The sequence below is a fragment of the Macrotis lagotis genome, chromosome 1 (assembly GCF_037893015.1).
Source record: "Macrotis lagotis isolate mMagLag1 chromosome 1, bilby.v1.9.chrom.fasta, whole genome shotgun sequence".
In the NCBI taxonomy this organism is placed as follows: Eukaryota; Metazoa; Chordata; class Mammalia; order Peramelemorphia; family Peramelidae; genus Macrotis; species Macrotis lagotis.
In genome coordinates, this window is record NC_133658.1 from 35,354,533 (window position 1) to 35,497,873 (window position 143,341).

Sequence of the window (143,341 nt, forward strand, 5' to 3'; positions counted from 1 at the left end):
GATCTTTTGAAGTTGTTATTCTACTGAAGCATGCATATAAAATCCTTAAGTTAGGTCTTTTTCGTGCATATAATCTATTCACTATCCTGTAAGCATTCAAGATATGTAGTGATGGAACATTTGGTGTCTTATAGATAGGATATTTGACCCAAGAGGTCTGATTTCCCTTTTTCATTTGCTGTCAATAAAACAAAACAAAAATAAAATAAAGGTTTTTGTCTCAGGGCCTATAATGTGGAGAGTCTGTCATATCTAGGCTGATTTAGATGGTTTCTGAGGTCCCTTGGTCTCATTTCATCATTTATAAAATGGGAAAGTTGAACTAGGAGATGTCTAAGGTGTTTTTCAACTCAAAAGACATGATATTAAGATTATGTGCTTGAGGGGAACTTAGAGGTCACCTCATCCAACTCCCTTAAGCAGGCGAAGAAATTGAGGTCCAGGAAGATTGAATGACTTGCCCAGGTAGTAAACCACAGACTCAGGATTTGAACTCAGGTTCTGAGGCTTCAACTTCAAATACACAACACACTTCACTGTATCTCAACTTGGAATTAAATTCTGGATCTTCCATTTGATAAATATGTCTTTAATTAAGCAGACATTTATTAATTGCCTATATGGGGGGAGTCATTCAGTAATTCTCCTCAGACTGCACTCCTCTGGACCTCCCCGTCATTGCCTTCTCTCCCTACTCCCTGTCCCATCCCATCCACTTTTCTGTTTTCTTTCATTTATTTATTGAAATAAATATTTTATTTATTTTTCCAATGTCACACAATGGTAGTTTTTACCAATCTTTTCTCCTTCTGTTCCTGAAAGAAAGCAATTCGATATATGCTTTACATTTGTAACTATGCTAAACATAGATCGAAACTGTATGTGTTGTGAGAGAAGAATCTGATCCAAATGGAAGAAAGAAAACATTAGAGAGAACAAAATTACATCATACATAATACATAAGATAACTTTTAAAAATTGAAGATAACAAGTTTTGGTCTTAATTTAAATACTACAATTTCTTCTCTGGATACATATGGCATTTTCTGTCACAAGTCCCTTAAAATTGTTTTTGATTATTGTATTGCTGAAATGAATGAGTCCATCATGGCTGATCATCACTCCATGTTGTTTGAGTGTGTATTCTCATTTCACTCAGCATCAATTGATGTACATTTTTCCAGGCTTTTCTGAAATCCTGTCCCTTATGATTTCTTTTTTTTTTGGCAAGGCAATGGGGTTAAGCCCTCATGATTTCTTACAGAACAGTAGTGTTCCATCACATACATGTACCATGATTTGTTCAGTCTTTTCCCAATTGATGGGCATCCCTTCAATTTCCAATTCTTTTCTGCTTCCTTTTACATATTATCTTCCTCCCATTAGAGTATAACCTCCCTGAAGGTAGGGATTGTCTTTTTTTTCCTGCTTATATTTATATTTCCAGCACTGAGCATAGTACCTTAATAAATGTTTGTTGATTGGCTAATAAATGTCAGTGACAGTGTTTGAGTTCAGGTCTTCAAACTCTAGCATCTAGGATTCCAAACTCAATGTCCTTTCCTCATCACTATGATGATCCCCACCCCTCTTGCTATCTTGAATAGTAACTACAAGTAACATAGTAGTAATAAAGTATAACTAGTAATATAACTATTCTACCCATTTCCAGTAGGAGAGTTTGTACAATGACTTCGTTGGTTCTTTGATAAGCCTCCGATTGCCATCAGGTAGTATCTCATGCACAGGGAACCCATGGGGCTTGCATAGGGTGATTACCTGTTTGCTCACTACCCTACAGAACTCTTACCACAAGAAGACATCAAAGTGGCAGGTGTAGAGGAGGGAAGGAGGTGCCAACCTTAGTGGAAACCAACCTGTTTGTTCTGAATCCTCATCCTTAACCTGGCTACAGGATCTGCCTCTTATGGGCCCATCTTCACCAGTCTGGGATTCCCCAAGTTCCATCTAAGTGTCCTTAGGAAAGAGTCAAATCTCCATTTGCCCTTCTTGGACCAATGTCTTAGTCAACCCTTAGCTAGGTTTTCTCTAGGTGGAATTTTTAATCTGATTCTGGCTTAAAGAGCAACCGTGGTGGAGCATCTGTTAGTGTGGTTGCTTTGAGATTGCTTGAGAGCATCAAAAAGGAGCAAATACATCTCTTTGAAGACGGAAACCCGAGAGACCTGGTACGAGGAGACAGACGTGGAGAGGAGCCTCTAATCCAAGCTAATGGAGAATGCTGTTCTAAGATGTTGCTGGAGGAAGGTAAAGGGGAAAGCCAACATAATCATTCAAGCAGTTTGACTAGAGAGTTGGATTACTCTAGGGGAGCCAAGCAGGATGGTGGAAAAGAGCATAGAGTTCTGAGTATCCAATGACTAGTGCTTGAGAGTAGCTTAGATGTCACCTTGTCCAACTCCCTTCTTTTGTAGATGAAGAAATTGAGACCCAGGAAGATTGAATGACTTGCCCAGGTAGTAGTAAATCACATACTCAGGATTTGAACTCAGGTTCTGATACACCACATTTTCATTGTATCAGAACTTGGGTTTAAATTCTTGTGCTGCCATTTGATAAATATGTCTTTAATCAAGCAAACATTTATTAATTGCCTATAGGTGGTAATACTGGCAGTACTCAAAGAAAACTGTTCCTCTAAGAGCATAAAACAAGATTCTTTAACTCTCCATGGTCCATTTTCTTACTCTCAAAAATATGGTTGGACTGGATTAAAGAGTTTTAACTTTTCTGGATCCCATTGTCGATCTGGTGAAGCCCAAGGGCCCCTTCTTAGAGTAATGGTTTTAAATGCATGGAATAAAATGTATAGGATTTTAGTGGAAACCAATTATATTGGAACAGTTACTGGATATTAAAGACAGATAGCTGATGCAGGGGATAGACTGCCAAGCCTGGAGTCAGGAAGCCTCATCTTCATGAGTTCCAATCCAGCCTCAGACTGTATGACACTGGGAAAATCACCCTCTTCGCCTCAGTTTCCTCTGTAAAATGGGCTGGAGTAGGAAATGGCAAGCTACTTCTGTACCTCTGCCAAGAAAACCCCACATTAGGTCACAAAGAATCAGACACAACTGAAAAGAACTTAACAACAACAAATTGACATGAGGTAAAACACTTCTGTACTGTTAGATCTTCCTCTGTGGATTCTTCTAGCCCCTAATCCTATGACACTATGCATTTATGGAATAGAGGAAAGGATATCAAAGTAGGAATCAAGAGACCTAGCTTCTTGTCCAGCTACTAACTTTCTGGTTGACATTAGACAAGTCATCAGGTAAAGGAGAATAAACATATTTAGCTTAGAGGGAGCCAAAAGAGAAAATATATAAAAAAACACCTTGAGAAGTAAAAGGGCTCTTATTGGATGCCATATTGGATTCCTATACATGTCCTCATTTTTCTCATCTGTAATATTAGGAGGTGTCACTTGACACTCTCTAAGGTAATCCAGCTTCCAACCCTCAACCTAAGATACTACAATTTACATCCCACTTCCTTCTTCTGAGTGGGTTAAATAGAGGTTGCCTAATTTAAATATTTATAGGACAGCTCCATATCAGGGAGGTTTGTTACTGACTGGAGCCTAATTTTCTAGACTTACTGAGCATTCTTTCTCTTCACTGACTCTATATTGCACCCAGATTGACTTATCTGCTTTTTTGTGATATATGGCATTTATTCCTACCTCCATGGATCTGGAATGCACTCCCTCCTCATTGCCATTTCTAGGATCTCCTAGCTTCTTTCAGGGCAGAGCTCAATTAGGGATATCCTGCTTCCTCCACTTGCTAATATTCTTCCTGCCTTGAACTTTAGGAATTGCCTTATTTTTTAGTTAGTATATATATTTGATATATTCCTATTCTTTCCTCCTAAAAGAATGTAAATTTCTTGAGGGGAGGGTCCACTCTTCCTGCAAAAGGGAACTCTTCAAACTTGGCTTTGAATGAGGAGTCCTACCTTTTGTGGTAGTTACTGTTTTTATTATCATTGTCTTGGCAGGCTGGAGCAGAGATGGCTAGCAGATGCTCTTAGGAGATGAAATCCAGAATCTGGAAGCAAAGACAAGCTTGGTAATAATCATGAGACCAACAGAGATGCTGTCTAACTGTTTGAAGGAAACCTTCTTCCAGGGGAGTTTTTTTTGAGACTACGTTGGGAAGTTATTTCTTGTAACAAGGGAAACTATCAATAAAAATTTATAAATAAAATAACTTTGTGTAGGGTGAATGGATTCTCAAGAAATGTCAGTTTTAGGGATTGATTAAAATCTGATGTCATGGGAGAAAACATGATTCACATGGACATGGAGTTACATGTGGTAGGTAGGTAGGCGGCAGTCATGAAGAGATGTTACATAAGAGAAAAACATTTGAAGACAGATCAGTCGTGAGAGGGGGATCACCAATCAGCAGCCTGCTTGCTTCATTGGCATTCATGCAATGTCAGGAGATCGAAGGGGAAACTTCTAATATATAGGGTACCCCCAGGGAGGATTTGTGGGAGGTCATGAACAAAAGTTCCCCAGATAAGGAGAATAGGTTCAATTCAGTTCAATTCAATTGATCATTGATTAAGCAGCTACAATGTGACCAGCTCCAAGCTATTCATTAGGATTCAAAGAATAAAGCAATTCTGACCCACAAGGACTTTATTTACATCCTTATGGGAAAGACTATAGGATTATACAGAATAAATGCAAATAAATTTAATTTTGTAGTAGTTTGAGGGAGAGGGCAGCAGCAATTGGGATTGGGGGACTTGTCAAGGTTTCACACTGAAGATGGTGTTTGAGCCCCATCTTGAAGGAAGTTGAGGGACTCTAAAGGTGGTGGTGAGGGGGAGGTGAATTCCAGGCATGGGAGTTAGAGTTAGAGGTAGGAAATGGCATGTCCTGAGGGAAGACCAAAGAGAAGAATCTGTGATCTGCAGAGTTGGGAGGGAGTCTCCACAGGGATGAGATCATAGATTTATGGAACTATTGAAGTGACAAATCTAGAAACTGAAGAAAGGACTTGAAATTAGGTTGGGATGTGGTCTTGTGGTTGGGGCAAAAATGGCAAGAAGGGATACTATGTTTTTGTCCTGGCCTTGACACTAGAGCTCCACGGGTTCAAGTGGGCAGAATCAGACCCTTGCCTGGCAAGGTCTTGGGGAATGTCCAGTATGATGTAAGAGCAACTGAGAGGTCAATCATTATGATGTTTTTTGTCTTTAAACAAAACTGAAAGCTTTCTTGAAAGGGTAAAGACTCTTATAGGTGCCTTAAAGATGAAGAATGGAATAATCTGAATCCCTGTGATATTTGTGGGTTTAAATGCACCAGAGGCATTGATCAATCAAAGTGATATTATCCTGAAAGCAACAAGAGGAAAGTGTAGAGGCATGATGGGAAATCCCATCTCCTGATTGGGCACTTCGGTGGGGGGAAGGAATGAATCATGGAAGCCTGAGAGACTTCTCTGTAAGACCCTGCCACTCCACCTTCACTAAAGAACACTGACCCATCTTTGAACATTTAAATTTTTTATTTTTTTAAAAAATATATGATAAACTTGACAAATATTGGCAAATGTGACTTTTAATTTATAAAAAAAATATATAGTGAAATTTTGAGTTTCTAGTGCAGTAGCTTTTTAAAAAAATATATTAAAATTAAACACAGTAGTACCTATATTACTTTGCTTGTCTATGTTCCCTTTGGACTTCCTTCTGCTCTCTTCTGTGTATTTTAAAGCCATGATTGATAACTACAGTGATTAGAGTCTCCATAATTAATTATTCCAAAGTAGGTGACCATTAGGGGGAAAAAATTTCAGAGCCTAATTTCTTGGTGTCCATTCTACATACTTCCACAATTGAGGCAAGAACCATTAACATTCTTGTTTTGTCCTTCGTTCTTGAATAAGACCTTAATGATTGCTGTGGAAAGGGAGGAGAGAGGATGACTCCTCTCTAATTCCATTAGATTGTAAACTCCTTGAAGGCAGGGAGCTATCTTTTGTCTCTTTTTGCATCCCCAACACTTAGCACAGTGTCTGACATATAGCAGGTATATATGTTGTCCTTTGTTATTGAAGAAAACCAGATGACATCACTAAGTTTGAATTACAAATTATAGTATGTCTGACTGTGGCACAATATGAGTTCAGAATGCAGGTATTTAATACATGTTTATTAATTAATTGTCAATCCATTGGCATGAAGAGTAAGGGCTATCAAGGTCAGTCTTAGGAAGGTAAGTGGAGCCTCAGAGGGTGTCTAAAGAGGAAAAAATTTAGTAATCGGAACAACGACTGACATTTATGGAGGAATCTTAACATCTGAAAAGCATTTCTCATGCCTTAAACTAGAAGAAGTGGGTAAGGACAGTAACCCTGGAGGAGCCAAGGAGAGTAATTTTTAGTTTCCTGACATATTTAGAAGACAACAAGGTCGCAGATTTAGAGATGGAAGATGCCTTTGGGGTCATCTAGTCCCATTTCCTCATTTTACAGATGAGGAAAATGAAACCCAAGGGATAGAGTGAATGTTCAAGGTCACAAAAGATGTTCTGTTTATTTCCCTCTGCTTTAAAGTCAGACACCTCTTCCTATATTTCTCTGAATTCCTCCAACTCATAATCCTCATGGGACAATAATATTCTATCATATTCACAGAGCTCAATTGGTTCAGTCTACCCCTCTATTCAAAAGATCCATATTTTAAAATACTTTCTTAAATCTTTTCTGGAGCTATATAGCTGTAAATGATGAAATGTCACCATTTTGAGGGAGTCAAAGTTGTGGAACATCCTAAAACCAAGAAAGAGATGCACAGTGAGAATGTATGAGCTTATAGGATTTAAATTTCTATGTAAGAGAAATCATCAAAGAGATAAGTGAGGTCATTCAAGTTAGTAGGTCTCAGTTTTCTCATCTGTTCAATGAGGCATCTGGACTAGGTAATATCTGAGGTCCCTTCTACCTCTGAATCAATGACCCTATCTTAATATATAAAAGGAAATCCCGATGTAATAAAGATTCCAGGAACTGTCCTCCACCTGAGTCTCCAAACCACAGTTGTCTTTCTAGTTTCCTTATTTTCAGAAAACCAATTTGTAATGACTAATTGATATTTTCTCTTGGGTTGCCACCAACGCACAAGCAAGGTTTAGCTCTTTCTTCCCCTACTACTAGGAAAGATACCTGAAGAAGCAACTCTCTATTTGAGTAAGGGGCAGTTTCAGAATGTTAGCTCTTCAACCTTCACTGGGCAACTGGGGATTACTTTCTGAAAACAAACCACCCACTTTCTGTGAGCAGTCAGCCCGGATTTATGAAGTGTCTATTATGTGCTAGGACCGTGTTGAGTTCTGGTGATACATAGAGAGGCAGAAGCAACTTATGGGGAAGATGACATGTGAATAATTATGTCTGGGCAAGTTTTATATAGAGTATATTGGAGATAACAGAGAGAAGGGACTGGATTTTAAAGGTGATCATGAAAGGTTCTTCCTTTAGGAGCTGAACAAGTTTGAAAATAAAAAAGAGAAAGTGGAGATGGATAATCTTCCCTCCTCCATCTTCCAGGTAACTTAAAAACCTTGACTTCCAGACGGGGAAGTATAGGTCCCAAATGTTGTAAAAGGCAAAACTAATATTTAGACTCAGATCATGGGTGACAGGGCTTGAGGTAGAAGACACCTCAGAGGAAATTTAGTCCAACCTTTCTTTTTAGAGATAAGGAAATTAAGGCCCAGGATGTTTAAGTGATTTGTCTGTAGTCACGCATGCAGTAAGCTTCAGAAGTGGGATTTGAACCTAGATATTTTGATTCCAAATTCACTAGAATTTCAAGAAGAGGCAGTTAAAAATGTGAATACTTTGGCCCAGAAATCTACAATTATTCATAGGTGTTTAGTTAAAAATTGTCAGGAATCAGGGTGATCTGTAAAATAAAACAAAACCAACCCTTTTCTGGGTGTGTGATATCTCTTCTCTGGCTTCCTGGGCCAGCTCTAGGCCCTGAGAAGTCACCGCAGAACCCTTTGGGTTCCTTCTTAAAAGTGAAAGGAAGTCAAAGAAAGCCTGAACTAATGAAGAGGGAGGAAGGGTGGGATGAAGTGGGTGAACTCTTAAACCGCATGTCTATCTGAAGAGGAGGAGAGAAGGGGAGACTTGAAAAATTTGCCTTAAAACTAAAGGTCTTTGTTTAAGGGTCATTGGGATATGTACATGCAGTATGATCATGTGGCAGTTTGTGACTGTGCAGTCTAAGTTGGCAGGATTATTTTTGTATGTGAAGACTTGTGATTTCTTAGTTCCCTTTGTGAAAACCCCTTTCATCAATGCTGAGGTAGGTCTGGAATTCATCTGTAACTAAAAGTTTTTGTAACTTTTCTGAGGGTGGAAGATTCACTGCCTTGCCCAGTAAGTTGTATGATTGCAAAAACAGTATATGTCAGAGAGTACAGTGGAGAGAAAACCAAAATAAATAATGTATATACCAGTAAGTTTAAAGAACAAGGATGAATTTTTATAAAAAATATCAATGATCAAATTTGACAAGTTTAGAAATAAATAAATAAATAAATAGACAAAGTAATCTTGAAAAAAAAGAAAGTGAGAGAATACGTGAACTGTCATAGAAAAGAATACCAGGACCAAATGGGTTCACAAATCAATCAATAAACATTTATTAAGTACCTACTATGTGCCAGGCACTTAGTCTAACAAACAATCTCAATGTTTCTGTAAATTATCTTTAAAAATAGAGATGGAAAGTTCTCTGTCAAATTCTTTATATGAAACAAATAAGATCCGATAAAACCAGGAAAGGATAATACAGATAAAGAAAACTAGAGATCAATAACACTAATGTATATTGATATACAATAATGGAAAATTGTAAATAAATATATATATTTGCATATAAAATGAAAGGCAAGAAAGATTTAAAACTCCTTAAAGTCCTCTTTAGTAAAGCCCATCAGTCTGCTTTTAGGCAGATGGCAGCCACCCACATCACTATCACTCATCTCATCTCCACCCCTGTCTCCAAGTCCTATACCAGCCCCTTCACAATATTTAAAACCAGCTAGTTCTCACAGGTGTGTATATTCCCCAGAGAAAACAAAATTAAGAGCAAAGAAACCCCAAACCCCTAAAAGTCAATGTGAATTGCAAAACAGAAAATGACACCAGCATCAGCAACACATTTTGGAAGGGAGAGACAATTTAGATATCTGAAACAGTGGTGGATGGAGAAAAGTCTCAAGGTTTTCTGGCGTACACTACTATTTTGTTGTAAAGGTTCTTACAACTTATCTGTAGGTGAATCCTAAGATCCATCAGCCCAACAATCCTTTATCACATTCCCTCCCACCCACCCCACAACAAAGAAAGAAGGATTCTTTTTTATAGAATGTGATAGGGGCATGCCTTACCTCTGGGCACTCCTTATTTTACTGCTCAACATTCAATAAAAATGTGAGGGGAAACCATGCCAGTGGCATTCAGGTATGTAAAGGTCATGATGATTTCCTTTATTTTTTTTTCTTTCAACTCCACTCCATGAGATCTTGGAGAAAAAAATCTCTGAGTTCATCTCTGCTGAGTTCCAAAGCAGAAACCCTAATATTTTACATGCAGGGGTATGATAGGTTTGATTTGATGTGGACTGGTGAATACATCCATATAGGTAATCCCATCCAGACAATAAAGAATAGTCTTAGAAAGTTGCTTTAGGCACTGAGAATTGAAGAATTTCCATTGTCACCCAACCAGTATGTATTCTTCTTAGTTCTAAGACCAGTTATCTGGAGAAGAATTTTCACCCTTTTTATGTGTACAGGATCCCTTTCTCAGAAAAAGTTTTTAAAATGCGTAGAATGAAATATATAAGATTACAAAGAAAATCAATTAAATTGAAACCATTACAGAAAATATTTTTTAAAAGTTCACCAGCCTCATGTTCCACAGCAGGCTGTCCTTTCTCCTTGTATATCACTTAATAAATGTTTGTTGAATTGGATTGTTGCCAACAGTTGAGCTGGGGGCCAGACTTCATGTATGCTCACAGGCTTCCATCACTAGTAGTTGCCATTTACCCAAAACATACCACCAAGCCACCTGAGTCCTCCCAGAAAAGAAGACCCTGGGTATGTGAGTATCATCCTTATTAGGAACTCTTTAAGATATTAAAAACCATGTTGCATTTGGGGCATTTTTGGTTTTAAATCACATTAGGTTGTTCTTTGTGAACACAGGATCCCAGAAATATCAAGACTGGTTTCTATAAGCAATTTTATTTTAAAACAAACAAAAGACCAAGGACATTTTCATTCAGAGATGAGAAAAGGAAGAAAACTAAGACAAGACTTAGAACAACTCTAGACCGGAAAAGTTGCACTGCTTTCCATCATGCAAAGTAACCCTCGCTGACATCAGAGACCAAAGTCAATTGTATCATGCATCTACCGGCACTTAGAAGCCAGTGCTGGGAGTCACGGTCACCTTTGTTTCTGAACAAATTTGACATCTGCAGTCTTTGATCTTGCTAAGACCAAAGTCAATTGTATCATGCAGATACTGGCACTTTAGAAGCCCATGCTGGGAGTCATGATCACCTTTGTTTCTGCACAAACTTGACAATCTGCAGTCTTTGCTCTTGCTGAAGTTTCTCTGTTTTATTTTCCATTTATTTTTATTGGATAGTCATTGGAGAGACCCTTCAGAATCCTGATACCAGACCTATTGCTGGGAAACTACAAACATGGCGATGACCCAGTGATTTTCAAAGGCTCTGGGCCACAATATGTCTGAATCTTTCCACCAGTAACAGGAAATGATATTTATGTCGTATGTTATCCTTTTTTAATTTTTTACATAATCTACCAACACTCAGTAAATTACAGAAAGTGCTTGAGGTTTTAGAGAATGCTATGCTACTGATGATCGCCAAATCTATTTAGTCTATAAACTCAGCTCACAAGAGGGGCAGACAATGATACAGAGTGGACAGCTCCAATGGCTTAGGAAAATTTCAAGGTTCATTACTATTCTGATGCCTTCATTTCTTCAATTCTGCTTATATAAAATCCAGGGCATTTCTTCAGCAGGCTATTTGAGGAACTTTTTTGGTGGAATGGGAACAGGTACTCATCTTTGAAGCCTGAAAAGAAGTCAGAAAATTATTCATGTTTTGTAAGTCACAGGCTGAATTTTTGCCATTGTGAGTTAATGTATAAGGGGCAATTTTGTAGAAAGGTTACAGCTCTGGATGTGGAATCAGGAAGACTGGAGTTCAAATCCCACCTCAGCTATTTATTAACTGGATGACTGAACTGACTTTGTTTATATTTTGAATTTACGTAATTATCCACATTTTGTTACCCATAGTAGAAAAGAAGCATCTTGAGGCCAGGAACCACTTTTGTCTTTTTTTGTCACAATGTTTGAAAACACATGTTTAATGGAATTGAATTAAATCAACCAATGGCAAGCATTTTACTTATGGGATCAAAGATCTAGAGATAAGGGCCTTCAGAGATCATTCAGAGACCATTTTACAGTTGAGGAAACTAAGGTTAGAAATGGTCAGGTGACTTGTCAGGGTCAATAGGAGCAGGTTAAAGAAATTCCGAGTTTCCTTATCTGTAAAATAGAGTTAATAACACCTGTTGAAGTATCTTATAAGATTATTATGCAAACTTTATAATGCCATTCAAATTAGTTGGTTATTATTAATTAGCTCTTTCCATGCACTGAGAATACTTAGTTTTCTAGGATCATCATAGGGAAGATGGTGGCCAGCTCTCTACTGAGACTGGGTCAAATATGAACATGCAAAAGAGTCAAAAAGTAGGCGAGAGAAGGTCAAGGAAGCAGAGGGCCTTGGAAGACACTCACTAGTTGAGAAACAGGAAAATCAGCAGACAAAGGAGGATGCAGCAGAGAGGTGGGTAATTAGAGGCAGATAATCCCATGAAAGGCAAAGAAGCAGGTCATCACAGGATCATAGTTTTGTAGCCAGAACCAACCTTCAAGGTCAGTTGGTCCATCTTGTATGTACTGATCTGTTTGTGTGCTGTTTCCTTGATTAGATGATTAGCTCCTTGAGGACAGTGACTACTACCCACATGGGGATATTTTTATGCTTTAAACAGGAACTTAAACATTATATTTCAAGAATTAACAAGTCTTTGGCACGTATCCTAGATGATGTTGCTTTGAAGGTATTAGAAACTCCCTCTCCTATTTTGAATCTGACCTTGGTATTCTCTGGTTTAGGAGTGATGGAAAATCAAAGCTCTAAAACCTGAAAGAATTTCCAGTGGCTCCTTGTTGTAACCTATGACTCAGATTCAAGCTGGGACCACTAATCCATAAAATAAGCCAGAAGGTATTCTGGGTAGAAATGGCTACCACAAAACTGTGTATGACATACTTGGGAAATCAGAACGGACACACATTTGTTGCATACTTTACAAAAACATGGTGACACACTAACTGAGACCATAGTTCTTCAATCTCTGTTTTTGGTGTAAATCATTCCTTATATGTTAGTCTAGTCCTTGGTGCACTTCAGGGGCATAGAGGTAGGGAGACAATTTGCATCCAAAAAATCCAATAAATACCCAATATCCTCCTTGGGAAAATAAAAGCTACCATCACACTTAAATTCATTAGCATTATTTTTTGTTTGTCTGTTGCCCTAAAGGCTAATTGTTTAGTTGTTGATGACATTGAGAAGGAAAAGGACTTGTCCTGAATCACACATTTTAGACAATGTGTGAAGGAGGCAGATTTGAACCCAGGTCTTAACTCCAAGTCTGGCACATATAGAAGCAGGAGCTAGATTTGTGATTTCATTGGCATAAAAACCTTCCAGATAAGGGAACTCCCTACAGCAATATAGGTCATGACCTTCTCTACAATTCTGAGAGAGGAGCTGAGGCACTAAGAGATCAGCTGATCGGCTGATCAGCTCCTACTGGCTTCAACATTGGTTCTCTGAGATTTACTTTTGATCTTTTAATCCAGAACTTTTAGGCTTTAGCCTTGGGTTAGATGTAGTGATTACTAGAAGCTAGCAATTGCCCAAGGAGGGGACAGTTGTGAGGGGCATTGGAAACCCAGAATGTCACAAGCCATGAAGGGTATTGTCACCAGACATTAAGGATCAACTCAATCACCTTTTGGAGATTAAGTATTACTTACTGTTTAACAAAGTGACGACGAGCTACATTCCATAAATCTGTGGAGAGAGAGAGAGAGAAATGTGAATGTTAACTTCATCATAATCAGTCCATAAGACTTTAGAGAGAACCTCCTTATATTCTCTTCTCTATTTTTATTGGTTATTGGGATTCTCATGTATGTCCTCACCATCTCTGACCCCAGGCAAGGATGAGCTCACTGGGGAGAGACTAACCCAAGAAAAAACACAATATTTCTCCCTAGAGAAAAATGCACAAAAACTCTACACCCAGAACACAATATTGAATTCTGGGCATCATGTTTTAAGATGGACACTGATATGAAAAGTATGCAGAGGAGGTCAATCGAGATGGTGAAGATGACTTGAAGAAGTTGGGGATATCTCGTCTGGAGAAGAAGAGACTCAGGGGAGTAAAAGTAACTATCTTGGCATATTTGAAGGATCATCATATGCAAGGGGCAATCAATAAGCCAAGAAATGAGTAAATGTTAAATACTGACTATATGATAGGCACCATGCTAAGTGGTCAGTTAGGAAGCTACTGCCATCATCCAGGTGATGATGATGATGATGATGATGATGAAGAGAGCTTGAAAGAGGAGGCAGTAAGTGTAGAGGAAAAATGTTTGGAAGGTAGAAACTGCAAGTCTTGGTAACAGACTGGACATATGGATTATAGATGAGGAGCTGAAGATCCTACCTAGGTTGTGAACCTGTGTGGCTAGGAGATGGTGGTTCCATCAATAGGAAGAGGGAAATTCATAAAAGGGGAGAGTTTGGGGGAACAGAAATGAAGAGTTCTATTTTGATACATATTGAGCTTGAGAGGATTACTTAGTCTCTAGTTTGTGATTTCTAAAGGCAGTTGATGATGCAGAATGACACCTTTCAAGAGACACAGGATGAATATATAGATCTGGAAATCATCTGCTCAAAGATGATGTTTAAGGCTATGGGAGCTTAGAAGATCAAAAGAGAGAGAATAGAAAGAGAAGGGGGCCAGGACTTCTGAGACTTAAGTTGTGGTTTCAGACATGTTTGACTCTTTGTGATCCCATTTGGGATTTTCTTGGAAAAGATACTGGAGTGGTTTGCCAGTTTCCTTATCTAGTTCATTTTACAGATGAGAAAACTGAAGCAAATAGGGTGAAGTGACTTGGCCAGGGTCGCACAGCTCATACATGTCTGAGGCTGAAATTGAACTTAGGAAAATGAATCTTTCTTAGCCCGGCCTGGTGCTCCTTTCACTGTACTCTCAAGAGACTTGAGAGACCCCTGCAATTATTTGATATGACAAGAATGAAGAACCATCAAATAAGATGAGAAGGAGTGATAACTTTGGAGAGAGCAAGTAATTCTATCTGAAAGATGGAGCCAGATTGTGTAGGGTTGGGAAAAATGTAGAGAGGGTGAGAGAAATGGAGGCAGATGTGTAGCTAGTCTTCTCAAGGAACAGATATGAGACCAAGAGGTGGGATGGAAAGAAAGACATTGAATTCACTGAGAAAATGAGTATGTCCAGAGGGGTTCATCGATAATCGTCACTAAGACCTGAATTAGGTGAATGTAGTACCGGATGACAATGAAAGCGAGATGATGGGGACCAATGAGCATTTATCCTTCCTCACTGTGGCTAGCTGAGACTGGTAGTCTGTGAGAGGGTGTTGGTATTGTCCTTCTGAGAAGGTAGAGTAAGAAAGGAAGAGATTTAAGAAGTTTCAAGGGGTTAAATTTATTCTGTTTGGACCCAGAGAATAGAGTCAGGATCAATAATGAAAATTACAAAGTAGTAAAATGAGGCTTGATTAGATAAGGAAAAAAACCAACTTCCTTACAATTGGAACTGTTAGGTTGTCTTTAGAGAAAGAAATAGACTGCCTTGGGAGACAGGGAGCTCCCCTCAATGAAGGACTTAAAGTGGAGGCTAAATGGCCACTTTACAGGTAGGTCATAGAGGGAATTCTTATTTAGGGGTGTGTGTGTGTGTGTGTGTGTGTGTGTGTGTGTGTGTGTGTGTGTGTGTGTGAGAGAGAGAGAGAGAGAGAGAGAGAGAGAGAGAGAGAGAGAGAGAGACTGGATAATCTAAAGCCCCTTCTAACTCGGCAATTCTATGAAGATACACTTCTCATGTGAGAAAAGTAAAATAATATTCTGTTACTGGATCAAAAGTTTAGGTCTCAAAGAGGCCATATTTGATAGCTGAGGAAACTGAGGTTTAATTAAATTAAGTGATTAGGTGAAATCTGCCACAGGTAGTGGCAGAAGCAGGGTTTGGATCTCTGACTATAACCCAAGAACCTTCCATGGTACCATGATGTCTCTCGTTTTCATTTGTCCTGAACGTGATCCTAATATCATCACCTTATCTTTTAGCCTAATTACGATTGCTCCCATTTTCCTGAGCAGTAACATGGACCACATTGGGTTCTAGATCTCAATTGGGTTAGGTCTCTCATTGGTCATTCTTGATTCCAATCAGGTCCAGTTCATTTGATCTCATAAGCATGTGCCTGTTGTCTGCAAGGTTTGGACTTCCCTTCAAACAAGGTAGCTCCAGGATGCAATCCAACATTTCCTTTCCACCTTGTCCTCAGCTCTACAATAAGTTGGAAAAAATGGTGATCTCTTGATCTCTTACTCTGTTTGTGATGATGTACAACTTACAGTTCTGTCGGATTATCACAATAAGCGGAATCAGCAAAGTCATGATACATCCCATCAGAAGGCTTAGGGGGAGGGCACTGCAGAAGGGACCTAAGGCACACACAAAGGGTTTGAACTTTTGAAATGGTTGAACTCAACATCATAAAGAAGTTTACAAGGAAATCAATTATGTTGAAATACAGTTTTCGAAAGATTGTTTAAAAAGTTCATGCATGCTGAATTATGAACTCCTGCTTTAATAGATGATCATTACGATCAAAAAATCATTTTCTAGAGATCAGTCTTTTGGTGATGAACTCTTCCATTTTACAGATGAGAAAACTGAAGATTGGAAACATTAAAAGGTTTCCCAAACACCACTGAGTCTAATGTTCACCAGTATACCCTCTTTTTTAGTGGTTTTTTTTTTTGCAATGGGGTTATGTGACTTACCCAAGGTAATACTGCTAGGTAATTATTAAGTGTCTGAGTTCAGATTTGAACTCAGGTCCTCCTGACTCCAGGGCCAGTGCTCTATCCCCTGCACCACCTAGCTGCCCCCATACCTTCTTAATCTATAGAATGTTCAACCACCTTTCCTATTTATACAATGTCCCAGACTACTTCTCTTAACTGGTTGAACATAAACCTGTATCAAAAGAGCCCAAGAATGTTATTAAATTTATAATCTCATCAAAGGCAAGATAATTGAAGATGAAACAGCAAGAAAAGCAGATTGAGGGGTGTCTAGGTAGTGCAGGGGATAGAGCACCGGCCCTGGAGTCAGGAGGACCTGAGTTCAAATCTGGTCTCAGACACTTAATAACTACCTAGCTGTGTGGCCTTGGGCAAGTCACTTAACCCCATTGCCTTGAAAAAACTAAAAAAAAAAGCAGAATGAGCAGAGAACTCCTTATACTAGGATGGTCTCATGGATGGAAAATCCAAGAGAATTCAGTCAAGCATTATTAAACACCTGTTCTATGTAGAACATGTTCAAGGTGCTGAGGGAGATGTGCTTTAGATAAGAACTGGTGTCTGCCTGAAAGCTCTCAGACTAAAGCTCCATGTTGGCAGGTGCTTCTGCATGGATGTGACAGCAGTGAGTGCATTCTGGTCTTTTCAGCACCCCCAACCACAAAGAGAAGACGGTTAGTAGGAGCATTGCCTCTACAGTTATCTTCCTTAAGATCATTCCTGGAAGGGACTGTAAAAAAGAGTATACTCCAGTTCTCTTATGTTACAGGTGGGGAAACTGAGACCAGGGAAGTTTCATGACTTGTTCAAGGTTACAAGGCAATAAATGACAGGGCTGGGATTGGAACCCAGGCCTTCTGACTCCAGTTGTCATACTTTCCCCTTTTTTATACTCTTTTCCTTGATAGGGGACACGGTTATGTGTGCAGATGAGAAAGGAAAAAAAATTCTAACAATCCCTTTCATTCTTCAAACACTTGAGGACCACACAGCTAAAGCCAGTATCTTTCTCCTCCATGGATATCCCAAAACATTAGCCCAATGACTTGATGTGGGCTGATGGAATCACCAAGATGAAAGAAAAGACAGATACAGGACACTAATGTGTCCTCATTGGGACACATTGCCTTCCTCTTGTCTGAAATCATGTGGCCACCACATTTGGTGGCATCTCTCCATGGATGTCAAGAGGCGGGAGAAACTCTGGGAAAGAGTAGTTAGTACAAGGGGGTCTTTTTTTTTTTTGGTAAGGCAATGGGGTTAAGTTACTTGTCCAAGGTCACACAGCTCAGTAATTATTAAGTGTTGGAGGCAGTCCAAGGGGTCTTAATATTTTTTTGTGTTTTAGACCTCTTTGGAGGTCCAGTAAAGCTATGGAAAATCTCCCAGGAAAAATGCTTGGTTGCCTACATTAATAATTGAAGCAGATGCTAAATGAGAGTGAGATATTAGTGAAAAATAAAGAAGCAATTCCCCCCTTCCCATTCCCCAAAGACATTCACAGACCCCTTGAAACCTATTCATGGATACCAGGTTAAGACACTCTAAGGTAGAGTGACCAAGGAGGCTGTGAAATTGGAAAAGGAGGTTTACCTGATAAAGACAGATTAAAGAAAAACAAAAACTAAGGGGCAGTAAGTGATACAACGATTAGAGCCCCAGCTCTGGAGTTAGGAGGACCTGAGTTCAAATCCATCCTCAGATACCTGTTACTGTTTTGGTCTTCTTTGATAATGAAGGACCCAATGAAAAAGAAAGAAAGAAAGTATTAAGACTTTTAAAGCTAGAAAGACAAAGGAATTAAAATGAGGAAGAGATTATTAGAGTCTGGGTCATTGTATAGATTAGGAGAGATAACATTAGGAGGGTTTAGTGGAATAAATACTAGGTTTTTGGGAAATCTCTAAATTCCTCCAATTCTCAGTTATCTCATCTGTGAAATGGAGTTCATCACCAGAAGGTTGATCACTAGATGATGAAAAGAAATTATAATCAAAGTCTATAAATTTTTTTTGGAGGGAGGGTAGGACCTATGATTTCATGGGCATCAGGAATTCCCTCCACTAATATTCATTGATAGCCCATCTCTACCTTAACTTTTCACAAAGTCATCAAGAGTGGCAAATGGCAGATCAAGTGACTTGCTTATGGTCACAGAGCCAACAAGTGTCAGATGCAAAGCCTGAAGCCAAGTCTCTTTGATTTCAAGGTTGGTGCCGTAACCATTGCATCACACTCCTCTTCTCTGGCTCTACTGTGGGACAGAACTAGTCCCAGTTTCACTAGAAGGTATTCTCTCAAGTCTAAGAGAAAAATGGAGGAAAATGAGAGGATACACTAGTTACTTAGTCTTCCTGTACCTTGGGGCAGCTAGGTGGTGCAGTGGATAGAGCACTGGCCCTAAAATCAGGAGTACCTGAGTGCAAATCCATCCTCAGACACTTAATAATGACCTAGCTGTGTGGCCTTGGGCAAGCCATTTAACCCCATTGCCTTGCAAAAAACAAAAAAAAAATAATGTCCAGAGTCTTCCTGTACCTCAATTTCCTCATCTTTAAATTGTAGATTTATGAACTCTGAGGTCCCTCCCTGGTCAAGATCCATTATCCTACAAGCTATCTCTCACTGATATGCACAGCAGATGACCAAGTCATAAAAGATTTGGAGTCATATCTATTAATTAAAATTTATGCTTCATTTTATAAAGTAGTTGAAGTTTATTTTTTAAAAAAATTATATTTAATATTTAAAAATATTATAAATTTAAATTTATTTAAAAATTATGTTAAAACTTTTATCCCCTCTGAGATAGTAAGAGGGTACCTCTCAAACTAAAAGGTTTGAACACAAATAGCTTTTCTGGAGAAGCTACACAGACCAGTGAGTGACACTGATTGATGCCTCCTTTTTTCTGCATAGATAAGAATGATTTTAGGTCCATCATTCACTAAGGGCTTACTCTATGCGCAGCCTTGTGATAGACACTGAGAGTAAGATAATGTTAAAACATGCTTCTTGTCTTCTTAGGGATCTCATTCTAATTGGGGGGGGGTATGGTATATACAGATATTTGTGTGCCTCTAGCTTTAATAAATGCTGATATCTGTCTTTAATTTTTTAAGAAGAAAATTTAAGATGGAGGTTATATATTCTCATATCAAATATCTGGTTTTTATTTTTTTATAATAAGGGTTTTACTCTTTTTATTTTTTTTTTTATTTTTGCAAGGCAAATGAGGTTAAGTGGCTTGCCCATGGCCACACAGCTAGGTCATCATTAAGTGTCTGAGGATGGATTTGAACTCAGGTACTCCTGACTCCAGGGCCGGTGCTCTATCCACTGTGCCACCTAGCCACCCCTGATTTTTTTTTAGGTTTTTTGGCAAGGCAAATGGGGTTAAGTGGCTTGTCCAAGGCCACACGACTAGGTAATTATTAAGTGTCTAAGACCAGATTTGAACCCAGGTACTCCTGACTCCAGTGCCAGTGCTTTATCCACTGCGCCACCTAGCTGCCTGCTTTTTTTTAAAGAAGGAAACGTGAGATGGAGGTAAAAGTGGAATCAGTAATTGGGAAGAATCCTATTAAGCAAAAAAAAAAAAATAAGTAGATGACCTAAGGACATGTGCATGTAATTTAGAGACTTATATCTTAGCTTGCTATTTAGAAAATTCCCCTGGTTAAAAAATCATTTAAATGAAATTAATTTGAGATGTGGGCTACTAGAGGATGGTGATCTAGGGAATCCAAAATAGTCAGATAGTAAAAAATAAAATATATATATATGTACTTATGATACATTATATAATTTATGTTCCCTTTATGAACTTATTAAAATTACATTGGTTTATTGCCGAGAGTGCAGGGAAATGGGAAGGAAGCCTCACCATTCTTTTGAACGCTGTTTGAAGGTTTTGTGTTGCACACTTTCCTCTTGGGGGTGGTCTTTTTGGTGGGTGCAGGGGTTGTAGGCAAGATGTCAACTGCAACAAGGAGAGAGACAACATTTTATTACAAGAGAATTGGGGCTTCCAAGCATTCTAGATTCCACCTGACCTGACTCTTCATACTGGAATGCCTCTCCTTATCGCCACTTCTTAACATCCCTAGCTCCCTTCAAGACTGAGATCAAATGCAACCTTTCTCAGAAGCCTGCCTTGATTCATTCAGTTGTTAGAATGCCGCCACACTGCTCAAATGAATTTTAATTTACTTTGTATGTATTTTGTATTTACTTATATGAATTTATGTTTCATCTCAGGGGCCATTTCAATTTTTTTTACTTTTATTTTTTTTATTTTAAAAATCTTTTTATATCTAAAACATTGCACAGTGTCTGGTATTTAGTAAGTATTAAATAAATGCTTGTTGAAGGGAATTAAATTGAGCTGGAGCACATGTAAGTACCAGGGATGCCATCTGTGACCTCTTTTTTAACTCTTCCTATACTATAATGATGATGATGATGATGATGATGATGATGATGATGCCTAGTATTTATATAGCTACTTAAGGTTTGCAAAGAGCTTTACAGAGATGTAAGAAAGAGAGTTTTTGTTCAGAGGTATAAATACATTCTGAGGGAGAAACATTCTGAGTGTGAGTGTCTCTGCCCTACTTTGTGTAGAGAAACAATGAGGGAAATTGTGGAGATGAGACCTCTGCTGCCACCAGATACCACCAGAAATCAAAGTCTCTAAACCTACATAAAACCTGCTCCTAAACTTCCTCCTAACCCCAAACATCACCAGAGCAGGAGATTGACCCATGTCTCTTCTCCTCATAACCCTTGGGTTCTACACATTGTATCTCCCTACCAATCCTTTCAAGATTGCCCTTAGAATTAAGGAATCATTAGGACTTGCCACTAGATCACACTACCACTTATTAATTAACTCAATACCTTTGGAGGTGTCCAAGGCTTTATTTCCAGTACCCTGTTCCCCATAAATCCCGCCAACTCTAAGACACATAAATCTCAGTATAAAACTGGCAAAAATTGATCAGTCACAACCGAACACATCATACTCTGACTCCAACATTGGAATGTCATAGATATTCATTGAAAATGAAAGATGAACAGCAATAAAAATGGGCTAATGTCTTCATAGCATATCTAGCTGATTCAGTTTATTTTCTTCTGAATTGCTGGTTTCTTTAGGAAAATTCAGAATTCATTGACTTTATTCCCTAGCTCTCGATTGGTCGCTTACCTGCTGTGGCATTTCTATGCAGCATTTTAAGCAAGCTAAAGATGTGGGGAATAAGAGGAGGAGAAAGGGGAGATAGAGAGAGTGACAGAAAGAAGGAGGGAGGGAGGAAGAGAGGAGAAGAAGAGAGAGAGAAACCGAAAGAGTGAGAGAGTGTGGCAGTGAAAAACAGAGATGGAAGGAGAGGGAGAAAAAGAGAAAGAGGAATGTAGAGAGAGGAAGGGAGAGGGTGAGAAGAATGGGAGGGGGAGAGAAAGATAGAGAGAGGTACACACAGAAAGACAGACAGACAGACAGAGAGAAAGTCAGAGAGAAACAGAGATAGAGGCAGAGATACATAAAGAGAAAGAGAGAGAAAGAGAGGGAAGAAGGGAGAGGGAGAGAGAGAGAGAGAGAGAGAGAGAGAGAGAGAGAGAGAGAGAGAGAGAGAGGTACTTAGGGTATGACCTACAAATAGTCACTTAATAAATGTTTGTTACGTTGATTTGAATCAAATTCTAGGAGCCTGGACCTACCTAGGCTGGAGTTTTTTTAGAATGGTTGTAGAGATCTTTTTTATAACCTCTATTACTCAATTCAATCCCTTCATTTTACAGATGAGGAAAAAGACCTAGAGGAATTAAGTGTTTGTCCAAGGTCACATAAATAGTTATTATCAAAGATATTGAACTGAGGTTCTCTGACAAACCAAAAAACAACTTCCTCCCAAAGCCCCCAAATTAACACTCTGGATTCTGAAAACTCTTTATCAGAACCTCTGACTTCTTGTAACTGGACCACAGGAAACAACTAGAAGGAATGGGAAGGAACTGGAGATCCCTTTGGGTGCCCATTGCTTAATGGAAAGTTTTCCTGCCTGCAGCCCCATGGTTGAGAGATGATGTTGAGGAGAAATGAAAACTCTGTTCTGAGGGCCATGGCAGGGTATATCTCCTTTATCTTTCCATCAGGGCCAGGGATGCCCACCAGTGCTTCCATGACATCAGTAGAGTCCTTACCCACGTTCACCTGGGTTCCTCTTCCAAAGACCAGTTTAGGGCTATCAATAATGGTGCAGATGTAGATACCACTGTCGGAAGGCTTCAAATTCAGAAGCCGGAGGGTGGACCTGTATGGGTCAGAGGACACAATGAAATGTTCTGAAATGATGCCTTCCCCATGAGAGACAGACTTGGAGTCTGAATGAACCAGAAATTGATAATGATTGTCAGGGTTAGGAGGCGTGATCAGACGAAACCAGAAGATTCCATAATTGCTTTTGGATGATCTGATCTCACAGAAGAGCTTTGCCTCCTTGTCAGTCTGCACTAGGAGGGTTTCTGGGCTCTGGATAATAACTGGGCCTCTGGAGATTCCTAAAGAGAACAAGAAAGGAAACAACACATCAGCCCATCGGGCACTTGCTCTCAATGTGTGAATGGAATTTGAACTTTTTGAGATCACTACTTCTTTCAAAAGTTCACCTTAAATCCCACCACTTGCTGTAGGTCTTTCTCAGTCCCCACCATTATTGATGACATCCCTCTGCTAGTCCCTCCAAGTAAACTGTAAATTTCTTCTATGTACCTAGTTATGTCTAAGATGTCATTGCCATTAGAACGGAAGCTCCTTCAGGGTTGGGATTGTAATTTGGCCTTTCTTTCCATCCCTAGTGATTAATGTACTTAACTAGAAAGTTTTTCTTTTTTGACTAGTAAATTCTTAAAAAAAAAAAGTTCATTGCCTAGTTGAATGAGCTCACTATCTTTGTGCCCGTTAGTTAAAATATTTCACTTCTCTGGCCTTACTTCCCTCATCCAGAACAGGACAAGATGAGAGTATATGTACTTTGGGGGTCCCTTCCAACTTCAAATCCATAGAACAAGAAAACGTTTATGAGCAGCAGGAGCAGGTAGGAAATTTTTGCAATGCTTTGTTGTTGTTGAGCCATTTGTTTTCAACTCTTTATGACTCCATTTTGGACAGTTTCCCTGGCAAAGATACTGGAGTGGTTGGCATGGGTCCAAGACCATATTTACGGGTCTAAAACCGGAATGAACCTCAGAGGCCATTAAGCCCAGTCACCTCTTTTTACAGATGAAAAATCTGAGGTGGAGCCAAGGTCACACAGATGGTTAAGTGGCCAAGTCATGATCAAATTCATAACCTTTGACTTCAGATTTGGCCTCAGTTTTCTTTTCTGTAAAACCAAAAACACCTGCCCAGTCAACCTCACTAAGTTGTCATAAAAAATAAATTAAGTCACATTATTAATAAAAACAACTCTATACAAACCTCACCATAACCCTTAGGGGTTGCCACCAACTACTCCCCACAGAGTTATCTTGACTTTCAGGATGATAAGACCCTCATCCAATCTACCATTCATCTGTGGACCTCACAAAGGACGTGGCATAAGACTTTATACAAAGTAAACACTTAAAGACTTGGTTTTGAGATGCAGCTCAGTTCCACAGACATTCATCACTTAGAAGGTGGAAGCTTTGGTCTTCTAGGACTGGATGCATTCTGTTGCCAAATCACACACAAAAGGAGACTTTCAAGCAGCACCTTAGTCTTACGAACAGAGTCCTGGCTTTGGAGGGAGCACGCCTAGATCTCTTCTCTCTTCCATCATTAAATATTAAATAAAGTGGCCTCTAACACACATATCTCTAAGCCTCAAGACACACAAAATGGGTCTGCTTTGTCCCTCTGATTCAAAATATTGCTGGGAGGACAACTCTTTAGGCAATCAGGAGATTGGGGCATCTAGACCCAGCTCTGCCCCTAACTAGCATGCAGTGTGAGTTGTCAGCCATGTTCTCTGAGCCTCAGTTTTCTCATCTTTATAATGTGGATAATCATACCTACCTTGCTCATAGGGTTAGTGTGAGAATCAAATGAGACAACAGATAGAGAGGGCTTTGAAAATTAATAAGCCAGAAGCCATGTGTAAGATACCTGTATTAAACAGCAATAATGAAAACCCAGAAACCAAGAAAAAATATTTGAATTAATATTGGGAGGCACAGAGTAGGTGAGAAAAAAAGAATATATGTGTGTGCCTGTGTGTGTATGTCTGTGTGTATAGCAGAGAGAGGAAAGATATTTAATTGCAATTATTAGTAATTATGGAAATAATATGAGTTGCACAATTACTGATTTTGGAAGTCAGAATAGGTAGATTTGTTGAGTTCTATAATCATATGCAATTTTTCCTTTTGCTTCTTAGTTTTCAATGACTCCCTTATGATCCTGACGGAAAAAAAGAGAAGCTTCTCGGCTTGCACTTGTCAGCCTGCCATTTAAAAGCCTTTTACAATTTGACTCCAACCTCTATTTCTAAACTGTACAAGAAGTCCCTACCAAATGCTCTTTGTGACTGGTACTATTTCCCTGTAGCCACTCTTCAGCTGGGTCCCACTGCATCCAGGACCATCTCTAATTCTCCTGATCTATATCTGCCCACTAGACCCAGATGGCTCCAGAGGAGAAGTGAGGCTCTCGACTTTGCCTAGGCCTCCCTCATTTCAATCCAATTCACTTGCAAGTCATGGCGTCCTAGTCTTTTTGTGAGAACAGAGGACAAACAACAGATCCAATAATGGAATCCTTTGGAATTGGTTGCTTATTTGACTTCACACAGCTTATTTCTACCAGGCTGGAGCCCTCCAATAGGGTAAATTGAGATTCACATGACCACTTCCCGGAATTCATTATTTGCACTCATCGGGATCAAACTGTGGCCAATCGATTCCATTTTCTGTTCCTTAGTCTTGGTGTTTCATTTGCTGCCTCTGTGTTCTTGCCTAGGGTGTAACTGGACTTCTCACCCCATCCCCCACCCCCCCGCCCCAGCTGCCCTCTGTTGGAATCCCTAACTCCCTTCCAGACTCAGTTCATGTGCCGATCTTCCTGCTTATTTTTTCTCTTGAGAATCTCAAATGACTTCGTGTTTACTTTTCAGTGCATATGTTGTATTTTCCCCTCCTATCTGAAAATAATCTTTGTCATTTTTGTTTGCATATTTTCCCTGCCTAGAACAGTATCTCCCACATAGTGGGTGCTTGAGAAAAAGATCTCTGGTCCCTCTTGTCTTGCTGTTTGCACTTCATTTTCTAGCTCTTTCTCAGAAACTTAGTAAAGAGGACTGAATCCTAACCTCAATGCTATATTACTTTACTAGGGATCCAGGAGAGTCTTCTGTTTTGATATGATAATGCATGTGCTCATTAGACCTTCTATTTCTCTGACATTCCCATTTTATAGATGGGCAAAATAAGGATTTAGTAGGGAGAGTGTTTGTCCATCCCCATCAAGTCAGAGAGTAATTCTGCTCTTTTTAGCCAAGGTTCGAAAGTCCATAGAGTGATTTCCAGGGGAGTCACAGCTGCATCAGAAATCTAAGGCAGTTTACTGCTTCTGCTAGGAAAGGTTAGAGACTTCAGGGATCTCTCAGCAAAAAAATAAAAGAAAACAAATTTAAATGTAGCAGCAAGCCTAGTCGGCTTGGCTTGGGGTTTTCTTTCCTACTTCCACTATTAGCAAAAGGGTGGACCATTCACAATTCCAGCTATGGGTTTTCTAGTAGGAAAAGGAGATGCTTTCTTTCATCAATAACATCCATACACTAGTAGGTTGAAATAAAATTCCAATGGAACTGACAAAGCTGGAATTTGAACCCCTGTCTCCTCATTCTAAATTTGATGCTCCGCTGTGAGCTACTTGGTTAGTTTATTCCTAAGGATAACATGTCTGGAAACTTGCCATTAGGCTAATTACATTTCTCTTTCTCCTCTCTTCCTCCCTTTCTTTCTTTTGTTTTGCTTGGCCTTTCTTTTTTTCTCTTGCCTTTTTCTCTCCCTTCCTTTTTCCTTTTCTTTCTCTCTTCCTCCTTTTTTTCCTTCCTCTCTCTCTCTCTTTCTTTCTTTCTTTCTTTCTTTCTTTCTTTCTTTCTTTCTTTCTTTCTGTCTTCCTTTCTTTCTCCCTCTCTTCTCTCTCTTTTGCTTTCTCTTTCTCCTTTTCCTTTCTCTCTCCTACTCCTTGTTCTCTCTTTCTTTTCTCCTATTCCTTCTCTCTGTTTTCTCCTTTTTTCTTTCTTTCTTTCTTTCTTTTTTCTTTCATCTTTCTCTTTTCTCCCTCTCTCCTCTCTTTCTCTTTCTTTCTTCTCTTTCTTTTTCTTTCTCTCTCCTCTCTTTTTTGCTTTCTTTTTTTTGTTCCTCCCTTCCTTTATTTTCTCTCTTCCTCATAAATTTTTGTTGATTTTGGTGACAAGGGGAACAGAATTGAAAGGATAAAGAATTGACCTTGGAGTCAGGAAGATCTGGGTTCAAGTCCCATCTTTGGTACATACTGTAATTATGACTCTGGTGGACACCCAAACTCTCTCAGCTTTAGTTTCTTCATCTGTAAAATGATTCATTTGAACTCAATGGCCTGCAAAATCTTTTCCCATTCTAATCTATGGTCCCATGATGTCAGAAGATGGCTTCTTCTAAGAGGTATGCTCTGTGTTCTTCCACAGTAGCCATCTAGGCTAGAACCCCAAAGGGAACATCTATCACGAAATCTCCACCATGCGGTCTTACTGCCTCATCTTGAAGACTTCCACTCTCTTTAGAGGTAGAGGCTTACCCTAAATGCGTGCTCTAGCTGAGGCAATGGAGAAGGAGCTGGGTTCAAGGCTCACATCTGAGGAAGATCTGTGTGATCTTGGGCAAGTTACTTAGCTGCTAGTGCTAGGGAAGGTGTAGACCTACAATAGTGGAGGGATTTTCCTCATCTGGGAGTCCCCTGTACCACAGAAGTCACAGATCTGACTCCTAACCTTTTCTTTCTATATTTCTTTTCCTTCCCCTCCCAGACAACCATGCCTAATAAAAACGTTCAACAAAACTAATCAAGACACCGGAGTCTGTCATTATATATAATGACATCCCTCCCATAGGCCTCCCTCCACCTTTGCTAAGACCAAACCCTGGCCACCAAGACTGGAGGACCTAGAGGGACTTTGAGGGGAATTGCTAGTGTAGCAATAGAACCCAGTCACTTCAGTCTGGCATTCAAGGTCCTCTATAGAATGGTGCCATTTTACCTTCCTACCATTCCTAACCTCTGTTTCCTAAAACACTCCAGCTTCTGCTCTCTGTCTAAGCAAACTGGACTCTCCCAATCCTCAGGCTAGGTTGCCCCTCTGCAAGACTTCACCAAACCTTACTTGTCCTCTCCATCCATTCTACCTGTTCAAAATCCATTCAGTTTAAACAGTCATTCAATAGCTGCTCTTTCTGTAAAGCCCTCTTTTATTCACTGTTTCCCCTTTCTCAACTATAAATAGCAGCTCTAATGTCTGTAGTGGCTTTAGGTTTGTTTTGTTCAAGCCTTTTAACGTCCCTGGGAGAGTGGGGAGATGCTACGATCATCCAAATCTAACAGATGGGAAAATGCAGCCTCAGGGAGAAATGACATGCTCAGGATGACACGACTCCTTAGAATCTGCAGAGAAGAATCTTTTCTCTCTCTGACTTTGCCTAGTTCCTTGTTAGTCATTCCCTTAAAATAATAATAGTAATAATAAATAATAGTTGGTATTTTTGTAAGGTTGCCTCATTTATAAACCATGAGGCCAGATGCATGTAGAACTATTATTTCTTCCTATCACTCACTCCAAGAATACAGGGGTAGGGAAATCAGAAAAACCCAAGTTCTAAGTTTGAATCTTCACTAAGAAGTGGTAAAGTCATTAAATCTCTGAAGCCTCAGCTCTCCTCATCTGTAAAATGGAGTTAATACCTGTCTGAACTTCCTTTGCTTCAAACATGAAGTGAAAGCTTCCATAAGGGCACCGTAGCCTCTATTCAGAGCGTGTGTTAGTATTGCCCATAATTACTCTCAAGGCTGATATTATTGCTATTAATATCATTCATAAGCACAACTTGTGATCGTGCAAGGCCTAGACAACCCTATGAATGCTACGCATCAAGTAGGAGTTTTATAAAGGCTTACTAACAGACTGATCCTATATATAATCTATATAACAACTCACTCTTGAACGTGACAGAGCCGAGAGGGGAAGTGCTCTCAATAGGGGCTCTATACCAGCTCAATTATAGAGCTCAAATCTTATTCACCCCATTTTACAGATTGGGAAACTATGGTTCAGAGCAAAGTACAAAAGAAAAAGAACTGAATTTGGATTCAGAAGACCTGGATTTAAAGCTAAACTTGGACCATTCCTGATTCCTTTTGATTCTGTGAAAATGCTATCACTGCTCTAGGCCTCAGTTTCCCCATCTGCACAATAAGGGATTTGTTTTTACTTATCTTTGAAATCATTTCCTCCCAGATTTCTAGTCTCAGAGGGGGCAATTATTTGTTCAAAGTAGCACCATCAGAGCTTGAACCCAGATCTGTCTCTATTAGGCCACAAGCATTTATTAAGATCCAACTAAGCCAGGTGCTAGGTATTGGCGATACCAAAAAAAGACAAAAGATAGACCCTGACCTCAAGAAGCTAACAGTCCAGTCACTCCAAGACTCTGGCCTGATCATTGCCCAAGATTTTTTATTGTGGTGCCAAAGGCAATGAAGATGACCAGTGGAAAGGAGTGGAAAATTAGACCTTAGCCCTTGACCCCTGAAGATTCCAGGGCCCCAGATGCAGTCACATAGTAGGCTCTTAATAGTCAATCTTCAGTCATTTATTACCTGCCAGCCATTGGGGATACAAGTGAAATTAATTTCTGTTTCAATAAACGCTTTTTCGAATGAATGCAGGGTCGTCCAGCATGAAACGTGAACGCCATGAGCTTGTCTGTATGTCTCCGATCACAGAACAGCAGAGCCAAACCCAGGGAGCAGAACCAGTACAAATACCCTAGTCCTGGCTCCCTCCTGCGCTGATAAATCTAGGGCTCACTAGCTCCAGTCAAGCATCACCCCCACATCTTTGCTCTTTCCGTAGATCTGTGGCCAGTGGAATGGAAGCCTTGTGAAGGCAGGGCCTTTCATTCTGACCCTGCTTCCCCAGCATCCCCCTAGCAAGACTGGCTGGCAAGCTCCTGCAGTAGAACGGGCTTGACCTCACAACTGAGAGACGCCTGGCCAGGAAGGAGGTGACCAGGAATAAGGGCCAGTCTGAATGGTTCTACTCTAGCTCAGAGAACTCTAGAAGAGTCTCGATTTTAAATCCAGACTGCGTCACAGATCGCTTCTGTCCTCTCTAGGCCAGCCCGGAGGATGGATGGAGGCCACTCGAGTTGCCTTTGTCTTCTGGAAGGACCAGTAGATCTGGCAAGTTAACTTTCTCCTCTGTGGGTCCAAGGGGGCCTCTGGCTTGGCCTGAGTTTTTATTCTTCCTCCCTCCTTGCACCCCCCCCCACCCTGTATCTTCTGTCCCCAAAGCATGGTAAAGACCAGAATAGAGTCTTCGAAGCAATAAACTATTTCTGGAAGGCTCAATGTTTAAGAAGCTTCTGGGCAGCTTCAACTAATTTCTATTTGTGATTTTATCTTAGCAAGTGAGTGTATGTGTGTGTGTGTGTGTGTGTGTGTGTGTGTGTGTATTTCCTGGCAGTCCCTGACAAGTCACAGACAGGATGACCGCTACTCTGGTATTTTCCGCCCATGAGATAGTCAAGGCAGATTTCAACCCATCTTTTCTCTAGCTGTGCGCCTGCTAATGAATGTGCCAAAAGTTCAGTGTCCATCCTCAAGGATACCTGACTGTTAAAATACAGCTGATTGCTGAAATGGTTCAAATCTGGCTGTGAAATGTCCATGCGCCAGCTCTGTGCTCTGCTGAAGATGAGGACATTTGTGCTAGGAAGTGAACCCCATTCATGCACACCACACAACAAGTAAAGTGTGGAAGAAGCCTGTTTGTATGCCCACCCTACCTCCATGGGCCAAGAAGTCTGAGTTGAAGGAAGAAGAGATGCCTAAGGGGTCCAGTCACGACCCTGAGGAGATTCTAGGCCATTGAGGCTGGCATGTTTTCAGCTGCTCGGCTTCAGGGGAATGCCCACTGAAGCCAAGTTAGAGGCCCTGAGTTCAAAGATGGACTCTGCCATCTGGTCTCCCTGGCATCATTTCTCTGAACCACTCTCAAGTCTCCCGATCGGTAAGAAGAGTGGGGTCAGACTAGGGGGATCTCCAATCTCTCGGCTTTAAAACCCTTTGGTTTTCCCTCTATTTCGTCCTCTTTTTCCCTCTTCTCTCTCCATTCTCCCTGTCCATGTAGGATTTGCTGTCTAGCCACGAGCTAGGGATGGGGGTGAGGGGAAGAGGCAGTCGAGCCTGCCCCCACTAGAGAAGAGGTTTTCTCTCAGGTCCCTGGGCTGGGCCAGCTCCCCAAACCCACCACCCCAGTGGCCTCTGATAGTCCTAATATATGTCTGCCACCTAGGAGGGGGTGAGGGTCCCTCCAGAGTCCCCAGAAGAGGACTGGGAGACCCTCACCTAGCCCCTGCTGACTCTTGCCCCATCTCCCGCATCCCCACGTCTCACCTGCGATCTGAACAGAAAAGAGGAGACTGAGCCACGGTAGCTGCATCGTGATGAACTCCTGGGGTGAAGGACACTCGGGGGGGCCCTAGGCCCGCGGGTTCCACTGCAGCTGGCTGGAGGGGGCGGGACCTTGAGGAGGCGGGGCCAGAGGGAGGCCAGCACCCCTTCCCCCTTCCTCCCACCCACTGCCCTCACTACTTAGGAAGCCTGGGGTGGGGGGCGTGAGATGGGGGGAGGGAGGAAGGCTGCAAGGAGGATGACTTTGGACCTGGAAAGGACTTCCCTGACCCACCGTGTCTGCAAATGCGCCCATGGGGGATCCCCGAGAGGAGCTTCACCTTCTTACCCAGGGGTTCTCTCATCTTCCTGGCATTTCCGACAGCTGCCCCATCCCTTGGTGGCGGGACCCCTGCGTGGGGTGGAGATGGAACAGTAGCCCAAGACTTGGCCCGTGACCCCCATTCCTCCCCTAGCCTCCCTTCCAACGGGAGGGGAAGAGTCCGAGTTTGGAATTCCCCCAAAATTTTTGGGGGGGACCATTTTTTCACTTTCAAATGGGGAGCAGAGAGGACCGGGATGCGTCTAGAGATTATGAAGAAAAGCATCTCCAAGAGTGGAGCAATGAACTCTTTTCAAGGTACATCGGAGAGGCCCCTCCCATTCAGGTATAGGTTCCACTGGGACCATCGAGACCTCTCCCAACTCCCATTACATATAATGCCCACCCCCAAAGTCCGCAGAATGGGAGATTTAGACTTGGAAGGAACTATTGGGTCCATGGGGGCCAACCCTCCCTCCCATTTTATGATGAGGAAGCTGGTCTCCCAGATCACAATTAGAACTCGGGCTCTGAATAAAACATCTATTGGGAAAGAAAAAAAAACTCAGGCTCTGACTCTGCATGTGGAGCTCTAGAAACTTCTAATGCCCTGTTCTGTCTCTACAATCTTACACACTTAATCAAGAATATCAGATTTAGAATATAATTTAATAATTAATTATAAATGCTATATAATCATATCATTGAATGAATTCATGATAATTAACAAATAATATGACTTATAAATATGATTTAGGCATTTGTGATAAACCTATTTGCCATTTCTGAGCAGTTTTCCTCTTTTTACTTTGTTTTCCAACCTCTATTCAGCAGAAATGTTGTAGGCTCCGGTTCACATCTGGTTCATGTTCAACGTGTAGATTCTAGTCAAGGTCTCCACACAGAAATCATTAGGCTATAAATTAATGGCCCATTCGGAGATTTTCCAGTGTAATTTTATATGTAAGTGCTAAAACCTCAGAGCAATCTAAATGTTCAGCTGTAGGGGAGATGGTTAAATAATGATCACGATCAGCTAACTGACAAATGGCAATATTCCTGCAAACGATCTTTATGAAATAATCTAAGGGTGGAGACAGAGAAAGCCCTGGGGGGGTGGGACTAACTAGGATCATATAAGGAAAAATGAATGGGAAAGGATGACAAGAATTCTGATGGGGACTAAAAAGGGTTATGAATTGCAATACCTTGGGCTTAATTAAAGTATTCATCTTGTGCTTAGGGGAGGCAGCATTTGAGGATGGATGACCAAAGAGCCAGATCTTAGCATGAAGAGGACCTGGCTTCAGAAGCCTCAAATTGCCATCCTTTGTCTGTGCAACCCTGGGCAAATCCTTTCACTTTCTAGGGCCCCAGGTGGTAACTATTAGAGTTCTCTGACCCCCCCAAGCAGCAAAAGAAGCAAAACAAATCTGAAGTCACCTTCATATCCAACAATAGGGGAATCCATAATTAAATTATGGGAATCTTCTAAGGCAAAGACAAGTCTGAGGAATCTAAAGAAATCCGCAAGGGGCTTCTGATTACAAGAACAAGATTAGACCATATGTCCATTTGGAGATAACTTGCTCACCTAAATCCCAGGAAGGGAGTTAATGACTGATAATGAAGATCTTGGGAGTTTGGAATTCAATTTCCTGTGTTGGAATTTCCAGCCCCCCCCCCCCCCAGTCAAAGCTTATGTGAAGTTAGGTCAGTCTCTATTTCCCTGGACCTTGGTTTCCTCAGGAAAAAAAGGGCATTGGATGATCTCTATATTTAAATCTTAGGGTTCCCTCCCAAAATTACTTTTCTACATTGGAATGTGTACAGGGCTATCCTGGATGCTTCTGGTATTGGGTGAGTGTGTGTATGGCATACGAGGGCACATCCTTAAACATGATCAACCTCTGGCTACTTCCAACTGGTCATGTGTGACTCTATTCAGGTTTTTCAAGAATGACAAAGTAGCTGGTAGCACACTGGACAGGACACTATGCCAAGTCAGGAAGACTTGGTTCAAATCCATCATCAGTCTCTTCCTGTGTGACCCTGGACAAGTCACTTAAACTCTGTTTCCTCATCTGTAAAATGGGGCTAATGATGCCATGCCCTCCCAGGGTTATTGTGTGGACCAAATGAAATGATTTTTGTAAAGTGCTTGGGCACAGAAAACAAATCTTGTTTTCTTCCATCATCCCCTTATTGGCCACTGACTGGAAAGAAATGAAGACTTGGTGACTCTTTAAATCCCTCAGTTGACATTTTCCATCTAGAGGTTGTGTAAAGACTATTCTAGTTTATGGGAAGGGAATGGAAGAATATTGCAGCCCTTCCTCCCACCTTGCCCCAGTGACTGGCCCCAGAGGGCAGAGGACCTGAGTCTGGGCCTGAGGGCCCCTGGCTGCCTTTTCTGTTTTGCATTTCCTTTTCTGAGTTGGGGTTACCCAGCATAGTCCCCAAGATGGACCCAGCTAGGCTTTGAAGCAGAGGTTGGTGATCCTGGGGTCCTCGATCAGAAATGCCTGGGGGCAGGAGGAGAGCCTGGAGTAGATGGTCACTAACTGGAGACTGAGCCCACAGCCTGCCCTGGCTGGGCTGAAGACACCCATCTTGAGGAGGTCAGAGTATAGTGGGGGGAGATGTCGCCAGTCCTCTTCAGCTGCCCTGAGAAATGGGGCTTCTCCCCAAACTGATGTTTGTTGCTTGCTTGACTTGTTCCAGTTCTTCCCTCAAGGCTGCTCAGGAGAGCCTTTGGTGTCTGTGGAGGGAACCTAATTCATATGATCTCTTGAGTAGCCTTCTCTTTTTCCCTCTGGGGAGACCACAGGCATGAAGCCAAACTTAGGCTTAAGTAATTGGGTCCTGTGTATGAGAGCCGCCGAGGATGAGGAGGAGCGGATTCCCTTTCTAGGTGGTCAGACTCTCCCAGGACTGGTGTGGTTGGAGTCTGACAAGAGGCATTCCCTCAGTGTTGTAGAACCATGACCTAGTAGGCGTGTATTAGAGACTTGTATTTGCATTTATACAATCTATATGTGCATATGCATAAAGACTATAGGTATTTACTAAGCTAAACACACACATCCATGTGTATAGGACATACTCTATGTATTTAACACACACACGCATCCATGTGTAAAGCTCATACACAACTGGATATTTGGTGTGCACACACACACATATCCAAGGAGCTAATATTTATCCAGGATTTCCTATGTGCCAGACGCTGTGTCAGTCAGGTGACAATTAGGATCTCCTTTGGCCCCTCACAACAGTTCAGGGAAAAAAGCACTTTCATTATCCTCATATGACTGAGGAGATGACCTAGGCAAAGAGGGCTAAAGTGACTCGCCTCGGTCCCATGACTCGTGATGGTCGATCTGAACTCAGGTCTTCCTGATTCCAGGTCAGGCATACTGGTCAACCTAATTGCTCTGATATGTGTGTATCTATATATTAATTATATTATTAATTAATTATTATTAATTAACATATATTAAATATATACATATGCTACACACAGAATTCTAATAATACACATAATATATAAGAAACAGAAATATAGAAAATATATAATATACAACTCTATAACACAGAAATAACAATATAAATATATAACACAAATATATACATATAAATATATAACAGAAATATATACACATAAAATAAATAACAGAGAAATAAATATATACAAATATATAATAATAATACATAAAATATATTTATATGGTGTGTATATAAAAATATGCTTAGCATATGTGGATATAGAGACAGGTGTTATAAGGCATACTTTTGGCAAACAGGTGGCCTAGTGTAAGTAGGCAGAGCTGAGACCTCAGAGAGGTTTGAGCATTGTGACCGTCATGGGTCCCGGCCAGAGAAGTTTTTGCCAGCGGATCCAAGTTTTGACCCATCCCCAGAGAGTCAGAGCTGGAAGGGACTTGGGAGACCATCCAGTCCAGCTCCCAAGTGCTCCAGAGAGAAGGTGATTTGCTTAGTGTTCCACCAATGGAAAACAACACATCTTGAATCCAGACCCTGCTCTTCCCACTGCCCTTGCCCTGTTTGGGGATGTACTTGGGATGTACCTTGAGAAAGAGAACACTCACAGAACTTGTGGGTTGGAAGGGAGCTCAGTGGTCTTCAAGGCCCAGATGTTCGATGGCCCCCAAAGTGTCCACCCTGTGACATGTCTGCTTCAGGTCATCCAACATCTTCCAAGGGGGGAGCCACTGTCTCTCAGAGCTGCCCAGGCTTCTTTTTCTGGAAGTTTTTCTCCACATCAAGCTTAATTTGTCTCTTTATATAGTCTACTCAAAGTCCCTGTTCTCTTCTCTGGGACCAATCAGAAAAATCTAATCCTCTTCTGCGTGACAGCCATTCTAAGACTCGAGGTCAGCCGCAGTGACCCTCCTGGGTCTTCTCTGGGTTAAACCTCTCTCGTTGATCTCAGAGGCAGTTCTCATGGGGTGAGCCTGGGGGCCTCCTGCTTGTGCTCCACTGACTCACCTTTAGTTCATCAATGGTCCTTCCTAAAGTGGGTCACCCCCAGCTGAATACAGTTTGATCAAGGCAGAATAGAGAGGTTCTATCACACCTTGATGAAGACTAGGAATATTTAAATGATCCTCATTGTAACCCGTGTGTTGTTTCCCTGCCGTACCCCTAGTCCCCACTCTGTGGGTAGGGGTGGGAAGTGGTCACCCTCCACTCAAGAAATCAGACAGCATGGGGGTTGTTTACCCACTGGATGGAGCCGTGTGTGTGTGTGGGGGGGGGGGGGGAGGGAGCAATGTCTCTGCTGTGGGTTAACCTACCACATGTCTGGGGACCAGTACACCTGGTGCTGCTCCCATTGTGAAGCCCCTGAGAAAGGCTGCCTGTGGCGGGCTTCTTATCTCACTGGAAGGCTTAGGGGTAGAGAAGCATCTGGGGAAGATAACAACCATCTCATTGCAAGGGGTAACAGTGATAGGGGTAAAGCTCTAGGTGTCCCCCACTGGGCTGTTCCCGACATCTGGAACAATGACGTGGCGAGTGGGCAAGCTTGCCCTTGGTTCTGCCCAGTGAGTTTCCCACATTCATTGTCCATCTGTGGTCCTTTAGGATTTGATTCTGTTTACAGGAAGAGGCCCAGCATTCAGGCTCTGGAACTAAGTTACCTCGATTCAGAGGTACCGGAGCATAATGAGAAAAGCATCAACGCAGCAGCCCGTTCCAAACTATGACCTGGAGGAATCCCTCTGGTTTTCTTGGGGTCTTATGCGTTCTTGTACCACTTCCCTTGACAGGATGTGGCAAAGCAAGGCCTTGGGGCATCCTCCATCAATGAATCAGGCAGCATTTATGAGGTACCACCTAGCACCGTGCTGGTGGCTAAGGATATGGCTCCAAAGAACAAACCATCTCTTCTTACATTCCAAGGTGTCCTTGGGGTTGAGCCATAGTCTATAATCAGAGCAGCCAACATCGACATAGGGATGCTAGGTGGCATCACGGCACAAAACAGAGCTGTACCTGGAGTCAGAACTGCTCATCTTCCTGAGTTCTAACCTGGCCTCGGGCACTGGCTAGCTGTGTGACCCTGGGTAAGTCACGTCACTCTGCTTGCCTCAGTTTCCTCAACTGTCAAATGAGCGCAGAAGGAAATGGTGAACCATTCCCGGATCTCTGCCAAGAACACCCTAAAAGGGTCCTAGCTGAACTGACTGACCAGACATTTATATATTGTTCATTATGGGCCGGGCCCTGTGTACAAAGGCTTTTACCAGGATTGGTAACAATAATAAAACACATTTATGTAAGTCTCACTGGACCCGGCTCTGTGCTAAGGACTTTATGGTTGTATCTCCTTTGATCTTTGCAATATCCCTCTGAGGTAGTGTTGTTTTTGCCCTGCTGTTTTACAGAAGGGTTCAATGATGTTAAATGACCTGCCCACAGTCACAACCCATTGTCTGAGGCCACGTTTGACTTTGGGTCTTCCTACTGACAACCCCAATGCTCCAACCAATGGACCATCCAGTTGTCCCTGACTCTGGAAAGACTGACTTAGCATCAAGTCCCTGTCTCTGACATTCACTAGCCGGGTGACCTTGGACCATCTCCTTGCTTCCCTGGGCCTCAGTTTCCTCCTATGTTAAAGGGATGGTTTGCCTTGCCCATATCACTGGGATATGATGTTTGTAAAGGGATTTGAAAGACTGAAGAACTCTGATCAATCCAGTGAGCAATCATAATTTCTTCCTGAAGACCAAAGATGATGTCTCTATGCTCTCCATTTCCTGGGGTGAATGACTTGGGGCAGTTTTGGACACGGCTGACATGTGAATTTGTTTTGGTTGAATAAGAGCATTTTCTTTTTTTTCAGTGGGGGAGGAGAGAATATTATTAATAAAAACAATATGATACTAAACATTAATTTTTATATTAAATATTAAATATAAACATAATACAATGTATATTTTATATTGTTAATAAATTAAAAATAAAAGTAAATGTTATGTAATTAAAGATTCCAAACATACAATAATATATATTTAATATATTACACATGTTTAACATACAATTATTTACTATAGAAAAAGCAATTATATTTCACATTTAATACAAAATTATAATAAAAACAATCATATGGTGGATAACAAATAATTGTAAAAATTACTAAATACAACTCCCCCCATGAAACACAAAGGAGTATTTTTTCATTTTTGAAAATTATTTTTATTGACATTTGTTTTTATATCACCTTAATTTTTAAACACATCACCCCTGCCCTTCCTTAAAAACAAAGGTTCAAAAAGAAAGAGGCAGAAGAAACAATTCAATAAATGAACCCATTCCCAGTGTTTGACAATATATATGTCGTATTCCACATGTATTGTATGGGTACGGTCTTACTGCATTAATTTCTGATTATTTGCATTATTCTCATGCATAGATACGTCTCTCCCCAATTTCATCATATTTCAGGGATTTAAATTCTGAACTTAAAAAACACCAAACATGATGGGTATTTACATATATATATAAATATAAACATTATTATATCTACATATATATGGTGGAACATTAAAAGGGGATTGGGTGCACATGAAACTGCAAATCTCTATTATGCTCACTTGGCTTTTCTTTTCAAATTGTTACATCCAGGCTGGGTATTTTCAAAGCTGCCTGTCCTTCCTTTGGTTCTCTCCCATACAATAACTTCCTAGCTGGTCACGGGCACTGGAACATAGGTCACAAAACCTTTGCTCTCCTCTCTGGGTTAGGACAGTCCTCCCCAGAGGCAGGGTATTAGGATTCATGGTCTTGGGTTCAGTTCTCAGCCTAGGACAGCAGAAAGGCCAAAACACCTAAATAATTTAGAAAGTCATCCATCTGAGGAGAGAGCCAAGAGAAGGCTGCAGCCTTGGCATTTCTCTTCCAGGATGCACTTAGCTGTTGGCTTGCTCTGAGGCTATTTCTGTCCTCTTGTTCCAGTCAGTGACTAAATGGGTCAGTGTTCTGCTGGCCCAAAGAAATTGGAATCCAGGATGACTTGGCAGAGGACTAGCTTTGAAATGCTATGCCTCCAGCCTTTCTGGGCCTTCTTCCCTCTTCCTAACCACCCTGCATCACAGCAGAGGGGATTCATACCTGTCACCAATCTCAAGAATGACACCCCACCGAGCAAATTCTACTGCTAAGCCCCTGACTCAAATGATGTTCCCTGGTCACTACAGCTCCCCCCCACCAAGACCTTATCACTGATGGGGAACAGGGTTTACCCTAGAAAAAGACCTACAGAGACTTTCAGGGATCTTAGGAAGGGTCCCCGTATTCTTCCACTCCTGAAACTCCACCATTAGAAATGAACTACTTTGAATTCAGTTTTGTCACACACTTTCCTAAAAGCAGGAGAGGAGGGAACAGAGAGAGGCAGGCACTGGAACTGATGAATTAGATTACTACCAAAAAATAAACTTGGCAATGGGTTCATCCTGTCTTGGAGGAGCTCTGTTCTGACCCTGATAGTGATCCCCAGTGGCATATGTAGAAATAGATGAATCAGGTTGGATGAGAACTGAATCAACAGGATCTGGGGTTCAGCACCTAAAGTGTCACCACCCCTTATTCACCCATGAGGCAGTTATCCTGGTGCAGTCTGGGGTGATTAGACCCACTTTCTAAATGCTTCTTGCAGGCTTCTGAATTATGAAATTAGTGGTGACTGATGCTGGATCACAGCTAGTCCAACTCAGGTCCAGGGCAATTTGTTACCTGTTTAGTTGAAGAACCCAGGCCTCCCTGGAATGTGGCCTCTTGCCACACAACTGTCTCCTTTCTTCTCTGTGGCAAGATTGAACCCTCTCTCTAAATCCCATGAGTCTCATTCCTATGGGGGGGGGGAGTGGTGGAATCCTGACCTCTTCAGTGATTCTGGGTGTTAAATGGTTTAATGAGATCAACTAAACCAGACAAATTGGTTAATAAGGCATTGGGCCGCTAGGTGTCGCTGCAGTGGATAGGGTGTGAGATCTGGAGTCAGGAGGACTGTACCCTGAGTTCAAATTTAACCTCACTTACTAGCTGGGTGACCTTGGGCAAGTCACTTTACCTCTGCCTCAGAATTCCTCCTCTGTAAAATGAAACCCGCAGTATTCTTGCTGGGAAAACCCCAACAAGGGTCACAGAGTGTCAGACATGACTGAAAAGATATAAGAAAAGGCCCTAATAGCAGTTAGGGGCAATACTGAATGTAGATTCCTCTAAACTAGGTCATGAGAAACGATATGAAAATGGATTCATTAAGTTGGAGGGAAGGAAGATGCCTTGACTGAAGCCGGCTAGACGACCTCACAGAGAGGATTTTTAAAGCACAATTCAGAAGGGCAGTTATTTAATCAAATATTCAGGTATTTGCAGAGTTCTGTGTCACCATGAGGATGGGGGGTTGTGGCTGCAATTCATCCAAAGTCCCAACAAGCCATTAAGGACTGCTCAAAGTCAGTCATCTTGGGAACAAATGGAGAAATGTAAAATTCAGATGGCAATATTACTGTTGGAATTCAAAGCCCTCCACAATATGGAACCACCCTACCTTGCTAGCCTTTTCTTATACTATTTTTCCTCATCTCCAGCAAAATAGGCCTATGGTTATCTTCCAATGGATCCTTGGTGTATATGGAAGGTCATTTCTGCCCCTCACATTTGCCATGTTGAATTCTTATCTACCCACTTCTCCAAAGCCACCCCAAATACCCCAGCAATTCATCATGGCAGCAGGGATCTTTCTCCTATCTCTCTCTCTCATCTATTTATCATGTTCTCGAAGTTCTGCTATCCTGACTACAACTTTGAAAATGGTAATTTTCTCCAACTAGATGGATCTATTAGGGATAATTTGAGCACAATACGAATTTTGGGCTTGCTTATGATTTCCTACTTGAACATTTCTACCCATCTGAACCTAGTCATATAGGAATACACAAGACACAGGCAACTATCAGTTACTCCTGTTCACTGTGTGACATCCCCAAAGGCCACGCTTTGCCATTCTCTTGCATTTGGGAACTTTTCTAAGTATATTAAAAAAAAAAAAGCAATACTCATTCAACATCCCAAACACTCAAGTGCCATATTTATTGTGTATCTTTTGGTATACAGTAGAAGTTATGGGCAGAGGAAGGCTGGTATAGACCCACCTACCCCATCTCCCCATGGCATTCTCAAGTTAACAGGAGTACAGGCTGAGGAATAGGCCCCAGCCATCACCACTAGTTATTGTAATATAGACAGACTTAACAATTTAACTTTTCTAAAACCAGGCCATCATTTTTAGGCTTCTATCTTTTATTAAAAAACTGGGAAGTAAAAAAGGTTTTGTGTGCAGTGCCCTAAATCCCATTTTCCCAAAAGCTCTATAATTTTTACTGTGTGATTTTGCATGGAGTATGATTTCTAGGAATGCCTAGGTTGAATTATAAAAAAAATTGCTTGTATTTTTGCATCATACTTGATGCTTCCTACCCCCAATCTGAACTGTAAGCTGCATCTGAGCAGAGACTGTCATATACTTCTGAGTTTCCTTCCCTGCCTTGTGACCGGCAGGGTTTGTGATCACAAATAAGGCACTTTTTGGATGGGCCTAGGTTTTCAAAGGATGGGGAGGAGTAAGCCAGATGAAACTGTATTGCTCTTTAAACAAATCTACTCCCAGCATGGCCAGGAATGTTTTGGTAATTTCAAAGAGAAAATACAGGAGATGGTGTGAGTCACATCAGACTATTCCCAGAATGCAGAGGGGCTTGTTCAGCTAGAATGCTGAAAAGACTAGGAGGCAGAATCAGCATGAAGGGCTAAACTGATGCAAAGTTAGTCAACCATTGGGTTTTTCTAGGAGTAAGTAAGGGGAATTAAATGAGGGGTTGAGGAAAGGCATGGCTGGGTTGGGTTGGGCTGGTCTGATGTAGTGATGGAAAGGGGACTGGGAGGCCTGGGCACAGGAAACCAAGAGAGACAATCCTGGTCCTGCTGCCAACTTACTGAGTGACCTCAGGCAAATAGCTTAATTTCTCTGGGCCAAAGTTTACTCATGTGTCAATGATACTGAATGAAATTGATCATCGGTTCTCAAAACGGGGGGGGGGGGGGGGTCATTGAGCCCCTTTCAGGAGTTTCCTCAGGATCAATACATTTTCCTAAAAATTCTAAAATGTCTTGATTTCAAATACAGTCAACACCCATAGCTCTAACCTAGAGAAACAAATGCTCTTTGAGTTCTCCAAACCTTTTGGTTTGTGAGTGCTAAAGGGTCCCAAGACCAAGCCGTCTGAGAATTGCTGGGCCAGATGATCCTGAATCTTTCTAGCTCTAAATTCTGTGATTCTATATTCAACGGCCTTTAAAAAAACTCACACTGTGGGTTGATTTCCCATGTTCCAACGTGCCTCTCATCCCTGAGCTTTGTTTATTTATCCAGGGGGCAGACTGGGGAGGTTACGCCATCGTCTTGGGAAGCTCCCCACTCTCTCTACTGGACCACCTCATTTCAGATGCTTGGATGTCTGAGCTCCATGGCAAGAAGAGTGACTCTGGGTGGGAGAATTTCCTGTCCATGTTTCCTGAAGCATTTCATTAGGCAAAAGGATCCTCCAGTCAACCCATGATTCCCTGCTCAGGCACCAGTGGCTGTGGTGGCCAAATAACAGAGGTATGCAGTCCTAAGTACAAATCAATCAGTGAAAGATACAACTGTATTATAAAGGGAACACATAATTCATATAGAACAGCATGTAAAATTAGAATATTTTTAATATGAACACTTCCTGAATGTAAACTGACTTCTGATCAGTATTATTTACTCAAGAACATTTTGAACTATGTATATCTGAGTATATAGCCTATGTCATTTTATACTTTCAGACCTGGAAAACACACTGTAAATTAAGTCTAAACATGGAAAAAAATGCTATACTGCTTCATATATTCTCTTAAAAAAAATAGCAAAGCAAAAACACAACACCAAATCTTAACCCAAACTAACAGGAACCTAATCAAGAAATAAATTCTGAAAGGTCATTTGAAGTAAAGGATAACTCAAAGATATCATTGCCACCTGGGGAGGAAAAGTGGTCTTCCATACAAAATGAAGCAGCATTACCTGGGAAAAAAACAAGGCATTTTCATGAAATCATTTTTAGCAAATGTTAAGAGAAGTTAGTTCTCCTCATTTTAAAGTGCTGGAAAACAAGCTGGAAACCTTCAGGTGGTCTGGCAATGGCTGGGGTCCAGAGACTACATCGCCATCAGGTATCTCCCATTGGGAGCATCCTCAGAAGCCCAGGATGGACTCGTCCCATAGCATCTCCTCCTCTGTCCTCCTGGGAAGGGGCTCCTTCTTCTCTTTCCGGTGTCTCCGGTCTTCTTTGTCGGTGGCTATTTCCCGATTTCTTCTCTCTTTCCTATGCTTTGGCTTTCCTACACTGGTGGCATTTACCTCTGCCTTCCTCCTCCTGACAGCCTTGTGGTCTTTGCCTGCATCTTTGTCCTCCGTGTTCTTCTTCTCCTCTTCCACGTTTGGCTGTTCTTCTCCCTCCTCTCTCAGATGTCTCTTCTTCCTCCGGTGAGTCACTTTTGGTTTACGACCTGCTTGGTAGGAGTTTGTGCTGTTATCCGAGCTGATGCTGGAGGGGCCTGAATTATCATCCTGCTGAGTGGGGCCCAAGGCCATGAATTTTTCTGAGAACTCTTCCTTGTTGGGCTGGCAGTGCCCAAGAGATTCCAGCCTGAGTCTGCTGTCATGGGCTGGCGAGCAGTGGGACAACGTGTTCTCAATTGTTCGAGTGAGGGCTGATACTCCCCGGCAAGCCTGGAAAGTCTCAGGCATGACTCTGTGCTCAAACACTGCCATGGTACTCTGGGGCCTGACATCGTGCTCCTCCTTGTACTTGTCCATCTCAAAGTGCTCCTCCACCATCTTCCGAAAGTAAGTCTTGGGCTCCAGCCCTCGGGCTTTCTGAACCTGGATGTAGTCTGCCAGCTCATCTTGGAAAGAGTGAAAGGTTCTCTTTGAATTCTTCATTAGGTTGACAACCAGGGATTCTCTGAGAAAAGAGGAGGAGGAGAGAGGTTTGGTTACTGGGCTGCCTTGTTCAGAATGTGGCCTTTTTCAAAAGTTCACTAGGCTCAAGGAAGCAGGGAGAGCCAAAGAAACACATAGCTGGATTTGGAGCCAAAGGCTCTGGGTTTGAATTCTAGCTTTGCTAGTTACAATGCAGCCCTGGGTAGGCCACTTCCATCCCCTGACCTCAGTTTCCTTATTTGTAAAGAGAGGTTGGTCTGTGATCTCCAAGTTTCCTCCCAGCTCTAAATCCTGTGTTCCTCAACTGAGACACAAAGTCCAGAAAACAGAAGACGCCCTTGGTGTCTCCAGGTCATTCAAAAATCGACTTGACCCAGACCCCAGAGCCCTTGCTTCTGATTGCTTCCCCCATCTCTGCTCAGCAGACCCAGCTGATGCCAGGGCCAGGCTGCAGGTAGAAGGCAGTAGAGACAATGCTGCATCTGAAGGCTCAGATTGCTGCCAAAGGTGAGAGTGGGAAGACACCTGGTTCTTGGACATCTGGAGACAGGCCTGAGAAAAGGGTCCTGGGCAGTCCTAGAGGGACATATGATGAGGCCAGGGGCAAGTAATTTTATGTTTTAAAATTTAAGTTTGCTACATGAACTATGAATGACATGTGTACTTACAAAATCACAGAAAAGGAACTTGGGATCATCTAATCTGGGCTGTGTCTGATATGCCACCTCCTCTAAGACATTCCCACCAATCTGCCTTTGCCCAAATACCTCCAGTGACAGGGAGCTCAGGAAATAAAAGAGCAGCCCAGCCATGGAGGATATTCCCCTCTTCTCCTCTTCTCTGCTCACCCCTGCCACACCAGGGCCAAGCAGACTCGGGGTTATCTTTCCAACAACAACAATCCTATAACTATTTGAAGATGGCATCATAGTCCTCCCCTAAATCTTTTCTTCTGAAGTCTAAATTTCTTCTTATAACATGTAACAATTCCCTTATCATCTAGCTCGTTTTTCTTTGGATTAAACAGCACTTAGTGAGGTTTCAAAAATGAGCTTAGAGATGGATATCACACTCCAGAGAAGCCCTGCCCAGGTCAGAGAAGAAAGCAAGGAGCCCTCCTTTGGGGCTGTCTTTCTTAGGATGGGCCCAAGGCTGCCTTCCCTCCCAGGATACCCATCCAGGTCACATTATACCACACCACACTGTACCTCTCACACTGAGCCTGGTGACCTCCCCAGATCTTTTCCTACCAAACACCTGGTCACCTCTCCCCTCTCTACTGTGGTGTGCAATCTGTTCATCATTTTGGGTGCTGTGGTTCACCTTCCCAGGCTGAGCTATGCACATGCGTGCACTGGTTGAAGGAACATACATCTGGAGAGCACATAAGAAATGTCCCTCAGGACACGACTTGAGGGGAGAGGGACTGAAAGAGAATGCTACTCTAGTTCTCCTTTGAAAGGTTTTAATTTCTTTCCCCTTCTTTGAAGGAGGTGAAAATGAACATTTCTTTTTTCCTTTAAGTTTGTTTGTTTTTTTCAAGGCAATAGGGTTAAATGGCTTGCCCAAGGCCACACAGCTAAGTCATTATTAAGTTTCCCGAGACCAGATTTGACAGGTACTCCTGATCCCAGGGCCAGTGCACTGTGCCACTGTGCCACCTAGCTGCCCTGAAAATGAACATTTCCAACAGCCTTCTGGGCCTTATTCTTACCCTGGCAAGAGGCTGGGGCTGTAGGGGAAGAAGGGCAGAAAAAGGGGGTACAGCACAGCATCAAGAGAGAGAACAAGACTTCACCCAGAAAAGTCAGTGACCTTGACCTTCTGGAGACTTCATGTTAAAGGGAAGAGCTCCTGGCAGACCCAGGCAGACAGCCAGGCCTGGCAAAGCAGTAAGCATTTCTGAGTAGAAAGGATTCATTCTGATGCCTTGAGAAGAGAGACAATAACTACAGACAAGCTCCCAGATTAAAAAAAAAAAAATTAGAAAAGACAAATTTCCTAACAAAACAAAATAAAAAGGGAAATATTGTATTTTGGTTTAAACCTTATCACCATAATGCCCAAACCCTCAAAAGCCAGCTCTAGCTCCAGGGCTCATCCTCGTGAAAGCAAAGAGGCCCTGAGTGGTGTCGGATCGGCCCCAGCACCTCTGCCCGGCCTGGCCAAGCTAGTGAGCACGGTGGCCAAGTCAAGAGGGGAGGGCCTATGCTGTTGGCCCACCTTCCTGGCCCAACTCGGCATGTTCTGGAAGCTTCTTTCTGGGGGCCACTGGAATGCAGGTAAACCTGGAGAAGAACCCTCCAGCGTCTAGATCTGCTCCTGCAGAAGGAGCATCTGCAGGCACACGCTAATGTACAGAGGCCCTAAGGATCACTTGGGTCAGAGGAGCATTTTCACAAGATTACTTACTTAATCTGATGCTTATTTCCTTGCATGTGGGACTGGTACATTTCTATGGATGTAAGGGTGATACTACAAATGGGACATATGTAGTTACCCACACCAAGTGCTGAAAGAACATAGAATTCAGGTTAATGTCAGTATGCAGAGACAGCAAAAAGAAACCCCCTTACCTCATACCATTACCAGGGACCACCACCCTGGGGCAGGTTGCCTCAAGCTCTGCCCAAAGGGCTCACAGCCTATTTTCCCTCTTCTTTTCTAAGCCCTTAGCATTTCTTCTTCTAGGTTGGATTCAGTAAAATCCTCATCCTCTCGGGCCCAGATTGTGGGTGATGGACAAGACTGAGCTCAAGGTTGGACATCCCCAAGCTCGGGACAAAACAACCTGCTTTTCAGGGGGTTAGGGAAGCCCCCAAGATGATGATGATGGAGACATGAGAATAAGAAAAGGATCAGAGGATGCACAGCTGCTGGGGAAATGGGCCTGTTGGCAGCCTCCCTCTGCCAGGGTCCATTCTTACTGCCCAACAGCCTGGAAGCCAATGAGACTTTTGACTTCTGCTGACTCTTGCTATGAACTATCACTCCTCCTTTATCTATTTTCTCTCTCTCCCTACTGTCTCTTTAGTGAACTGGAGCTGAGTGCTTGTTCAGGTGTCTCCTACTGAGGAGCAGTCATAGACAAAGTCCTTCCTCAATCACTGCCTTCTGGGCAGCACTGGCTTGGGAAGTGGGAGGAGGCCACCCCAGGAGGGGAGGCCTGGATGCCTTCTGGACCGGTGGAAGGAAAGGGGTGGAATCCAGAGTAAGTCACAGTCTAGGGAGTAGAGCTGGCTAAGAGAAATGGGCCCAATATCAGGCTGAGGAGGAGGAGGAGGAGGAGGAGGAGGAGGAGGAGGAGGAGCAGGGCTGGTAAGAGGGAGGTGGTGGCCTGGTGGCCTGGAGGCTAGAGGAGAGGGCAGAAATGGAAGGAGGGAGGGAAGAAATCTGGTCTTTTGAGTCCAAGAACCTTCCTACTCCCCTTGTTTCTATCTAGTCATCACACTATTTGACTTATCCCCATTGCTTAGCACAGGGTATCAAACAGCAGATGCTGGGGTGCCCCTTAAAGATTACTCCCACTGACCCTGTACTCTCATGTGCCTCTGTCACTGTTTACATGCTGAATTCTCCATCACACGAGGAGCTCCTGGAGGGTGGGGGCCATCTGCGATCCCAGGACTTGGCCCAGGGCCTAGCTCATAGCGAGGGATCAATGAATGCACCCTGACTCCCTGACCATCCAAGGACACTGACTTACAGAAAATCACAGCAATCTTTTTCAGGACAACATAACACTTTTTAAAAAACAATGTAGGGGGTGGCTAGGTGGCACAGTGGATAGAGAGCTGGCCTTGGAGTCAGGAGTACCTGAGTTCAAATCCGGCCTCAGATACTTCATAATTACCTAGCTGTGTGACCTTGGGCAAGTCACTTAACCCCATTGCCTTGAAAAATCTAAAAAAACAAACAAAAAAAATCCAATATAGTAGAAATAATGTAAAGATTATCAGACTGACTTCTGGGGGGGGGATTATATATAATTGGAAAACAAAATATTTATAAATAAAAAAATGTAGGTTGCATTTCTAAAAGAAACAACAAAAAAACCCATTCTGTTCAAGGAATTGTCCTTCTTGGAGCTGGACAGACTCTCAGAGGCCTTCTCTTGAAGACCTCTGCTGCCTGGGGACTAGTGGGGAGCCCATCCTACCTCAGTGGCTCCAATGTCCCCATCCTTTCACTCACTGGGTCTGGTGACCTGTGCTCACAAAGGGCAGCAGCTGTTTTCTCATTCTCTCCACTCATATCCTGGGCTTCTATTCCCTATTCTCCATTTCTATTCTTTCCTCTTCTACCCCAAGACCCCTTCCTGTGGCAGAGAAAGCAATCTTGTCTTCTCTTCACCATCAGTCAGCCAAGACCCATGGACTTTGACCAGCTGCCCACTCCCTTCCTTTGATTCTCTTCTTGTCCTCACAGAATGGAACCAGCCCATTATTCTGGACTTGCTTCCCCCTTTCCTCTCTTGTACACTCTCTAGGACCCAGCCAAACCAGACTAATAGACTTTCCATCTTGGTGCTCTCACACCAACGGGCTCCAGGCCTGAAGTGACCTGCAGGCCTATCTGCTTCTAAGAAGCCTTCCTTCCTTCGAGCCTGGTCTTCAGGAAGTGTCTCACCCATGTGGCAATTCTTGCCCCGCCATGTCTTAGGCTTCCTTTTGGCATCTGTGTTCTACTTTCCATTAGAACATGGACTCCTCTGGGTTGGGTATCTAGCTCTGCACAAAGTGGGCACTATTTACTAGGTGAGTGTTTACTGCACAGATGAATCAACTCCAGTTAGAAAGGTCACCCCTGAAACTAGGTTTGGGGTTGTGGCTGGGAACAAAGACAATAGGACAGAGAAGAAACATCTCAAGGGAAGAAGGTGTTGGAGAAGGGAGAGAAGAGCTGCTCCAAGAGTCTTCTAAGATTGCCAGCCGGAGAGAACACAATGATGGCAGCTCCATGGACATATTGAGAGGTTTCGGGGGGAGGAAAAGAAAATGAATTTAGTTTTAAAAAGACTGGACTTGTGATGGCAGCAAGGTATCCAAGTGGAAAAGAAGTCAGCTGAGACTAAATCTAGCCACAAACACACTGTGAACATCTGATTTCCTCTATTATAGCCAGTTCATAAACAGATGGAAAAGAAAGAAAAAAGGGAAAAGAGAGAGATGAGTAGGAAGGGAAAACGGAGGAAAGAGAGGCACTGGGTGGGCGAGAGAAGGGGTGACTAGGTTCTGAAATGAAGATATCAGCAAATACATTTTACATCTGGTCTCTCATTAACTTTTGGGTTCTGATGAAGTTATACTTTTTACTTTGAGATCTAACCAGACTCCAAACACCTCTTCCTCCACAGGCTGACAATTCACGTGCTTTGCTAAACTTGGGGTCCTTCATTCCAAAACTCCTCAGGCTGGTAACTCAAGAGATCTAGCACTTTCTAAAGGGGGCATGTTGTCTTCATCTTTGGTCAGAAAAGGACTGTACCCAAATGGCTAATACAGAAGTGATAACCAAGCTCACTAGTGACACCATTAAAGTGATAGTAAGTGGCTCCAAACTGGAAGCTCACAATACCGCTGGGTGAAGTCCTTTAGTGGATGCCATTTCTGGTCCCCTAAATTACAATTCCAAGAGAGCACTGTGTCCTTTTCACTGCTGACATGAAGACAATTAGGCTGAATCTTTGGATTCAGAAGGGCTGATTCAAAGCCTCTCTGATAAAAATCATCAGATCAGGGCCTGCGGCTTCCCTTATCAACTGATCAAATGAAGAAAGAAGGACTCTGATGTTGCAAACAAATTGGCTACATGTCTTTTCAACACTTGCCACCAGGTTCCCTGGGCTGAAATCGGTCACCACATCTCACACTGATGACAAAAGCTGCCTTAAGAGGATGTTGTCAGCCAGTCTGGGAACTATACAGGCGAGGCTCTGACTGAGCACTTGGCAGTGCCCTCCTTGTGCCAAAGTATGGGATCAAGCTTTGTGGAGGTAGTCCGGCACTCCCTTCGACTGAGGCCCTATTCTCTGCAGTGGCAATAACAGCCCTGTGAATAAGTCACTGTTGCCAAATTTCCACTGAACTGTGAAGTCTGTCCTTCATTCTCTCTGTCTCTGTCTATTAGGTTTTTGCAAGGCAATGGGGTTAAGTGGTTTGCCCAAGGTCACACAGCTGTAAGAGTCAAGGGTCTGAGGCTGAATTCAAACTCCCATCCTCCTGTCTCCAAGGCCAGGGTTCTACCCAATGAACCACCTAGCTACCCTTATGTACTACCATGGAAAAGCTATGAAAATCTATCTTATCAAAGATCCAAGAAGATGCCTTTGACTCCTGTTACTTATTCCCAGTGAGTTCTTCATTTCTCTTCCTAATTTTATTTTGGCTCTGACTGATCAGTCTCCTTTTTCTCTACTCCCCTCCCTTTCTACCACATGAACCCTTTCTGCAATGCCTCCTCATTAGAGCTTTTCCAACTAAACCCCACCTGTAAGGCTGGTCAGCAATTGACCTGAAAATAGTGTCAACAACCCTACCTGGTGTGGGATTTTGAAGTCATTCATCCAAACAGTTCTAGGGGGCCCCTGAAGCTGAATCCAGGAGCATCCTCTGTTGAATACCAAGAGGCCTGGTTCAGCATTTCATACCACCGACCACTCATGGTCTACCAATCCATAAGATCCTTGAAGAATGACTAGGGCTCAGAGAGGAAAACTTTTCCACTGTCTCTTGGGAGCTTTCCTTTAGGGTACCCTGCTCTTCCCAGTCCTTTTGTTGTTCTGCTTCTCCTACTTCTCCCCAGTTGCAAAAAGGAAATTGTTCTACTGTTAGACAAGGTATATATTACTGATATAATACTGATGCGGGTGGAGGGAGAGGCTTTCCACCTTTATGTGGGTTTTTTCAAAAACCTCTGAAGCTTAAGGCATTGCTCACTGCCCTAGGGTATGAGTATCTCAATATTAAGTCCCAAGCAGGGATCAAGAGAACAAACCCAGTATCTGGTTGGCAGATCACATTTATGTGGCCCAAGGCCCAGTTTTTCTTTGCTAACCTTATTTAGGCATTGTCTGGCATAGACTTTGGGGATCTGGCATTGATAGGAGCCCTGAGCACTCTATAACAAAGGATTCTAAATGTGATCTACTCTCTCTAAAGTGATCTGTCGATAACAGGCTGGGCTAGAGGAAGAGAGGGCATGGTGGAATCAACCAATTACAAGGTGGCAGGGTTATCGATCTGGCTTGAAGAGAGCGCGTTCCCACTTTCAGCTCTGTTGGATGAGTGGGGAAATAGGTATTTCTGGGGAGGACATTTCATTGGGAAGGAACACATACTCCCATCATCCGTGCCCACTCGTCCCTTCGTCTCTTCTCTTTAAGGCCAATCAGTACTACAAAGCAACCTAACTTGGTCCTAGAGGGGTGGGAGTGAAGGGATCTTCTGACTTTTGCCGGTGAGGACAGCATACCATTATACCCCAAACTGCTGCCCAAGTTGGGGGAAACAGATTTACTGAAGGGACATTTGACATACTGGGGGGATCAGGTGGGAAACAACTACTTTGGATTTTCAGGGATCTCCAGGGCAAGATGCTCTAACATCTAATCCTTAAAAAGGACAAATGAAAACCCTCCCAGAGCACCTTCTGTGTCCTGCTTTCCCCTCGAGACCAGTCACCAGCACCCTGACCCCGTTGCCTATAAGCAGCAGTCCCTACAGATCAAGTTTGATTCTTCATTAAACTAATGACAAACTAATTAGCTTGTGAGGCTGGTTCACTTGAATCATTAGTCAAGGGACCACAGTCATCAGCCCTTCCTATACACAGATGTGGGCAGGCTTGTCCTTCTAGACCAGGTGAATGAGAACCTTAGAAGCAAGAATTTGTCCCTTAAGTCCACGCCTACAGCATCATCCAGATTACTGACTCTTACAACTTTATATCCAGTGAGACTCAAGGGAGTCTGAGATTTGTTTGAATCTGGGAAGAAGCACTGTGGGCCGGACTGTAACCCGGAAGAGTGGCTGGTCATATGGCCAGCAGATCTGTACTTGTGTTTACCCTGCTGGAGGGCTACTTTATATGAAATTAAGACAATGTGAAAGGTTTAGGAGACTTCAGTTGTTGAGTTCCCACATTTACATGGAAAAACTAAAAACCACTGTACTTATTTGAATTCAGACTATGAATCTTAATTTTTATTTATGTGCCTGCTTTGAAATAAAGTACTTTTCAATCAAAAAGAAAAGTGGTTATAAGAGAACCTTTGGCTGTCCATGATGATTTTGAGCATTTGGTCCAGATGAACCACATTTCTGGAAGTAAAAAAACCTTGAGGTTGTGGTTGTCAAGCTACTGATTACAGAAAATGGGGAAGATATACCACAGGACTGAAGACTGGCAAATGTCTCAATTAAAAAAAAAAAAAAGGTAAGAGAATAGCCAGAGCATTCCTGGGAGGCATGTGGCTTAGTTCAATTAAATGGATTGAGAACTGGATGAAAGGTCAAAGATGGTAGTGGTGTGTTGTTTATGTAGCAGGAGGTCTTTGGATCTGTGTTCAACATTTTTATCATAGACATGGATAAAAGCATAAATAATATGCTCCCTAAATCTGAAGATGACACAAAGTTAGGAGGGATAAGGAACATAAGGGATGATAGAGACAGGACCCAAAAATATCCTGAGAGGACAGATAACTGAGCAGAATCTCCTAAAATGAAATTAAATACAGATAAATATAGGAAAAAAAATCAATGTCCCAAGTATAAAATGAAGAGAGCACAGTTAGTAATTGTAAGCTGAATCCAACACACTTTAGGGCAGCCACCAAAGCTAATGTGGTCTTGGGCCACGTAAGAGAGTCAGAGTTTCAAGGGAGAGAGATTATGCTGCTGTTTCTATTCTGTTGTATGATGTTTGGTTCTGGGGCCACGGCTGAGGAAAGATACAAATAAATTGGAGAGAATTCAGAGGTGGGTAGGGGAGATGGTGTAGGGTTTGGAGCTCAGGCCACATGAAGAAAGGCTGAAGGAACTGGGGATATTTAGCTTGGGAGATGACATTTGTCTTGAAGAAACTGCAAAGAAGAACTCTCTCTCTCTCTAGCGATCCTATGAATGAAGCCCGGGTCCCTTTCATTGGAAGACAGGAAGGGGACAGGAAGTTGTGATGACCCCTTTTCAGGAAACAGTCAATGATTTCCCTTAAAAACGCTCAAATTTCGTGATATCTCCAAATTTCTACTTAAACTTATAAAACCCTACACACCTTTAGCAGTGAGCAAAATGATGGGAAAAAGTGGGCGATAAGAATATGGAAGGGAAGATCCAGTGGATAAGTAGGCAGGACAAAAGGTGGGGTTAGTAAAAGAGGAGGCATCGAGAGGAATAAACATGTACCTCCTTAGTGCCCTGGCATGGCCTAAGGTCCTTCTTGCCTTATGACCTTTGTTCATGATGTCTGATTGTCCTATCTCATCTCTTCTATGAGTTCACATCCTCCAAGAGGTCAGTCCTTCCTGATACTGGCCCTCTGGATCCCTATGGCATTTCAAACTAGTCCTAGTCAACCTGGCACCGATCATCTGTCCACACTGTCCTTTCAGTCAAATCTGGTCTATGTGATCACTTGATTAAGTTTCCTGAGGGCAGAAGGCACATCTGCATCAAAGCACAAACACAGTGGTGGGGATGGAATAGGGGCTTTCTACATAAGGGTGAGGGATTGAGTCTCTCTCATTCTACAAGTCCCAGAGAAATTGAATGCTTTGCTCTGGGCACCATGGAAGGTAGATTTGAACCCAGAACCTCCAGCACCAAATCTAAAGCTCTTCCCAATGCACTAGTTTATGGTTCTTTGTGGCTAAGCAACCTTGGCTCCTCCGCCAGATGAGCAGAAGGCCACTTGCTCTAGGACAGCTCTAGCTGTCTGTGGTAAACCTGCTGCTCACCATTGCTGGTGGACTCAGCAGGGAGGGTCTTCTGCCCAATCTCTTCCAGAATCTTCTTCCGAGTCTCGCTCCTCTTGTGCTTCTTGCCCACATAGTGCTGCTGGGCCATGAGTGGGCTGTTAAAAGATGCACAGCAGAGCTCACAGTATCTTTCTGGATTGTTCAGATCCAAAGTGGGGCCACCACAGGTTAGGGGGGTTTCTTCCATCGCCACTTCTGGGGTGGTTCTGTCAAAAGTGGGCTGCTGTGTCTCTGGCCCAGCACAATTAGTAATAGGCAGACCTGCTGAGAAAAGAACAGACTTTTTTTTTTTTAGTTTTTTATTCTTTTTAGGTTTTTGAAAGGCAAGGGGGTTAAGTGGTTTGCCCAAGGCCACAGAGCTAGGTAATTATTAAGTGTCTGAGGCCAGATTTGAACTCAGGTCCTCCTGACTTCAGGGCTGGTGCTCTATCCACTGTGCCACCTAGCTGCCCCCAAAACAGACTTCTAATGTCTAGAAATAGCTAGAGAAAAGAGAATAAAATAGAATTTTAATAGAAAAAGCTATTCCAATATGGGTGACAAACATCTGTTCCTGTAACATATTTAAAACCACTACCACCATATACATATACACTTTGGTCGAACTAGTCCCACTCAGTGACTTTATGTCTACATGTGTGTGCATGTGTTTTTCTGTGCAGAAAGGCTTCCAAAATTTTGGTATACAAAAGACTTAGATAAAGCCTGGCAAATGGACCACTAGCAGATCTGACAACTCTGACACATTCTTGGCTTGCTCTTAATGGACAGAGGCCTAGAGTCGAGGAATCAGGGTCTATTTGAAAGAATACATCATGTCACTAATTCACTCTTGGCTTGTCTATTAACTTTGGTGTGAAATTCAAACAATTATTGAATGCCACTCAAACTGGAAGTTTCCAGCCCCATGTTATTTCAAAGTTCTCCCTTCCATTTGCTTGTTCAAAAATTCTGTTGTCTTTGTCCTGGCTTGCAATATACTGATCTTCTATCTCATGACTGCTAAAACTGATCCCAATGGAAAAATCTATTTTAAGTATAAGAAACATGCTAAAACAAATCATAAATTTTATAAAAACCTAAAATTTTTTGGGGGGAGAGATGGATATAACATAAATAATTAGTACTCTGACATCATCCTGATGATATACCAAGCTTCTCAAGGCACTGGGTTCAGCATGTTCAGTAATGAGAGGTTTATATGATAATGACTTAGCAAAAAAAAAAAAAATGCTACATTAGTGAATAGTACTCCAGACCAGGGCAATCAGTAAGAGTGGTGGATCACTAGCTTCAGAGATGCCAGATCACAAGTTCTAAAACAGGACACACGCTTCAGATTCTCCATTTCAAAACCCAAGCTAGATCTCCCAGGTTTCCAGATTTCCATCCAATTCCAAAACAGATGCCCCCATTTTAGGTTATCTTGGACAGGCTCTCGCAGTGTATTCCATCCGATCTGTCTCCCCAATTAGACTGCCAACCTTCCCAGCATGGCAATCTTGTTTTAGGCTTACTAACTGTTTGTCATTCATAAAGATAGACCTTTTCTGTATCTTTATAGGGAGATGATGATATGTAATTTACGGTTAGCTGAGTAATCCTAGAGAATGCTTTGGCTGTAACATTTTATAATAAAGATACTGGTTGAGTAGGATGTGAAGTAAAGCAAACTGTAGAAAAGAAAAAGAACCGAGATTAACCAAAGAGTAGGGGAAAGATTGACAAGTCAATTGGGTAATCTGTATAATTTAATTCTGATCTGCCATTAAATTAGAAGAATGGAAAAAAGGAGCATGGCTAAGAAGTAGGCAACCTGTTGTCAGAAAACAGCCAGGTGGAGCAGAGTTAATTCACTCATTTTTATTTGGCTTTATTCAGATGAGAGGCCCCAGATGAAGAGAGGGGTTAAGTGCAAGGGACGACCATACTCTCTGAGTTCAATGCTATAGACACAGAATTAAAATGAAGTAGGAGAGAAGCCGTGAGTCCCTTCAAAGAGATGCTTCCCTACGGGAATGTTTCCAGAACCAAAGATGGTAGAAACTTTGAAGAATGACAGGGTAAAGAGCATAGAGAGTATGGAGGATAAAGAGATGAATGGAACCTTACCCTTGTCTGGCTGAGAACTTGGTGGAGACGTCTGAGTATGTTCTCCCATTAACTGCTTCAACTTTTTGGCATGAACTTTCCCCAAATAGTGAGACTGAGCAACAACTGGGGAACTAAAAATCATGTTGCAGAGATCACAAAATTTGTTTTTGTCCACCATTCCATTCCCATCAGTCTGAAATCAAGGGCAGTCTCAATTACAAAGATTCAACAAGTCAGAGTCTGTTTAATATCACAATAGCAATGTGGTACAACTCACCTGCAGAGTCAGAAAATCCAGTTTCCCTCTTTTATCAGTCCCTTGGGCTTCATTTTGTTCCCCATGAATTTGGAAATAAAGTTTAACTTTCTGAGCATGCTTTTTGCCCTGGAAGAAGAGATGACAGAACTCTGTGAACAAGCCAAACCTGCCCCTTGGCCTCAAGCAGAGCAGGGCTTATGGGCCCGAGGATGCTCAATTGGCCAGGCACCATTGGCTGGCTTGCTGGTTGCTAACTCTTCATTAAACAAAGCCGTTCATCTGAATGACCAACTTGTCCATCTGGAACTGACAAGAATAACTACAACAACCCAACATGGAAACATTTCTAAGAACTGGATTAAGCCACTGGAAAATCTGGAATTGTTTCTCCATGACTGGATGTCAGTATTCTAGTCCTCTTCCAGTCTCCCTTCAGCCCTGGACTTCACACCTCTAAGTACCCTCCTCCCTGGGCACCCCCTTCCCTCTGGCTGGTTGGTTCTTTGGTATCCAAGCAGGGCAAGGCCTCATTACTTTCCAGGTGACTTTCTCTGCCATTCCCTGACTCTCCTTTCTTTATATGAGGTGTCTTCTTCCTTATGAATGTAAGGTCCTTGAAGGCAGGGACTGTCTTTCTTTCTGCAGTTGCAATCCTTAGCCCTTGGCAAAGGTGCAGGAACATCAACTGAATACCAAAAACCAAAACATCTTTCATAATCCTTGGCCTGAATACAGCTGAGCATTTGTCTGTCCTTCAAGTAGGCTATTTCCACCTCGAGTTCTGCACAGAATTCCAAATCCTGGAAATGGAAGGCAGCAAATACTTGCTCTAAGTGATGCCAATATGGACATTGTGGGGTGCTGGGCTCCCTGTCCACAAACAGGGTAATGATTTGAGATCATTATGGAATAGGTGTCGTCTCATCTCTGCCACTCCCTACCTGGCCATGGTGTGGTTCTGGGGGAAGTGCTTTATCTTTGTGGGTCTCAGTTCCCTCATCTATAAGATGAATGGCTTGAACGTGTTCCTTCCCCCATTTTAACTTCTGTTTGGGGGCCTCACCCTAAGAAGGCTTAGATCATGTCTACGAGTCTATCATCTAATGATTGAACGAACTAAGAGTTTCCCACCCGAGGTTCATAAATTTCTCTCTTGTGTTTTTTACAGAGACATCAGAATATGATGGCTCTAAATATCATGGAAAGGGAAAAAGATAACCTAGTTTAGGACATGATTCCTCTTTGCTTTTAGCTTACCTCATAATGTGAAATCCTTTGGGATTCAAACTGTAGCATTGCGCCACACACTTTACAAAAGTTGTCTGTAAAAAGTTCATTCCTTTTATGTTCATCCAAAATAGTATCTATAAGCACAAAAGGGGAGGGGAGGGGGGTAAAACATGGCATCATGGGAATAGACAGTGGAGGTGGCTTCTCTTTCCCTACTAGCTGATAGACTACCTTAACTCAATTCTTAAAATCTTTGCAACTGGCCCTGGAGTCAGGAGGATCTGAGTTCAAATCCAGTCAGTCTCTTAGCTGTGAGACCCTGGGCAAGTCACCAAACCCCAAATTGCCTCAAAAAAAAAGAGGGAAAAACTTTGAAAAGTTCTTTTTTAAGACTGTAAATTTTGTTGTCTGCTTACAGTAAGGTTACTCATACATTTTATAAATCTCTTAAAACCAGGAAGCAAAATGCTAAAGAGAATGAAAAGGAAAGCCATGGGCACAGTACTAGGGGACAGGATGTTCTGGATGCTGACCCCTTGGACTCTGTATTGAAAGGTTATCACAAAGGCTGCCTCTGTTACCTAATCCACATGACTCCCTACACCCCACCCCACCCCCACTACCGCCCACTTTACAAGAGTGAACAATGCTTTTATTTCTACCCTTCATGTAAGAAAATTGGCACAAACTGGGGTTAAGGATTACAGAACAATGAATGATTTATGTTCTTATTCAATAGTTCTGTCTTGGGTTCAGAAAACCAGGCGGGAATGTTTCTGGGACTCAGCAGATGACCAACTAAAGGCAAGCACAGCAGTCTGTTTTAAGACAATCAACAATTTCTAGGTACTCAACCACCCAATGCCTGAGAAACACAAGGAACCACAAACCTACTTTTAAGAAAGGTGGGCACACATCCTCAGGAGATGGTACAAACATACCACCCATTTCACAAAACACTTTTCCCTCTGGTCTATCAAAGCAACAAAATACAATTTGTCTTTAACACATAGATGTCATTCTGTAAGCTGTCTCACTGTGAATTGTTCAATTCATTCTACCTGGCCTCTGTATTACCACTCTGAACTCCTCATAACTCTAATTTTCTTGTGAGAATTTGCCAGCCCAAATGTGAGACACAACTCACTCAGATAGTCTTCTATAACAAATTGTAAATACTTTAGTGTGGGGAGTGGGGAAGAGTAGAAATAATGCTGCAAGTCACTTCTCTCCCCTGGGCCTCAGCTTCTTCATCTGTGGTATGAGGCCCCTTTTAGCTCTAAATCCTTGATGACTCTATTGCTCTTTGAGAAATACTGACCATTCACTATTTTCAAGGGGCTGTACAAGGTGTTATGGGAACAGAGAATTTCAAGTAATTTCAAGGAGCCTGTAGTCTAACAGGAAGATGAGCTGTCTAACCAGTCTCTGTACAAAATAAAAATGCTCTGTTTAGGCGATCACTTCCGGAAGGCTTCCTGGACAGACAGCATTTGGACTTGGTCTTGGAGAAGCAATAAAGATTACAGAGGAGAAGTTGGGGGAAAGACACAGGGGGAAAGGCCCTCCAAGCAGAGGGGATACAGAGTATAGATGAGAGGTTTACCTGATAAATCCCAAAAGTGAGTTAAGTCTAACTGTACCAAAGCTAGGTTGGAAATAATTTGAGGAGCTGTTTTCTTTCCTTAGCTATAGCTAGCTGCCCCTCTGATTTACTCTGAACAGCTCTCAAAAGCACAATTATTAGTGGGCCATAATGGAAGGAGCATTCCATTAGGGATCAGGAGACCAGGGCTCTGGGTTTAGCCTTACTGAAACCGCTGGGTGACCTTGGTCAAGCAGTCTGAGGTCCCTGGGCTTCTGCACCTTAAAAAGGTGGGGTTCCCTAATCTATGCTAGGGTTGTAACATTGTCTCTAAAGCCAGTTAGCTAAAAAAACCTGCCTGCAACTGTAACTCCCATTTCCAATCTTCTCTAGGGTCAGACACAAGTGAAACAATTTTCCCAAGGGGGCCTTGGCCATGAAAGGTCATTGAAAATTTTCTATCAAAAGGAGGTAAACACTTCCCCCTGGTGACTCTCAAAACTTACTGCAGTGGTAAATATTTAGCAACATAATGGCAGTACAACAGAAACAAGTGGGCTTTTCAGAGACTCCGGAGAAACTAGAATTGACTACTAAGTAGTCCTTGGACAAAGGGCTGGTTGGCACTGGGCGAGGCGGAGTGCTTCATGCGGGCACAGGTTTGAATCCTGCCCTCTGTGACACCGTGTGACATGCAGGGCAGATCCTCACCTTGCCAGTCTGTTTTCTCACTACTGGGGAGGATGCTGAAGCCCAGAGGTTAAGTGAATTATCCCAATCCATTATGCCTGTACTGTCCCAGGCTGCCTCCTCCTCCTCCCCTCCCCCAGGCAGGTCCCTCTGCGGACCTCCTTATTTCTGGGCCATTATCTCTGGTTGGCAGAGTCATCCACAAAGACCCTCTTCTGCCATATCCAGTGAGTTACCAAGTTCTAACAATTCTTCCTAGAGGCAGTGAAACCTAGGAACTGGGGAGACGTGGGGGGTAACATGATGCAGCAACATTTTATATGGTCTTGGATGAGGGAGGGGTGAGTGGAGGCGACATGGTCAGACCTGAACCTTAGGAAAAGTGACCCTTAAGTATCCCAAAGAACAAGCTGGGGCTCAACCCCCCCATTCCATGGAATGGGCGTCTTGGCATCCTTCTCTTCCCTAGCATTTGTGATTGTATGACTCATCTAATGAGCTCCCTCTCCCAGACACCCTTCAAATTCACCTGCTGCTCTCCAGGCCCAGTCAAACTGGGCTTCCCTCCTGGCTGACCCTGTCAAGTACATGTGGGGGGCTTCTAACACCAGGCTGGAAATGGGTCTTGATGGAAGCCAGGGAGAGGATTGTGTAGGAAAAGTGACCTTTAATCTCTAGATACCTCAAAGACCAAGCTAGGGCTGACCCCCAGCAAGGGGGCTGGCGTGACTAGGCCGTTGGCATGGTGGGGGGGGGGGGGAAGAACCAGGTAGTGAGGGACTCTCCACAGCAGAGAACTTTGATTTTGGAGCCAAGAGGAAGACAAGTGGTGTTTAGGTGAGGCAGCTTCTGGGTATCATGGTGAGTGGAGCCCTGGGTCTGGGTCAGGAAAGCCTGAGGTCGACTCCCAGCTGTGTGACCCTAGGCAAGTCACCGGCTGTTTCTGTCTCATACTCATCTAGAAAACGGGGACAATCATGGCAATTCCCAGGGTGATTGTGAGACTGGAGCATCTGCGGAGCACTCTGCAGTGCTGCTAGTCCTCTATGAGGCTCTCTCTGAATGACCCCACCCACCCACCCAGGGCTTCAGCTCCTCTTCCACCAACCTGTGGCACTCACTTGCTAATGGGCCGGACCGGAAGATCTCTGGATTAAAACTGTGCCTTGGACTTCTCTACATTCTTTGCCCTGGCACAGTGTATTTGTGGAGGATTAGAACTCAGAGACTTTTTCTTACTGTGGAGTTTGTAATTTAGAACAAGGGAAATGTCCACTGAAGACCCAGAGACACTTTCCTCTCATTCATCACTGGTGGATGATGTTTGGACAGAGGTACAAGAATGTGGAAATAACATCCTAATTCAGGTCAATCCATGGAAGAATGGTTAACTTGTCTTATTCCCTATTCTTTTTTTTTTTATTTTTTTAGGTTTCTGCAAGGCAAATGGGGTTAAGTGGTTTGCCCAAGGCCACACAGCTAGGTAATTATTAAGTGTCTGAGACTAGATTTGAACCTAGGTACTCCTAACTCCAAGGCCGGTGCTTTATCCACTACGTCACCTAGCTGCCCCCTTATTCCCTATTCTTTAATTTTTTTCTAATTTTATTTAAGGCATTGAGGTTAAGTGACTTGCCCAAGGTCACACAACTAGGTAATAAGTGTCTGAGGTTGGACTTGAACTCAGGTCCATCCTGACTCCAGGGCTGGTACTCTAGCCACTGCATCACCTAGCTGCCCCCATATTCTCTATTCTTTATGTAAAAGAATTTATGTAAAACAATTGCCTAACAGTAACTTGGATTTAAATCGACTAGAATGTTTTGTTTGAGGGATCCAGAGCAGTGAGGGACTTCCAGGGTGTAAAACTAGCAACTCCTTGGTTATTTATATAGATTGAGGGAGACTCTAGGGCACAAGTCAAACTCCTTTGTCCTTGGTAACCCTGATTCCAGGTCTTTCAGCCTCTATCCACTACTCCATATGCCTCCTTGCTAATAATTTCGGTCTTTATTACTTTTTTCTCACTTCTAAAAAGAAAATAAAGTTTTTCTGTGCATACATTTCTGATATCCCACATCTATGTTGCCTTCCTCCTTCTCTAAGTTATCATTCAGATATTCAAAGGAGAAAACTGATCCTTGCCTTTCTCCTTCCTCCAACCCTAGTTTTTTTTGGGGGGTGGGGTGGGGCAGAATGCCCTACCTGATTAAGGTACCTGGGTGGTCTAGTGGATGGAGTGCTAGGTCTGGAGTCTGATAGACTTCCTGAGTTTGGATTCGGCTTCAGATGCTTTCTAGTTGTATGACCTTGGGCAAGTCACTTAACTCTCTTTGCCTCAATTCCCTCATTTGTAAAATGAGCTGGAGAAAGAAATGGAAAACCCCTCCAGTATCTTTGCCAAGAAAACCCCAAATGGGGTCAGAGTCAGACACAACTGAAACAACTGAACCACCTCAAAAACTGACTCAACTGGAGACAAGAACTGAAATATAATCGAATTGTAATGTTTTCATGCCTTAAGTGAACCTTCTCCTAAAATAAATGCAAATTTAGCAACCAGAGCCTGGAAGACAACTCTTTGGGGAACAGCATCCCAGGAGAGCTGGAGATGCGCTCTGTCCAAATGAGATGAGGCTGTATGAACAAAGGGAAGGCATTCACCAGTAGGGACAACCCAGCTTGACTCTGTGCCATTGGCTGAAGACAAAATAAAATGTTCATGAGAGAACGGCTGGAAGCTGAGGCAGTTTCAGAAGGTAGCAAAGATAATGACTATTCCAGAGGCTAAGGAAACTGAGAATTCAACAAGGATTAAGAAAGTAGGGTGACCTAGCAAGAAAAATATGGCAACTCTAAGACTTGGAACTGAGAGTTAAGAGGTCCCAGTTTCAAATGTGGTTCTGCTAAGACTTCAGACAAGTAATTCTTTCCTCTGGGCCTCAGTTTCATAACTACCACCAAGAGAATGATATAACACTGTAGAAATATTATATCATTGATCCTTCCCTCAGATCTGAGCAGTAAGAGTTAGTGTAACTCCCATTTTACTTGGAGTTTACAGGAAACTGAGGCAGACAGCAGATCTCAGGATCACACAACTAAGTGAGTATCTGGGGGGACATCTGAACTCAGGTCCTTTATGACTGCTGGCTCAATGCCCTTATGCCCTCAATCTACATAGAGGAAAGAGTTAGTCCAGGTGATCCTATACATCCTCCATGTACCTTGGGAGCTATGGCAACAGAGATTGCCATCTGATAGATTATTTTCCAAAAGCTCACTTTTAAGGTGTTTTTGTGGGAGACCAAATACCCCCCCCCCATAGTGTTACACTTGGTAGTTGAGTTCTCAGATTAAAACAACTTGTCATTTACATCAACTATAATGTAAAAAGTACTTAATATTGGTTCTGGGTCCTGAGCATGATTAAAGTATGGAGATAAACATGTGGCACAGGAGGGAGAATTGAAATCCTTTAAAAAATGTTTAACCAAGGTGGACCAAGCATTGTATTCAATGTAGGAGGTTCTTTGACACCCCCTTGCTCAATGGTCACCCTTAGACTCCAGAGTCATTTCACAATGCTGCCTGTTCAATTTTCTGACATCCTTAATCCTTAGTTCTCCATCTATTTTTCTTTACACTAAGCTGAAATTGATCATTTCCACCTTATAATTTTCACTAGTTCTTAACTCCAGGGCAAGACAGGATAAATATACTCTTTTCTTGATCTTTAAAGTTTTAAAGGCAGTGTAATTTTGTGTGGCTTAGTGTTTTTTTACTTTTTCATATTTCAGATTCTAGGGAATATGAAATCCATTAAATGCAACTGAAAATCTGACTAGATCACTAAGAATGAAAATTCCATGTATGGCTGGACTATCTGTAGCACCAATCCACCCTGAATGCCTTATAAGAAGAAATAACTAATTCATCTTTTATGGTTCTTTCCTATCAGATTATAATCTTATGAATGTAATCACTTGCTTTCTTGAATTCTCATTAAATTGCCTTCATACTTATGCCATCTTCCTAATGGTTAATATAAAGATTTGCCAGAATTTTATTTTTAACTCGTCCATGCCTATGAACTTAACAGATCAAAACTACATTCAACTATTCAACTCTAGGTGAGGAAAGGGGGAGAGAGACAGAGAGATGAGAGAGAGAGAGAGGAGAAAGAGAAACAGAGAGATTCAAGGAAGAGAGGTTTTTGAGAAGAAGGTTTGAAAAGCTGGATGATCTATCTAAACTTTTAAATTTTAGGTCTGGAGATAGAACAGAAATTTGGGAGAGTGAGGGTATGGCTGGGCCAGCTAGGGAAAGGAGAAATGAGATCATTGCCATTCAGGAGTGGTTATTCATCTGAATATAGTATGCTATAAGGCTTGGTGTGGTCGCTGATAGAATCTAAACATACAGAGGATACGACCATTTCAGATGTTCAAAAAATAAATTTTGATGAATTACCAAGAAAATTCTTAATTTTCGCTTTCCTACAATTATCACAACTCTTTTAGGAATTAAGTTAGTTGGGATTTCTAGTCCCTTTAGAACTCTGAGATATTAGATTCCACGCAAATGAAGTTACATGTTTTTTTAGGTTTTTGCAAAGCAAATGGGGTTAAGTGGCTTGCCCAAAGCCGCACAGCTAGGTAATTATTAAGTGTCTGAGACCGGATTTGAACCCAGGTACTCCTGACTCCAAGGCCGGTGCTTTATCCACTACGCTACCTAGCTGCCCCCAAGTTATGTGTTAAGAATAAAAATATCTATGATGAGGAAAGTTGTGCTTAGATCTTTGACCATATATTCTAGAAAATTTAAAGGATACTCCCAATAAACCATTATGCTTTAAATGTCAAATTTCAGAATTCTTCAAGAAAAGAATTTTAATTCTAGGAAAGTCTAATTTAGTATAAGCAGAAAGAAAATTCTGATTTTGAAGAAATGAAACCCTTATAATAAAGTTTCATCTGACTTCATCTTTTTTTTTTAAAGTGGTCAAAACTAAAATGGCCTATAATTAAAATTCAAGTAGTGTAAAGCCAAATGACAAAATTTCCTGCTAAACATGAAAATGTTGTCTGAGAAATTTTTGAATCATTGATTTTTAAATTTCACTGGATCAGGAACCCATCCTAATGGACTATCTCCCCTGTATTTATCAGAAGGTTCTACATCGAAAAGGAGCTTAATAAATACTTGATGAATTGGGTTGAAGATTGTAGGTTAGTGAATAAACAAGAGTAAGAATAATTCTATTCCTACCCAGATCATATCTGAATACTACTATGGCACTGGGTACAACTAGAGGGTAACTAGAGGACAGCCATGGTATAGTGAAGGAGCTTTAATTCCTATGAGAGTCAGATGAAGATTGAGACATTTAGTTTCAAGAAGACAAGACTTGGGGAGATCACACAGCTATCTCCAAGTATATAAAGATGATGCTTGTCCTGCTTGGTCCCAAGGGAAGCAAGGAGTTGAAAGTTGAGCAAATTTAGTTTTGGGGTAAGGAAGAATTTTCTAACAACACTGTCCCAAAGTAGAATAGGTTGCTTTGAAAGATGATGGGTTTCTCTTTTCTGATAAAAAGATAAGGTGACTTTTCAGATAAACAGTGGAAAAGGAATTCTTTTTCAGTTATTTGTTGAACTAGGTGGCCACGTGACCCTTCTGGGGACCCACTAGAAGCTCTGAAATCCTGTGATTCTAGGAAAGACTATATACTTCAGTCTTTTGAAAATTGAAAAAAATTAAAACATTTGCAAAGTGTTGAAGATTTGAAGCAGTTTCATGTATAAAATGAATTGACTTTAGAACTTCAAATGAAGAACTGTGAAGTCAGTCTCTCAGATGATATAATCTACAACTAATAATTTATACATATAGATCATACCATATAAATCAATACTGTTTTGGCTGTCCAATAGCTATAATTCATAAAAAAATTTTTGAGATGTAACTTCTGACTTCTTATATAATAGAGGTAGGTAAACTAAAACTAAAAAAACTGGGAGTGGAAATTAATTGAATGGCAAAAGCAAATATCAACTTGATAGATTTTTTTAAAAAAAGTTATGAAAAGGGGCAGCTAGGTGGCGCAGTGGATAAAGTACCAGCCCTGGAGTCAGGAGTACCTGGATTCAAATCCGGTCTCAGACACTTAATAATTGCCTAGCTGTGCGGCCTTGGGCAAGCCACTTAACCCCATTTGCCTTGCAAAAACCTAAAAAAAAAAAAAAAGTTAAGAAAGTAAGTTCTTATTTTAAAAATGAGGAACCCAAAGTTTAATTCAATAAACAAATACTTTATACTTCAATTCCACAATAATGACAAGGATAGGGAAAGGAGAAGTGGAAGAAATAAAAGGGAGAAAGACAAAAGGATGAACTAGGCAGTTCAAGTTATTTCATTTCTCTGGAATGTACTAGATAATTCCTTCTTGGCTCCAAATCCTAATATGACAATGGATGAAATCTAAGGTCTTTTCTACCTATAGAATTCTGAGTTTTCAAGATCTCCAGACCAAAGATGTCCCAATCCTACAACAGTCAGAGAAATCTTTGAGAGATAGCCTTTTGAATAAAAGAGCAGATGCCGGGCAGATTGCTCAAGTTACATACCTTAATTTTAGTTGGCTTCCTAAATGTTATAGCTTCTAGAATCTGAGTCTTCCCTGCACATGGGAATAGGGATAGTTTGTGGCCTAGGAAATTAGATACAACACTATTGAGGTGGAATGCAATAAAATTTAGGAGAATGAAGGTAGGGCTGGGTCAGCTAGGGAAAGGAGAAATGAGATCATTGCAAGTCCATTCAGGAGTGGTGTTTGTAGGAAGCAAACAGCAGGTGAGAAGAAACTGGCCAACTTCTCCAGGGCTTGGGCTTTTCCCCTAGTATTAAGAGATTTTAAAGACTCAAAATAATGGAAGAGAACCTTAGAAGCATGGCCTAAGGGGTTGGAAATGTTGGCTTCTTGTCTTCTTGAACTCTTATCCTAACTCTTCCCTAATCATGATATAGAACTGAGACACTTTTTGGTAACAATTATTGAATTAGTTTTGTTCTCAGTTAAAATTTTTTAAATGGTTAAACTGAAGGCTTCAGGTAGACAACATGGTATAATGGAGAGAAGTCTATAGGATGAAATACAGGATTCCTAATTCCATTAATAATGAGTTGTTTAATGTGGGTAAGTCACAATTTCTACAGAATCTCATTTACATTCAAAATAATGAGGCCTAGTTCATGGCTAAAGTCATATTCAGGTATCAATTCATGCTTAATTTTAAGAAAAATCAATTAAAGTTGTCCTTCACTTGTAAATGTTTCTTAAATGATTTTTCTTGTTGTTGGGGAACCAAAAAAAAATGATCACTGTTTTTAAAGGAAATACATTCAAAAGTCATTTGGGGGTATATGTAATGACCTACTCAGAGAGATGACTAAATATTTTCAACTCTTCAAGAGTACAGCCAAGTATCTCTAAAATTTTATTTTCTCCTCAGGGATATGATTCCTCTCTCAACATATTCAATTTTGATCAATATACAGCATGAAAACAATGTAAAGATTATCAGACTGCCTTCTGTGGTGGTTGGGGGAGGGAAGGGGGGAATAATTGTAAAATTCAAAACCTTATAGAAACTAGTAGGTAGAAACTACTATTGTATATAATTGGAAAACAAATAAAATATTAATGAAAAAAGAAAGGAAAAAAGAGTGCAGCTAAGTATGAGGATATAATTTTTTAAGCAAACTATGGATTTTCTTTTAGGATCTAAATAGTTTAAGATCCCAAAGGGCCCTATATATTTTCCCCAAAGTTCCTTCTACATGATTGCCTATAGCCCATACTCCAAAGGATACTCGATTTAAGATCTGGGAAAATTCTAGATGGCTCGATGGTTGGTGACTATCATGAGACATATAAGTAGTGCCTACAAAGATTCAGCATTGCCAACTAGCTTCATTTCCGTTTGCAACAGGTTTTTTAAACAGGATTCCTAGTTGAGGGAAATGCTATAGCATTTGCTTATATTTTAAGCAAGCATTTGATGCTTGGACATTTTGGTGCATGGAGAAGATGGAGAGATATGGAATATATCCATATGGATGCAGAAGTTGTTGATGACAGTTAGACTCTCAAAGTCCAATGAGTCAACTGCTTGAGACTCAGTGTCAATGTGGTCTCCAACGGGGTGCACCAGGGATCTGAATTAGGTCTTGGGTTGATTTTGTTTCTCAATTTTTGTCAATGATTTAGGTAAAGGCATGAATGGCACATGTATCTGGATTTGTAGATGACCACAATCCTGGTTGGATGACAGCAAGGACATCTTAACAGTCTATAGCAGGAGTGGACAAAGCATAGCCCTTAGCATTGAGTTAAGAAGTGTTTTTTACATTTGAAAATAATGTTTTACTACAGATCTGACCCTGTCATTTACAACCCTAATGTTACAGCATGGGAATGAATTCCGTAAGATGAAATTCAAGAGGAATAAATATGTGAAGTCTTAAACTTGAGTACAAAAATATGAATTTTGCAAGTATAACATAGCAAAGGCATGCAATTAGATAGTTAACTGTATGAAAAAGATATGGGAGGACTGCAAAGTCACTGAGTCAGAAGGGTGATGTGGCTGATTTATAAGATCACAGGATCATTGCCTGTGAGCAGAATGGAAATTTGGAGGCCACCATACAGAACATCACAGGAGAGGGGGTGGATAATCCCACTGTCCTTTGCCCTCATCAGATCTTCTTGCATTGCTTGCAACGTTCAAGTCTGGGGTAAGTCACAGGTTAAGTAGATCACTGATAAACTGAAGAGTGTCCTGAGGAGGACAGCCAGGATGGTGGAGGGACCTGAGGCTATTTCATTTGACAATAAGCTGAAGGAACTGGGAATGTTTAGCTTAGAAAAAAAATTTTAAAAAAGTGACATGGACATGGAGGCCATCTTCAAGCATCTATAGGGCTGTCCTATGGATGAGGAATTAGCCTGTTCTGGGTGGTTTCAGAGGGAAGGAGCACCTAAGATTTTCATAAAGTTAGAGGGGAGCTGCCTCAAGAGGCAGTGGGGCACTCCTCTTTGGAGGAGTGCTGAGAGGCTAGGAGGTGTGTCCCTTCCAGGTCTCAGATTCTGAGCCTGAAAGTAGTTCAGGTCCAGCTCTGTTAGAGATTGATTCTTTAATCTGTGCCTCAATTTCTCCAACTTTAAAATAAGAATATTAATTTGTACTCCCTTCCTCATGGGGCTGTGGTGAGAAGGAAAAATGCATTTTGCAGGACTATAAAGAATGATATAAAGTTAAAAAATGTACAAGACCCTGATTTAATGGAAATGGCAATGGACCTGAAGCCACAAAACAAAGAGTTCACATGTTACTTCTTCCACTTATTAACTGTGTGTTCTTGGACAACTCATTCTAACTCTGAGCTTGTTTCCTCAACTTTAAAATGGGAATTGTTGCTTTCCCTCCCCCACTATAGTGAACTTGGCAAACATTTTCATGGGAACTCTATTATGACCTGATTCAATTCCTCTCTTTACCGAAGTCTATATGCATTATTCCAACAGTGACAGCTGAAGAGGTCCTTGTGATTTGGTGTGCTAGGAATCTATTAAACTCTGAAAAGAGGATGCCAGCTTATCTGGCAGTGATATTCAGCTTTGAGATACGGATTTGTGAGATGACAAGAGTTCATGAACTGGTTTAGAATTATCATGAGAAGGTCTCAATCTGTGTTGAAGAAAGTGGGGTCTGTGTGTGCGTCTGTCTCTGGGTTGAGAGGGGTGTTCATGCTCAAGAGAAGAAGTTGGATTTAACTCCAGAAATGGAACAGAGCTGAAGACAGGAAGCAGCTCCAATGAGAGAGGAGAGACCTCCAGGAAATGTGCTGTAAGAAAATGATGTACCAACAGTAGATTATCAGAAGAAACAGGTGAAACAGATTGAACTAATCCAGTCTCTATTTTTCAGATGAGATGGATATTTGGAGCAAAGGTCTGAGTTGGCAAGATCTGGGGCCAGGACTTGGGTCTGGCTCCAAGAACAGAGCTTTCCCTATAGCCCTGCATGCCTGGAGAAGAAAGTGGGTAGCGAGATTTAAGAGAGGAGCCCTGTGGTGGGCAAGATTCTCTCCTGGCTCCAGCTCAGGGCACCCCTCCTCACTACTTCCATAAGGGTATATGATTAGAAAACTGACTCATAAGGTTACAGTGTCAAGTTCCATCTCTGTGCTGTTTGAAGCAAAAACACTTCCGAATCATAATTATCAATTGATGCAAATGAATGGCATGCCTCTTAAGCCTCAATTAGTAAGTTAGGGTCAGGTGATAGAGTAAAAATCAAGAGAATGTCTAGATTTTTTTCTGGAAGCTACTAAAATTGCATGAGCTGCTCTACAACAGGGCTTCTTGATCAGTATGTAATGGACCCTTTGACAGTGTGGAGAAACCTAAGGTTTCAACTGAATAAAAATTCACAGGATTACAATGGAATTCAAGTGGATTTTTATCTCCAGAAGCTCAGAGACTTCCTGAAATTTATCCACAAGTCCCGTGTGAGTCCATGGGGCATTAACCCTTGTTCTAAAATAAATTTCTTCCTTTGCAATCTTTCTACCTCTGCCAGCAAGTTACAGATAACTTGGGATCAAAGTAGAGCCACGTAAAGATATGCATGTAATCCAGTTAGTTACAAAAATGGCCTCTGTCAAGTTTAGCATAATGCCATATTAGGGAACTACAGTCACCATGGAGAATGGATGCAAACACGTGAGAGCCCCTTAAGGCCAAGGACTGTTTTTGCCTCTTTTTGAATCCTTAGCTTAGGTACAGGGCCTAGAGTTGGCACTTAAATGTTCTGAACTGAAGTCTGGAAAAAGAATATGAATGGGAAAAAAATCAAAGGTAATATAAAAAGTCAACTTATTTCACAATTTTGAATTTGGCAAATTCAGACTAAGTTATTATTTGCTTTCCTGATAACAGAGCCCCTGAACTAAATCTTTGAAGCATCTCCTGGCCCCATTCAAGCCTCATCCTGCTGAAAGGGATCTTGGGATCCTAATGCATGCCGCACTGTCTTGGGGTACTTTTACATACATCATCTACTTTGACAATGACAAGTAGGAGCAGTAGAGAAGCGCTACCCAGAAGGAAAGGTTCCGGGAAGCTCTGGTTGACTGAGGCCCAGGCCAGCTTAGTTTGGGGAGGCTCATCACAGGCTGGCTGCATGGAACCACAGCAAGCATCACTGGAGTAGGAGAAGAAATCCTCAAGTCAATGAAACTATGAGTAAAGTAGCGCAAGTACCATTCTCCCCAGTATACAGATGAAAAAACAGAGGGAGAGAGGAGAGATCTGAAAGGTCCCAAAGCTTGTCAGCCATCACAACTGTCCCCTGGCCATGGACTACATTGCCACAACTTCCTGGAAAAAGAAGGGATATGCAGACCAAGGGGTCACTTTCTCTGGAGGGTGCCTGCTTCCTGTCACATATGAGGAAAGAAATGCAGAGAGATGAAGGTGAAGGCTGCTCCAGATAAAAGAAGAGGACATTGGAACCTAAGTTTTAAGAGTCCGATAGCAGAGACAAGAGATCTGAGGCACGAGAAATTCCTGAGGAAAGGTCATGGGGAGCAGAGAGCCTCCAACTCACTGAAGAGTGGTCACATTTTTTTTTTACCTCAAGATGTCACTGGGTCACAGGATCACGGGATTATAGACAGAAACCTGGGAGGGGTCTTCAGGATCTTCTAATCCAACCTCGTTTGGCAGATGAGGAAATTAGGGCAAGTGAGCATGTTGTAGTGGCTTGATTTTGATTGGTTGCATGGATAATTTAACAAAATGGAATAATTTTAATAAATTTAACAAAATAAATCAGTTTTTAAGTCTTAAAGTCTCCCAGGGATCCTTGGTTCTGAGCTAGTCTACATTTATATCAATTACTAGCATGAAACCATGGAAAGCAACTGAGACTGTATATAAAAAGACCTTGACTAAAAGGTTGGACTGAATTAAGATGAACCTTTTTAAAAAACTTGGGAGGGAACTTCTAGGAAGCAGCTACTTTTATCAATGCATCTTCTCTGCACCACTGAGTGCTAGAGCTTCCTTGAGAATAACTGGTGTAGACTTACGTATCCAGATGTCAAAGTAGATCCTGGGCCCACGTGAGACCAGCTTTCTTAATACGGTTAAGTGTTAGGTACTATATTTCCTCACATCACAAGTACTAGGTGAGATTGGGTGAGAGGAATCTCCATGAAAAAGAATTGGGGCGGCCCTGAGACAGTATCTGGAGGAAAGAAAGGCAAGAGTGGCCCTGAACCAACCATGGGTATCTTTAGTTCTGAGGAACACATTTTTAAAAGACACAGAACAGCTGTGGCATGTCTAGAAGGTAGAGACAGAAATGGCTGGGGGGCCTGGGGATCAGCTCAAGAGACTGCTGGGTTTGACAGCAGGAGAGTTATTGGGAGTGGGACAATTGTTTCTGATGATTGGAAAAGCTATCAGTCATGAAGAAGAGAGATCAGACTTATCTGTTGGTCTTAGGGAGAAGAACTAGGAACCATGGAGGGGAAAGCAGGAAGCAGGGAGGCTTCTTATAAAATCTTAACAATTAACACCTTTACGATTACACTTCAAAAGTAGAATGAGTGTTCTCAGGTTTTGGAGGATACTCCACAAGAGCTTCCAGTAGGAACATCTTACCTTCCCTAATGATAGCTATAATCAATATTCCTTTCCTTGAAAATAGTTTTCAATTTAGACATTCAGGTTTTTATTTTTCTGTGAAATCTTACATTTTCTAATAGAAAAATGACATTTGATTTCTAGTTATCAGTTAGAAAGCACAAATTGCCCTAAGTTAAGGCCAACTGTCCCCTTATTTGGCTAACCATTTTTATTTGGGTTGGACCTGAGGATAACTGATATAAGGAATGTCCTCCACCAATGCAGGGGGGAGAGGCCTGGTACAGTGAGAGGTTAGAGGATGTACCAAATCACCCAGACAATGGAGATACCAATTTCCATTCCTTTCTCAATTCTATTAGATAATATCAAGTGACTTTAGACATCAATGATTGTTTGAAAGATTTAATGATAAAGTTTAAGGCAAGAAGGAATATAAAGACTCCATGTTCACATAAACTGCCTCTGGAGATGAACTGAGAAGATGAGAACTGATTTGATTCTGTCCAAGGAGAGCTGCTAATGCTTATGCAGCTAAAGCCATGAGGATCACAGATGGTGTTTATACTACTTTTACTTAGCGTCCAATTCTGCTAAAAATTCTGTGGAAGGTTAGCTCTATTTGCTTATTGGTAAAAATGAATCTTTGAGGGAAAAGGGGAGAAGTTTGTATATTCACTGGAGGAAGGAATTTCCAAGGAAGTTTCCTCAGTGATTCAGATTCAGACTTGCAAGCTGGCAGGAAGACTTAGTGGGGGGGAGAGAGAGAGAGAGAGAGAGAGAGAGAGAGAGAGAGAGAGAGAGAGAGAGAGAGAGAGAGAGAGAGATACAAAGAGAGACAGACATACAAAGAGAGACAGAGAATCTACCAATATTTGTCAGAACAAGGACCTGAATATATTTTGTGTGTGTGTGTGTGTGTGTGTGTGTGGTGTGTGTGTGTGTGTGCGCGCGCACGTGTGCTTCTAAGATACATAGTGAATTTTAAGGGAGCTCAAAACTATTTGTGGAAAAAAATACTTTTGATTCTCCCTGAAATGAGAATTTAGAGCTAACTAATTGTGACATACAGCACACTGGGAACAGTGTGAGATTTCTTGATGTATTAAAAAGCCTAAAGAGTTGTGTGGTTTGAATAATTTATATTTACAACAGGAAAAAAGGGCTGCTTTTTATCAGGAGTGCTGGTTTTATATACTGGACTCCTCAAATTTCTATTCAACAAACACTTTTTAAGGCTCTTTTATGTGCAAAGGTTCTGAGTGATTCCAAGAAATTTCATTTTATTCTCTCAGTCCCCCTCTTCCCTTTCCCCCCTGAAATCTGAATCCTACATGTGGAGTAGAACATTCAAGAACTGAATGATGGCAGTTTATATGCTAGGGATATGGTATTCTGGAGAGCCATGACATTACTCTCAAATAAATCTCTCCACAAAAATAGAAAGATGTTTTCATCTTGTGTAAACAGGGAAAAGAAAAGTTGAGCTGGCCTTTCATTACCTATGAAATCCTGGCCACCAGGGAGCTAAATCTGGCACTGAGCTGTGGAAAACCCAGACTTCTGAGCCAGCTCTTGCTCTGTTGACAGACAATAGACACAGAAGTTTCTCTTTTTAATCCCTGCAGATAAAACTTCATTAAAATGAATTTCAAGGGCTATTCAAATTTCTTGTTCTGGAAATATATAGTTACTCCTAGAAACATCCTCTATTCACTGTGTCCTCTAACCCCTGGGGGTCTCAACAACTCCACTGATCATGTCTATGTAGATGCCTATTTATCCAGCCCTAACCTCTCCTGACCTTCAGTCTTGGTCACCTCCTGGATGTCTGCCACAGAGCTCCTTAACTTTCCCTCCTATCACCCTATCATGTCCAGGACACCATCCTCCAGTCACAGGCTGGCCACCTCAAGCCCATTCTCATCTCCCTTGCATCTATTCACCCTGCTCCCAACCCAATCCTTGGCCAGATCTTGTTTCCTCTACCTTCACAACACGTCACTGACTGACCCAGGCCCTCATCACTTCCTGCCTGGATTATGGCAATAAGTACTTGTGGCCTGCTCCCCTCAGCTCCTTCATTCAGCCCCCAAGTCTTGGTCTGGTCATGCCCCACTCCCCTTTCCTTCAGCATCATATAGAAGATGCTGTTTGGTCCTTAGGGCCCTTCACAACCTGGCCCCACTCAACCTCCCATAGCTTCTTCCCTATTCCATGGGCATGACCCTGAGCCTCTTCAAGTCATTTCCCTTGGCTTTCTTCAAGTTCAGCTCAAATCTCACCCTCTGCAAGTGACCTCTCCCAGCCCAGGACACCTCCCAGGCCTCTTCTCTGAGATTACCTCTCATTTACAGTCAAGGTCTTGTCTACATGGAGCTGTCAGTGAACTTGAGGGCAGGGAATGTTTTTGCTTTAGTTTATGTCTCTATCACTTAGCACAGTGCCTAGCACCCAGGAAGCCCTTAATAAATCCAATTTAAAACCTACCTTTGCCCATAAGTGTAGCCTGAAGGATAGGTCTCTTAAGAAAAACAAATCAAGAGCACAGGTCTTAAAGTATCATCATTCCATGTGAAAAAGAAAATCATCCCACAATGGCACTAATATTATTTGATAATGTGTTTGAATTTGTACATATTAAGGTTCAAGTTTTTACAACAGGGTCTTAGGTACAGTTCCTTTGCACATAATAAAAGGTAGCATTTATTTACAGAATAGGCTTGCAAAATGCTTTACAAAAAGTCTCTCGTTTTCAAAATAATCTTGGGAGGTAGGTGCTATTATTATCCTCATTTTACAGAATAGGAAACTGAGCCTGAGAAGTTAAGTAACTTGCCCAAAGTCCCACAGCCAGTATGTGAATGAGGCAGGATTTGAACTCAGGTATTCCTGACTCCATCTGCTGAGCCACTTAAGCTGCCTACATGGTATGCCCTTCAAACTTGTTTAATTCAGTCCATGCCTATACAATGATATTTGTAATAAATGCACAGGATTTCAATCTACCAAGTTATTCTTTTTCATGACGGAGCTATAATGTAGTTTGAGAATTTACTATTGTCTTCTTGCCCAGTGCAGACAGAAAGCGGCATGACCCTTAGTGGAATCTTCTTGAGAGTAAGGTTTGGCTTGATTTGTTTTTTCTATTTGTATGCCCAGGTCTTAGTCCTTGGGACACAACGCTTAGGAAATGCCTTTTCATTTATCCATTCATTACTTGTAAATGTGGTTCTCATAGCTAATTAAAAACAAAATAACATTCCTTGCACTGAATTAATTTCTAAATTTACTATTAGAGAATGCTATTATGCAATCTGCTGGATTTTTTTCCTTATATCAGTAATTTACCTGAATCTGATAATGTCTGTAGCAAAATCTATGTATCTCTGTGTCCTAATCTTTTTTTTTTTAAGGTTTTTGCAAGGCAATGGGGTTAAGTGGCTTGCACAAGGCCACACAGCTGGGTAATAGTGTCTGAGGCCAGATTTGAACTCAGGTCCTCCTGACTCCAGGGCTGGTGCTTTATCCACTGTGCCACCTAGCTGCCCTTGTGTCCTAATCTTGAAGATAAACATTCACTGACTATTTTAGAGAAATGCTACAATAGAAAAATTTGGTTGTGGAAATGAAGCTAGGGATTTTCCCCATCCTCAATGATGAGTATTTTACAATTCTTTTTCTTTAAATGAGGACACATAAACTTGAAGAAGGGGAGCCACAGGTGGGTGAAAAACATTTTTAGTGTTACATTTTTAAAATTTGACTCATGGGAATACCAGAATCTTGGGAAAAGTACCATGAGCTCTTAGAAAGCTTCTCTTTGTGTAAGTGTCTTCATTTTGCTTTCTGTAGGTTTGAGTCTACCTTTATAATTTCCCCATCTACATTTTGGGTTCTGTTTCTAGGCTCCTCAAAGAGTTCTCGCTACACTCCTCTCCCAGGAGACCCACAAGATCCTCATCAGCCTATTACAGAAGTAGAATGAAACTGGGGTTCAGGATTTGAAGACCACTTTTGTTATAATAATCTGATCAGAATCTTGAGAGGCAGGAATGGGGTATGAATGGTTCTTATCAAGTGCAAGGAGGAATGCTCTAGCTAGAAAAAAAAATAAAATGCAATTCTTTTCCCCTTGTTCTTGCTTATCTCCAGTATCCAGAACTATCCAGAACAGTATCATGGGAACTCAGCCAATAAATACCCCTGATGACTTCAAATCCTCAGAGGTAGCTGCTAATCAACTTAAGGAAGTCTTCAGGATCATTAGCTCCTATCAGAGCTAGGTTTTGTACCTGAGATCTTCCTACCCCGTTATGTCAAACTTCCCTCTTATGTTTAAGATTTTTAGAAACACCTAAGCTTAAAATGTGAGTGCTTCAAAATGACTGTGTGTCAAGTTCAAGGTTATTCACCTGGCAGTACAGGAGAGGAATCATATATAGCTATATATTTTTAACATTCCGAAGAATATGATACTAACCAAAGCTGGATTTTTCATTATTCATTGAATGTCACCACTGGGTTCATGTTACTAGTCAGGGTTTCCATATATTGTGCTTTGGTGTTAACTGTAACATGTAAGGAGATGCCATGGAGAGAATACAAATAATTGATGATGGAGTCACAGAATTTGGGAACCACAAGGGACCATGTGTTCCAGAGGAGGGAAGTGACTTGCCCAGGGTCACACAGAGCCAGGATTAAATAGGGATGGGGAGTATCCTGCCTCCTGGAGTCCAGCTTTTCCCCCCTACCATGCCAGGAGATCTTATTTTTGCTAGGAGGACATGAACAGCCCCACCCAAACTGCACATGCTCAATCAGCTCTTCTTTCCAGAGCCCACCAGGGCGATGGACCACAACCAGCTGCACACCTCGTATTACAACAGTGAGCAGGATGGGGCAGAGTTACGCCAACCTACACCCCAAAACAGCTCAAGCTTCCATGGCAGGGAGGAGAGGGTCAGAAAAAATGCCCGAGTGGTTTCCATTTCTGAATATAAAGGACAATTAATTACATAGACTGGTGACGCAGTCCAATTCTTTAAAGGGGCTTTTAAGATTCACAGGATGTTATCCTGTCATAGAACACTATACTAATCTTCCATCTAGCGATCTACAGAAGAAATAATTTCGGGGTTTTAAATGTCATCCTAATTCGGCTTTGTTTAGTACCCCAAATCGAATGGGAAGCTTCTGTTTTGATAGTGTGCACCAGTGAAGAAAACTGCCTGGCCCCTTTCCCTCGCCCAATTTTTAAAGCCGGTCTTTAAATCTTTATGCCGCTCTTGGGGGGCCATGGGGAGGATGTCTTCTTTTGCTCAGTTTTAAAACCAAGGAAAAAAGCTGGGACCCTTAAGCGTTCAGCGGGCGGAGATGGGCTGAACTGAAGCGGCAGCACGGCCCCCCTCAAGCCTATGGGGTGGACTTCACCCGAAGCAGAGGGGTGCGGGGCCGCTGGGGGGGCCGCTCGGGGGGGGCAGCTCGGGGGGGACAGCTCGGGGGGCAGCTCGGGGGCCGCTCGGGGGCAGCTCGGGGGCCGCTCGCGGGCCGCTCGGTGGGGGGCAGCTCGGGGGCCGCTCGCGGGCAGCTCTGGGGCCGCACTTCTGTGTGAGCGGGGGGCGCCGGGGAGGCGCGCCGCGGCCCCGGCCCCGGAGGGCGGCCTGCGGGCCCGTTTCTGGGGGGGCCCCGCGCCGCGGGGCGGCCGGCCTGGGCAGCCAGGGCCCTGGGCTCGGGGCCGGCCCCGCCCGCGCTCCCTCCCCTCCGGGCCCCGGCCCCCCCCCCAGGCCACGCGTGGGGCGCAGGACTGGAACCCGGGCCCGGCCCCGCCCCCTCCCCGCCCGGCCCCTCCCCCGCGGCGGGCCGGGCACTCACCTTCTCGGAGGCCGGGGCGGGGGTCTACACTACCACTACCGCCCCCCCTCCCCGCCGCAGGGGCGCCGCCGGCGGGGGCGGCCCCGGGGCCCGCGCCCGCTCCCGCCGCCGCCGCCGCCGCCGCCGCCGCCGCGCACCGCGGGGCCGCGCACGACGAGGACGCGCCCGGAGGCCCGGCCGGCCCGGGCGGCGGCGGGGGCGGGGGCGGCGAGGAGGAGCTGACGGCGCTCGGCGCCGACGCCATGCCAGCGGGGCGGCCCGGCACGCCTGCGCAGGAGGCGCCCTCGCGGCGCGCGGCCGGCCCCGCCCCCGGCCCCGCCCCCGGCCTGCGCCTCCCTCGCTCTGGCCTCGCTCTCGGGCGCCCGCCCGGGCCGGAGGACGCCCGGCTTCCTGCGCCTGCGTCACAGTCCCCGGGGCCCCGCCCGCTCACGAGAGCGCGTGCGCGCGCTAATAACCGCTGGGGCGGCTCGCGCCGAGAGGAAGCGGCCGCGCCATTCGAATCCCGCCTCCGCCGCTCTGGACCGGAAGCTCCGACTGTGACGTCATCGAGCCCCGACCACGTGGCTGCCCCCAGGCCCAGTCGGGCTCCGCGGATGAAGAGGAGCTGGCCCTGCCAGGGGTCAAGTGCGCGCCTGCCCGGGCCCTTGGCTGAGCAGCTGGCCCAGGGCTGCGGCGTCACTGTCAGCAGTGAAGGAAACGAGAGACCGGAATCGGGGGGGGGGGAGGGGTTCGACCCTGGGCAGGTCACCTGACCCAGACCGGAGCCCCCTCCCGTCCTCCTGACCCGGCGCCCAGCCCTGGACCCAGATGAACCCGGGGCACCAGGCGAGGCCGCTGACGCGGCGCCCAAAGCGTGTGCTTGCATGGCCTCGCGCCCCTCAGCCTCCTCAGCCTTCCTTGGGGTGGGGGGACAGCAATGCGCATTTGTGGACGCCTGCTGTCTACTCCAAAGAAAGGCAAAAGTCTGTTAGAGCCGGAGTCGATGGAAGGGACTGTGGGACTGTTGCTGCCCCTAAACACTGGTCGTGTGAATAAAACAAGCCCTGCCCTCGGGAGCTTTCCCTAATGGGAAAAGACTTGACCTTGAGAGATCTCCTCTCCATGGTCTTTTGAAGAAAATGATGAACCTCAAGATAATAACTCAATCTACGACTATTCTCATTTCCTTTAGATTTTATTTTATTTTTATTTTTTAAAGTTTTTGCAAGACAATGGGGTTAAGTGGCTTGTCCAAGGCCACACAGCCAGGTAATTATTAAGTGTCTGAGGCTGGATTTGAACTCAGGGACTCCTGACTCCAGGGTCAGTGCTCTATCCACTGCCACCTAGCCGCCCCTCCTTTAAATTTTTAAAAAGAAAGGGTCAACTCTGCAATAAGCTAAGTAGGCGGGTATCATTGAAGGAAGGAGGCACCCATGCCTATAGAAGAGGTCCCATGGAGCTTCAGGACCATTTGATGGACCTCAGGTTCACTATGCAAGGTACTTTGGGTAATCATGATGATGTATCTTGCAGTGCGTTAGAGGGTGACATCTTGGTGTCAGCAAGACCTGGATGCCACAAGCACTCTGAAACCTGGGCAAGTTCGAACAAATTGTTTAGCATTTTTGTTTCCTCATCTGAGTAAAATCATGGAGTTGTTGGACTTTGTACTCTTTAGCTCTAAATATATTGGCTTTATGACTCCTAGAAAAGTCACTTAAGCTCTCCTTGCCCCAGGCAATGGGTTAGGACTCTTGGTGTTTAGTATGGCTGACTCTTCATGACCCCACAAGGGATTTTCTTGGCACACAGACTGGATTTGTTTGCCATTCCTTCTCCATCTCATTTTAAAGATGAGGAAACAGAGGCAAAGAGGGTAAAGTGACTTGCTCAGAAACACCCAGCTGGTAAGTGTCTGACCAGCTTGAGATCAAAAGGATGTCTTCCTGACTTCCAGGCTTGGCACTTTACCTGCTCTACCACCTAGCTGCCAAGTTGAAGACTACAAAATGAACAAATTACAGACAAATTGGCTAATTGCAGGGGCAGCTAGATGATGCAGTGGATGATGGAGTCTGGAGGACCGAGTTCAAATGTGACCCTTAAGACTTTTTAGCTGTGTCCTGGTCAAGTCACTTAACCCTTATTGCCTTGGCCCCTCCTACCCCCCCCCCCAAATCTCCCCAAAAATGCATTGGTGGAGGAAATTGTCATTCTAGGAGTTGTCTACATGGATGAAATCAGTTAGGAGAAAAAAGAACACCCCTCCTTTCCAGTGTACCTTCCTTTATTGATCAGTTCAATAGCAAAGTGTTTAATTGCTACATATAGGAAGGTAAATAACAAAGAAAAATAATTGGACAGTATGGATGGGTATGTCTATATACAGAGCCTTGATAGATTAATCCTATCCCCATCCTCTTTCTCAGTTTCTGAACATATCAAGGAGGGACACAATTACCTCCAAACTAATTTCTCTGGTGCCAAAAATCCTTGGATTTTAGTTGCTTCTGCTTCATGTATACCTTCAAAACTCCCTTGGAGATCTTAAGCATATTGTCAACTCTGAGGTTATTAGGATCCTGCCCCAATATAATCTTTTTCAGTTTCTTTATTTCACTGAAACCCCCAAATTTCTCTGTCTTCCAACAGAACTCTCCGTGGACCTCCCTGCTACTTTTTAAACCTCTCACAAGACCCCCACCATTCCAAATCTTTCCTTATGATGAAAGACTGCACTGCCTGTCTCCCAGAAGAGACAATTCTGAGAAATGGAATTGGACTACAGACCTAATGTACTACCTAATTGGGTAGGAAATGCATTCTAGCATACCTTATTATACTCCTTTCAGAGATTCATTCCTTTGGATTGAAGAATGGTAAAATATAAAGTACATCTGTAAATACTATGATGAAATTATATTTATTATACACACATATGATACATATGTTATAAATAGTGATTTAGCATAGGTCATAATAGGGAGATAGCAAATAGAATCTTGGAGCTCACTGACGAAGAAAAGTGTTAGGGTCATCATGTGGTTTCTAAGTGAAGTGGTGTTCTAGAAGAGAAAATGAAGATCCTCTCTTTACAGGAAAACTTCCGTTGCTGATATGAATGCTGGTAGCTATGCTGCATCATAATAGGAGACAGCTAGATGGCTCAATGGATAGAGCTAGACCTGGAGTCAGGAAGACCTCAGTTCAAATCTGGGTCTCAGAGACACTTCCTAACTATGTGACCCTGGGCAAGTCACATCACTCTGTTTACTTCAATTTCCTCATCTGTAAAATGAGTTGGAAAAAGAAATGATAAGCCACTTCAGTATCTTTGCCATGAAAAACTAATGGATAGTATGCTTAGACATGACTGAATGAGGACAAGAATGCGCTGCTGAGGTGCAAAGGATCTAAGCAGACTAGAGAGCAAACTTTTTCCAGACCTTTTGTTTTTTTCTTCAAGTTGAATTGTTTGCTAACCAAGAGAATTATGGAAAGTTGAGGGGAGGGCTCCCACTAATTCTCACCCAACTCCTTTGTTGATTTTGTTGGTTGGAGTCCTTCAAATGGTTTGAGATAGTGTAGACTAACCAGCAAGTAATGAGAGGAGTTAGAGTAAAAAGATTTTCTTAATATCTTTTGTTTTTACATCAACTAGATTTCCCTCTGTAAATATCCCTACTAAAAAGGAGTTAACTCTCATAGCAAAACAATTACTATCCCTACTAAAAAAGAATGAACTCTTCTGAGTCTTTATTTTTTTGAAAGATTTTATTTATTTTGAGTTTTACAATTTTCCTCTAATCTTCCCTCCCCCACCCTCCACAGAAAGCAGTCTGTTAGTCTTTACATTGTTTCTGTGGTTTATATTGATCTAAGTGGAATGTGATGAGAGAGAAATCAGATCCTTAAGGAAAAAAAATAAAGTATAAGAGATAGCAAAATTACATAATAAGATAATGATTTTTTTTTTTAAAATTAAAGGTAATAGTTTTTGGTCTTTGTTCAAACTCCACAGTTCTTTCTCTGGATACAGATGGTATTCTCCATCACAGATAGCCCAAAGTTGTCCCTGATTGTTTCATTGATGGAATGAGCGAGTCCATCAGGGTGGATCATCGCCCCCATGTTGCTGTTAGGGTGTACAGTGTTTTACTGGTTCTGCTCATCTCACTCAGCATCAGTTCATGCAAATCCCTCCAGGCTTCCCTGAATTCCCATCCCTCTTGGTTTCTAATAGAACAGCAGTGTTCCATGACATACATATACCACAGTTTGCTAAGCCATTCCCCAACTGAAGGGCATTTACTTAATTTCCATTTCTTTGCCACCCCCATAAGAGCTGCTATGAATATTTTTGTACAGGTGACACTTTTACCCTTTTTCATAATCTCTTCAGGATATAGTCCTGGTAGTGATATTCTGGATCAAAGGACTAATGAATCTTTAAAAGAACAAAACAAAAGCAGGAAGAGAAATCAAACCAGCAATGCCTGTCTATATTGAGCAAATAGGGCATTCTATGAAGTTCCATACCTATAGACCCTCCTATTTCCCACTTCTACTAGGGGATGAGAAGGGAAGTTGGAGCCAAGCTTGGTCTTTGTATTTTTGCAACATTCATTTTTGATTGTTTTGTGGTGATTGTTTCCACTTATATGATTATAGCCATGGTGTATGTGGTCTTTTATTTGCTCTACTTTCTTTGGCCTCAGTTCAATTGTTCTCAGTATTTCTCATATTCATCACTTTACAGCACAATTAAATCCCATCATATTTGTGGATTACCGTTTTTTCCCCTGCTGTTCTACCATTGACCACTCTCTACTTTGTTTCTGGTTCTTGGTGGTCACACAAAGCAACGTTCAAATGTAGAGCCAGATGACAACACTGTCTTATCATGTGGGCTGAGCAGTGCCCTTATGTTGGCTTTTCCATGCTCCCCTAGTCTTGGTTCTGGAATGCAGAGTAAGTGGAGTGCTTTGGGTTGTTTCTGAAATAGCTTTATTTACCACTCACACATGGCCTAGTTAAAATAACCACACAATTGAGTGATAAGCAATCCAGGGTCCCTTGTGTTTCAAGTCGGGACAAGGCTGAGGCTTGTGAAGACCATCAGGGCTAAAACTAGAAATGACCAGCCCACAAATGACCAGTGGCAGCTTTCCTGATTCACCACTTGGTGGCATTCTTTTAGCAGTAAATATCCTCTGGCCGCCAGCCCCAGAGATTTCACAAAGATAAAAGTCCATGTTCTCACAAGTGAGTGAAATGCTGTGTGTAATGCAGCCTTAGACAGTAGAGGAGTCCAGTAACCTGGATACTGATGAATCAACCAGTCATTCAATCAATCAATCCACAAGCTTTATTTATAAGTGCCCACTTTGAGCTTGCCACTGTGGATGCCAATACTCACGTGCACATGCATGCGCACACACATACACACACACACACACACACACACACACACACACACACAGTCCCTGCCCTCAAGGAGCTTCCATTCTAGTGGGAGAGACAACATATATGCTACAGTCTTTGAAATACAAATGTACTCAATGGCCATGGGAAAAACATTGAATCGCAGACCTTAGAGCAATCCAAGTGGTTTTATCATTGAGAATAAGATTAAATGCACCATTTATATAACTGACTTTTTTTTTAGTCACAGCAAGTCAATCAACAATTTAGCCTTTCTTTGTAACCCCAGTACTTATGCCACATGGGAGGTGTGGACCAAAGTTTTGGATTGCTATCCCATAGCCATTGAGGATATCACTATTTCAAAGGCTAGTCACAGCCCATCCTCCTCCTGAAACCCATGTGGGCACCTATGTGTGACTCAATATTCCCTTTTGTATTCTCCAAGGAACTAAAAAATCCTTCCAAAGGCCTCTACTTTTTAAACTCATTATTCCAAGTTGGGTGTGTTCTGGATCATCTAAATGAAGTTGAAGACCAGGAGGCTGAGCACACCATCTGTCTGGCACCAGGAAAACCATACTTGAGGCAAAGGACTCCAGCTTGGTGTTGAGCAGTGTCTCCAGGCTAATGCTCCTGGATGGACATTATCCTTATCTTCAAAGGAAACCTGCTATGACATTTCTATTTTTATTCTGAGGCCCACTTATCAGGGCAGAGGGGTGGGGGGAGGAGAGTCTGGCCTGCTTTGTGTGGACCTCACTCGACCCCAGTGTATTTTTAAAGGAATTCTCACAGAGAAGCGATAATGGAAAGAAAACCAGCTTGGAAGTCAGAAGGGCTAGACCTTAAGCCAGCCTTGGCCACTCCACAGACTGGGACAGGTCACTTAAAATCTCTGGTGTTCCACCAGAGGCATTGGGAGAGCATGTATACAAAGCTCCTTGGAACCACGGATGTATGCTTATGAATAGAACTGCTTCATAATTACACTGAGGTGGCAGAGTGGATGGAGCCCTGAAGTTGGAATCAAGAAGACTGGAGTTCAAATCCTTCCTCAGACACTTACTAGCTTATTACTCAGACCTTGGGCAAGTCAATCTCTGTTTGCCCCAGTTCCTCCGTTATAAAATAGAACTCATAATAGCACTTTCCCCCAAGGCGGTTATGAGGATAAAATGAAATAGTAATAAATTCTTGTTCCATCTAAGCTCTAAAGTCTAAATCACAAAAGAATGGGAGTTAGTAGAAGGTGAAACAAGCCTATAGAAAGCTTGGTATGAGATCCATCTTTCAGTTCAGCCCAAGAATCTTTGGATGACGACAGCGATGCAAAATGGAACACATTTGTTAGCATTTTGATACCATTGAGGACAGTGGAGCCATCTTATTTGGACTTATTTGGGTATGTCCTGGTACCAAAGGACTCGAGATGCCACAAGAGGAAGTGGAGATGGCCCTTAAGAAAATAAAGAAGAGGAGCTGTTTCTGACCAAAAGCACATAGAAGAAATCTGTCCTAGGAATGTTATAATGGCACCTAAGGATTGATTTCTTTTTTAGTTTTTGCAAGGCAGTGGGGGTCAAGTGGCATGCCCAAGGCCACACAGCTAGGTCATTATTAAGTGTCTGAGGCCGGATTTGAACCCAGGGACTCCTGACTCCCAGGCTGGTGCTTTATCTACTGCACCACCTAGCTGCTCCTAAGGATTGATTTTTTAAAAAAGATCCTTCAAAGATGGGAAGAATATAAAAAAAGATCCAAAGTCTAGTTATCAAGAAGGCCTGTTTTTTTCTGACATAAAATAATTGTGGGAGCAGTTCTCACATGCACCAAGGATGTCCTTGATGAAAACAGGGAAGGGAATAAGACAAAACTCTTGGAGACATTTTCACAGTCATACAAATGTTTGAGAGGTGTAGGGAACACAAGGTCCCTCTTTTAAACTAGATGCATGACTTCATCTGTATAGGGAGGTCTCTGGAAAGAGTTCCAACTTACAGTGTAAGTGGGTTAACAACTTTCTTCCCATTCAAGGCTTTATTCCCCCATTCAGGCAAAACACCTAAGGAGTATTGCAACTTTCCTGTGCCTCCTTTTCCTCACTTGTAAAATTAGGAGGTTGGGCCTTATGTCCTCTAAAAGCCACTTCTAGCTCTAAATTTTTGATCCATGATCCTATGGAGTTAAGAAGACCTGGGTTCAAATCTCACTTTTGGGGCAAACTTAAGGTTTTTGGCCACTTTCTAAGATTCTAAGGTGTCAAACTATATGAGCAGGTGGAATTTGCCTGTCGAGTTTTCTACTCTGATGAAGACCCCCACTGCTACATACACACACACACACACACACACACACACACACACACACACACATACACACACACACACAGAATGATCCCAGGGGATTCTAGATATAGAGCCATCAAAGACATTGGGGGGCAGCTCGTCCAGCCTTGTTCATTTTATAGATGAGGAAGCTGTGGTTGAGGGCAGGGCACCAGAACTGGAGTCTAGGGACCTGTGTTCAGATCCTGCCCCTGTGACCTCATGCAAAGGCATGTTTCCTTATCTGTAAAATGAGAGGACTCATTGGTAGACCCTTTGGGGTCCCTTCTAGCTCAAGAGCTATGATGCTTTGAGACCATTTATATTCTCAGAAAGGTCAAGTGATTCATCCAAGGTTACACAGGTCATATAAGACAAAGCTGGGATTTGGGTCTAGCTTCTCAGATGCCTGTTCCAGCCCAACCCCAGGCAGGGAGAGAGGCTGGTGGTTGTGAAGGCTTGCAGCAGCTGCTGCTGCCCCTTCTTCCAGGCTCACATCCTTTGATCCCTCCTGATCCTGGTACTCGATCCTGGCCCCAGAAAAGGCCATTTTTCCTCCAGCCACGGTTTCAGCTGTTACCTCCTGATAGACAGAAGCATCTGGCTGCTAAAAATATCCCAGTGAACAACCCTCCCAACTCCTTGGCAAAACAGGAGTGTGAATTAGGGTCTGGGGCTTCTAAACATGTACACACAATGTCTCCTTGGGAAAGTACCCGCCAAATGATAACACATCCAAGCTGGCCGCAGAGCTGGTGGCCAAGTCCTCGCTGCTTCAGTTTTGGCTGGTCCCTGGGGGTTGTCACTGTCCTTCTCCCCCTGCCCTACCCTGCCCTGCCCATCCTAGCACACCCCTCTGGACAGTGTTACAGTGGGCAGGGGAGGAGGAGGTGAGTGAGGGGTGGAGGAGGGCTGTGGAGGCAAGGGGTGGTGGCAAGACCATTTATGGACTTGGTTTTGGGGATGCCGAAGGTGCTGAAATAGCAGCAGCTAAAATCTGCCGGGCTGGGCCAGGGAGGTTTCTGCAATGACAATAGGAAGCATGGAGAAAGTTGAAGTGTTCACTTCGGAAGGCAAAGGCCGGGGCCTCAAGACCACCAAAGAGCTCTGGGCTGCCGATGTAGTCTTTGCCGAGCGGGCTTATTCGGCTGTAGTCTTTGACAGGTAGGTGACTAGTTTTTGTTTGGGGGAGGGGTGTCTTGGACTCGGTGGGGGACGTGAATGAGACCAGACCCTGCCACCCCAAGAGGGACCAGTAACTGGAATGGTGAGAGGTCATGGGGTCTAGAACCGGGACTGTGGGGGTCATAATAATAAAAATAGTAGCAATAATGGCATTTGGGGGGGCAAATATCTCATTTAGAGACCCACCTTCACATGTTATGGATGAGAAAATGGAGGCCCAAGAGGTTGAGCTTTGCCCAAGTTTCCATGGTAGTACCAGGGCTGAGTCCTTTGTGCCTCGACTCCAAATCTAGCCCTTGCCCCTCTAGATCAGAGCCCAATAATTGGTTGCTCTCCGACATAGTCATAAATTCACTCTTCTCCTCGGAGCTAAGGACTGTGCTGAGTAATGGGGATGCATGAAGAAAGGCAGCACATTGTTAGAGGGATCTGGGGGACCATCTTATCTATCCCCTCATCACAGACAGAGCTCTGGCTAAGTCGAGTGACTTCCCAAAGCCTGGTGCTCCTCAGGGACTGTTGGGGCTAGCCCCAGGTGCCTTCATCCTCGTCCTTGTCCTTGGCGCTCTCTGCCATGGCCCCTCCATCCTTCAGTGTCTCTTCCGAGATGCCAGTCCATGACTGCCAGCCTGTCAGAAAAGCCTGTGGAAGAGGAACCAAAGTCCCTGGTGATTTTATTCCCTCACACATCTGTGGCACAGTAGCACTCTCACGGTAGGGCCAGGGTTTTCACTATGGCTGTGGTGACTGGGAGGGGAGGGGAGGGGAAAATAGGGAGACTGTGAAGGGGGAAGTTAGACTTTAAAAAAAAAACTTTAGGCTAGCCCAAGAGCTTTACATCCGTGAACTGTGACTTTGTGCATATATTACCCAAAGCCCAGAGAGCCTGTTAGAGAGCCCAAGGTCACACAGCTAGTGAAGGGGGAAATTGGAAAAGAGGTCTGGTCTCATGTCCATTGGGCTATGCCAGGGCCTGGGTAAGGAGCAGTGTGGTTCAGGGGACAATATGCTAGCTTTGGAATCAGAAGACCTGGGTTCAGATCACACTTCTAATGCAATCCACTTGCCATCGAGGGCAATTGGTGAAAACCTAATCCTTAGTTTTAGTGTCTATTAAATGAAAGCAGTGGATGAGTTGGTTTCTGAGGCCTTTCAGCTCTGTGTCTAGAGGCTAATTCTCTACCATTAAACAAATGTTCAAACAGATGCTAGAGGCAGTGTGATGTAGTAATAATAAAATTGCTGTCATTTATATAGGATTTACACATAGAAAACTCAGTTGGAATTTTCTTGGCAGAGATACTGGAGTGATTTACCATTTGCTTCGCCTCATTTTGTGGAGAAAACTAAAATAAATGGGATAAAATAATTTGCCTAGGGTCACACATCTAGTCTAAGGCTGAATTTGAACTCAGGTCTTCATGACTCCAGACCCAGCCATCTATACACTAGCTACCTGGCGGTCCTAGTCCTCCTCTATTATCCCCTTTACATGGATGAGGAATTTGGACTATGTTTAAAGAGGCCCCTCTTTGCCTCATTTCTTATCTAACCTTAATGGCTCTATGGGTGTTGCTTCAATCAAACTGAGACCCTGGGAAAGACCTTAGCAGCTTAAAAAGCCAAGGCCTCCCACTGCATCCAGTGCCATCCCCAGTCATCCTGCTCTCTATCTGGCCATTGGATCCTTGTGGCTCTGGAGGAGACACACGGCTGTGTCTTTGCCCAGCCCTGACTCACTTAAGTCCAATTCACCTGCTTGTCATGGCTCATCTCCTTGGTGTCAGAACAAAGGCCAAACAATAACCAGATCAGGTCACTTTGGGAAGCTTAATTTATCCCTTGGAGACTGAGAGAGTGGGAGCGATAGGGGAGAGAGGAGCTAAACCATCCCACAAAAGTGTGATTTTTGTGCATCACCCCTCCTCCTCTGAGCTAAGGACTATACTGAGTAATGGGGACATATGAAGAAAGGCAGAAACCATTTTCCTACCCTCAACAAGCTCACATCCAAACTGGGGAGGCATCTTGCAAACTAGGTGTAGACAAGATATTTATACATATATACTCATAAATATGACGTCATCCATACACACATACGTATGCATCTTTCCTTGGAAATAATCTTCTATCTATACTGCATATATTCCATGTATATGTATTTTTTCTAAATATAGAGAAGGCAGTGAATAAGAGGAAGGAAAAAAGGAAGGAAAGAAGCAAAAGGAAGGAAGGAAGGAAAAAGAAGGAAAGAAAGGAAAAAGAAAGAGAGGAAAGTAGAGGGGATAGCATTTCAAAGGGAATGCATCAGCAGCTGAGGCAATGCAGGGACCTCCTGCTGAAGATTGGACTTGAACTAGGGCTAGCTGAAAGCCAGGGAAAGCAGCTGGTGGCTGTGAAGAGGAAGGCTTTCTAGGCATGAGGAGAACCTGGACAAAGGTCCAGGGAGATGCAGCATCTTGTCTGAGCAACACTAAGGCTGACGTAGTTGGGGACTAGAATGTGTGGAGAATCCTATGTATGTTGTCAGGCTAGAAAGGTCCAGGCTGTGAAGGGCTTGAAGGACCAAGCAAAGGATTTTAAATTTGATTCTGGAGAGCATAGGGATCCCCTGGACCTCACCAAGCAGTCACTTGTTAAGAAAAATCCCTTTGCCTCTGACCAGAACAGGTATATGATCCTGATTTGTTCCTATTGATGAAACCTGAGGGAAGAGGAAATATAAAAATCATTTCTTTGTTGGCCCATGGAGCAGATTTGGAGTAGAAAGATATCCAAATCATGGTGCAATATGGTCCTTTGGCAGACTGAGATCCCATTGATGCTGGATAGGATTGCCCTTCATGTAAGAGAGCAAAGACCCCTGTAAGTCATCCCAACAAAAGTTCTTTGAGGTCAGGGAATGCTTCTTTTTTTTTTGTCACTAGGTCCCAGCATGGTGCCTTTACCCATTTTGAGGGTAGATTTGGATTCTCTGGTCCTGTTTAGACAATTCTCAATTTGGAAACTCCCTTCACTGACACAGATTGGAAAGTTATCTGTAAGTCTTGGAGCTTTGCCTAGGGACCCTAGAAACTTTGCAAGCATGGTCTCATTTGATTCTCATAATAACCCTGGGGGGCACTATTATTATCCATGTTTTACAGTTGAAGAACCTGAGGCAGGCAAAGGTGGAGTGACTCGCCTTGGTGTCACCAAGGACAGCCTTCCCTGTGCATGCCACTTCTCTTCTTGCAGGATATCATTCCAAAGCACCTCCTATGAGCCAGACCCTGCCAGGTGCTGAGGACAGAGGTAAAACACTGTCTGCCCAGGAAGAGCTTATTCAGGAGGTGCTTAATAAATACTTCTGGCATGAATGAATGAAGAGGATGATGACTCAAGATTTTCATTTATTTTATGCCTAATGTCACCCCAAAACTGTGTATTTGTTCATTCATTCATTTAGACATATTTACTGGTGCCTAACTACATATGATCTTTTTTTTAATGGTAATGTATTTTGGAAATAGTTCTGGATTTGTAGTTAGAGCACCTGGGCTCACTTTAAGTAGCTGGGGGCATTGGGGTTACAGGTAAGACATTGTGGTTGTTCAGTTGTGTCCGGCTCTTCCTGATCTCATTTGGGGTTTTTTTGACAAAGATATTGGAGTGGTCTGCCATTTCCTTCTCTAACTCATTTTACAAATAAGGAAACAGAGGCAAACAGGGTGAAATGACAATCAGGTTACATAGCTAGGAAGTGGCAGAGGCTGGATTTGAACTCAGGCCCTCTTGTCTCCAGACCTGGTGATCTATCTGATGTGCCACCTAGTTGTCCATTGTCAAGAAGACCTATCTGCCTCAATTTCCTCTATTGTAAAATGTAGATTCTAATAGCACCCACCTCTCATAGTCATTTTGAGGATCAAGTGAGCTTATGTTTGTAAAGCATTTTGCAGACCTGAAAGCATTTTCCATGGTCTTGCCATCCTTATCATCCTGGTTTCTGCATTTGTTATCTGGGAAACCTTGGTGTCAGTTCCCTTGGCTGTAAAAGGAGGAAAGAGCTGAATGAGGGGGATGATCTTCCTGAGGTCCCTTCCTGCCCTGGATTTTTTAACCCAGGATCCTCTTGGGAAGAGAGAGGATAGATCCAAGTCATGGGGAGATGCACGTATGGACATGAATGGTGTAGGAGATTACAAGTGAAGCCAGCCACCCAAGCTAGGATAGAAGTGCCTCCTGCAGATAGCGTGAGGGACATCCAGATAATGAAGGAAGGGTTTAGAGGGTGTTGGTGTCCAAGTCAGGATAAAGCTATCTGCTGTTTCAAGACAGACAGAACAAAGAGAAGGCACCGTGGTGGGACAGGGGTTACAGCTCTGGCCTTGGAGTCAGGAAGACCTGAGTTCAAAACCTACCTCTAATAGTTACCAGCTGTGTGACTGGGCAAGTCTCTTAATTCACAAACTTCTGTCTTAGTTTCTTCTGTCTCTATGCTGGCCAAGTCCTGCTAAGAGAGCTATAACCAGGTTTTATTTGTTTGGTTACTTTTTAAAAAAAATTTAAATTAGTGCCACAGTGTGAAATAGGTTCTTTTTTTGGTGGAAGATGAGAGGAGGGAGTCACTAGGCCTCTGTTGTGGGACCCCATGGGCGGGGTTACCCCAGTTACTCTCCTATAGTGCCCATTTTAACTAGTTATTTTTACCATAGGTAGGCAGGCTGGTAGAGTACCAGTCTTTTCGGAAGATCTCTGTTCAAATCCTTTTTCTTAGTCATATTAGCTACCTGACTCTGGGCAAGTGCTCCCCAAGGCTATAATGCAGCAGCCAAATTTCTAGTCTAGATAGATAGAGGGAGTTTCCCCCTGGTACTTAGTGAAAATAAGGGTCTAGTCCTCTATCCCCATCAAAACAGACTCTATTTTTTTTATGTTGTTGAATAAAAACCTGAGTGTGCTCGATGACCTCCGGGTGTGGTGTCCCCTAACTTCAACAGCGGGGGGCTAAGCTCTGGTTGCCTTCCTTAGTTCCAACTCAGCCTATCAGTGTCTTTTGATGCTTTTCTATGGAGACGCAGCTCCTCAGGGAGCCTAAGCCCAGTTGAATTGATCTGAATTTTAATTTGAACCAAAAACTGACTCCTAGAATGTCAGAGTGTTCCAGGACTCTTAGGGCCATCTAGTGTGCCCCTGGGAACAGGTGCTGGGAAGCCTGTCCTTCCCAAGCCCCGCCAGCAGTCACCTGGCTCTCAGTGGATGTCCACCAACTGCTTCAGAGCCTTGCCCCTTCTCTCTGCACCTTTTGAACTGGTTTAGGAGGTGGAGTTGGAAAAACTAGTCACATTTTCCAAGTAATTTTGCCTTTGCCAGTTTGTGCCAAAACCTAACTAGTAAGACTGCAGGCTTAAGTGAAGGTCATTCCGAACAAGTCGGTTTTCCCTTCTGGACAATCTTTTGAGTCCCAAGCATCCCCCTCAAAGTTGAGAAAAGAGAGTGGTCAAAGTTGCTGAAGAAGAAAAACACTGAGTTCATTTTTGTCTGACCCAGTTGCAGCTGACCAGAGTAACCAGGCATCTCCTGGGGATTCTGAGGAAGGGGACAGTCAGCCCAGGTGACCCCAACAGTCACTGATTTCCTCCAAGCAGAAGCACCCCAGGAGGAGGAGAAGCAGTTCCATGGAGAGAGCCTGAAAACCATTTAGGAGGAGACAGGACCTGGGGATTGACACAAAGTACTAGGGTCACCTGCGTCCTTCTCCTGTCCCTGAGCCTCTGGGGGAGCACTGGAGAGCAGGGCAATGGTTGCAGCAAATTGGGGTTACCGGAGATTGGGAAAGCCATTCTCTTTCCCTCTCCTCCTCCAGGTTTCCCCAAGCAGACTCTGAAGCCTGAGCATCTCTATTACTTTGAGGCTGTTGACCCATTGGGTATTCCTGGAGATACGTCTATGATAAGAGAAAATATAGAAGGCTTGGAGTTAAGACCTGGGTTCAAATCCTGCCTCTGAACTTTCTAGCTATGTGACTGTGGTCACATAGCTTGGCACAGTTTTCCAACTATCAGCTAAAAATAACTGTTATACTTGCCTCACAGGGTCACTGTGAAGGCAACATAATGTAATGGAAAGAATGATGACTCTGAACTCAGAGGATCTGGGTTCAAATGCCACCCCTGTAGATTACTACTTGTGTGATCTTGAGCCATTCACTAAAATCTCTTGGATCTCAGCTTCTTTGGAGAAGGCTAGATAGTATAGAGAGACAGAACAATAGATTTGGAACCCAAAAGACCTGAATTCACATCCTGTCTAGGATGCTTATGACTCTGTGATGAGTAGTCAAGGATGAGACTCAGTTTACTCATTTGTAAAATGAAAGGCAGGGAGGAAGGGGATGATTTCTAGACTTCCTTTCAGATGAAATCTGTGATCCTGTGAAATGAGACCACACATATGCTTTGTAGCCCTTAAGGAAGTGCTTTCAGAATGCCAGCACATTGAGTGACCTCTGGACACACGGGAAATGTATTTCTTCTTTTAGTTCTGTCCAGGTTGGACATACTCACATATGCACATACACAACCACATTGATAATTTATATAACACCCATTTATATATTTTTATAATTTAAATATGCATTCATGTAAATATAAATTATAGTTATAGATTATTTAAAGAGATAGTTTATTGATTACTGTGATATGATTAAATAAATAGAATACATTTATACACCTATGGGCACATGCATGCAATATATATATATATATATATATAGATATAGATATGCATTATGCACACATATGTATATTATAAATACATAATTTATATATGACATTCCATACCTATAGCTGGACCTTTGCTATGGTTGTAATCCCCTCCCACTTCAACTCTATCACTTAGTTTTCCTGGCTTCTTCAAGGCACAGCTCAAGTCTTTCCATCTACTCCAAGAAGCCTTTCTCAGCACTCCTAGGGGCTGCCACCTCTCCCTCTCAGATAGCCACCCATCTACTCTGTGTTATTTGTAGGTGTCTCCCCCAATAGAATAGATGGAGTGTCCTATGGAGGGCAGGAACTCTGATGTTTGCCTTTCTTGGCAACCCACCACAGAGTGAACATTTAACAAAGGCTTGTTGGCTGACGGTAGCTATGATGGAGGGGAACCAGCTTTGGAACCCATCCCAGAAACAATAACAAATGAGGTTTCCCTGTGAACTAAGACCATTTGGTGTCAATGAGCAGTCTCTGATAATGTATACAAATGTCCCTGGTGAAGAAAGCAAATGATGCTTCTAAGTGATAAAAGAACTTTCTGGGTAAACCAAGCTCATCAGATGGAAGGATAAGGAACAGCAAGGCCAGGGATTACCCACTTTCTTGTTCTTACCCTCTCTCCTGCCTTTTCTTCTAAATAGAAACTTGGCCTGGATCCAGGGAAACAGAAGTTTGAGATCCTGGTGTAATGCATCTCAAGGCTTATTAGTGCCACTAGGTTGGCTGACTGATTGTAGAAGGAAGGGTCTGCTGGCAAATGGATCTGAGCTTAGCTAGGCCTGGAGGAGGCTGCCAGACTCAGCTGGAAATATTTATGGCTGGGCAGCTAATGGGGAGGTCATCGTGAGGTGTGTGCCCCCACCTAGATGGGAGGGCTATGTGCTCACAGTTGGCACCTGGACAGGAAGGGAGAAAAGCACATATGGGCAACAAATGACCCATCTGGATGCAAATAGAAATAGGTTCTAGAAGAGGTCAGAGAAAGTCAGTGAAGTTCCATGAAAGGATACTAAAAGACTATTAGAGATTTTTCACTTAAAACCAGTACATCTCAGATTGGTGCCATTGGTTCATGGCATCACTCCTATCCTCTCTCACTAAACAAAATATCACTAGAAAGTGTGGGATAGGGGGCTGCTAGGTGGCACAGTAAATAAAGCACCGGCCCTGGAGTCAGGAGTCCCTGAGTTCAAATCCAGTCTCAGACACTTAATAATTACCTAGCTGTGTGGCCTTGGAAGAGTCACTTAACTCCATTGTCTTGCAAAAACCTAAAAAAAAAAAAGAAAGCGTGGGACAGAGATGATTCTACACTGAATGGATCATTGATTCAGCCAGGTTGAGATCACAGGGTCAGAGCCAGACCTGGGAGGGACCTTTACACTCCTAAGCTTCTTGAAGGCTGTGACCATTTCATATTTGTCTTTGTTTCCCTAAAGCCTAGCATATAGTCAGTCCTTTATAAATGATTGATGACTTGAATTGAATCTTCTCCAACTTTCCCTATTTTGAACATGAAACTGAACCCTTCCCTCCCTCTCTCCCTCCTTCCCTCTCCTCTCCTCTCCTTTTCTTTTCTTTCCCTCCCTCCCATCCTTCCTCCCTCCCTCCCTCCCTCCCTCCCTTCCTTCCTTCCTTCCTTCCTTCCTTCCTTCCTTCCTTCCTTCCTTCCTTCCTTCCTTCCTTCCTTCCTTCCTTCCTTCCTTCCCCCCTCCCTCCCTCCCTTCCATCCCTCCTTCCTGGATGCCTGCCTCATCATAGTGTAGAGCTAACACTGGGTTATTAAAGAGTATGATAACCAAGCATAAGCCTGAGAATGTTCTATTGTGAGGAAAGGCTATGATTATGGACAGAAAGCTTTCTACTTCAGTGATATTAAGAAGACCTAAGTGGGGGCATTCTAATGTTTCTGATCTAGACTTCTGCTTTGCCTTTTTATCTGCCAAAGGTGAGCATCCTGGGGCAGGGACCCTGTTTTTGCCTCTCTCTCTCTCTCTCTCTCTCTCTCTCTCTCTCTCTCTCTCTCTCTCTCTCTCTTATCTCTCTGATCCCTTAGCTGGGGTCTGAAATGCAGGCTCATTCCTGGTCTCTAGAGTTGTTCAATGAAAGGCAGGATTGCTCCCCATCAGCAGCAGTAGCCTTAGCTTTGGCCTTGTGTTTTGCCTCTGTTCTAGGCTGCAATGGACTTAGTTTTCAGGGCCCTTGCAGAACCTGGGGGGATCCCCAGCATGTGACATGTCTTCCCAACCCCAGAAGGGGGGCTGAAGAAAGACAATATATTGCCAATGTCAGCGCTCAGAGCCCAGCAGCAACCACAGTGCTCCCATTCAGCCTTTGGTTTATGGACAGTGGGGAAGGTGGGGGAGGTGGGGGCAGCTGGCCTGTTTGCCATCAGCTGTCAGAGTTAAGAGGGCAGGAAGATGCAGTTTGATGCTTCACTCCTTGTAAGGGAAGGAACATCCACTGGAGAGATAAAAGCAAGAAAAATAGCAAAAAGGCAAGTCTCCCATGGGGGCTGGGGAAGTGTGAGCTTGAACCACAGCTTCAATGTCCTTTGTTTGCCTGTGTATCACCCCATCTTGAGGATGAGTTTTCAGAGGACGTTTCATTTCTGTGGATATCTGGGTGCTCTAATCCGGATTAATTGGAGCAGCCAGGGGGCATATCATGCAACATGGAGCCCGTGCTCTAAACAGGTGAGGAAGTGGCTGAGCTCACACCTGTCTTCCAGGGGGTCCTGGTGCTTCATTCTTGCTTTTTTTTTGCAAGGCAATAGTGGAGTTAAATGACTTGCCCAAGGTCACACAGCTAGGTAATCATTAAGTGTCTGAGGTCAAATTTGAACTCAGGTCCTCCTGACTCCAGGGCTGGTGCTGTATCCACTGCGCCACCTAGCTGCCCCTTTGGCTCTGGAATAGACACAGTAGGATTGAACTACTCTCCTCTAGAACCCTCCTCAGATTGCTTTGTGTCTAACTTGTGTGTGTTTTCTTTTTGTTTCTGTTCATATTGGTCATTTATTCCATTGTCCACTCTTCATCTTCCTCTCCCCCCTTTTTTGTTTTTGTTTTGCAAGGCAATGGGATTAAGTGGCTTGCCCAAGGTCACACAGCTCTGTAAGTAATAAGTGTCTGAGGTCAGATTTGAACTCAGGTCCTGGCTCCAGGGCCAGTGCTCTATTCACCTATCTGTCCCCATCTCCCCTTTATAAAATAACATAAGCTTGTTTTTTGTCTTTGTGTCCCAGGAGTATAGACTCAGTACATAAAGGTCATTTAGTCTAATCCTCTCATTTTTACAGAAGAGGAAACTGAGACCCAGAGAGGGAGAGGACCCGCCTGAGGCCCTAGATAGTATTATAGCAATTCTGAATGTGACCCTCATGCTCCAAAGTCAGTCCTCTTTCCACTAACCTATGTCAGCTGCCTCTCCAGCACTTTGCCGAGACTTTGGTACAAAGCAGGTAACTAATAAATTCTGTCCACTTCAGTTTGGGTTCTTTGCTTCTCAAGGGAAGGACCAGAGACCAAGAGGCAGAAGGAAGCTCAGGGTCATATTGTCCAGTCCTTTCATTTTTATGAACGAGAACCCTGAGGCCAGAGAACTGACTTATCTGAGGTCACACAGGGAGGAAAGATCAGAACTAAGGCTTGAACCTAATGGCCTCTGGCTTCTTTCTACTAGAGCACCATGTCATGTCTTGCCCAAGGGACGAAGTAAATGAATGGATGAAACAAGAGGATGTGAAATCTAGAACTGGGAAGGCCCTATGAGGCCACTGGGGCGACTCGTCCAACTGCTCCACTTAACAGATGAGGAGCCAGGCTGAGAGAAGTGCAGTGACCCAGAGTAAGAGACGTGAGATTGGAGTGTGGGATTGTTGGCTCCAGGGACAATCCATGCTCTATGCGGTCTGAAGAAAAGTTCTTGGCCCAGATAAAGTCTGGGTCATTAGCTTCGGAGAGTCAGAGCCCTTCATTTTCCAGAGATGCAACTGAATAAGGGAGAATCCTGTGCCCAAGGCTGCCTCGGTGCCACAAAGCAGAGTCAGGATTCAAACCCAGCTCTCCAAGTTCTCAACTACCTTCTAACTCACCTGAATCTTGTGTCCATTTCACTCTGCGACAGAAATCAATTGGTTTATTGTCTTCTGGATATCTGGCCAGGCCAGGCACATCTGGGAAAGCATGGTTACTCTCCTCAGTTTTATAAAGAACCTTCACATATGCCTATAGCTATACTATCACGTGTGTGTATGTGTGTGTGTGTGTATGTTTAGATATTTATTAACCTCTTATGAAGCCATCACCAGGGGATCTCTCTAAGCCCTTCTGAATCTATTTCTGTCTTGAGCTAGCTGGCTCATTTATCCCACCATCTGCTGATATGCCCTTGAGTCCAGGCACCAGCTGTCACTGGAAACAGTAACCTATAGGTGGGGGGCTGCGACCCAGGGGGAGGCTGCTGGAGGCAGTGACCCTGGGCAAGTCACTGCTGGGCTGTGGGACCTCTCAGGGCCATTCTGGCTCTAGGCAGATGATTCTGTAACTCTTTGTCTCTCTCTCTCTCTCTCTCTCTCTCTCTCTCTCTCTGTCTCTATCTCTCTGTGTCTCTGTCTCTCTGTCTGTCTCTGTCTTTGTCTCTCTGTCTCTCTGTCTGTCTGTCTCTGTCTTTGTCTCTCTGTGTCTCTCCATCTGTCTGTCTCTGTGTCTCTGTCTCTGTCTCTCTGTTTCTGTCTCTGTCTCTCTGTCTGTCTCTATATCTCTGTGTCTCTGTCTCTCTGTCTGTCTATCTCTGTCTCTGTGTGTCTCTGTCTCTGTGTGTCTCTGTGTCTCCATCTCTGTCTCTGTTTCTGTCTCTCTGTTCCTCTCTGTCTCTCTGTCTCTGTCTCTCTCTGTCTCTCTCTGCCTCTCTCTGTCTCTCTGTCTCTCTCTCCTGTACTGAGGTATATTTATTGCTGCCACCCATGAGGCCTCTCCCAGCTTCTAGGGGCTTCCACCCTTTCCTGCAGCCATCCCCTCAGCCACTTCTCTCTGTCAGCTCCCATGGTCTCATCCAAGGGACGCCCGGACGCTTCATCTGTCTATTTGCTACCTCTCTGTCCCAAGCTGCCGGTTTAGGCTCCTCTCTGATTGCCATCCATCCCGCTGCCCCTTCCAGGCATTTTGGAGGCCGCCTGGGCCTGGGACCCCACATTCTGATGGGGAGCCCAGGACTCTGCAGACAGGGCTCCTCCTTGCTTATGGTCCTGTTTTGTGTGACAGGAAGTTGCTTATTTAACTTTGTCGTGGGACCTCAATGAGGTTGTTTTCTGTGTATGGGAGTCGGGCCTGAATCTGGGAATCTGGTATTGGAGGTGAGGGCTCGCCATCCGATGATCTAGATCGAGGCCTTCTTTGCAACTTAGGATGATTTGCCTTTAATCCAAGTGAGGTGACTTGTCTAGGACTATACAGACACCACGTATCAGTTAGGACTTGAACTCGGGTCTTCTCAGCTCTGAGACCAGATCTCTGGCCACTATCCCCCACACAGTATAGACAGTGTATAATACTTACTGGAACATTGGGGGGGGGTCACTTGATGAGCCTCACATCAGGAAGACCTGAGATCAAATACAACCTGGGCAAGTCACGTAACTCTACCTCAGTTTCTTCATTTGTAAAGTGGTGATTCCAATAGCACCTACATGTATCTCATGTATATGTGTGTTCACAAGCATGTTGTGAGGATAGAATGATGTCATATTTATAGCACTTAGCAAAGTGCCCAGCATGTATATAAATGCTATGTAATATAACACGTTCTTAAATGTTATTTTAGTTTTATTGTAGGTATAATATGCATATAAGTTATGCGTGTATTTTATAGAATACATAAATATATATTTTACAAAAGATATATCACATAAATATGATGTATAGATAAATACGTATATTGTACAGGGTGTCCCAAAAGTATTAGGGCAATTTAAAACCCTATTAAATCTGCATTTGATCTTCCAGTTCCCCCAGTGGAGTCTCCATGTCCCATTTACTCTCAGTCTGGTGGGGGGGGGATCGATTTGTTTTGTCTGACTTAGACCTCAATAAGCTTAGAAACTCTCCTCTGATGTACATTGTAATTAGGTGGTGTAGACAGAGACCTGGGCCTGGAGGCAGGAGGACCTGAGTTCAAATCCAGCCTCAGACACTTGACACTTACTAGCTGTGTGGTTGCCTCATCAAAACACCCCCAAACTCACCATAATTAGAGTCTTAGAGATACAGTCTAGACTTGCCATGGATCAACTCTCATTAGTTAGGGGACTTGGTCAGGTCACCCCCCTCCCACATCTCTGACCACACTACTGCCCCTTCATTACAATGAATCAGACAGCACAGGCTAGGGAGTGAGAGGTCAGTCATTGCTCCACTGCACCAGCCTGGGCTGTAATGGTCTGGACGGCTACACCAGCCTGGGCCACTGCACCAGCCTGGACTGCTGTATCAGCCGAGGCCACACTGGCCTGGACCATCCTGGCCTGGGCTGCACCAACTTGGGCCATACTGGTCTGGATGGCTCCGCCAGCCCGAGCTGCCATACTGTGTGGCCCCAATGTGTGGCCTGTGTGGCTTAGCCCTTGGCTCTCCCCAGGACTGGTGTCTCCTGGCAGGCCCTGCCCCACCTGACCCTTCTTCTTTTCCAGCTTCATCCAGGTGGTGTGCCACACCTGCTTTAAAAGGCAGGAGAAGCTCCAGCGCTGTGGGCAGTGTAAGTTTGCTCACTACTGTGACCGGACCTGCCAGAAAGACGCCTGGCTGAACCACAAGAATGAGTGCGCAGCCGTCAAGAAGCACGGGAAGCCGCCCAGTGAGAATGTCAGGTCAGAGCTGAAGTGCAGGGAGTGGGGTCCGAGGGGTGCCTGGGTGGTGACGAGGATGGCTAGGTGCCAGCTTTAGAGTGGGAGATGGGGGCTTTGACATCGAGGGTGGGCCCTGGGCCCCCAGCCTCAAAGAACTCCGGGGTCTGGCCTAGTGAAAACATCCTGAGGGAGCAGGATCTACTAAGTGCCAGCAACCTGGGTTCACTGGCAATGTTCTCCTGCTGTGTGTGTGTGGGGTGGCAACATGTACATAGAGACACAATTGCACAGTATATACACCTGATACATACAAATAATTTCTGGGGGAAAGCCCTTGAAAATTGAGGGTTGGCTCCCTGTGGGAAGGGGTCAGCACAACTGAATTTGGAGGAATCGAAGGATTATAGGAACAGGAGGCAACTGGGGGGCAGGAGGTAGAATGGAGGGATAGCCATCCACAGGGGGGCGGGACAGATGGAGATGGCTCACGAGCCAGTGTGGTTGGAATACAGGGTACATGAAACGGAATCATGTGAAATCATTCCTGAGAGGGAGGCAGAACTCAGACTTTAGATGCCACAGGGTTTTAGATTTTCTCTTGAAGGCTGTACTAGCACTGTGACCCTGGGCATGTCACTTCACCCTGTTTGCCTCAGTTTCCTCATCTGTAAAATGAGCTGGAGAAGGAAATGGCAAACCATTTTAGGACCTTTGCCAAAAAAACCCCAAAGGGAGTCACAAAGAGTCAGCGACAACTCAAATGACTGCATAATATAATAAATATAATCTGATAATATCTCAATAATATGAGCCATAGATCAAAACATCCTAGTATTATTATTCTGAAAATTATTTTAGCTTTGCATACTCCCCTGAAAGAGTCTCAGGGACCTCAGGAGATGGGGGTGGGGTACTTCTGATCAGACTTTGAGAATGAATGGATCCAGGTGTTAGGTATGGAAGGATTTAGAGGATGGGAAAATGGCCAGAGACTGGGCTGGGGCGGGGTGTCTTGGAGGAATATACCAATCTAGAAATGTATTCCCAATAAGGGAGTCTCAGGCCAAAGTCAAGACCCTCCCCCAGCCCATGCCAGCCCTACGCTCTGACCACCGCCTGCAGGAGAGTTCTTAGAATCTGCCCAAGAACATTTCTAGCCTCCTGGCTCCTCTGGGGCTCCAATCTGTGGCTTGTTTTGGTGCCTGACTCTAAAGAATCCCCCTTCCTCTCTCCCCTGGACTCCATGGGCCTCTTGGCTTGGCTCCTGGGTCCCTGGCATCCCCAGGAATGGCTTCTTTTTATTAATAACCCCCGGTTGCTAATGAGACAGGAATAGGACTGGTGACCCTTGCAGGAGAATCTACGTCTGGGATGGGGCTGATCTCTAGCCAGGAGCCTCACCTTGGGTGTTGTGTCAGTGGACAAGCTTAGTCGTGATGCTGGGAGGCCCAGGCCCCCCAGGAGTCACAGGTTCTCTGCCCACAGCTCAAGGTACACATTCTTCCAGGATTGTTCAGGAGATGTCGTTTGGTTGAGGGGAATAACTGAGAAATACCTGGGTTCAAACCAGTCTCTGCCACTTAAGTTGGACCGCTCACTTCTTGCCTCAGTTTCTTCCCATTCTCTGGGGGTTATTATAAAGCTCATTATATAAACATCAATTGTTGCTGTTATTCTAGTCTTTCCCCTGCCGGTGTTGTTTCTCCCCCCATCACTGCAGCTACAATTGGGAGACTGGCTTTGGAGTAAGAGGCTTGGGCTTGAATCCTGGCTCCCTTGCCACAGGGCCTCACTGCCACTCTCTAACAGAAACAATGGGTGATTAATTTTCAAGAGGGAGCGAGTGCTGATGACTCAGGGGACCAGGAGGGCCTGGCTGATGAGGGGGGTCCTGGAGAGGAGGCAGCCACTGAGCTGCCTCATGAGGGAGAGGTCTTCCACCCAGGGTGTGCAAAGGTGTGGTGGTGGGAAACTGCCCTAGCCGAGACCGGGCCTTACTCATGGTGGGTACCTGAGAAATGTCCAACTGAATACATCTTGGGAAGTGAGACCCTTGAAGATGGGGAGCAGCTCCCTTCCCCAGGAGGCAGGATTACGAAAGGCCCAGGAAGGCAATGGTTGAGGTCGTCTGAACTCAGGAGGTCTGGTTGTCAGGCTGTCGGGTTCCACTGTTCCCGATCACCTGATAGTCCACATAGAGACCTGCCTAACCCCCTCCCTCCAATACAGTTCCAGGAACTAACTGTGACTCCTGCCCTGGGTCCGATCAATGAACCTTGAACCTGGGCTCAGCGTCTAGGAAACAGTCAAACAGTCATATCGGACTATTTCAAAGTGAGAAGAGAAGACTAGAGAGCTGTCTGAATCAGCTCCCCCCAGACTGGGTCTCTAAAGACCCCCTCCTTACCCATCAACAGCTGAATCACACCCATACCCCCATCTGTCATATCAGTTGCTTCTTCCAGATCCTTTTTTTCCATCAGCCAAGGACCAGGACTTGGGGCCAAGAATACTCACTGGATTTCAGGGTGGAGGGAAAGATGGGGAAAAGTGTGCCAGGCCCAGGGGTGGCCTCAAATGTGCCAAAGCTGGTATTGCCCAAGGGCAGCTCTAAGATGGGTGTGCACGTCTGATAGAGCCAGCAAGTTTCAGAGTCCCCTCCCCATGTGTGAGTGTGTCTGTGTGTGGCTGTGTCAGTGTATGTTTATGTGATGGCATATATGTGTGAGTGTGTGCATGTGTACCTCTGTCTGTGTGTGGACGTGTGTGCATGGCTGTGTGAGTATATGTGTGAGTGTGTGCAAATGTGTGTGTGAGTGAGTGTGGCTGTGTCAGTATATGTATATGTGAGTGCATGTATGTGTGAGTATATGCATATGTACCTCTGTCTGTGTGTGGACATGTGTTCATGGCTGTGTGTGGCTGTGTGAGTATATGTGTGAGTGTGTGCAAATGTGTGTGTGAATGTGTGCATGTGTACCTCTGTGTATGGATGTGTATGCATGGCTGTGTGAGTATGTGCATGTGCATATGTATGTGTGAGTGAGTGTGTGTGGCTGTGTCAGTATATGTTTATGTGAGTACATATTTGTGTGTGTGCGTGTACCTCTGTGTGTGGACATGTGTGCATGGCTGTGTGTGGCTGTGTGAATATGTGTGTGCATGTGTGTGTGAATGTGTGCATGTGTACCTCTGTGTGTGGACGTGTGTGCATGGCTGTGTGAGTATATGTGTGCATATGTGTGTGTGACTGTGTCAATGTATGCTTATGTGAGTGCATATGTGTGTACCTCTGTTTTGTGTGGATGTGTGTGTGTATTTGGGGGGTTCAATCAATCAATAAGTATTTATTCAGCCGCATCATACAAAGAGTTGAATTGAAGACACAGAGGCAAAATGGTCCTTGTTCCATTCTCTTGCAGGGAATAGCGCATCCCCACCATCCATAGCTAGAACAGAATGCCATCGTCTTTGGGGGAGGCGCTAGTGCCAGGGGTCAGGACAGGCCTGGTATGAGATGAGGCGCTTGGGGGTTTTTTGGCTGTGGGGCAGGGGCAGACCCCCCCGCTGATTTGCTCCTATTTCCCAGTTCTTAGCCCATATAATAAATGTCTCTTGACTTGTGTTGAAGGACGACTGTCCGCTGAAAACTGAAATTGGTCTTTACAAAGCCTAGCCGAAGCCATGCTCCCCAGGGCATTCTGAAGTGCCCCTGGGTGCTGGGGTGGGAGCCTTGGAGGGGTACGTCCCAAGGACAGTCCTTACCCTGAGACTTGTCAGGCTGAAGGGACCAAGGGGAGGACTCTGGGTTGGGTTTTGTGGGTCCTTCTGTCCTCTGAGGATCCTTGTGTTCTCCGGTGAAAGGCCACCATGAGAGCGCCCCTGGCCTTGCCCCTTCTGGCTCTAAGGTTTGGATCCTCAGACTCAGGTGGGAATCCAGCCCATGGCACTTAGTGCCTTTAGATCCTTGCTTCCTTTTAGATCATAAGCAACTCGAGGACAGGAACCAATGTTTATTAATCAGTCATCTGTAAAATGGGACAACAATATTGGCAGCGTTTGCCTCCCAGGGCCTCTGTGGAGGTCAAATGAAGGAATGTGCATGAAGCACTTCACTAGCTTCCTGGCCCCCATGGCCAATTAGACAGACAGACATCTAGCTGCCTTCCCCACCACCGTCCTCACGGCTTTCCCCCTCCTCATCCTCCTCCCCAGGCTGGCAGCCAGAATCATGTGGCGGATAGAGAGAGAGGGCACCGGCCTCACGGAGGGTTGCTTGGTTTCCGTGGATGACCTGCAGAATCATGTGGACAACTTTGGAGAAGAGGAGCAGAAAGACCTTCGAATGGATGTGGACAGCTTTTTGAACTTCTGGCCCCCCCAGAGCCAGCAATTCAGCATGCAGTATATCTCCCATATATTTGGAGTGGTATGGCCCCCTGACCTCTCCTCCCATTCCCCTGCCCCCCATCCTCCCTCTCCCCCATCTTCTTCCTTCCCCCTCTTCCCTCTCCTCCCTCCCCAATGGAGGAAGCCAAGAGATTCCTTGAGGTTTCCAAGGCAGGTCCCTCTGTGCTGCCCCAGTAAAGCCCCCCCATTCCTGACGGTCCACTTCCTCCTCTCTCCTCCCCGCTGCTTCTGGCTCCTATTACCCTGGCACCTGTTATTCTCATCTCCCTCCCAACCCCCTTCCCACCTCCACTTGGATGGCAGATAAATCCCAGGGGCTAAAATGCTGAGTTTCCCATATAGGAAAAAAAGGGAAATAAAATCCCCTGGCATCAGTTGTGATGGCCAAACTGAGAAGGCACAGTCTGCACTGGGAAGGCCGGGCCTTGGAGGCTCCCAGGGCAGGGCTGGGGCGGGGGAAGTCAGAGAAGGGCAAAAAGTCCAACGGGAGACTGGGACGGGGCTTCCCACTTGGTGGGTCCTGCCACAGCCATGAACATGAGCAGGAATATACATCTCGCCTTCACAGTTAGCTGTGGGACATGAGCTAGGACAAGAAGCCTTAACTTGGGGTGCATAAACTTAAAGACAGATAGACAGACAGACAGACATTTAGATACATAGACAGATTTATAGACAGACAGACATTTAGATTCATAGATAGATAGATAGATATAGACAGACGGACAAATTAGACAATTAGATACATAGACTGCCAGTCAGTCAGAGAGATAGACAGACAGATAGATACATTGACAGATACACAGACAAACAGATAAGTAGACAGAAATGGAGACAGACAGACAAATTAGACAGACAATTAGATACATAGACAGCCAGTCAGCCAGAGAGATAGATATAGACAGATACACATAGTCTGATAGTCAGATAAACAGACAGACAAATAGACAGGTATGTAGACAAACAGATGCATAGATAGTCAGACACAGACAAATAGGCAGGCAGTCATAGACAGACAAATAGATACATAGACAGACAGACAGATAGATAAATGGACAAAACAGATACATAGACAATCAGACAGACAGATACATTGACAAATAGACAGCTGGCTAGATACATAGATAGACAAATAGACAATTAGAACATGGAGAGATCCCTAGACAGACAGGTAGATTAAATAAGATAAACAGATAGACAGAGATATATAAACAGACAAGCAGATAGGTAGATAGATATTTAATAAAATTGGTTCATTTGTAATCTTAAATATTTTATTTTATTAACTTTTAAAAAACTACTGAGAAGGACCCATAGGAGTCACTTGACCATGAAAGTGATTAAGAAACCCCTGACCTGGGGTGGGGGGGAGAGGGTGCACCTCAGAAGTCATGAGAACCAAGGACACAAAAACAGGTCACAGCATAGGATGGGCAAAAGGCCACTATTTTCCTGGGTTCCAAGCAAGTAGCCAAGGACCCTCATGCCAGTTCCTGGGCCTTGGTTTGCCATAGGACTTTGTATCCATGCACCATCTCTCTTGTCTGTGCCTTTCTTATCTGCGTTCTTTAGTCCTCTTTGGAGGTTGTTGGTTGACCTTTAAGAATTTTCTATTAGATTTTTAAAAATCATTTGCAGGAAACATAGTAGGTGTTACCCCAACCCTGCCATCCATGACAGGCAAAGACCTGGGTATCTCTCTTGTCTGAGATAGTAGAAATTGATTCTTGCATGCATGTGTAATGCTCAGTGATGATGATAATGATGATGATGATGATGATGATGATGATGATGATAACAGAGAATGGAGAAAGTAACCCTTAATTCCAGAACATAACCACCTCTATTGTCACTTACACAAAGATAGAATTCATTATGTAGTCGATTATGTGCTCATATTTATTCTTATTATTTTAGATGCACAGAACTGAGGGATGTTTTGTCCAAGGCCACTGACTCCTGGGGGGGGGGGATAATCTAAAGACACAAAGAGAGAACTGAATTTGTTTGGGAGATAAATTTGCAATGTTCCATTCCTCTGCTTTAAAAACCCTTACAGACATAGGTTATAAAATGTTATCCAGTAATTACATCAAATGATAAAGGAAGAACTTCAATTCTGTAGTATGGAAGAAAAGAGAGAAAAAAGAGAGCAAAGGACAGAGCCAAAATATGTATCTCTTTACCTACCGCTTACCTAGTAACAGGTAAAATAGAAAGAACTGAGGTTAACGTGAGGACAGGAATTCCCGTAATTTGACTTTAGAGGTCATGCCGTCCTTAATGACGCCCCCTCCCTTCTTGGTTCTGTCTATGATTAATGTAATAATTTCTTTCCTCCCACTGGACAGATCAATTGCAATGCTTTCACTCTCAGTGACCAGAGGGGCCTTCAGGCTGTGGGAGTGGGCATCTTCCCCAACCTCTGCATGGTGAACCATGACTGCTGGCCCAACTGTACAGTCATATTCAACAATGGCAAGTGAGTAGGTCTTTGTCTGGGGTGGACAGCAGGGGTGGGGAAACACGTGCTATGTTTCCTGCAAATGATTTTTAAAAATCTAATAGCAAATTCTTAAAGGTCAACCAACAATTTCAAAAGAGGACTAAATAGTATTTCTATTGCCTTTAGAATTAGATAGCAGTAATGATATGATCTCTGGTTTTTCAGTAGTGACCCAACTAGTATCCCCTTTTCTAAATTCCCCCAAATAGCAACCTGGTAGGATGATTGGTCTCATTAATACAATGATTGTTTCATGACTTCTTATCGCTTTCAGAAAGGGACCCTTCCATTCATTGATGGGGCCCATAGATCTTTCTGCTTTTTTTTTTTAAACACACGAGAAACACACCCATGAGCAAGAGATAAGAATTAGGAACCAGATAAAAATTCTCATCCAGAATTTCCCACTTCCCCTTTTGTTGCCCTTTTGCCCAGAAAGTCTACACCCTCAACCCTAAACCTTCCTCAAACCACTCACCTGGAGTTCTGAATTTCAATGATAGATTGAAATACAGCAACGGAGGAGGAGGAGGCCTCCCAGGATCTCTAGTCCTTAGTGTGATAACCCCAAGATCAGAATATTCAAGAAAATTAAAAAAAATCTGAGTAAAGATTCTTAACCTTCATTTATATCAGGTACCCCTTTGGCAGTCTGTGAGCTTATGGACCAACCCCTGTTCAGAATAATGTTTTAAAATACACAAAATAAAATATATGGAATGACAAAGGCAACCACTGGTACAGTTGTGTTCCCTAAAAAGTTAGCAGACCTTGGCCTTGGAGTCAGGAGGACCTGAGTTCAAATTCCACCTCATACACTTGATACTCACTAGCTGTATAACCTTGGGCAAGTAACTTAACCCCATTGCCTTGAAAAAACAAAAAAAAAACCAAGAAGTTAGCAGAACCCCTGAAATCTATCTACAGACACTTTGGGGGCCCATGGACATCAGGTTAAGAAGCCCTTTGCCAAACCCTGCTTACCTTCCTAAGGCTCTCCTTGTTATTCCCACTCCCACCAGTGAAAACACTCCTTTCTATACATCAGTTTCAGCACCCACCACTCATCATTTCAGACATTAGTGGAGGGAAACTTTATTTGAGTCTGGGAAAATCTGTAGCCACTGCCTAAGGAAGGCCCTCATCATATCTAGGGGGGCCTCTGAGTCCCCCATCCCAAATGTAAATGCTACCCAAAGCATGTCTCCAAGGAGGCTGAGTTTCCATCTTTGAAATGCCAATTTAAGTCCTGCTTGTAATCAGCCCCAAGGGGGATAATATTTGGACTCTCAGATGTCTATCCAGTTAGTGAACCTTAGTAGAGAGAGGTGTCTCCCTACAGTGTCTGGGAAGGAGGGGTTTGGGGAGATCTTTGTGACTATGAGAGTCTGGCTGGAATTATTGATCCCATTTATGCATGCTAACCATGGTGGATCTGACCAATCTGAGCATCATTGTTTCTGGTGGGGTTGCTCTTATGTCATCTGCACTGTCTGTTTTGTCTTTCAGTCATGAGGCTGTGAAATCTATGTTTCATACCCAGATGAGGTGGGTCAGTTTTGTTCTTAGCATACCTGTTCCTCTGACCCTCCCTTCACTTGCTTGGTTTGCTTATAGGCCAGTCCTTTTCCAAGACTCCCAGACTGGCCTTGTGTTCAAATTCTCCATTCCTTTTTCCACTGTCCCAAAGTCCTGCTCAACCCCTAGCCCTCACATTCATTGGTTGCTGTATTTTGTATGCAAATAAAATAGAAATAATACTATTCTCTATTCCAATAACCACCCCAGGATCTTCCCTGTCATTTTTCTGTCCTTTCCCCATTTTCTCCTATTTCTTTCCATTGACTGACTAGCATGGAATCTTTTCAGGTCTAAAAGATCTAGTTAAAAAAAAAACCCAAATGACAACTTGAATAAAGGTTTTTAATCTTCATTTGTGTCCATGGATCCCTTTGACAGTCTGTGAAGCCTATGGACTGAACCCTGTTTAGAATAATGTTTTAAAACACAGAAAAGAGAATCGATAGGATGGCAAAGTAAATTGGAATAGTTATCAAAGTATTTTTTTAAAAAGTTACCAGAGGGGTAGCTAAGTGGTGCAGTGGATAGATCACTGGCTCTGGAGTCAGGAGGACCTGAGTTCAAATGTGACCTCAGAAACTTAGAATTACCTAGATGTGTGACCTTGAGCAAGTCACTTAACCCCACTGCCTTGCAAAAAAAAAAAACCCAACCAAACAAAAAACCCAATACAAACCAAAAAAAAGTTAAATATTCCCTGAAGTCTATCTACAGACCCCTTGGGGGATCCATGAACACTGGATTAAGAAACCTTCCCTAAACCCTACTTTCTGTAAAATGAAGACTGACATACTAAAGAATTGTGTGTTCTATGATATTTTCAATTTCTCATCCAGCAAAATAACTTAGAGATGTGTTTTGATGATTGAGGTGAGGTTTGATTTTTCTCTAGTGTCTGCATTACTGATTGGGGATAATTGTGACCTGATTTAGACTGGTTTCCATTATGCAATTCATTTAAGTTTCTACTATGTGCAAGACATTGTATGAGATGCTGGGATACAAAAGAGAAAAATAAGAGAGCGTCTCTCCCCTTTAGAAGCTTGCTTCCATTTAATGTAATAAAAAGAAGATTGATCCCAGATTCAAAAGAATCTAGATTCACATTTATCCTCTGAGACTGCTTCTGTGACCTTGGCAGTGAGTGGAGATAAAGCAGTTACTGAGTTTTTGGTTGAATCAAGACAAGTAACAAAAGCAATAATAGTTATAACTGACATTACCTAGTGTTTTAAGGTTTGCAACGCATTTACAAATATCATTTCATTTTATCCTTACCCTACAGCCTTGGGAGGTAGTTGCTATAATGATCCCATTTTATAGATGAGGAAACTGAGGCAAATAGAAATTAATTTCTTGCCCAGGGTTACTGAGCAGGATTTGAACTTAGGTCTTCCTGATTCCAGGTCAGTGCTCCAAACACTTTGACATCTAGTTACAGAAGGTTTTGACTTCTGTTGAATAGCTAAATTCTCATTGGTTCTACTACCCTCAGTCTGATTTTTGAGTCACTGTAATGGGTGGAGATCAACTTTTTTCCTATATTCCCTTCTTTTAACAGCAGGATTGGAGGAAGCATTGGGTTAATTAGCCCAGCAGTGGGGAAGGCATGGATCCTGGTCTTCAACTGATCTTAGTTTAGGTTATCTTTTCAAATCTAACAATTGGTTGCTGTATATGCCACCAAATACTTTAGGATAAGAGTTTCCCATCATGCACTTGGGCTAGCTATTCAGTTGGAAGCCTAGCCTCATGTTGCTGAGATGCTCTTCTTTGCTTTTTGAAAGGGTCAGAGTAACAGCAGGGATTGGTGATAGTGGTATAAGGAACTGCCACATGAACTCCTTCTCTTCAAACCACTTAAGACTTGTCCAAGGTCACAGAGCCAATTTTGTTAGAGGTGGGATTTGAACTCAGGTCTCCCTAGTTTGAAGACCAGCTCTATTCGCTATGCTGATTTTTTTTAAGTCCTCTTGCTCAGATTTTTTTACCTTTCTTTCCCTCCCTTCTCAATGTCCCAGTTCTCCCATTGAGTCATCCCAAACAGAAACAGGACCAGTCCATTGTCCCCATCCTGATTTCTTCTAGGCTGGGGGTCTCTGGACCAGTACTGGTTTGCATGACTAAGTTACATGGGCTGTTCTTCACAATGATTGGCTAAGCCAATGTCAGTTATAGAATGGGCTTTGCTATGACTCCAGGCCATCTACTGTGCTGAAAGATGGTGCAAAATAAAGTAGAGGGTAAAAAAATTAGTTGTAAAGCCTAGATTGGATAGGCCGGTTATGTCCACTTGCCAGTGAGGCATGTGTGAATCATGGCCTGTCATAACAGCAAATAACACACTGTAATGGAATGAAGTCAACTCTTGATCATCTGTGTTTGATTCTCTGCAGGAATCTTTTGGCCAGCCCAGGTGGCTGAAACCAGCATAGGTCAATAGTGGAGGTTAAGGTTGGGGCTTGGCCAAGAGTGGGGGGGAAAGCGGGAGTCATTCGGAGATTCTCCAAAAAATGTAAATGGTTTTTGCATTATCTGCTATTGGAGCGCATCTCTGCTTCTACTTCCCTTCGTTGGCCCAGAAAATCAAGAGTTGACTATACCCCAGAGCTGTCGTGAAACCCCAGAAAAGGCCATTTCTGACTTCATGACCACACTATTGTCCATTTTCCTTGGGCCAATAAATTGATTAGTTTTCTAGTGAACCTGATTGGTTATTACTTACTACAATGGGGAAAAAACCCCAACCCAAATTGCTTTTGGATCAATTCATAGACACAGACATGGCCTTTTTCTCTTGGCTCATTTCCCTTTCCAATTAGCACCATTGCAAAAAGCCTGTATTGTATTTATCTGAATTGCTGAGTGTCTATGCATATTGGGGGCCAGGTAGGGCATGGGAATGGGGCTTCATCCTTGTTTTGATAGGAAATAAATTTCACTTGAGTTTGTAGATAAGTGGGTCTGATACCCAAACTTTGGGATCACCAGGTAGTCCTGAACTTTAAAACCACAGCTTTAGAGCCATAATTAGTCAATTTGGTGTCCAGAGCAAGTAACAAAATAAAGTACCTTTAAATCAACTTGGTAATTCATGATGAAAAAAATAACAAATTCTAGACAAATTCAAGTGAGCATGAGGTGGGATTAGTGATAACAGTGATAATACATAGACTAATTATAGTGTTTATTATTGTGATTAGTGATTATAGTGATAATATATACACTGATACCAAATAGGTATCTTAAATTTTAGTAGTACTGTGGGACAAAGCCCCAGTTGCCTTGCCTTAGGTATACCCTTGCAGAATTAGCTAGCCAGCCAAGCAATCATTCAGTAATAATGTAAGGGTGTTCTCTGTGTTAAGCACTATGCAGAGGTACCTACAGTTGTGTTTCTTGTCTTACTTCTTGTCCCAACCCAGGATTGAGCTTCGGGCCCTGGGGAAGATCTCAGAAGGGGAGGAACTGACTGTATCCTACGTAGACTTTCTCAATGTCAGCCAAGAACGAAAGAAGCAGCTGAAGAAACAGTATTACTTTGATTGCACCTGTGAACACTGTGAGAAAGGGATAAAAGATGACCTTTTCCTGGCAGTGAAAGAGGACCCCAAGGTATGACCTTCACTTAGCCTCTAGAGGAATACAGGGGCTGGCTTGTGTTGGGAGAGAGAGTTTCCTCTGCTATTGAAATCCCAACTCTAAGGCAATACTGGGTTCTAAATAGCCACAGAACAAAAGACCAGATCTCCCTGGGGAAGCCAAGAGGGATGTCCATTCTCAGCCTTCATTCTCTCCGCTTGCTTTTGCTGAGAAAGGCATTACCTGCCCATCCTGACAACAGAAGCTTACTTCTTTAGGGTGACGTTAATACAGTGGATTAATTGCAGGTACCCTGGCTACCTGCGTCAATGAAGACAGGTCATTCCCTTGACTGCGCCTCTATAAAATAACCAAGTAGGATTAGCTGGTTAAGCTCTCTTTCAACTCTAGGCTTCTACATGAACAATGCACAGAAAGAGGTCAGAGGGGACAAGATAGCCCTCCTATGCTTAGTTTTAAAGGAAACTGAGGAGAGGGAGGGCATCCCAGGCAGGGCAGGTGGGGGCAGGGGGGCTGCCTTCCAGAAGTACAGTCTGAAGATGGAATGGTTCAACTTGCATGCTATTTGGAATGGGCCTGTGATTTCACTGGTTTTAGGAGGTTGCTAGATGTGGTCAGCACCTCCTGTCTCACAGTGTCTGAGAGCTGACTCAGTAGAAGGCTCACACACTCCAGATCCTCTGACATTGCGGGAGAGACTGCAGCTGGACTAAAATGAAACTGGGAAATATTCCACAAAATAAATAAAAATATGATTCAACATAGATAATGTTAATTTGTATTTTTCTATGTCAGTATGTAGTTCCAATTTTCTATTTGAGTTTGACCTCACAAAACCGGAATGTGTCAGAAGTGAGATTTGCACCCATATTTTTTTGTCTTTAAGACTTAACTTTTTTCTACGGTGCCATAGAATAGGCTTTTTGTTCATATATATTTGTTGAATTCAGTAGATTTGAAATCCTGTCCTTGGATGAGTGGGTCAAAGTCTAGTTCTAGGGATGAGGTGTCAGGATGGACAATGGGGTAGGGGAATGACTCTCAGTTGTGGGGCTCTTGAGCTCAGACAGGAGGATTGCTAGGGAGGCTGGCAGCCTGGGAGCTCAGCCCTTTATTCTGGGTGCCCTGCCCTTATGTTTAGAGATGAGGGACAGGTTTTTCTGGGGAGGGAGGGTGGTGTCTACTTCGTTTTCCCATGGCTAATGCAGAAATGTGGCCCCCTTTCCACTCAGAAATCTTTCCTTAGTCATCTCCTCTCTTTCTAGCCTTCCCCGGACGTGGTAAAGGAAGTGACCCAGTTCTCTAAGGACACCTTAGAGAAGATTGATAAGGCTCGCTCTGAAGGACTCTACCATGAAGTGAGAACTTGACCCTTCCGATGGACAGGGTGGGGCAGGGTGTAGTAGAGTAGAGCATGATGCTCTAGAGATGATCCTTGTCCCCCCCAGGCCTTCCATCCTCTGAGACCTTGACCCCTTCCCTTGCCCACCTGGCAGTCTTTGAAATAGCTTTTGTGGCCAAGGAGATACAACTGCCTCCAGGATATCCCCTTAGAGATGATTGGTATCCCAACTTGATCTCAGAGAGGGGGGCCACCAGACCTGCTTATAAGGCCTGGGGATTCAAATACAAAAGCAAAAACAAAGACAGGTCTTGCCCTCAAGGAGCTTACAGTCTATTAGGGGAGAGGGGCATGAGGAAAATCATCCATCATAGGGGTATGCTGCCAATTGTTATGAATCTGGCATCCCAAAGTGGTTTTCCTAGTGATAGATGACATCATATTGAGGTCTATAGGACCTGGGGGGAGGCAGGTAGTATGGTGAGTTGCCAAGTCAGTTAATATTTGTTAAGCACTAGCTTCAGACTGCACCTTGGACTAAGCTCCAGGAATACAAGAAAGGCAAAAAATCATCTTTGTCCTTGGAGAGCTCATAGTCTAATGGGAGACACAACATGGACCCAGCCAACAGCTCTGTGCAAATAGACCATGCTCCAGATTACATGGAGGTGATTGACAGAGTGCTGACTGTGTTAGAGAGTGGGAGAGACCTCCTCGAGAAGATGGGATCTCTGGTTTAGACTTGAAGAAGCCACAAATCACTTGCCTTAGTGGCCCAGTGGGGCTCCAAACCCAGACTCTCTCTCCATTACACCAAGCCATGCTAGTTCTGGGGTTGGTTTCTCCTGAATTCTTCTAGTTGCTCCATCTGGGGAAATCAGAGAAGATCAGTTGTCAGTTCAGACCTGCGGACTGTACCAGTGGTCACTGAATTTGTCACAGATGAATCAGAATAAGGCCAAGGTTAGGAACAAGTCATCAGGTGGACTCAAACAGGATGCTGCTGCTGCTGCTGACCTGTTCTGACCCCACTCTGCCTCCTAGTTAAGACATATCAAGGGGCGGCTAGGTGGCATAGTGGATAAAGCACCGGCCCTGGAGTCAGGAGTACCTGGGTTCAAATCCGGTCTCAGACACTTAATAATTACCTAGCTGTGTGGCCCTGGGCAAGCCACTTAACCCCATTGCCTTGCAAAAACCTAAAAAAAAAAGACATATCAACAGATATTGGTGGCATGATGAATGCAAAAGGTTTTGGGAGATGGGATGATTCAGTTCAATTGTAATTTTAAAAACTCCATTTCTTAAACATATAAGACACTATACTAGAGATGTGGTTACAGGGGTGAACAAGGAAGACTTGTGTGTATGACTCTTTGTGACTCTATTTGGGGTGTTCTTGGCAGACTTCCTACAATGGTTTGCCATTTCCTTCTCCAGCTTATTTTCTAGATGAGGATACTGAGGCAAATAGGGTGAAATGACTTGCCCAGGGTCACACAGATAGGAAGTGTTTTGAGGCCACAATTCAAGGAGATGAATCTTTCTGTATCCAGACCCATATTGCTCTGTGCAATATGGGACCACCTAGATTGCCCCCCTCATTCCCCTCAAAGAAGAACCTTCCCTCAAAGAGCTTACATTCAGGGAAGAGGTCTGGAAGGCCAAGACAAGAATGTGAGCTCCGCCTGATTTGGACAATTGGGGTCTCCACCGAGTCGTGGTAAAAACCACCACCCCCTTGTATTGAAATAGTCCGAATTTGAGCCCTAGCTTGGCTGCTCAGTAACTGTGCATCCGTGGACAAGTCGATCTAAGCCTCTGGTTCTTCATCTGTCCAATAAGGATAAAAGGAAGGACCAGATAAGAAAATGCATGAGGGTCCTGTGCCATTGTGGATGGCTGCCCAACTCAGCGACACAGGTTGAAATCCTGCCTCCTCTCCTTTCTAGCTGTGAGATGCTGGGCAGGTCATTTAACTTTTGTCTCTTGTTATTTTTATCTGTCACACAAGAAAAGGGGTGGAGGGGGACTGGACTGGGTGATGCTAAGATCCCTTTCGGCTCTAAAACCATAGGCATCTGTCCAAACGGTGCTTTGTAAATTTTAAATGATAGGGATGGGACCTTCATTGGGATGAGGAATTCCCAGATGAGCAAATTCCCTCCACAAGTGTAGGTTAGCACCATAAAGGAATAGATAAAAATGAGCTCTCCCCCCAGTATGCTGCCAGAAACCATTATTTTGTTGGCACGGCCCTCACTATCCAGCTCTGTCTCTGTTCTCAAAAAGTGCTCATTGAGTTAGATTGTACCATAAGGAAAGAAATACAGGTCAAGAGCCAACTGGAAGCCTGGCCATTGTCTGTGGGTCATGGCAGCTTGTGGCGAGGAGCAGCTGCCCCTTCCCCTGGGGAGGCTTCCATTTGTGTCTGTCACTGAAGCGTCTGATGCCTCATCCCAGGTGGTGAAGCTATGTCGAGAGTGTTTGCAGAAGCAGGAGCCGGTGCTGGCCGACACCAACATCCATGTGCTGCGCATCCTGAGCATCGCCTCCGAGGTGCTCTCCTACCTTCAGAGTTTCCACGAGGCTTCAGACTATGCCAAGAGGATGGTCGATGGTTACATGTAGGCAGTGACAGCTGGGCTGGGGTGTCCCCTTCCTTCCTTGCCCTCTTTTACCCTCCTCTCTCCTTCCCCTCCTTCCCTTTCTCTTCCTTCCCCTTCTTCCCCTTCCCCTCCCCCTTCCCCTCCATTGCCTCTTCCCCTTCCCCTCCTTTCCCTCCTCCCCCTTCCCCTCCTTCCCCTTGTCTCCCTTCCTCTTCCCCTTCCCTTTCCCCTTCCCCTCCTTTCTCTTCCTTCCCCTTCCTTTCCCTTCCCTGGACAGGATTAGAACACAGATCTTGCTGATCCCAAGAAGTTCCCTGTCCTCTCTCCTGGGCTACACCACCTCTCTGTTTCAGATACTCTCGTGTCCTTCTCTGCACATTCTCATATCCCTTTACAGCTAGGAAGTTTCAGATGGTTTTCATACTAGAGGGCTGGATTGCGGCTGCTGCCCAGCAGACAGGTCCCCCCTTGGGCTCAGATCCCCTAGGAGAGTCTGGCTCCTGTTAACCTTTCTAGAACTTCCTCTCTGATGTGATGACTTCTCTGTGTCCTTTCAGGAAGCTCTACCACCCTAACAATGCCCAGCTGGGCATGGCTGTGATGCGGGCAGGACTGACCCACTGGCATGCTGGACTCATCGAGGCTGGGCATGGGATGATTTGCAAAGCCTACGCCATTCTCCTGGTGACTCACGGATCCACCCACCCAATCACCAAGGACTTGGAAGTAGGTGACCCCATGTGTCTCATTACCACATCCACCCTGGGCATGACTTGTCTTTAAAAACTGACTAGGAGCACAGTGTCCTTCTCTGGGACTCCCTGACCACTGAAATCTCTACATTCAATAAGAAATGCCAGGACACTACTAGCACAGAGCCTGGTCTACACTAAGAGCCTAATTAGCACTTGCTGACTGGTCCTACCTCACCCAACATCTCTAGCAGCTTCATAGATACATGCTAGGGAACCACCGGCATGGCAATGGTTTTCCCCTAAGTAGATTACAATGTTTTAGCCTTAAGTTTTGTCTGAAGCACATAAAGATGAATAAGGCCACAGATCAGAGGAATAAGATACCTCTGGAGCCATTTAGTCCAATCCATATATTTAGCAGATGAAGATATTGAGTCACAGAGACACTTAAGTGACTTCCTCAGAGTCACACTGAAGCAGGATTTGAACTCAGGTCTTTCTGACTCTCAATCCAAGATTAAAGCCAAGCAGTCACCTGGTGGTGGTTGTTCTGACTGTTGTTTGGGACCCCACTTGGGGTTTTCTTGGTAGAGATATTAGGGTAGTTATCATTTCCTTCTCCAGCTCATTTTACAAATGAGGAAACTGAGGCAAAGAGAGCTAAGTGATTTTCCCAGGGTCACACAACTAGTTAAGTGTCTGAGGTCAGATTTTTTTTAGCAAGGCAAACGGGGTTAAGTGGCTTGCCCAAGGCCACACGGCTAGGTAATTATTAAGTGTCTGAGACCGGATTTGAACCCAGGTACTCCTGACTCCAGGGCTGGTGCTTTATCCACTACGCCACCTAGCCGCCCCCTGAGGTCAGATTTAAACTGAGGGGTGATCCTTTCTTGGGGAACTTCTGGACTTTGCAGACATTTGTTAAGTGCCTGCTGTGTGCATAGGTAGGCATCAGGAAAGCTTCAGACTTTAGGTGACCAAGGCCCTAGATGGATGAGTGTCAGAGTGGGCCATCCTGGGAGCCAACAGTGGTCCGGGTCAGAGTCTCCTTGGCCCTCGGATGACAACCCACTCTGAGACTGTCTAAATCTTCTCCCCCCTCCCCTAGGCCATGCGCATGCAGTCAGAGATGGAGCTACGCATGTTCCGTCAGAATGAGTTCATGTACCACAAGATGCGTGAGGCTACCCTGAGCAACCAGAAGATGCAGGTCATGGCAGAACCCAACTTGGAGTCAGCCACACCCACCTTCCTCAAGAAGCCATGAAGATGTTCCTGGAGGAGAGGGGACCCTGCTGCTGGGGAGAGGAGGAAGGGGCCAAAGCATCTGCCTTTGATGCCTCTCTGGGTCAGTCCAGGGTATGATTCTGAGGAGTATCAATGTGTCCATATCGGTGAATTCCTCATGGCTCAATGGGATTGTGAAGACTGTATAAATAAATAAAAATCTTGTATAAATACAACGGGGCTGCATTTAAACAAGAGTGGGGAAGCCTCCTGAGGGCAGGTGCTTTGATCATGGTAAGTGCATGTCATGACATCCCTGACCTCATGGTCTTCTTTGAGAATGAAGGATAAACATCTATCTGATGAAGTCCGCATCCGAGTCTTTACAATCACTTCAACCCTGAATAGTAGACCCAGAATTGACTTGGCAGGACAAGCTTGGGAAACAGTCCCTGCTCTCTTGTCCCCATTTTGCAGATGAGGGAACTGAGGCTATGGGAAGCCCACTTGCTCAAGCTCACATAGCCAACAGTAGTGCGTTGCTCAAGCTCACATAGCCAACAGTAGTGCGGCCAGGATGCCAACCCAGACCTCCGGACTCCAAATCCAGAGTCTTTCCATTTACCTCAGTCATCCCCCAAAGCAATGCTCCCAAGTGGGAACTTCTGTCTTTATTTTTACTTCTCTTTTGTTATGTGGGTGTGTATGTGTATGTGTATGAACAGCAGGTAGGATTTCCTGAAAGCAAGGAGCCCCTCCCATTCCCAATGTTCCTGCCTTTTAGGGCCAACACCACCTGCCTGATCCAGAGACTCGGCTGCATCTCTGGCTCAGAGAATTTTGTAGAAACTAAAGCAAGGAGCATTACAAATTGGTAAGCTAGCAAATGTGGAGGATTTTTCTTCTAAAATCCAGGGCTGTGATCATGTTTGGTCATCCACAGGCCCAAGCTGGAAGTCTCCTTCCTGCCCCCAGTGCCTTAGAGCCCTACTGTTTCAGGGACTTCTTAGCACAACTGTAACCAGGCCCAGGAAAATGGGGTTTTAGAGGGTAAGGAAATTCCAAATAATCCCATAATTTAAATATTTACTACATTTAGTTATGATTGCACATTTATATTCCTTCCACCTGGTGAGGATTACTTGGTGATCACCTAGGTAGCAAGAAGAAAGTAATTCAAAGAGAAAACTATCAAGGTGCGCTGTGCATTGTTAACGTCAGCCAACCATACTTGCAAGAAGAGACATTTGAACGAGAGAAAAAACATGCGTATCCACGTAGCCTTATTAGAATATATATCTACATCTACATATGCAATATTGCATATAAAAACACATTTCTATACATTAGGTGTAGAAAAATATGTATGTATGTATGAATGCAAGATCATGCATATGTTTCTAATACAATGTATGAATATGCACAAAATAAAATACAAGCCAAAAGGCACTCTGTCATCACCAGCTTTGCATAGACAAGAAATGGCTACTGTTTGATCAGTTGTAGAAATCAGGGTTACTTGTTTTAATTTTCCACAGATTTCAGTTCAATTCAATTCAATTTAGTAAACACTTAGACCCTGTGCTAAGGGCTGGGATTATAAAAAAGAGACAAAAGACAGTCCCTGCCCTCAAGGAGCTTGCAATCTAATAGCTAAATTTGCACCTTCAACAGGACCACACAGGATTGCAAATTTAGAGGTGGATGGGATCTTTGAGATCTCACAGTCCATGGGTTCTCAAACTTTGCCTTTGACCCTTTTGGTAATAGGTCTGGTGAAGCCTGAGAATCCCTTCTCAGAATGATGGTTTTAAATATTTGAAAGAAAGGCTAAATTTCAGTTAAAAGCTGGTGAAACTTTTTCCAGTTTATGGACCTCCCTAAAATCTAGTTACATCTTTGGGATTCTGTGGACCCTTGATTTCTAGTATGACCCCCTCATTTTATAATTGGGGAAACAGTTTCAGAAAGGCAAAGGCCCTTGCCTGCCCCAGGTCACTTACAGGTATTATGTGGCTGGCAAAGCTGGCATGGGAATGCAGATTTTCAAACTCCAAGGCCAGTGTTCTTAAGTTTCCTAAGTCTATAAGGAGTCAGAGTGAGGAAAATGGACCTACCTTAAAGATGGCTTTGTCCCAGGATACAGGAAAGTTGTCTAATTCATAATCTCCAGGGATTTTTAGGTAAATACAATTTCCTATAACTCACTTGCTCATAGAGCTCATTATCTCAATAGGCAAAGTGCAATAAAGAATGGTACCTAGTTTGGAGGCAGGTAAGACAACAGCTTTGTTTGTTCAAACAAACAAATCTCCTTTTTCCTCCAAAGCAGGACTTACCTGGATCCCCCAAATCAACTTTCTCTTTTCCTTATCTAGGCCACATCTCAATTATGGTCTCTTATTGCTTTCTGAAATTCTTTGTCTCACTGAAGTCTGCCCATAAGCCTAGAGTGAAACAAGATAAGTGGGAAATGGTGTCATGGTTTTACATTCTGGGAAATCATGTCCTGAAACACATGTGAACCTGTCACAGCTCTTTTTGAGAATCTGTGGCTCCTTATCACTTCTAGTGTGCTTGTGTGCTTTTTCTCTGTCACTCTCTCTCTGTCTCTCTCTGTGTCTCTGCATCTCTCTCTCTCTCTCTCTCTCTCTCTCTCTCTCTCATTTCTCTGTGTCTGCATCTCTCTGTCTATCTGTCTCTCCCCCCCCTCTGCCTCCCCATATACCAATCTCTTTCTGTATTCTGGAATATACCAATAGAAGGTCTTTGAGGCCTGAGACGTGGTCATCTCCAGCCCCTTTCACATAGCAGTAGCTTCCTATTATTGATGGACTGAATTGGATTCAGGACTGAACTTTCCAGAGGATCATTTCCCATCAACCCTTTGTGAATGGCAATACAGACCATTCTCCATGAGAGGATGACGAGGATGACTCCCTCCATTTGTCCACCCCTCCCCCCATGAGAGTGGGGCACCCTAGCAGGACTGTGATGCTTGTGAGTGGGGAGGTTGGGATAGAGTAGGCGAATATAAAAATAGCTGATAAGATCTGCAGCTGTCTGGCTTTCTATTATTGGAATAGTTTAAAGTACGCCTCATGCCTCTGGGTCCCGGGGTACCTGTACAAAATCCAAATGGAACATTCAAATTGCATTTACAAGCTAAAATTCCTCCTTTAGGGTACTCTCCCTCTTTTCCTCCAACCCCAAATCCCAAAACCCTCTGGAAAAGGGCAGAGCCAGGGGACATGGATTCCTGCAGAACTGGCTGGATTTGCCATGGAAAAAACTATGCCCTCCTTCTCTTTCCAGCTCCCCTCCTTGTGAATGTCCTTGGAGAGCCTTCTAATTATAACCTTCCCATCACCCCACTAAACATGCCTCCCTGAGTGAGGGAGGGATGACATAAGCAAGAAGGCTGGAGCTTTTGTTAGGGGAGAAATTCCAAAATATTCCACCAAGCACATGCTTTTACAAGAAGCAAAGTCTGTAGTCAAGCCCTTAGTCCAACCCATTGCTTGGTTGGTCCCTTTGTGGAAGATGATCACTGGGAATCCAGATTCAGGAGGAGGGAATGGGTTCTAGAGTTTTCCAAAGGCGACCTAAGGCAGCTTTTTCCTGGGGTTAGATGGTAATGGGGTACTTGATTGGTAGCTTATGGGCAACTTGCTTTTTTAACAGCTCTCCCCATGGGAAGGGCAAGCTTTTGTATTACTACCGGAGCTTGGGAGTAGACCCCGTTTTCCAGTTTAGCCAACCTTGCCGCTCATCATTCTCTTTTGGGAAAGAATCTAGATAAGCTTTAAAAATAAAAGACAAACTATTGGATGAAGGTTGATTTAAAGTATCAGGAAAATGATACAACACCCTCAACATACTTGCTAAAGACACGGGGAATCCAAAGGGCTAAATGAGTGTTAATGAAGAGTGGACTGGGGTGGTCTGCTCTTTTGTCCCCTATATTTTTCAAAATCTTGAGTGGTGGCTTCCTGAGGAGCCTTGCTTAGGTGACCAGGGATGTCCTCCTCCAAAAGGAGTATTTCTGAGTATTTGCCTTCCTTTCTACCTTTTCACCTTATTCTGTCTGCCCAGGGGTCCCAAATGGGATTTCCTACCAGAGCAGTAACTAGTATTGTTCTCGCCTGGGAGCAAATATCACCAGAGACAAAGACACTGAGACACCCCAGCAAAGGGAGAAGTGTTTAGAATGCAGACTGTGAAATCAGGAAGACCTGAATTCAAACCTACCTTTAGACACTAGTTGTTGTGACCCTGGGTGATTCACTTAATCTCTCAGTGCCTCAGCTTCCTCATCTGTCAAATGGCATTAGTTTTGCAAACCTCAAAGTGTAATATAAATACTAATTATAATTATTATTGCTATTGTTGTAATGCTGAGGAAGCAGCCACGTGGGATGGAAGGGAAGACAGTGAGATCAGAGGAGGTTACCCAAATCTACCATATCATTGAAATAATTTAATTATTATTTAATCACTTATTTATTATATTACTATATGACTATTCTATTTTTACTTATGATTTATGATTTTTTATTTTAATATTTATTTATGATTTTCTGATCATTATTTTAATTTTATTTTATTTCTGTTGAAAGAAAAAAATTCCTATTAGAGCAATCCAAAAGTAGAGAAGATTAAACCTTTATATAGTGTTTACTGTGTGTCAGATACTGCTAACTTTACAAATATGATCTCATCAGATCCTCACAATAATTCTCGGAGTCAGGAGCTATTTTTATCAAATCCATTTTACAGACGAGGAAACAGAAGCAAAAAGAAGTGAAGTGACTTGCCCAAGGTCACAGCTAGGAAGTGTCTGAAGTAAGATTTGAACTCAAATCTTCCTAACTTTAGACCATAACTACTGTACTACCAGTGGCTTTGGGGGGGGTCTTCATTGGAGGTCTTTATGCAAAGTATGGATGGTCATTTAACAGGGGTGATGTGCATAGAGAGGATTCTTTTTCAACTATGGTTTGAACCAGATGAACTCTGGATTTCCTTCCAACCCTGAATTTCTTTGATTCTGTTTTCAAGCAGCTAAAGGATTGCTACGCTGGCTGCATGGCATTCTTTTAAATCCCAAGACCCAGGCTCACTTGCCCTGCTGTAATTAGGACTCTGTTCCTCAATTAGGCTTTCTCATTGTTTGGTAGAAAAATGGATCCATCATTTGATATTTCCAAGGTCCTATTCTGTGTAATTGGTTTAAAAAAAATCTCTCTCATTTAAAAACACACACACACACACACACACACACACACACACACACACACACACGTTTTAACCAAGAACTTTTGTTCTCGAGATACTTTGATCTAAGGTGTGATTCTCAGACATTTTAGGTACAGTAAAGGACTAATATAAATGGTGGTGTTTGTGGAGGGTGAGAAATGAAGGCACATAGACCATAAGCCATCCCTAAAATCATCCTACAAGAAAACAACTTATTTCATCCACCCCAAAGTAGGCACCATTTTTTTTAAGGTAAATGGTAATTTGCAAAGATCTTTGAAATATTGACTTCTTGTGGCTCCCTCCACTCCCTGGAGAGGTGGAGAATTATGGGTGCCAAATGGTGTATATATATTAGTCACTATGCTGGTTGGTTTTACTTGACTGCTTTTCTCTGTTACAAGGAGAAATTCACTGGGTGGGCACAGTGAATTCAGAATGGCACCAATAAAACCTTGAATAAAAATATGCTTGTAAAACCATTCAGAGAGAAATAGATTTCTTTTTTACAAGTCACATTTTATTGCACCAATTTTACACAGTAAAAATAAATGAAAAGCAGATATGTCTAAATTCTCTTGCTGATTCTCTTGAAGACAATATCACCCAAGGTCATGGTCTGAAAGCCAAGAAGAAATCCAGTGTTAATCTTTCCTGGAACTTCTTCCAGTATGTAAGCATGTCATCCCAACTAATGACCCCAATGCTTTAGATATACCAGAGAGAGGTTTGGCAGACTTTCTGGGTCTTTGTATGGATTCTCCATGCTTCCTGAGGGAACCCTGGGGAAGGTTGGCTTTGGAGTCTTCTAGGCCCCATTTAAAAATATAAATAATCCCAGCAAAGTTCACAGGGTAACTGATGGTAAAATGCCAGCTGAAAAAGGTTTAATGCCTGAAGGGGGATTTGCAGGAATGAGATGGGAGGATTAGGTGACTGGGGGGGAGGAGGGATAAGATTAGGGCTTTTGAGCTAAACACCCAGTTCTCTGGGTCTGCCATTAATGGTTTATTTTTACACAGGGTTTTGGGCAATATCTCCTCCCATCTTCCCTCCCTCCTCTCTGCTTTCTTTCTTCTCCTTATCTGTCTTTCCCCATCCCCCTTTCCATCCCTCGTCTCTGCTGTCCTCTATGTCTTTTCCTCCTCCCCTCTTCCTTGCTTGAGAGCCAGGTCTACCTTTCTGATTCTATTTGTAACTCCTTTGTCGCTTGGTAGGGAATCACTAAATATCTTTTGAATCCATTTCCCACAACCAAGCAGGAAGAGAAACACCCCATCACTCACGTTGGTGATTGTGTCTCCATTGAGTTCAGTGACTGATTTGATTCCTTTGAGAGTTGTGACCAGCTTGTTGTCTCCTTCCATCTGCACAACAGTCTGTAGGAAGACAGAAGAGTTAGCTCTGAGAGACTCCAGGACTGAGGGCAGAGGAAGGGGTGGGACCTTGCCAGGGACTGTTGGCAAATATTTAACAAGTGACTTTCTGGAGGGAAGGTTGTAGATATAACTTTTCCTAGCTTTTGTAATTTAAGTATAATTTATATTTTAACATTTTCTCTATCACTATAAATTATCAACAAAACAAGTCCATCCTGATTTGTAGTGTTTGCTCTTTTCTTTTTTTTTTTGCAAGGCAATGGGGTTAAGTGACTTGCCCAAGGCCACACAGCTAGGTAATTATTAAGTGTCTGAGGAAGGATTTGAACTCAGGTCCTCCAGGGCTAGTGCTTTATCCACTGTGCCACCTAGCTGCCCTGGTCTTTGCTCTTTTCTGAAGGGTAAATGGAAATTTCACAATCAGCTCTCTCTCTCATCGGTTTGACCTGGCTCCGGCACACTGCTAGTGTATGTGCCCAAGTAAGATTTCCCTGCAGAACTCTCTTTTTCTGTCCTACACTGGCTGGCTGGTTTTCTAGTTCTCTTGGTCTTTTCCTTTCTCTTCTTCCTTCCCTTCTTTCTTCTTCCTTTTTCTGAGTCAATCAATACATATTTATTAAACACCTATTATGTATCTCAAAGTCTAAGTGCTAGAAGACAAAAAGCTTACAGTCTAATGAGGGAAACAAGCAAATAAATACATCCAACAAGCAAACAAATATGAGCAAGCAAATTATAGACAGGATAAGTTGGAAACAATTAATAGAGAGCCCTCTAGAACTATGGGCTTGGGGAAGGCTTCTGGTTGGAGTTGGGGGGTCAGCTCTGTGAGAGGAGTAGACCTGTGTTGAAAGGAGGCAAGGAGGCAGAGCTGAGCCTCATCTCTGGTTGAGTTGAGTGCATATTGTGTTCAGAGGTGAGGCCCAACTCTGCCTCCTCTGCCTCCTCTGCCTCCCCTTTCCCTATGCCCCTGGAGCAGAGGAGGAATTGCATTCCAGACAAGGGGACCAGCTAGAGAGAATAAGGCCACAGAGAGATGGAGATCATGGGTCACAAGTCAGGAGTCAGGATCATCTGATGGAAGAGCATGTGTGGAGGAGGAAGGTGCTAGAAGACTGGAAAGGTTAGAAGGGGACTGGATTATGAAGCAACCAAGTTAATCACCGAACAGGTCCAAATATGTTAGAGGCACCATTTCATGGCCGGCCCTCTAGTCCATGTTGCACGAGACTACTTTTCATCTACTCTCCTTTCCAAGCAACACTGTGACCCACCAAGACATATTGTGTCTCCCTAGGAGATGGTCTGCTCTAGGGCATCAGGGACCACTTCTTAGTTGTGCTCCTTCTCCAGGGCTTACAGGTGAGACAAACAGGTGAGAAGGAATTACGTTCTAGTCATACCTTGACTTTTTCTCCAGTTAGAGTCTCTAGCTGACATTCTTCCCCCAAAGTGAACTCATTGACCAGGACTTTGGTGCCAGTGTTGATGGTGAGCTTGAAGTGCTTTCCGGTTTGTACGATTTCGGAGACTCCCTTGAGATCCTTTCCCTTCTGTATGATGTCGTCAGGTACCCCTGGATCAGACAGTAGAGACTCAGCTCTAGAAGGCATCTTGGAATCAAGTCATTTCATTTTATTTCATTCATATTATTATCCCCATTTCTGAGGGTCAGAACAGTGAGATGATGCAATCCACATCCACATCGTAGAGAATTAGGAGCAGAGACAAGGCTAGCATTCAGATCTGACTCCTTGGCTACCCGATCCAGGCTCTCAAAGACCTGCCCAGAACCTCACTTGTTGAATTATTTCACTTGCTTCAGATCCCCTTTAAACCTTTTAAGTTCACTCCTTTCTGACAATAGCCCCTGCCTCTTTGATCCCAACATTCAATGCCCAAAGACTGGATTCTATAGTACTTACCAGCAGCCTTCATGAAGGCCTCAAAATTCTCCTGGGACTGGAGCTGGTATTTCCCTGAGAAGTTCATGGTGAAGAGATGTTCTCTCACAACACTGCCTGGGAGAGAAGATGCCTGGTTTAGCCTGAAGGAGCTGGTTTTATAGGGGGCTCTTTCCCTTCAAATATTGGTCAGAGGTTATCTGTTGGAAGTTTTATGGTTCTGCTCAATCATTAACTCATTGGGAGCAATGGTCAGCGAAAAAGGGTAAGCTAGGCCTAGGTGGGGTGAACGAGAGAGCCTGGTCATCTGGCACAGGAGCAAGGGGTGAGCTTTCCAACTGTCCAGACCATCTGGGGCTGGGAGGGGACACGTACACCCATGGATATAGGGATGAAAGATGAGGTCTGCAAAAAACAACCAAAAGAAATAAGAAGTATTATCAATATGGTGCTTTTTTATTACATTGTTCTTTCTCACACATTAGCCTGTAGGGAGATTGATAAAAGTATAGTTGTCCCAAGTTTACAGATGAGGAAACTAAGGTTGTCAAGGTTATACAGCCTGCAAAACCTTGAGCTGGGCTGGATATCTAGGTTTTCTCAGGCTCATCTAGTCATTTCTTGCCTACAGGCCTTTGCACAAAACAGCATTTGTGCTGAATACCACCAGGAGCTTGTGCTGTATTTGTGCATGTATGTATAGGAGGGGGGAGTGTTCATTTTTATCTGTTTCCTCAACCATTTAATAAATGTTTACTGAATTCAATTCAACCTCATTTATTCTTTTATAATTTAGAATTATTTCATTTTCATTCCATGGACCCTTGAATTGAACTTTTTGTTGTTCAGTCATTTTCAATTGTATTTGACTCTTTGTGATGTCTTAGAATTTTTCTTGGCAAAGATGAGTGATATGTGATTTTTTTTTCTTTAACTCATTTGACAGATAAGGAAAATAGAGGCTAAAAGGGTAAAGTGACTTGCCTAGGGTCACACAACTAGAGGTGTCTAAGGCTTGATTTGAACTCAGGTCTTCCTGACTCCAGGTCTGGCATCCTATCCACTGTGCCAACTAACTGCTCAGTGACTGCGCCAGGCCATTTTGTAATTTAGTAGTAATTCTATAGTCCCAACACTGTTCTCCTCCACGCTGCACCCTCCCCTACTTCCTCTTGAAAGAAAATTTCATTTTATCTCAGAGCTATAACTGACAAAACCAGTCATATAGGAGAATCCAACAATGAGACTTTGTCTTTTTAAGACCAGTGAAAGAATCGTAAAGGGAGATAACACTCCAATGTCACTGTGAACTCTAATTATCAGAAGCACCAAGCATTTAATGTTTTCTTAGCTGTTAGTAAGCCACGCCCCCCCACTGGCCTTTTTAAATCAAAATTAATTTTTTGTTTGTTTTTGGGATTGGATTTTCCTATATCTTTCAGACTGGAACACAGCAACCCCTCAGCGATAGATCCCAATTCTGATGAATAAAACTGCTTGTGTCTCTGATCTCAATCAATTTACCCTTCATTAGGCATCTTCGGGGAGCATGGTTTTGATATCGCAACTCAGAACTCCTGAACACAAATCATCTACCAGACTCCATTTCCTCAAACTCCCCAGCATCAGGGCCTGCAAGCTTTTGCCACTGCCCATTGAAAAAGTCTTTTTAGGAAAAAAAGGTGAGGGAGGAAGCATTGAAGTCAAACCGGACCAGGACCAAGGACAGTGGTGGAGGGATCCAGAAAGGACCACAACCCCCTTAGAGATGTTGACTGGCACAGAGGGAATAAGGCAGAGAGGAGTCAGAAGCAGAAAATCCAGGTACCGCTATGAAAGCCAGTTTCCTGTTTGCCTGAAAATTTGTGCTTTTTCATTTGGGATTCAAAGGTTCATTATTTTCAAAGTTGCCTCTGCTTGGCTTATAGCAGACCAGGAGCCGTCATACCAAAACAGAGACAGGGAGAGGAGCTAGAGGGATTCAGGAATGTGTAATTTGTCATTCAAGGGCTAAGTCAAGATTTAGTTGCTAAACATAGGTTAGATGATGTAGTTCTCACATTCCTGTTTCTCTTAGCCTTCTGATACTATGGCCCAGCTCCTCCCAATGAAGACTTTCCCCTCTATTTGGCTTCTACAATTCTCTTATCTTGGTTCATTTATGTTTCTGACTCCTCCTTCTCAGTCTTCTTTCCTGACACATCAATCATCTTCCAATCCCTAAGTGTGGATTTCCCCTCCAACCTCCTTTTCTTTTTCTCTTGTTTCTCTCTCTCTCCTCTCTTTTGATGATCCCAACCATTGAATTGACACTTAGATCTATATTTGTAACTCTAAATTTTCTCCTGAATTCTTGTGTGACATCTCCAATGGCCTATTGGATATTTCTGTCTCAGTGACCTGCTGGTATATAGAATCACAACGGAAAACTGAATGCATAGAGGGGAAATAATTAAGGGGCGAGGGTGGTAGATATTAAATCCTGAATCTGGAGAAGTAGGAGTAGAGGTCTCATCCCTATACTATATATATATATATATATATTTTATACTATATATATATATACATATATATGTATATGTATATATATATAGTCTTAGAGGTCTGAGTCATGAGGAAACTAGGGTCCAGCTAGGTGACATGTTGAATAGAACTCTGGATCTGGAGTCAGAAAGACCTGAGTTCAAATACCGACCCCGGATATTAACTAGCTGCATAACACCAGACAAGTCATTTACTTTCTCTGAGCCTGTAAAATAGGAATATTAATAGCACCAATCTCACAGAGTTATTGTGAAGACCAAATGAGATAATATTTATCTATCTATCTATCTATCTATCTATCTATCTATCTATATGTATAAAGTATTTTTCAAATATTAAAATGCTGCTATAAGTGCTTAATATTTTATTTATTATTAAATGACTTGCCCAGGTTCATAGAACCAGTAAATATCTGAAGTGGGGTTTGAACTCTAATCCACATCCCAGGTCCGGTACCCAGGCTGCCTCTCACCAAATTCAGCATCTCTAAAACAGAATTCATTTTTTCCACTAAACTTGTCTTTCCTCCAGACTTCCCTTCTTCTATTGAGGACGATCAGCTAATTCAAAACCTCAAAGTCTTCTTCCCTCTCTCCCTCCCTCTCAACCCCCATATCCAACCCATCCCCAAGTGCTGTCATCGCAACTTCATAGCATCTCTCGAATCTCTCCCCTTTTCTCCACCCAAACTCTCAGGTCCTCATCACCTCTTGGAGTAGATTCCTATATGATATCTCTTCTTCCAGGTGATCTCTCTCCTCTTGAATCTCTTCTTTACCTAACTGCTGAAATAATGAAAGCATGATCGCATCGCCTCCCCACTCAGAAATCTCCAGTGGCTCCCTGTCACCTGCAGAGTAAAATGCAAACTCATTCTTCAACCTAGCATTTCAATCTGGCGCACTAGACATGAGAAAACTGTCACAACTATCATGAAATCGGTATTTTACGTAACACAGAGATAGTAAGGAAGCGAATGGAGATTTATGAATCGCCTCCTCTTTTCCAGGAACTGAACTAAACACTTTATGAATACTATCTGATTTGATCCTTTGATCAGCTGTGGAGTGTAGGTGGTTTTATGTTCCCATTTAAAAGATGAGGAAACAGAGACAGACAGAAGTTAGGTGACTTGCCCAGAGTCATACAGCTAGTGATTGTCTGAGGTCAAATTTGGATTCAGGTCTTCCTGACACCATACTCAGTGCTCTATCCACTGAGCCACCTAGCTTAGATGAACTGTATCATGTAGTGCTGAAAGAAGTGGTACATAGGATTGCCCATGATATCTGAAAGATCATGGGAAAAAGGGAAGACCCTTCAAGGTTGGATAGGGGAGAAAATGTGCAGATATTCAAGAAAGTAATGACTTTAGAGACTGCAAATTACAAGTCATGAACTTGGTTTCAATTCCTGGAAAAATTCTGGAGTGGATGACTAAAGACCAATCAACATCTAGAGAGGGAAATGGTAGTTACAAAGAGCCAACCTTGCTTCATCAAGAACACCACTGACCCAATCAACCTCATCATCTCTTTTGGCAGGATTACTCAACTAGTCTTTTTTTAAAAAATTATTTCATTTATTTTATTTTTCCAATGACATGTTATGAAAGTTTTTCCACATTTATCCACTTGCACATTTATACGACACATTTTTCTTCCATCCTCATTTAACTAGTCTTTGGAGGAGAAATGCTACAGATTATTTAGATTTTAGTAAATCTAGATTTTAGTAATTAGTAAAACTTGTGATAAAGTATTTCATACTATTCTCTTGAAGAAGGTGGAGAGACATGGAATAGACAATTACATAATCAGATGGATTCAGAAATCTCTAGATGACTAGACCCAAAGATTAGCTATTAGTGGTTCAATGCCAACATGGCAGGAGATCTTTAGTGGAGGAAGGGCATAAGCATTTGTTACTGTTCAGACGTGTCTGATTCTTCATGATCCCATGGGCCATATCACACCCATTCTGTTCATGGGATTTTTCTTGGCAAAAAAAAAAAAAACTAGAATGGTTTGCCATTTCCTTCTCCATTGGATTAAATCAAACAGAAATGAAGTCACTGGCTAGTAAGTTTCTGAGGCAGAATTTAAACTCAGCTCTTCTTGACTCTGGCTCAGTGCTGTATCCACTGAACTATCTGACTGCCCCATAAGCACCTACTGTATGTCAGAAACCATGCCAAGTATTTTACAAATGTTATCTCATTCAGACATTAAAACAATCTTGAAAGGGAGGTGCTATTGTTATTTCCATTTTACAGTTGGTGAAACTGAGACAAATGGGTGAAATGACTTGACACAATTGTAATTGTCTAAGTATGGATTTAAATTATTCTTGACCCCAGGTTCAGGGGCCTAACCACTATGCCCCCTTAGTGGAATACCTCAGGGTTCCAAGCTTGATCCTGTGCTGATTTTTATCAGAGGCATATATTAGATGCCCATCAAATTTGCTGGCATGTGTGTGTATGTATGTTTATGTGATAACTAATATATCAGGTGATAGAATCAGAATCCCAGAAGATCTGGGATTGGACTGAATCTAAATGGCACGAAATCGAGCAGATCAATGTAAAGTCTTATATTTGGATGCAAAAAATCAATTTCCTAAGTAGTATACAAGGGGAAGCCACAGTTAGACAGTAGTTGCTCTGAAAAAAGTGGTGGTGATTTTAGTGGACCACAAGCTTAGCATAAATCAGCAATATGATGGAATATCCAAAAGAGCTAACACAACCTTTGGGCTCTATTAAGTGGAAGCTAGCTTCCAGGAACGGGGAGGTGATCTTTCTCCTGCACCCTCCCTTCATCAGACCTGCTCCAATCTGGGAACCACAATTTAAAAACAACATTGAGAAGTTGGGGGAGTATCTGAAGGCAGGTAAACAGAATGTTGAGTTCTTTGTGTATGGAAGTCAATGGAAAGACCGGGGGTGTTTAGCTGGAGAAGAAAAGAGAGCATGATGACTGTGTTTCTATGTAAAGGACAGATCTGATTTGTTTTCCTTTAACCCAATAGGCAGGACCAGGAACTCAGGGTGGAAGTTTCAAGAGGACTAATCCAGTGGGGTGTTGGGGAAAACTTCCTAGCCATTAGAACTGAGCTCCAGAAGAAGTAATGAGTAGTCACTAAAGGTCTTTAAGGAAAGACTAGTTTCCTACTACTTGTGGAGCAGGTATAAAGCAGCAGGGATTGTGCTGATGGAGTGCTAGGCTCCATCTAAGTCTCAAATTTAGAGACTTCTTTTCCAGCCTTACTTTATTTTTCTCTAGGGAGAGAAGTAGTGAAGAAAACATCAGATTCAGAGTTAAGGAAACCTGAGTTCAAATCTCTCTTCTGACACAGAAAGATGAATCCATGGATGGAGAGCTGGGCTTGGAGTCAGAAAGATTTAAGTTCAAAAGTGACCTCAGATATTTACTGACTGTGTGACTTTGCACAAGTCACTTAATCTCTGTGTGTCTAGGCACTGGAGCAGGAGGCAGGGAAATCTGAGTTCAAATCCTGCCTCATTGTGAGATCCTGGTCAAATTGATGAACCTCTCAACCTCAGTTTTTCCATCTGTAAAATGGGGATAAATAGTCATGGCAGCTACCTCTCACAGTGGTTGGGAGGATTAAGTGAGATAGTATATGTAAAATGTCTTATAAACTTTAAAGCACTTTGTATAAATGCAAACTATTGCTATTAAGAAAAGCTCACTGAATCCCTGAGGTATCATCTCTTACCTATCATATTGGCTAATATGACCAGATAGGATAATGATCAGTGTTGGAGGAGATGTGGGAAAAAGTGGGACACTAAGGCATTGTTGGTGGAGTTGTGAACTGATCCAACTTTTCTGGTGAGTAATTTGGAATTTTGCACTAAGGGCAATGAAAATGTGCATGCTGGGGCAGCTAAGTGGCACAGTGGAGTCGGGAGGACCTGTGTTCAAATCTGGTCTCAAATATATTATAATCTAGCCGTGTGGCCCTAACCAAGTCACTTAACCCCATTGCCTTGCAAAAATTAAAAAAAAAAAAAGAAAATGTGCATGCTCTTTGATCCAGTGAAATCACTACTGGGTCTGTATCCTGAAGAGACTGTGAAAAAGCTTGAAAATCCTACATGTACAAAAATATTCATAGCAACTCCTTTTGTAGGGGCAAAGAATTGGAATTTGAGGGAATTATCCATTGTTCTATAAAAAAAATCATGAGGGATGCGACTTCAGAGTAACATGGAAAGACTTGCACGAATTGATGCTAAGCAAAATGAGCCCGACCAGAAGAACATCATATGCACCATCAACAGCACGGCGTCATGATTAACCATTTTGGATTTGTTCATTTCAGTAGCACAATAATCAAAGGCAATTTTAAAAGACTTGTGATGGAAAATACTATCTGTATCCAAAGAAGGAACTATGGAATTTAGATGAAAACCAAAACTTGTTATCTTCAGTTTTTAAAAGTTGTCTTATGTTTTTAAAAATATGTATTGAATGTAATGGAAAGGAAATAATTGTAGGTGAGGCATTAGACGGAGGCACAAGAGACCATCCTCTATCACCTCCAAGACTGTCCTCTTCCAAAGTCTTCCTGAGCATGGAGGCAACTCTTAATTCTGGAAGATGTGTCCTGGGTGTGAACTGTTTGACTGTCTTATCAGACCCTGTTCTGGCTACTGTGTTCCCTCCTGAATAAGGTTCATTCACCTTAACATGTATTACCACACTACACTTTCTGACCCCTTTGCAGCTTCTCTACTCTGCCTCCTAACAGCCAGCCCATACGCTGACTTTTCTCCATAAGAACTTTAATTTTTTTGTCCTTCAGATCTTTGCTCACACAATTAACTACTTTGTCCTCCCTCCACTCTTCCCTATTGAATTTCTATTTATTCTTTTTTTTTTTTTAGGGTTTTGCAAGGCAAATGGGGTTAAGTGGCTTGCCCAAGGTTACACAGCTTGGCAATTATTAAGTGTCTGAGGTCAGCTTTGAACTTAAGTACTCCTGACTCCAGGGCTGGTGCCCAGTGCTCTATCCACTGCACCACCTAGCTGCCCAGAATTTCTATTTATTCTTGAGAGTTCCATGACACCTCCTCCATGAAGCCTTCCCTGAACCTTCTCAGTCAGGAATGTCTTTTCCTTTGACCTCAGATGGGAATTTGCACCTTTTGATGTCCTTCTCAAGTACTTTTTGGAATTAGGATTTTCTCTGAGAGAGTGTGTTATAGCAGCTAGAGAGCTAGCCTCTAAAGCAAGAAGACCTAGGTTTGTGTCCCACCTCTGATGCATCCAGAGACAAATCACTTTACTTACCAGCTGTCTGGATAGCAATATTGCAAGCAGATGACAACCAACATTTCTAGAGTGACTTTCCTTTTATGGGAGTTCCCTAGATTAAGGGAACCATAGTAATTCAACAAGTATGTATTATGGGGCAGCTTTGAGGCCCAAGTGACTAGAGCACTGGCCCTGGAGTTGAGAGGATCTGAGTTCATATTTTGACATTTATTAGCTGTGTGGCATTGGTCAAGTCACTTAATTGCTCTGCAAACCACCCCCCCTCCTCAAGACAAAACAACCCCCCCAAAACCTAACATGTGTGATTATATCAGTTACTAAGAATGGGGGAGGAAAAAGAAGGGAAAAGAAGGATTCTGTGTCCAAAAGGGGCTTGCAATCTAATGAGTTCAGTCTTTGTGCCCCAGTTATCTGGGTTCTAGATATTAACCCATTATAAACTGTAAACTATAAACCAGGGGAAGGTGAAAGCTGATCTGTATAATCATTGGTTGCATAATCAACTTTCCCCGATTGAAAATAAAACCCCTGATTATACAAAGAGAGCCTAAAAGAAAGTTTTGGATACCTCATAGTAGGTACTTAAGAAAGATCTGTTGAACTGAATTGAATTGATTTTAACTCCAGAATTTCCGGTCGGATCTGAAAGGGTTTTCCTCTTCTGGTTTCCTTTGAAACTATTCGATGTTCTAGGCAATCAGGATTTGAACCTAAAAGTTAATTCTGGTCTTCATACAAATCAATATGGTATGGGGAGATTACTGGTTTGGTTCCCTCTCCACTAACCTTTCACTTGAACCACAGAACCTAGGACCTATTAATAAAAATGCCTGTATGTGCTTGCAGGTAAAAGTTAGCAGAGGATAACGATTATATCCGCCCACTAATTGAGCAAACAGTGGAAAAGATAAATGTAATCTCCCTTGCAAAGTTCAGGTGACTTTCAGATTTAAACAAAAATAATACTTCTGATCAGTGGTTCAGTTTCAAATGTGGAGAATCTTTTGACTTTCCTTCTCCATCCTCAATATAATCCTAACTCTTATATTCAATCTCAAGGCCAACCTTTATGTCTACTTCAACCCCAGCTAATCCCATTTTACTAATCTTACCTCTAGCTAATTTTGAACCCAAACCTCAATGCCAGTCCCAATCCAGAGTTCCATGCCAGCTCCAACTCTCAGAACCACCCCAATCTCAATCCTCTGAATTATACAATTTAAAGTGGCCAATTTGTCAACCCATACTTGGATTTTCATACTTCCAACAAGTTGCTATTCAGTTATTTTCAGTCATGTTTGATACTTCAGGACCCCACTTGTGGTTTTCTTGGCAAAGATACTAGAGTGGTTTACCATGTCCTTCTCCAGTTCATTTTACAGATCAGGAAACTGAGGCAAACAAGGTGAAGTGACTTGACCAAGGTCATACAACTAGGAAGTTATCTGAGACTGGATTTGAATTTATCTTCCTGACTCCATGACCATTCCCTCATTCTATCCACAATGGTGCCTCCTAGCTGTCCTTACTCAACCAGTAGGGAAGGAAATAAGGACTTATAAAGTACCTACTATGTGCTAGGCACTGTTTCACAATAAACCTTCAAGAAAAGTCTTTCTGACTCCAGGCCTGGCCCTCTGTCCATTGAGCCACTTAGCTGCCTCCAATGAAGTGGTTACTTACCTTGTAAAATGTCAGAGGCCAGATTGGAATCTGGGTATTTCTAACTTGGATTTTGTTCATTGCTTTTTGCTTTTCAGTCATATTCCATCAACATCATATATCACAATTCATAGAATCCTATTCAGTGGGCATAGACTTTCTATAAGCACTTATTAAGTAGATTTTCTATAAACACACTAAACACCCACAATGTGCAAGCTACTGGGGACTCTCTGCCTTCAAGGAACATAAATTCCTGGTGGAAAGGCATTGAATTAGAAGATCATAGTTTAGCATACATGTAGCTTTGAAGAATAATAGCGAACATTTCTGTAGTGCTTGATGGATTACAAAGTAAATTATAAATATTATCTCATCTGGTTGTCACAGCAGCCCTGGAATGTAGATGGTTATTTTACAAATGAGGAAGACATAGGTTAAGTGATTTTTCCAGGGTCATACAACTAATAAGTCTGAATCTAGATTTGAATTTCATGATTCTTTAGATGCAGTGCTCTGTCCACTGCATCACTTTTTTTATTTTGGCAAGACACTGAATGGGGTTAAGTGACTTGGCCAAGGTCACACAGTTACATAATTATTAAATGTCTGAGGTCACATTTGAACTCAGGTCCTCCTGCCTCCAGGGATGGTGCTCTAATCCCTGTGCCACCTAGCTGCCTCTACTGCTTCACTTCTAAGCCTCCTTTTAAAGTGATTTTGAAGGTAAGAGAGAAACAAACTGGAAACTGATTGTATATTGAAGGAAAGGGAAAAGGAAAATGATTATTTCTAGGTTTTAAACCCAGATGACCAGAAGAGGGGAGGTTCCTTGAGTCAGAATGAGGAAATTAGGAGAAGAGATTGGCTTAAGGAAGAGGAACACCATGAGCCCAAATCTGCAGTTGGAAACTATAGGTAATAGGAGTTTCAAGTTTACAGTCTTTTATACCCCTTATTTCAATTGAATCATCTTGGGAAAGAAGTGGTAAAAAATTTTCATCCCCATTTTATAGATAAATAAACTATGGTGAATGACTTTGTAAAACCATTAAGTGGTAGAGCCTACATACTACCCTAGATGTACCTTCCTCCTCATTTTATGATTTATTATTTTTTAAGCATTCTTTTTATTTAAAATTTTGAATTCCAAATTCTCTTCCTTCTTCTCACACCCTTCCACACCTACTGGGAGGACAAGCAACATGGTATCAATTATACATGTGCAATTATGCAAAATAATTCCATATTGCCTATATTTTGAATAAAAAAGCAAAAAAGGGGGGGATTATACTTCAATTTGATCTCAGAATTCATCAGTTCTCTCTCTGAATTTTTTCATCAGGAATCCTTTGGAATTGTATTGGATCTTCTATTGATCAGAGTAGCCAGGTCTTTCATAGTTGATCATCAATACAACATTGCTTTTCCTGGGCACATTGCTCTCCCAGTCCTTCTCACTTCACTTTGCATCAATTCATATAGATCTTGCTGTGTTTTTCTGAAGCCATCCCCCTTGTCATTTCCTACAGCGCAATGGTATTCCATCAGTCATGTGCCACACTTGTTCAGCCATTCTCCAATTGATGAGCATCCTAACAATTTCCAATCTGTAGTGGCAAACCACTACAAAAAGAGCAACTATAAACAGTTTTGTTCATATAGGTGCTTTTCCTTTTGTCTCTTTGGAATTCAGACCTAATAGTAGTATTACTGGGTCAAAGGGTATGCACCATTTTATAGCCTTTAGGCATAGTTCCAAATTATTTTGCAGAATGATTGAACCAGTTCACAATTCTACCAACAATTCATTTTTGTACCTCATTTTCCCTCATCTCCTCCAGCCTTTGTCATTTCTGATAGCTGTGAGGTGGTATCGGAGAGATGTTTTAATAAATAGTGATTTACAGCATTTTTTCAAATGATTATAAATAGCTTTGATTCTTCTTTTGAGAACTGCCTATTCATATCCTTTGATCTTTTAGCAACTTGGGAATGGTTCTTATTTTTTAAATTGACTCATTTGTGCATTTAGTATATATATTTGAGAAAGGAGGTCTTCATCAGAGAAACTTGCTGTAAATTTTTTTTAAATTACTTCATTGCCTATTTGCATTGCCTGAGATCTTAATAGCTACTCCTGCCTTTTTTACTTCCGTTGAAATATTTTATAACCTACTCCAGCCCTTAATTTCAACTGTGTATCTTTCTTTTTCAAATATATCTCTTGTGGGGGTTGGCTAGATGGCACAGTGGATAGAGCACTGGCCCTGGAGTCAGGGGTACCTGAGTTCAAATCCGACCTCAGACACTTAGTGATTACCTAGCTGTGTGGCCTTGGGCAAGCCACTTAACCCCATTTGCCTTGCAAAAACCTAAATATATATATATATATATATATATATATATATATATATATATATATATATATTGTAAACATTGTTGGAGTCTGGATTCTAATCTGTTCTGCTATCTGCTTCCATTTTATAATGGAGCTTATCCCATTCATTCTCAGTAATGATTACTAACTGTATTTCTTTTCATCCCATTATCTCCCTCCCCATCCCATTCCTCCTCAAAAGTCTATTTTATTTCGAACTACTGCCTCCCTTTATCATCCTTCTCCTTTATCACCCCTCTTCCACTTTTCTCCAATTCCCTTCTATTTCCTTATTGGATATTATATTTCTAAACACAGGAGAGTGTGTAGATATATTCTATTTTGGAAGCAATTTTGATGAGTGAGGTTTAAATAGTGCTTGCCCTTCTATTCCCCCACTATTGTAAAATCTCTTCTTCATATTTTTTTATTTGAGAAAATGTTTTTCCATTTAACCTTTCCCTTTCTTCTGCTCTCCCTGAACCTCTTTTTCTTACTCCTTTACTTTGTTTTTTAGAAAAAATTCTAACATAATTAACTCATACCCATGCCCTCTGTCTATGTAAAATCTTTTTAACTTCTCTGATGAGGATAAATCTCTTAGAATTTACATTTATCAATCTCCCATATAGCAATGTAAGCAATTTAACTTTATTGAGTCTCTTATGATTCTATTCAACTCTGGTCTTTTCATAAGGAATGCTCAGAAGTTCTCTGTTTCATGGGCTATCCATTTTCCACTAAGAAAGGGTTAGACTCTCTTTTACTGGGTAAGTGATTCTTGGTTGTAATCCTAACTCATTTACCCTGAAGAACATCACCTTCTAAGCCCTCTGCTCCTTTAATATAGAAGCCACTAAATCTTGTGTGATACTGACTACGGCTCCATGGTATTTGAATTATTCCTTTTTTATTGCTTGATATACTATTACTTTGACCTGGAACATCTGGGATTTAACTATAATATTACTAGGAATTTTCATTTGGGGAATCTTTTTTAGGAGGTCATTAGTGAATTCTTTCAATTTCTATTTTCCCTTCTGGATCTAAGATCTAAGGTAGTTTGCCTGATATTTTCTTTTCTTCTTTTTTTTTTTGGACTTTTTTTTAGTGAACTTTTTAAACCAATGACAGCACAAACACATTCTGTACTTTCCAAATTCCAAACTTTACAATTATTATAAAATTACTAATGTGATTTTTGAAAGAATACTGATGTGATTTAAAATGTCAGAAATGTCAATTTGAAAATGTTTCTTTTTCTCCCTAAATCTTTTGTAGCCCTATAAATGTCATAACACAATATGACACGATATTAGAATTTTCCCAAACCTAAAAATATTCTCTTACTAGGTGACCCTTGATACCAACTGTGACTATGGGTTGGGGACAGTCTCACTAATTTCTACAATGAGGAACTTTTGTTTCCATTTTACAACATTTCCAAAAGATGAGTAGCCTTGGTCAGTAGCTGATAATTTTTTAAAATATGATGTCTGCACTTTTTCTTTCATTAGGAGTTTCAGGTAGTTCAATGATTCTTTTTAAACAATTTAATTCAATTTAATTTTTCCAATAATATTTAAAGACAGTTTTAGGTAGTTCAATGAATCTTTTTAAAAAATTTAATTCAATTTAATTTTTCCAATAATGTGTAAAGGAAGTTTTTAATATTAAAGATTCTGAGTTTCACATTTTTCTGCCTGCCTCCCTTTCCTCCCACCTCCCCATGACAACAAGTAATCTGATAAAGATTATATATGTATAATCTTGTTTAACATTTTTCCATATTAGTCATATTGTGAAAGAAGAATCAGAACAGAAGGGGGAAACCATAAGAAAGAAAAAAAGCATAAAACTAATTTCAAAAAGTAAAAATAATATGATTTGATCTGCATTCAGACTCCATAGTTTTTTCTCTGGATGTGGATGTTTCTTTCCATCTCAAGTCTTTTAGAATTGTCTTTGGTCATTGTAGCTCAATAATTCTTAAATTCTCTTTCACCAGTCTATTTTCCAGGTTTTTCTAATAAGATTTGCTTCAATTTTTTCATGATTTTGATTTTGTGTTATTGTTTCTTGTTGTCTCATAGAATCATTATCTTCTACTTGCCCAAGTCTAATTTTTAAGGAATTATTTTCTTAAATTTTTGTGTCTCTTTTACCATTAGGCCCATTCTATTTTACAAGGTATTATATTTTTCAATATTTTTGGTGCTTCTTTTACCAAGATGCTAATTCTCTTTTCCCAATTTCTTATTCTCATTTCTTTTCCTAAATTTTCCTTTACTATTCTTATCACTTTCTTTAACTAGGACTTCTTATTGGGTTTGCGTTTTTTTCTTTGAGTTTTTGGTAGCTGTTTTCAAATTGTTGTCTTCTTCTGAGTCTGTGTCTAGCTCTTTCCTGCCACCATATTAGCATTTTATGGTCAAGTGCTTTGAACTTGATATTAAAGTTGGCCTCCACTTACCTTGGAGAGGGGAGGAACTGTACCAAATTTCAGGGGTTTTTTTGTGCTACTATTTTCAAAGCTTGTTCTGGGGGGTGGCAAATTTTTGGTGCTTCTAAGGTAACATGAACCTGGGAGAAGCATTGTCACTGCTCTCTGGTCTGTACTGTGGTCTTCACCAAGGAAGGGTCTAGTATCCTGCTGCCAGAAGTGGTCTGGAACTGTGACCAGGACCCCTACTCTCTTGTGATCAACCATAAGAGCCTCTCTACCCTGGAACTGTGATCTAGAACGTATATTAGCAATAGACTTGCCTATGGGCATCAACTTTCCCTAGCATCAGCAATGGGTACCCTGAAATTTCTTTCTGAGTAGTTATTTGACTCCCTCACCATCTATGAACTGAGAGCTCTCAAAGGTATTGCTTCTATTGCTACTGCCACATGTGGGATAGACCTCAGTTCTGTATTACAGACCTCTCCTGCCAACATCTTAAATTTTCTTAGGCCAGAAAACTATCTTACTCCAATTTTCTGTTGGCTCTGCTTCTATGAAGTTTGATTTGAGGCATTATTTTAAAATCTTTTAGAGAGAAATATTGGGCCACCATCATACCTCTAGCCCCCAATAACCCCCATCCCAGATTTTCAACTCTAAGCCTGGAATTCTTTTGACTGCACTGCCCTGTCTTTTCCCTAAACCAAAGACTTTCCAGGAGCTTGGAGTACCTAGCCTAGGTCTCATAAGTTACTCAATATCTCTGTGATTGCAGAAGGACCTGATAACTTGCTTGATATCATTTAGTAAGTTGGTAGGCAGAGATGAAACCAAAACCTTTGGTCTTCAGAGACAGATGAGAGCAGTGGAGTGCTTTAGAAGGGATGGTAAAGCCCACATCTGAGGAACTGAGTTCCTGACACTTGTTATTTATGTAGTCTTGGAAAATAATTTAACTCTCTTGGTCTCAGTTTCTCCACCTGTAAAACAAGGGAGGTTGGTCTCTAAATTCACTTCCAATTCTAAATGTATGATCACTTTGGTTGCTTTAGACTTCTCATTGAAAAATAAAGTTGGAAGGGAGGCATTGGACTAGATGATCTTTGTCTATGAGACTAAGAAGTCACAGTTTGTGACCTGAATTTCTAATTTTGTCTTACAACCAATAAAGACTTGTGGTCTTCCTCTTCCATTTGACTTTTCCATGCAGTGCCTAGGACAGGATTCTACAGTCAGAGTATACTCAAAGTTGGCATTGTTACCTTTGGACCTGTACAAACAACAGTGTCAGTAAAACCAGAAGCTTATGTTACAGAGTAATTAGAATGATTCTTTTGCACTCCAAAATGTTCACTTCACAATTAAAGTGGATTAAAGATTTAGATTTGTAAGGAAATTTAAAGCCATCAGATCTGACAGATGAGGAATCAAAGATTGAGAGGAAGGAATCCTAGCATCCATCTGGTCCCAGTTATGGAAACTAAGGCCAAGAAAGGAAAAGTGATACCTAAAATACATATTAGCAATAAATATGTAAAAATTCAGTTTATAAATAGCTTTTTAGGAACTTATCTAATGAATAAAGTCTGCCTGTC

At 42.8% G+C, this 143,341-nt stretch overlaps 4 protein-coding genes and 1 long non-coding RNA gene across 18 annotated transcripts; 2 read left to right on the forward strand and 3 right to left on the reverse strand.

Moving 5' to 3' along the window:
* Window positions 1–10,340: 10,340 nt before the first annotated feature.
* Window positions 10,341–31,126, reverse strand: LOC141513057 (T-cell surface glycoprotein CD8 beta chain-like). Its single transcript, XM_074222540.1, has 6 exons — window positions 31,046–31,126; window positions 22,555–22,911; window positions 20,234–20,329; window positions 15,892–15,981; window positions 13,227–13,263; window positions 10,341–11,178 (listed from the first exon to the last, which is right to left on the reverse strand). Exons 1-6 carry the CDS (start codon window positions 31,089–31,091, stop codon window positions 11,166–11,168), a joined length of 639 nt encoding a protein of 212 aa, XP_074078641.1. The 5' UTR covers window positions 31,092–31,126; the 3' UTR covers window positions 10,341–11,165.
* A 6,866-nt stretch (window positions 31,127–37,992) lies between these two features.
* On the reverse strand, window positions 37,993–78,614 carry KRCC1 (lysine rich coiled-coil 1). 12 transcript variants are annotated; one of them, XR_012470809.1, is made up of 8 exons: window positions 78,371–78,614; window positions 57,522–57,628; window positions 56,283–56,390; window positions 56,024–56,198; window positions 53,891–54,175; window positions 46,345–46,444; window positions 43,012–43,954; window positions 37,993–42,571 (listed from the first exon to the last, which is right to left on the reverse strand). XR_012470809.1 is itself a non-coding variant. In XM_074197038.1 (7 exons), the coding sequence occupies exons 1-7, from the start codon at window positions 78,612–78,614 to the stop codon at window positions 43,183–43,185; spliced, it is 1,791 nt and encodes a 596-aa protein (XP_074053139.1). In that variant the 3' UTR covers window positions 42,645–43,182. The 12 variants fall into 12 exon arrangements, 11 of the variants coding, with proteins under 11 accessions (XP_074053139.1, XP_074053159.1, XP_074053165.1 ...); XM_074197038.1 differs by lacking the exon at window positions 37,993–42,571 and having other exon boundaries at window positions 42,645–43,954; XM_074197058.1 differs by lacking the exons at window positions 37,993–42,571; window positions 78,371–78,614 and adding an exon at window positions 76,977–77,940 and having other exon boundaries at window positions 42,645–43,954.
* Window positions 78,615–78,737: 123 nt separating this feature from the next.
* LOC141513066 (uncharacterized) lies at window positions 78,738–84,249 on the forward strand. 2 transcript variants are annotated; one of them, XR_012475689.1, is made up of 3 exons: window positions 78,738–78,994; window positions 81,005–81,162; window positions 84,225–84,249. It is a non-coding gene; the product is annotated as an uncharacterized LOC141513066 (long non-coding RNA). The 2 variants fall into 2 exon arrangements; XR_012475688.1 differs by lacking the exon at window positions 84,225–84,249 and having other exon boundaries at window positions 81,005–81,256.
* Window positions 84,250–87,034: 2,785 nt separating this feature from the next.
* On the forward strand, window positions 87,035–120,139 carry SMYD1 (SET and MYND domain containing 1). 2 transcript variants are annotated; one of them, XM_074197138.1, is made up of 10 exons: window positions 87,035–87,267; window positions 100,732–100,908; window positions 105,103–105,316; window positions 107,649–107,779; window positions 109,313–109,351; window positions 112,810–112,999; window positions 114,253–114,345; window positions 116,793–116,956; window positions 117,496–117,664; window positions 118,742–120,137. In XM_074197138.1, the coding sequence occupies exons 1-10, from the start codon at window positions 87,131–87,133 to the stop codon at window positions 118,898–118,900; spliced, it is 1,473 nt and encodes a 490-aa protein (XP_074053239.1). In that variant the 5' UTR covers window positions 87,035–87,130; the 3' UTR covers window positions 118,901–120,137. The 2 variants fall into 2 exon arrangements, with proteins under 2 accessions (XP_074053239.1, XP_074053247.1); XM_074197146.1 differs by lacking the exon at window positions 109,313–109,351 and having other exon boundaries at window positions 118,742–120,139.
* Window positions 120,140–124,617: 4,478 nt separating this feature from the next.
* Window positions 124,618–127,577, reverse strand: FABP1 (fatty acid binding protein 1). Its single transcript, XM_074222559.1, has 4 exons — window positions 127,424–127,577; window positions 126,902–127,074; window positions 125,406–125,498; window positions 124,618–124,738 (listed from the first exon to the last, which is right to left on the reverse strand). Exons 1-4 carry the CDS (start codon window positions 127,488–127,490, stop codon window positions 124,688–124,690), a joined length of 384 nt encoding a protein of 127 aa, XP_074078660.1. The 5' UTR covers window positions 127,491–127,577; the 3' UTR covers window positions 124,618–124,687.
* Window positions 127,578–143,341: the final 15,764 nt, after the last annotated feature.

Bases quoted from the DNA above. Each gene is read 5' to 3' on its own strand.
- FABP1 (XM_074222559.1), bottom strand. From the start codon at position 127,490: ATGAACTTCTCAGGGAAATACCAGCTCCAGTCCCAGGAGAATTTTGAG. The intron at 127,075-127,423 runs GTAAGTACTATA...TGTCTGATCCAG, and splicing joins GGCCTTCATGAAGGCTGCTG to GGGTACCTGACGACATCATA. The intron at 124,739-125,405 runs GTGAGTGATGGG...CTTGGCTTTCAG, and splicing joins ATGGAGACACAATCACCAAC to ACCATGACCTTGGGTGATAT.
- KRCC1 (XM_074197038.1), bottom strand. From the start codon at position 78,614: ATGGCGTCGGCGCCGAGCGCCGTCAGCTCCTCCTCGCCGCCCCCGCCC. The intron at 57,629-78,370 runs GTGAGTGCCCGG...TTGTGCTTATAG, and splicing joins CCGCCCCGGCCTCCGAGAAG to ATACTATTTTGGATGAACAT. The intron at 54,176-56,023 runs GTAAGGTTCCAT...TTCTTTTCTCAG, and splicing joins AAGTTCTCAGCCAGACAAGG to CAGGTCTGCCTATTACTAAT.
- SMYD1 (XM_074197138.1), top strand. From the start codon at position 87,131: ATGACAATAGGAAGCATGGAGAAAGTTGAAGTGTTCACTTCGGAAGGC. The intron at 109,352-112,809 runs GTGGGTCAGTTT...GTCCCAACCCAG, and splicing joins ATGTTTCATACCCAGATGAG to GATTGAGCTTCGGGCCCTGG. The intron at 114,346-116,792 runs GTGAGAACTTGA...GCCTCATCCCAG, and splicing joins CTGAAGGACTCTACCATGAA to GTGGTGAAGCTATGTCGAGA.
- LOC141513057 (XM_074222540.1), bottom strand. From the start codon at position 31,091: ATGCAGCTACCGTGGCTCAGTCTCCTCTTTTCTGTTCAGATCGCAG. The intron at 20,330-22,554 runs GTAAGGACTCTA...TCCTTGTTGCAG, and splicing joins AGGAACCCAGGTGAACGTGG to TTGACATCTTGCCTACAACC. The intron at 15,982-20,233 runs GTGAGGCTTCCT...TGTGTGCCTTAG, and splicing joins AAACAGCGTTCAAAAGAATG to GTCCCTTCTGCAGTGCCCTC.